General features: G+C 40.1%; 1 protein-coding gene across 6 annotated transcripts; it reads right to left on the reverse strand.

Moving 5' to 3' along the window:
* Nucleotides 1-2,727: 2,727 nt before the first annotated feature.
* On the reverse strand, nt 2,728-119,097 carry rbm26 (RNA binding motif protein 26). Of its 6 annotated transcripts, none has more exons than XM_069890321.1 (23): nt 118,592-119,097; nt 116,340-116,504; nt 91,551-91,669; nt 85,306-85,442; nt 85,139-85,230; nt 81,284-81,468; nt 72,982-73,239; nt 71,403-71,642; nt 68,283-68,423; nt 66,341-66,481; nt 64,796-64,925; nt 59,029-59,188; nt 57,021-57,185; nt 55,060-55,200; nt 46,101-46,175; nt 45,797-45,913; nt 43,062-43,136; nt 40,348-40,515; nt 35,915-36,019; nt 30,902-31,105; nt 12,454-12,540; nt 10,098-10,211; nt 2,728-3,437 (listed from the first exon to the last, which is right to left on the reverse strand). In XM_069890321.1, the coding sequence occupies exons 1-23, from the start codon at nt 118,648-118,650 to the stop codon at nt 3,348-3,350; spliced, it is 3,168 nt and encodes a 1,055-aa protein (XP_069746422.1). In that variant the 5' UTR covers nt 118,651-119,097; the 3' UTR covers nt 2,728-3,347. The 6 variants fall into 6 exon arrangements, with proteins under 6 accessions (XP_069746422.1, XP_069746421.1, XP_069746424.1 ...); XM_069890320.1 differs by having other exon boundaries at nt 68,283-68,426; XM_069890323.1 differs by lacking the exon at nt 118,592-119,097 and adding an exon at nt 118,273-118,500 and having other exon boundaries at nt 68,283-68,426.
* Nucleotides 119,098-144,179: the final 25,082 nt, after the last annotated feature.

Below are 144,179 nucleotides of genomic sequence, written 5' to 3' on the forward strand. Positions count from 1 at the left end.
GAAGGCTTAAAATTGAGGGAGAGTTCGAGGCTACCTTGTTTCTGATAAAATGGAAGAGGCTGGAGCACTTAGTGATGAAGAATATCAAGGCTCTGGTCAGGAAAATTGTGTACATATCCGGTATAGGCAGCTGAGATGAAGCAAATCCCTGAGGAATACAAAGGGTAAATGGAAATCAGTACCAAAAGAAAAGATCAGGAACCAAATGAGGACATAAGATAGCTTTGGCAGATAAGGTAAAATAATTCTCAGAGATACTAAAACTATATTTCCAGTAAAAGGTGAGGTGACAAGGGAGAGAATAGGTCACCTCATTGTGATCATCTGTGTTCAGCCTCAGATGGGCGAGGTCTTAAATGAGTAAATATCATCTGAGTTTACTGTGGAGATCATTGAAGCCAGGGAATACTGGGTAATGAATCGTGATGTCTTGAATTATAACTGCATAAGAGCCGCAGGCAGTCCTAAGCACGTAATGAATGGTAGAGGTCTTACCAGATGTATTCCAGGATTTGTTGAAAACTCGGGATGAAATTGCTGGGTGCTGACAGAAGTTTTTGCATCATGTTCAGCTATGGGTGTGCTATTGGAAGATAAGAAGGTAGCTAATGCTGTACCTTTATTTAAAGAGGGGTCAAGGGTAAGCCAGGAAAAGGCAGGCTGGTGAGCTTAACATCAGCGTCAGGAAAGTTACTGGATGGCAATTCTGAGGACATTTTGAAAAAGAAGAACTGATCAGGGATGTCAGTGTGGATTCATTTTATTTTTGAAGAGATGACCAAGGGAATTGTAAAGGCCTGGGCAATAGGTACTGTCACTATCGACTTCAGCAAAGCCTTGACAAGGTTCTCACAATAGGTTGGTCAGGTAGGTGAGATCACATGGGATCCAGGGTGAGCTAGTCAATTGTACTTAAAATTTGGCTTGGTGGTGGGATTCCGAGAGTGCTCATGGAGGGTTTGTTTGGAAACCTGTGACCAGTGCTGTGATTCTAGATTGGTGCTGGGTCAACTGGTGTTCACCATCCTTATTGATGATTTGAAGAGTACATAGCACCGTTAACAAGTTTGCACATGACACCACAATTGGTGGTATAGCATGAAGTGAGGGAGATTATTAAATAATGTGCAGTGCCTGATTTTGGGAAGTAATAGTCAAGCAGGGTACATACAGTAAATGGTACAGCCATGGAGTGTTGCAGAACAGAGGGACCGAGGGGTACGGGTACAGAGCTCCCTCAAAGTGGTGGGAAAGGTAGACAGGATGGCAAAGGCGGCATTTGGAACGCTTCCCTGTATCAATCAAAGCAGAAAACAGGAATTGGGATGTCCTATTACAACTGTGCAAGACGTTGGTGAGACCAGGCTCGTATGTGATATGCGTACTTCTGGTCGTCTTGCTACAGAAAGCATGTCATTAAATTTAAAATGGTCCTGAAAGGATTTACAAGGATGTTAATGGGGCAGGAGTGCTTGAGTGACGAGGCTAAATTGGATGGAGTGTTTTAACCTGGTTTGTAAGAGTTTGAGTGGAACCTAAAAGAAAGTTTATAAAATGAGGGGAGTAAGTTGAATGGTTTCAGTCTCCCACCCCACCGTCACCCACCCCCCACCCCCAAAGGCATCTAGAAGGTGCAGATTTAAGGTGAAAGGAAAAAGTTAAAGGGTATCTGAGGGTCAAACTTTTCCTTATAGAGGGTGATAGGCAAGTAGAATTAGCTGCCAGAGGAAATGGTAAAGGTGGGTACAATTACATTTTAGACATGGTCAGGGAAAGTTTGGACGATGTGGGTAAAATGCAGACAAATGGAATGGTCTCAGGTAAACATCTTAGTTAGTATGACAAATTGGGTTGAGTGGTTTGTTTCTATGCTGTATAACTTTATGACAAAGTAATCTCAGTCCAGTTTGTATTTATCATGTTAAAAAGGGGTTTCCTGCAAATAGCAGTTGTACATTGAAGATCCACATAGCTTAGTTTATGTTCTATTGTTTCTAAATTGCTTCTTGATTTAAAAGTCTAGTTCAGCAGTTCAAAACAAAATAAACATTTTTAAAAAATGGACTTATTAACCAATACAGTACCTCAGATCCAAAATAGCTCTACTTGTGTTGTAAGAATTTTCTCCAAGATGGATTAATTATGCTAGAAAAGCAAATGGTTCAGGCGAAGATGCTCCTCAAGTATTGCGCAAGTTCAATTGCCACAGCTTTTAATTTAAAGTCTTCAGTTAGTTTCTAGTGCGAAAGTTTCATGAAACACAACTTGAGGCTTCATCTATCACCTTCCTGACCAGAATGCGATGAAAATCCCTCAATAGACCAACACATGCAGTTCATGCTCTTTAGCAGAAGGAAGGCCCTAGATCAACAATGATAGTCATAACAGACGAAGAACATTGTAACAGGTACAAATTTAAACTGCTATTTACAACAATAGCACAAATTATGTAGTAGAATCATACTTACTTCTATCCCTTTGCTGCAAAGGAAATTTAAAATTAGAATGGTATTGAAAATTCAAAGTTGGTGAAAGCTCTTTTGTGATTTCTTTTTGGTGGGTATTTGGAATGGTCTTCATTTTTTTTGTTTTTACATGTAACCAATTCTCTTTTATATTACATACTGTTTTCTTTTTTACTTTTTTTAATATATATATATATTAGACCACTCCATTGCTTTATTTTTTTTTTAAACATCTCAAAAGTCAAAAATGACTCTTGACTGATTTGTTGTACAATGAATGTTTAAAATCAACCAAGTAAAATACATACACAAATTCAACAGAAAAAAAAACAAGGCTAATACATAGTAAAGCCTAAAGCAAACTATGCAAAATAAAAGTTATTCATAACTTTTAACAAGAGCACTTTTCAGTACTTGCAGTTCAATGCTTTATCACAAAGCTTAGAATGTCCAAGTTTTTTTCAAAATATCCATCGAGATTCAATAGCAACCTCTCACTCATTCCATAACATGGAACCATTTATAATAGTTACATTGAAATGGTCTTTGTTTGGTCAGATCAAGACCAAATCAGTAAATTATATGTAAAGTCTTGGTATCTTTATCAGTTTGAGGTTCAGTGAACACATTGCATACCAAGCTTCATAAAATGAATTTTAAAAAAATGAATTACAGACATGCCTCCTGTTGCAACTAAAGCTGTAATTTCATTTCAATCTTTCCATACAGGTACAGTAGCAACTCATTGAAGGGTCTAACCCTCTATCCCAAACAGGGCTTCTGGACTAATACAGGTATTTCACTACAATCTTTAGTACATTAGTTTTCAGAAAAAACACACACGTTACATTATGAATTAGAATGTTGGCAGCACAGCTCAGATCATCTTCTCCAGGAACGTGATTCATTATCATCATCTTCCTCGTCGTCGTCTTGCAGCAACGAGTCGTCAATCAAACATTCTTCCTGAAACTAGGCCAGAAATTGTTGTATTAAAATAAGCCCTGCATTCGTAAGAGAACTTTTAAGTAAAAATTCAATGAATCTCAATAACAATGAGAACGTTAATGTACACCACAGTGGTTTCATACAGGTGTGTGGGTTACAGCCACAACATATGGTTTGATTCTATGCAGAACAAGCTTAAACACTTTTGTTCAGATATCACTCACGTTCCCCCACACCTTGATGAAGGGCTCAAGCCCCGAAACTTTGGTGATGTCTTTATCTTTGCTACATAAAGGCACTGTTTGACCTGCTGAGTTTCTTCAGCATTTGTTTTTTTTTCAAGCTTCAACACCAAATCCTTTCACCAACACACCTTTGCTAAAACACACTTTGGCTTGGGCAAAGAATAGAACAATTTATGAACTCCCCCACTAATTGTTTGACTTGCATAATTTCTTTTGTTGCTGGATCCAAGTCAAAAATTTTTCTGAGGAGTGTTAATGTGGTCCCCATAATTTTCTCATGACAGTTAATGACCAGTACAATTGGCTGCAATTATCACCCACTGAACAGACAATAGATAAAAGATTAACACAGCAAGGCCGTGATCCTTCAATAACATTAATATCTGGCATTTAATTTCAAAAACAATTAGAATAATGCAAATTAAGTGCATGTGTACATTACATTTAATAATTTGGAGAATTGTTCTTCATAATTAAAGCTATGGTTTATATATTAAAAATATAAATGAGTTCTTAATGACAGACATTTATTTTTAAATTTAGACACAACATGGTCACAGGCCAGTTCAGCCCACGAAACTTGTGCTACCCAATTAACCTACACCCTCAGTACATTTAGAATGGTGGGATGAAACCAGAGCCCCCAGGAAAAACCCACGCAGACACGGGGAGAACGGACAAACTCCTGAAAGACAGCGTGGGATTCGAACCCAGGTCACGATCGCTGACACAGTAATGGCGTTGCGCTAACTGCTACAATAACTGTGCCACCAAGACTAAATTGAAGTAACAAACCAGTACTGTGAATCAAAAATTACTTTGAAATAATTGATTATCTGGTGCCACAGGACTGCAGTTTTCATAAGATTATGCCAACTTAATTTAAAAGGAACAAATATTGAATATTTTGACAGATGCCTGACAGTTAAATTAGATCATATAAAAACAAGTGATCTGATAATGCAAAAACTGTTGCAGTCTGAACCTTCAATGGCTCTACATACATCATTCTTATCAAAGAATGAAATGTAACAGCCTTTTGAATTGGAATAGGCATTAATAAATTCATATCAGTAAAAATGTCATTGCTTCTTAACATTAAGATTTCAAAACAAAATATTTAGATCAAGGTGATTAAATTATCCAAATATTAATTGACAAAATAATAACAGAATTGTATTAATGTCCCTCTTGAATAAGAGGCAGAAAAAAATTATAGAGCATTTTGTAACAAGGCAGTAAGTAGTCAATTATGTATGGGACCAAAATATCCCAGTTTTTTTAAAAATGATTTTCCAAACTTAAACTCAAGCAGTTATCAATATTATTGATGTTAATGTTGACAATATCAATATTGATTACAATTTAAAATTATCAATTCTATACAAGATTTTCTGTAGAGTTCAAGCTTTTTAAATCTCCTTCCCTCCCTCCATCCCCTTTTACCACCTTCACTTAACCAACCACAGTTACACACAACATTCAGGACGTTCACAACAAAGGTATGAAATATATATATATGTATATATATATATAGGGGGTTTATCATGCCATGGCAGCCAGTGCTCAGGGTGTTTTCCTGGTTGGGATGAGATACCCCCCCCCACTCCCCTGCCAATTGAGGGATAGACGGGGAAGGTAGGATGGCGAGGCATGATGGTCCACACTATAATTGTGTTCCTATGGAATTTAAGTATGGTTGCCAAATTTTCAAGAGAGTGTTTTTTTTTCCCTTTAAGTTGTAAGTAATTTTCTCCAGGGGAACGCAGCTTTGCATTTCTGCATCTAGCGCACTATGCTCAGACAGGAGTTGGAGTTCCAGGTAACCACTATGCACTTCCTGGTCACTGCCTGCCAATGCGATTATTACGAATTGCATTGGAAATTCGGACAGATTCATCATTTCATCGCAGGTCTTATGTCCATTAAGTTTCCCAACAGGAACAACTCTGTGGGAATTCTTTATCTATGATTTTTTTTTGCAGGGCTCAGTCCCGTTCCATCCAGAAGGATCTCACCTTGGTACACATCCAGGTTGTGTGCACAAAGGCTCCTGTCACAATGCCACATCTAAAGCATTGGTCTGATAATTCTGATTTAGATCTGTTCAATTTTTGCAGTGTCAGGTACAACTGGTGTTGGAAATTCTATTGTACCAGCCTGTACTGCGCATTAATAATTGCAGACATCCTGGTCTAACCAACACTGCTCATCTATTGGTATTCCTTAAGACCGATTACCACCTCTGTCTTGATTTGTGAAGTCCTGATTTAGGTCCTTCTGCTTGGAGCAAGAAATAGATGCCGAGATGAACTTCTGTGTGTTTTCCCCCTTCCAATCAAGGTCTCTATGTCACTGCACATTGGTAGGGCCATAGTTGGACCTAATTTGTCCTGTAAAGATCTTATCTGAAGGTAGCAGTGGAACTTCTTATTTGATAAATTATATTTATTCCTAAGTTGCTCAAATGACATTAGCTGCCCCTGCTATACACACTTGTTGCCATTATGACACCAGGCGATATCCCAGCTTTTCTTGACAACTTTCATTACAAGGGAAAAAAATGGTATTTTATTCCACCAAAAAATATCAGCTTAAGATCAGGTTTTCACATTGTTGTTTACCTGTTTCAGCACTATTTTTAGATTTAAGATGGAATTTATTTATTATAGTAAAATAAAAACACAAGCTGAAAAGATAATTCATAAAAGTCAGGAGCCTTTAAAATATTGCTGGGTTTTACCTCCAAGCAAAAACACAGAATTGAGGCAAGACAGATGAACCTTCTCCATACAGAAAATCATGTGTTCTAATATGTTTATCAGGCATATAAATTAAATTGCATTTTTTATGTTAATTATACATCGCATTTAGCTGTGACAAAAGGCACTATGTTGCATAGAGCATGACTTCGTGCTTTCAGACAGTCAGGAGAATTTGTGGTATAATAGTTAGTGTAAAGCTGTTACAATGCCAGCAATCGGTACAGGGGTTCAAATCCGAAACTTCTGTAAGGAGTTTGTTCGTTCTCCCCATGACTGCGTGGGCGTGAGCTTCAGTTTCCTCCCTCTATTCAAAACATACCAGGGGTTGCTGATCAATTGGCTGTAATTGGGTGGAACAGGCTCATGGGCAGAAAAGGCCTCTGCACGTCCAAATTGAAAAATACTACAGGGAAAAGAGTTAAAGATGTGTTCACAAAACTTTCTGGAGCAACTCAGGCAACCAATGTGCGACAGGTATCCTAGTTCCTATCTCTGAAATGAGATGTGGTTATTGGTCATCTCATACAATGGATTTATTGGTGAAAAATGATCACATGAGAAAATACTGCACTAAATTTGATGCATTTTGTCTGAAATTAGAATCATACTTAAATGGAGGCAAAATACATCGTGACAGGTGCAGAGACCAAATTTCTAATTAAAGTAGAAAAATCAAACAAGTAGTGAAAGGACGAAAAAAAATCCCCTCAAGAAATAAACTATCCAGAAGGAAACCTCTCCATCTACTGTGAACAAAAGTGGCTAATATCAATATTTAATTCAAATAATTTTATAATATTATGAGAAAAATAACCAGAAATGAAGGATGGCCAAAACACTGAGAAAATTGAATGACAAAAAAAATGGCAAGAAATAAAATGTTTTAAAAAGACAGAGCTTCTTAAGTAGCTAAGGCAGGAGTAAAAGTTAAATGAGTCCCTGAGGCTGCTTTTAATGGGAGGAACAGAAAATTCATGGCCGGTTATGGCAGTGATGGGTCACTGTTGAGAACTGCAATTGTTAGTCCACAAATCCAAATCTCAGCACCCAAAGCAAACACAAAAGACACAGAGTTACATAGCACGGAAAAGGGCCATTTGACCCAACTCTTTCATGCCACTCAAGTTATCTATCTGATCCAGTCCCCTTTGGCTCCACTTTGCACCCCTTCCAATCTGTGTGCCTACCCAAATATATTTTACCTGCCTGCCTGCCCCCAATTCTACTACTTCCTTTGGCAGCTTGTTCCAAAAAATGCACCATCCTCTGTGTGTGGGGGTGGGGGGAAGCTCCTCAAATCCCTTTCAAATTGTTCACCTCTCACTTTACACGTATGTTTTACAGTTGTAGACTCCCACACTCTGGAAAAAAGACTGACTCATCACATAGCTATGCCTCTCAGAATATTATATATCTCTGAAGGAACATGAAAGCATCAGCATCCAAGACTCTGGGGGGAAAAGTCTCAATACATCCCTTCTCTCTTGTTACTCAAGCCCTCCAGTCACAGCAACACACTCATGAATTGCTTTTGCAACTTTTCCATTTTAATTGAATCCTTCCTATGGAAGAGGTTGAGAGTAATCATTGGAAATTTTCATGATAAAGTGCCTTGGATGCTGAGTGGTTGAGAATTCAAGATCAAAATTGACAGATTAATTTGCATACAAAGGCAATGAAGAAACATGGGGATTGGATGATTAAATGGGCACAAGAGAAAATACAAGTTATGATCATATTGTGCTGCAGAGTTGTGTCTGGGGACTCAAGGGCTACTTATTTGTTGTTTTTACATTGAACTTGTGTGATCTTTCCATTCTGAAGTGTCTCCCTACCTTCTGGGAGTGGCCGTTCACACAGGAACAACCAAAATTCCAAATATCCATATCACATTGTGTTTAGAATGAATACCTAAAGTGAGGTATTTAAGGAGGCTGGACATCCTACGCATTAGCCCACTATTCACAGATTGCCTGCAGCTCAGTTCATCTGCAGGTGACTTGAGAAATTAACAGGCATTGAGGAGGTAAAATGTCAAAACGGGTTCCCGTTCCAATCTTTTTACAAACTGCATTCCGGGAAATTGGGAATAATTTCCTGGAAAACAGCAGCTGCGTAAAAAACATATCAGACTGTATTAAGAAGTAATAGAAGTATGGGATTTAGTTTTCATTAACACATAACATTGAACTATATATCGAGAGGTGTAGAAGTTCAATGTTGAACTTTAATCTTGGCTGCAATTATTGTATATTTTGTAGGCAATTAATTATTGAAAAAATTCAAAACACAAGGAAACAAAATGCAGCATGCATTGTGTGACAGAATTATACTATTATTAATCTTTAGGTTAAAAATTATATACATTTCTTAGAAAAGACTGTGTGGGTGGACAGGGACGCACAGACACACACACAGAAACCATTTTAAGAGATGAAGTGTCTCAAATTCATTGTTCAGTTGAAACTGTATAAACCACTATAAAAGTCAGAAGTGATTCTCCATTGCATTTGCTTGTAAACTTTTGTAAAAGTTGCAACTTCAAACACTCACAGAATGACACCTGTATAAACAAGCAGGAGGCCATCTAGCTTGATTCATGCTTTTGGAAATATGAAATAGAATCTAGCAGTGATGTCATATCATGTGATTATGATGGCAGGAAGGCATCTTTAATTTTGCAGTTTCATCTAAAGTCAGAGATGCAATAACTTTCAGGAAGAGAGGTACTGTTGTGCATTCTCCTTTTAGTAGGGAAGAGACACAAAATCTATCTGGCTTTAGGAAAAGATAGCCATTCGATTGCTTCTCTTGGCCGAGAGAGCAGAGCCACTGTAATCATTTTTACTGGTTACTTCATCTATCACTTGCCTGGGTTTATGAAATTATTGTGTGAAACTCAAGTTCTGAAACCTCCATGCAAGGAGGATTTGTGGGAAAAGTTATTTGTATGAAAAAATATTTATTTGAAAGCAAATCTACAAGAATTTGTGAGTTTGAGTACTGTACTTTTGAACACCAGTTTTAAAGACCAAGTTTCAACACAAAAGATTTCTGAGAAAGAAATTTAAAATCATCTCTTCAGAATTATAATTGATCTGTAATGGTTTTGGTTTTATACACACATGTATAAATAAAAGTTTAGAGTGAAGTAAGATTTTTTATTATTAAGTTATGAATTAAAAATTATTGTTTTGAAGATACCATTGTCTTGGTGATTTTCTACTGCTGCTGGTCTAGGTCATAACAATTGTTTCTGATTTTATCAGGAATGAAGGAACCACAATGACATGAAAGAAGTAGAGGTTAGGTTTGCCATCCCAGTTAATGCTCAATGGTTATCAGGTTTTCAATATTGGTTGAATGCAATGTCATGTAGGAATCTGGCAATAAATTTTAATTTTGACCAATGGTACTAGTTGTCAAAAATCAGATGTAGCTGAAACTTTTAAAAAGCTCCAATCTAATGCCCAGTCCCAGTCCCAGAACTCAATTCAGAATCCAAATTCAACTATGTTGTTATAGTACAAAAAGCACAGTAGCAGAACGTAAAGCTTAGAAATATCACTTTTCCCTTCATTTTTGGTGCTGCATATAGTGAGCTTGTATTCAGGCAACAATAAGTAATTCTATCAAATTTTAGCAAGCAAGGTATGAATGTATACAACATCTACCTCCTCTTCGTCTGCCTCCACATCTTCAGGCTCAATTACAGTAATGGTGGATTCAGGTTTGTACCAAGCAAGTTGAAGGTCTTGCCCTTTGAAACGAATTCCATGTAATGCAGCCTAAAAAATACAATCAGCAGAAAGATATCTGTCACTTAGCAAAAACATCAAGATCATTTCATCTGGATAGTTCATATAACTAAAATGCTAACATAAAACCAAAGTTTTATCAGAGACTATAATCTATTAAATACAATGCAACCTTACTGACTTACCGCACTTACTTAGGTTTCACTCACTCATTTACTTACTAAATACAAAATATTCAATAAACCAGCACAATTAGTTTTGTGGAAGTGATTTTGCAATGAAGACTGTTCTCTGATATATTGAACACTTTTTTCACTGATTTAAAATATAGTTCACATTTTCACATAATTGACACAAATTAAGAGGATTGTATTTCTTAAAGAAAACATAATGGTTAGTGTAGCACCAGTGTTAGGGGCCAGGGCTTGAATCACACACTGTCTGTAAAGAGTTTGTACATTTTCCGTGTCTGAGTGGGTTTTCCCCAGGGTTCCGGTTTCCTCCCACCGTTCAAAACGTAGGGGGGGGGGGGGAGGTTGCAGGTTAATTGGGTGTAACTGGCATGGACTCATGGGCAGAAATGGCCTGTTACTGTGCTGTATGTCTAAATTTAAAAAAAAATTAATGTTTGAACATCAAAATCTAACTTGTATAGCATTGATAAAACTTCCTTGAGACAGCAAGGAAAGGAAGATAAATAAAGGCAGTGAGAAGAAACTAAAAAATTGAGATGAAAATCAAAGAGAAAAAAGAGTTCAAATAGAGGTGGCTCAAGACTCTTCCATTGCATAGCCGCAATGAACAGAGTTGGAAATGGAGGTGCAGGAAATTACACAAGATTAAAAGGTCATGGAGAAAGAATGTAATAAACATTCTAAATTAACCCACCGGGAGGAGTCCAAAGAGGCCAGGAATTACAGGATGGAGATTAGTGAAAAAGCATTGTATTTTTATGTGGAAGAATAATTGTGCGAATATATCAAAACTTAAATATTTCAAAAACTTGGATACAATTTTCAGGAGAGAGGGATGAAGGCAACATTATATTGATTAAGCAGAAACACAAAATTAAAGATTCAGTTCTGCATTAACATAATCACAAAACTCTGCATGACCTGTCTTAATGCAACTGAATAGTTGGAGAGAGAGCAATAGATTCAGTCCCAAGGGTACTTTATTGTAGATCTGAAATTATTTCAAGATTTCTTAGAACTCAGATTAATGAAATTTTGATTTTCCCACAACAGGGCTTCAGAGAAGTAACACATTTACTGAAGTGTAACCGAATGTTATTTCTGAAGATGCAGATAATACATTCTAATTTTCTTAGAAATTAAGTTAACTTGCTCACATAGCTACATTTCCATGGGAAAAATTAATTTTTAAATAAGCAGAGGAATTTAAAGAAGTTCATTTTGACTCCTGGTACAATTAATCAGAATAAAGATTTCGTGTTGATTCACCAATCTTATACATTACCTTAATTTGTTGGTCTGGCATTTGGAAACTGGTTTAAACATATCCCACCCTCCTGTGTAATATCAAGAATTCAATAAACATGCAAACAAAAGTGTACCAATAATGATTTTGAAACCATATTTTCAGCTCTTTTACAAGATGGAACAGTATAGATTTAATATTTGCATTAAGAAAATGCAACAAAACAGCATTAAAAATGTTAAAATAATAAATGTAAACCAGAAGCAACACATTAGCATCAGAATAAAATAACCAGTCACAAGATTTATCACATAATGTGATTCTGCTACAGAATGAGAAATGTAGAACCAATTATTCCTTCAATTACATTTTTATATGAATTATGTAGTCTTACTGACACCAGGTATATATTCTTACATTTCAACTTGTAATAAATTTCTCCAGTTTCAGCTTTTAAATGTGGGTGTATGTTTAAGATTGGTTCTTCAGTAGGATTTTTCTGGGGCACATGTATTTTTGTGTTGAAATGCAGCCACTTTATACAATGACTCTGTTATAACATCATACAGCAGTCAGACATTTGGCACAATAAATGATGAGCGCAAATCAAAAAGACTGTAAATATAGGTTTAATTTTCTTTTTCCCTTCACCACATCCCTTTTCCCACCACCTCCTCTGATGAAAGCAGAACTCTATCTTGGCAAGACACATGCTTACAGATAGCTGAAGGATCTTAATGAATGTCCATATTAAGAATTGTTTTTAAAAAATTAATATAACTACCATTATCACGGTTTCAAAAGAATGTAAACATAAAAAGCATTTACTTACAGTCTCTGCTTCTGCCCTCGTCTTGTACGTGATGATCGCTTGACAAGAGCCGTCATCTATTTGACAATCCTCAATTTCACCAAATTGCTTGAAAGAGAAAGAGTTTTCTTAAAAATCAAACAAAAGAAATCTCACACTTTCATAATCAAACTCTCTATCACAATTAACCAAGGAATTAAATAAAAATAAACCAGCACAATTAGTTTTATGGAAGTGATTTTGCAATGAAGACTGGAAATAAAAAATGCTGCTGGATTCAAAACATCTATATGCAGCTAAAATCCCTCAATCTAGAATGAGATTGGAAAGAAATTATAAATGATCTCACTTAAAAATATATGGCATTCTTATTTTGCAAAATGAACATATTGCAACACTGCCTAACTTGCAATTTTTGTGAAGCCCAATCGAGAAACATTTTTTTGTGGCCCAAATGGTGCTGGAGAAGTTAGCCTGGAGCTTATCTGGCTGAGAAATGCAAAACACGTACAGAAATATCTTTTAAAGGGTGGCAACTTTTCATAAAGTTTAATGGTTGGGGAAATGACAGGTTAAATCTGCATCGGTACAGCAGAACAGCAAAACTACTCTTGAAACACAGTATCATTTCACTGCTTTGTAAAACCAAGCAGTTTAACACGCAGGAGCTTCTGAGAGCAAGCTCCTGCTGCCGGCTCTCCCGTCCATCCTGCTCGGAGAACAGAACGTTCCATATCCAACTCCAGACGTCAGCACAGTGCGATTACAGGGACTGCTGTGTTTTGGTCTTTGCTGAAACATTGCTCAGCAACAGAATCCAGGATGCCATGATCCAACTGGATTATTTCATGCTGACTGAGGTTCTGCTCTGTGTGGTAAAGTCCTTGCCGGTGTAGTGTAAGTACTGTGTACTAGTCTCCAGTCAATGCTTAGCACTGATGAAATTTGTGACTGGGAATTTAGCACAGTCCTCAGTTTTAAGCAACCAGGCGAACCCCAACTCAGGGCTACCTGAACTCCATCAGTATGTAGACTTTGCTACGAGAGGGGCGAACGCGTTGGAGCTTATGTTTACGAACATTTGCGACGCTTACCAAGCAAAGCCCCGCCCCCACCTTGTATACTCAGACTATATCTCTGTAATGCTAACCCCAGCAACAGGCTGCTCGTCAGACTTTCCAGACAAGTTCTAAAGCAGATTAAAACCTGGCTAGCAGGAACCATCCATGCACTTCAAGATTGCTTCGAGTGTAGTGAGTGGCAAACGTTCAAGGAAGCAGCAACCAAAGGCCACTGCATCAACCTGGAGGAGTTTACGGCTTCAGTTACTCGCATCATTATTAAGTGTAATGACGATGTCACTGTGCCCAACACCATCATTACTCGCTCTAATCGGAAGCCACGGATGGCAGCGGAGGTGCGTGTGCTGCTCAGGAGCCGAGGCTCTGCGTTCACAGTGGGAAACAAGGTAGCCCTAGCTATTGCGAGAGCCAAGCTATCCAAGGGCATCAGGGAAGCAAAGCATACACATGCCCAGTGAATTCAGTCACTTCCTGGACAGCAAGGACGTACCACGCATTCAACCACAGGACTACACCATCTGCCTGCACTATGATGTCTTCCTCCTAGACACACTGAACAACTTCTACCCGTGTTTTAAGAAAAAAATGTGATGGTGAAGAAGACTACTTCTCCTCCAAATGATCAGGTGGTGTATCTGACAGTGGCCGATGTAAGGGGAATTAGGCAAGGTGAACCCTGCTGGTTCGGATAACATTCCCGGCAGAGTACTCAGGGGATGTGTGGCTCATCTGGCAGATGTTCTCACTGACATCTTTACCATCTCCCTAAGCAGTGCAGTTGTTTCAACATGCTTCAAAGCCACCACCATCATCTCCATGTCAAAGAAGTCTTCAGTGTTCTGCCTAAATGACAACTGCCCTGTCGCACTCGCGTTTATCATCATGAAGTGCTTCGAGAGTCTCATCATGGGGCACATCAAGCTTCTGCTGCCCACCCCCCCCCCCCCCCCCCACCACTGGACCCCCTGCAATTCACATACAGATCCAACCGCTCTACGGACAATGCCTTTACCATCACCCTCCATCTAGCCTTCACCCACCTGGAAAATAAGGGCTCGTATGTTCAAATGCTGTTTACTGACTTCATTTCGGCATTCAACACAATCATACCTCAGTATCCGATAGGGAATTTGGGCCTGCTGAGCTTAAACACCACCTTCTGTAATTGGATTCTCGACTTCCTGTCGGGGAGACCTCAGGCAGTCCGGATGGAAACAGCACCTCCAAGGCCATCCCACTGAGCACAGGGCGCCCACCCCCACCAGGGCCGTGAGCTTGGCCCACTGCTGTTCACTCTTCTGACCCACAACTGTGCAGCAAAGCACAGCTGTAAGCACATCATCAAGTTCACTGACAATAAGACCATGGTGGGCTTTATCAGCAAGAACAGTGTACAGAGTTGAGGTGCAGTCGCTAATGGACTGGTGCAGAGCCAACAACTTGTATCTGAACATTAATAAAAGAGATCGTTGTTGACTTCAGGATGGCCCGGGGGGGGGGGGGAATCACTCTCTGCTGACCATTGTGCATATCAAGTTTCTTGGCGTGCACTTGGCGGAGAATCTCACCTGGCCTCTGGCCAAAAACGCCCAGCAGCACCTCTACTTCCTGCGAAGGCTGAGGAAAGTCCATCACCCACCCTCCATCCTCACTACATTCTTGAGAGGATGATTTTGAGAGGATCCAGAGCAATTGCATCACTGCCTGGTTTGTAAACAGACTGTAAGATCCTTCAGAGGAGAGTGGAGATTGGGGTCTCTCTTCCTACTGTGACGCATATCTACAACACATGATGCATGCAGAAGGCAAATAACATTGTGAAGGACTTCTCACCCAATAGACAACACTTACTCTTATATATCCTAATTTCAAAGTATCACTTTCCAAGGCGTGAGCTGCGATATCCCAAATTTAAATCTCTTTCATCTCTGTGGCTCTTACTTTATGTAGTTTTAATTTGTTGATAGAAAGGATAAACATTTTGCATAGCATCGCCATAAGACTTTCATAACAGTGAACAACAAAGAATTTACTGAATAAAGATATAAAGATATACAGAGATACAAAAATATGTAGAGATACAAAAGCTTGAAGATACACAAAAATTCCAAGAAAAATTTCTCGTGCTCACGCTTCCTTCACATCTTGAAGAACAAGAGAGCAAACACTTAGTCTCGTGGATATTATATTACATCATAATCACTATGGTACCACTACAAACAATAGTTCTCTTACAAAGAGACAGGCACAAAATTAACTAAGAATCAAAAACACAAGGTTTTAACCTTTACACACCCATCTTGTAAACTTTTCCCCCTTCTGCTATCTGCAAGGAGGTACCGTAGCATTTAGGTCCACATGTCCAGATTGTGCCAAAGTTTATTCCCCTCCAAGTCATCAGGCTCCTTAATTCCAAGAACATACGTGAACCAGTATATTGTGGATTTTTAATGTTTTATGACTAATATTTAACTCCTATTTATGTAAATCTGCTCCATGGTCCTGGAGAAATGCCATCTCATTTTTACTGTGCATTGCATTAGAAGTTATAGTATAAATGACAAATAGAGGTGACTTGACCTTATTGACCTAACAAGCATGCCAAAATTAATTATTCCAGAGCTAAGGACTGGGTCAGCTATATTTTACATTACATGGAAATCATTTAGATGACAAAATTGTGGCCATGTGGATGATATGAAGATAGGTGGAGGGGAGGGTAGCATTGAGAAAGCAGTGAGTTTCCTAAGGGACAGCTGAGGAGAATGGACAAATAAGTGGCAGATCAAATACAAGGTAGAAAAGTGTATGGACTTGCACTCTGGTAAAAAGAGTAAAGTAGTGGACTATTTCTTTTAAATGGAAAAAGGATTCAGAAAGTTGATGCCAAAGGGACTTGGGAGTCCTTATGCAGGATGTCCTCAAGGTTACTTGTAGGTTGAGTTAGTAGAAAGGAAGTAAGTAGCAAGTCGCTGATGACTACACCTGGAAGAGGTACATCCCAGCTGCAGCTTCAGATAGAGTCTGTTAGAAAGCTGGAGCTGAATGAACTCAGGATCATTTAAAAGACCGAAGCAGTGATCGAGAGAAGCTTCAGGGAGACATTTGTTCCTAAAAGTCAGGAGACAAGTAACTGGTAAATGTTAGGAGAGGGGAGGGGAACAGGCAGATAGTGCTGTGTACCCCTGTGGCCATTCCTCTCAACAATAAGTATACTGTTTTGGATGCTGCTGGGGCGGGTGTAGGGGGGGGGAAATGATCTACTGGGGACCAGTTGAGGTGGTCACGTCTCTAGTGCAGGGGAGGATAGTCTCTCACTTGAGAAGGGAAGGGGGGGAGTAGGTATGGTAATTGGGGGATTGTCGGTTAGGAGAGCACATTGGAGGCTTGGTGGGCAAGATCGAGATTCCCAGATGGTATGTTGCCTCCCAGGTGCCAGGGCCACGGATGTCTTTGATTCAGTCCATTGCATTTTGGAGGGAGAGGGTGAGCAGCCAGATGTTGTGCTTCATGTGGATATAGATAGGAGTAAGGATGAGGCCCTGAAGAGGAAAAAAGGAGTTAAGAAAGAAGTTAAAAGCAGGACCTCAAGGGTGGTAATCTCAGGATTACTGCCTGTGCCACGTGCCAAAGAAGGTAGAAAGCTGTGGCAGATGAATGCATGTCTGAAGAGCTGGTGCAGGGGTTCAGATTTCTAGATCATTGGGATCTCTTCCGGGGAAAGTCTGATCTGTACAAAAAGGATGGGCAGATTTGCTAGAGTTGTTGGGAGAGTTTAAACTAGTTTGGCGGGGGTAGGAATCAGAATGTGAGTGAGACATTAGGGCAGAAGGTCACAAGCATGAAGCTATGTTTTCTGAGTTGGTGAGGAAGGACAGGCAGGGGACAAAACGTAAATGTCGCCAGTTAGGGGTGTTGTAATGTGTCCAGGAGTATTAGGAATAAAGGGGATGAACTTTGAGCATGGATCAATATATGGTAGTTCCATGTTGTGGCCGTTACAGAAACTTGGTTGAAGGAAGGGCAAGATTGGCTGATGAAAGTACTAGAGTTTAGGTGTTTTAAAAGGAATCGGATGGGAGGTAGAAAAGAGGGGGGAGTATCAGTACTGCTCAGGGATAGTATCACAGCTGTAGAAAGGGAGGACGTTGCAGAGGGAGGGTCCACTGAGTTGGAGTGGGTGAAAGTCAGAATGAGAAATGGAGCAATCACTGAACTAGCAGTTATCTATAGGCCCCCAAATATTCCTCAGGACACAGAGGAGCAGATAAGCTGTCAGTTCTTGGAATGGTGCAGAAAATACAGGATTGTAGTTATGGGTGATTTCAACTTCCCTAATATTGACTGGCACTCCTGAATGTAAGAGGGATAGATGGGGTTGAATTTGCCAGGTGTGTTCAAGAAGTATACCTGACACTGTAAGTCGATTGGCCGACGAGAGAGGCCAAACTAGACCTAATCCTGGGTAATGAACCTGGTCAGGCCACGGACCTCTCGGTGGGGAAGCATTTTGGTGAGAGTGACCATAACTCTCTTAGCTTCAGATAGATATGGAAAAGGATAAAAACAAAAAAAAACAGTAAAGTGCTTAATGAGCGAAGGGCTAATTATGAAGGGATGAGGCAGGAACTAGCAAAACGAAATCTGAAACAGATTTTCAAGGGTGAAAGCACAGAAGTTATGTGGAGGAAGTTTAGGAACCATTTGTCCAGGGTTCAGGATAGGTTTGTCCCACAGAGACAAGGAAAAGATGGTAGGAAAAGGGAACCATGACTGACAAAACAGGTGAGGAAACTAGTCAAGAAGTAAGCATACATATGTAAGAGAAAGGAAGCTGGAAACAGGAAGGGCTCATGAGAAATATATGGTTGCCAAGAAGGGACTTAGGAAATCTCAAAGGGGCATGGGAAGACTTGGCATGCAGAATTAAGGAGAACCCCAAGGTGCACTATGTGTATATGAAGAACAGAAGGATGACGAAAATGAAGGCAGGGCTGCTGAAGGATAAAGGAGGCAACATGAGCCTGGAACTGGAGGAGGTTGGGGAGGTCCTAAATTAATACTTTGCTTCAGTATTCTCAAAAGAAAAAGACCTTGATCAGGATGTGGTCGGAATAGAACAGGCCTGTGTGTTAGACAATGTGAAGATTAAGGTTGAAGTGTTGGATCTTCTTAGAAACATCAAGATTGATAAGTCCCCGGGGTGAGATGCGATATACCCCAGGATGCTGTGAGAAGTGATAGAAGAGATAGTTGGGCAGTAGCAATGATCTTTGAATCTTCTTTTGCTGCAGGGGATATGCCAGAGGATTAGAGAATGGCAAATGTAGTCCCCTTGTTTAAAAAAGGTGAAAGGGAGAATTCAGTGAGTTGAATGTCAATGGTGTGTAAACTATTGGAGAGCATTCTTAAGGATATGATCTATGAGCATTTGGAGAAGTTTAGTCTACTCAAGGATAATCAGCATTGCTTTATGAAGGGAAGCCTAATTGAATTTTTTGAGGAGGTAACAAAAGAAATTGATGAGGGCAGGGTGGTAGATGGATTTTAGCAAGGCATTTGACAAGGTCCCCCAGGAAAGACTCATCCAGAAAGCCATGAGGCATGGGATCAGTGGAACCATGGCTGTGTGGATAAAAAATTATCTAGCAGGGAGAAAGCAAAGAGTAGTAGTGGAATGGAAGTATTGTGCCTGAAGGTCAGTGACTAGTGGAGTGCCACAGGGATCTGTTCTGGGACCCCTGCTCTCTGTGGTTTTAATAAATGACCTGGATGAAGAGGCAGAAGGATAGGTCAGTAAGCTTGCAGAAGACACAAAGAATGGAGGAATTGTGGATGGAGCTGAAGGTAATCGAAGGTTATAAGAAGATAAAGACAGGATGCAAGAGTTGGGCAGAGAAGTTGCGGATGGGTTCCCATCCAGACAAGTGTGAGGTAATGAATTTTCGAAGGACTGACCAGAAGGCTGAGAACAGGGTTAATGGCTGGTAACTTAGGAGCGTGAATGAACAGAAGGGCCTTGGAGTTTAAATCCATACATCCCTCAAGGCCACTGCACACACCAACAGGATAGTTAAGAAGGCCTATGGGAAGGGAGACCATTAATTGTGGGACTTAGTTCAGTAGAGGTCATGTTGCAACACTTAGAATATTGTGTTCAGTTCTGGTCACCCCATTTTTTGGAAGAATGTGGAAACCATGGAGAGGGTACAGAGGATATTTACCAGAATGTTGCCTGGATTGGAAAACAAGTTTTATGAGGCAAGGTTAGCAGAGCTGGGACATTTATCTTTGGAGCATAGAAGGATGAGAGGAGACTTAATAGAGGTCTACAGATTATGAGAGGCAATAGGTAGGGTGGACAGCCAGCATTGTTTCCCAGGGCAGGAATGGCAAACACCACAGGACATATGTACAAAGTGAAGGGAGGTAAGTTTTTAAATATACACAGAGTTATGGTGCCTGGAATGCCTTGCCAAGGACGGTGGTGGAGGCTGAATCATTAGGGGCATTTAAGAGATTCAGACAGGCACATGGATGAAAGAAAAATAGAGGATTACAGGGTAAGGAGGGTTTAGTACATTTTTAAAAAAAAGGAATATATGGGTCAGCACAAAATTGAGGGCTGAAGGGCCCGTACTGTGTTCTATGAAGGCAAATGCAATATTATGTATTTAAAGAGGACGAGAATAAAGTGCCCTCTATAATGACAAAGACTTATTTGCCTCTGTGCTCTACGGTTTCACATTCTTGGTTTTATTCAGGGTTATTTTGATTTGATCATGTAGAAATTATAGCATTTTTATACATAATTGCCTCATTTCACCATGTTTGGGATATTTGGCTTCACAGGTATTTGTGAGTACTCTGGTATGTTTCATTCGTGCAGATTTAAGAGAGCTAGGTTTACTTCTAAGCATTTGATCACCTTTGTAGTCTGTGTTGCCATTTTTTCACAAGGACCAGAGTTGTGCCCAATGAAAGTCAAAGATGCCATTATGAGGCTGAAAAACATGAAAACAGTAAGAGATATTGCCCAAACCTCAGGATTACCAAAATCAACTCCAAGATGCAGACCATGCGATAGCCACAGAAAGGATGGTCACTACAGTTTGCCATGATTTGCATCCTGCAATGTAGCCTCTGTATTTCTGTTCATTAAGTCTTCTGTGGGCAGTAGTCATCAGCATATCCACACATGCCTCTTGAAAAATGTTTCTGATCTGTTGGACACATGTTTGGGGATTTTTCTTCATTATGATGAGAATTCTTCTGTCATCATCAGTGCAGTTCTTCCTTTGAATACCAGTCCTTTTGCAATTACTGAGCTCACCAGTACGCTCTTTCTTCTTAATGATGTTCCAAACTGTTGATTTTGGTAATCCTAAGGGTTGCCGATGTCTCTTACTGTTTTATTCTTGTTTATCAGCCTCATAATGGCTTCTTTGACTTTCATTGGCACAACCCTGGTCCTCGTGTTGAAAAGTGGCAACTACAGATTCCAAAAGATTATCTTATCCCTGCATTAATGAAGCAATTAAACATAACTGAGTAATCACAAACTCCTATGAAGCCCAATGTCCCAAACATTATGGTGCCCTGAAATGAGGGGACATGTATAAAAAATGCTGCAATTTCTACATGGTCAATCCAAAATGTATGCAAATAACTGACTAAAATCTGGAATGTGCACTTTAATTACATGTGAATTGTTTGATGACAAATTTATAACTGTGGTGCACAGGAGAAAATAAATGAAAAAGAGCATCTTTGTCCTAAACATTATCTAACAGCAAAGATGTAATGCTGATGCTTCATAAGGCGTTGGTCAGTCCACATTTCGAGAATTAGGAGTAGATCTGGGATCCAATAATATGCTGGCATTGTTAATGAGGAGGATTTGATGGCTCCTTGACCATAAGATATCTTCAACACCGACTTAACCTGGAGATTAACCATCCAGCAAGAGGACTCCCAAGCCCTTCTGTACCTCCAAATTTTGAATTATGTCCCCATCCAAAAAAATAGTCTGCCCTTTTATTCCTTCTACCAAATTGCATGACCATACACTTTCCTGAAGACCATAAGATATTGAAGCAGAAGCAGACCATTTGGCCCTTTGAGTCTACTCTGCCAATCCATCATCAGTGATCCATTCTTTCACTCAACCCCACTCCCCTGGTTTTCCCCCATAACTTTTGATACACTGACTAGTCAGATACCTATCAATTTCTGCCTTAAATACAACTAATGACCTGGCCTCTGCAGCTGCCTGTGGGAGCAAATTCCAGAGATTCACCACTCTCTGGCTAAATTCCTCTGTTTTAAATGGACATTCATCAATCCTGAAGTTGTACCTTCTTGCCCTCAACTTCTCCACCATGGAAAACAACTTTCCCACAACTGCTCTGCCCAGACCTTTCAACATTCAAAATGCTTGATGTCCACCTTTATTCTGAACTCCAAGGAGTACAGTCCAAGAGCCGTCAAACGTTCCTCAGATGCTAATCTCTTCATTCCAGGAATCATTCTAGTGAATCTTCTCTGATCCCTCTCCAATGCCAGCACTTTAAACAAGGAGCCCAAAACAGTACGCCATACCTCAAGCAAGGCCTTACCAATGCCTAAAAGCCTTTACATCACATACCTGCTCTTCTATCCTATTTCCCTAGATATGTATTTGGATTTGTCTTCAGTGCCGTCTGAACCTGGAGATTAACCTTTAGGGCATCCTGCAAGAGGACTCCCAAGTCTTTCTGTACCTCCAAATTTTGAATTATGTCCCCATCCAAATAATAGTCTGCCCTTTTATTCCTTCTACCAAGTGCATGGCCATACACTTTCCAACATTGTATTTTATTTGCCACTTCTTTGCAAATACTCCAATTCCAAGTCTCTCTGTTTCCTCATTTTCTGCCCCTCCACCTACCATTGTATCATTTGCAAACGTAGCCACTAGGCCATTTATTCCACAGACTAAATCATTAATATACAACGTAAAAAGAAATGGCCCCTGCAGAACATCACTGGTAACCAGTAGCCCACCAGAATAAGATCTCTTCATTCCCAGTCTCTATTGCCTGCCAATCAGCCAACGCTCTACCTATGCAAGCATCTTTTTAAAGTTAATTTAAAAAAATTGTAACAGGCCCTTTTGGCCCACGAGCCCATGCCATTCCTATTAAACCCAATTCATTTACAACCGCTGCATGTCTTCAAGGGTGGGAGGAAACCGGAGCACTTGGAAGAAACCTACAGACAGAGGGAAACATTATACATTCCCAATAGACAATGCTGGTTTCAAACCCCAGTCGCTGTCAATGACCTAAGCCGTATTACCTAAATTTTCTGCCATTCCACGGGCTTGTTGAAGTTTAGAAGGATGAGGGATCTCACTGAAAACTACCAAATACTGAAAGGTCGGGATTGAGTGGACATGTAGACCAAAGAACCTAGATGGGACACAGAGTCTTCAGAAGCTTTCGACCAGGCCAAAGACATTCTGGCCAATGCCATCCTTCTATTGCATCTGTGCATTGATGTGCCACTGCCCTCACAGTCGATGCATCCAACACGACTGTCAGCGGTATCCTGGAGCAGCAGGATATTGCAGACCACTCGCTTTCTTCAGCAGACACCTGTGGCCACCGGAGCAGAAGTATAGTACTCGACAGGGGATTGCCAGCCCTCTACCTTGCTGAACGCCATTTCGCTATTTCCTCGAAAAAGGCAATTTCACGGTTTTCACCAATCACAAGCCCCTCACTTTTGCCTTCAACAAGGCGTTGGACCGTCTCTCATATCTCAAGAGTACACGACGGCTATCAAGCAAATTTCCAGCAAGAACTTCATGGCTGTCCCATATGTCTGTCATGTCTGTACACTCCCAGACCCCCAGAATCAATCATACAGCACTTGCAGCAGCAGAACGGTGAAATACCAGCCTCCCTCACTGCTGCCGGCCTCCCTCACCGCTGCCGGCCTCCCTCACCGCTGCCGGCCTCCCTCACCGCTGCCGGCCTCCCTCACCGCTGCCGGCCTCCCTCACCGCTGCCGGCCTCCCTCACCGCTGCCGGCCTCCCTCACCGCTGCCGGCCTCCCTCACCGCTGCCGGCCTCCCTCACCGCTGCCGGCCTCCCTCACCGCTGCCGGCCTCCCTCACCGCTGCCGGCCTCCCTCACCGCTGCCGGCCTCCCTCACCGCTGCCGGCCTCCCTCACCGCTGCCGGCCTCCCTCACCGCTGCCGGCCTCCCTCACCGCTGCCGGCCTCCCTCACCGCTGCCGGCCTCCCTCACCGCTGCCGGCCTCCCTCACCGCTGCCGGCCTCCCTCACCGCTGCCGGCCTCCCTCACCGCTGCCGGCCTCCCTCACCGCTGCCGGCCTCCCTCACCGCTGCCGGCCTCCCTCACCGCTGCCGGCCTCCCTCACCGCTGCCGGCCTCCCTCACCGCTGCCGGCCTCCCTCACCGCTGCCGGCCTCCCTCACCGCTGCCGGCCTCCCTCACCGCTGCCGGCCTCCCTCACTGCTGCCGGCCTCCCTCACTGCAACTTCACTGTTACCAGCCTACCTCACTGCTACCTTGGGGCTATCTATAGCTGAAAGACATGTGCTTCAGGCCATTTGAAGCAACTCTTCTCTGTGACGTGTCCACTCGATGTGTGTGGAGACATCACATCTTCGACACGCTACATGGGTTGGCCCATCCATCCAATCGGGTGACAACTCATCTGATCACAGACAGGTTCACGTGGCACTGCCTGAACTTGCCTGCACTGTTGGAGATCCAAGGTGCAGAGGCATGTAAAAGCCCCTCTTTAGTCCTTCCCGCCGACAATTTGACCAGGTCCAGAGGTGCTACGTATTATAAATTAGATTAAGGCATTATATAATCATCCTAAAGCGTAAGTGGTCTGATCCTTTCACTTTGGCAAGATTGAGTAAATAGGGCTGTCCCCTATCTCCAGCTTTTTTTCATCTTATCCATAGAGTCATTAGCTGAAATAATTAGGAGTGATGTAGAAATAAAAGGATTTAAGGTTGGTCAAGAGGAGTATAAAATAAGTTTATTTGCAGACGACATTTTGATTTATTTGACTGAACCGGAGACCTCGTATGTAAATTGCATCTAAATTTGGAAGAATAGGGCAAGATTTCAGGTAATAAGGTAAATTAGGAGAAAAATGAAATTATGCTTCTTACTCAAGGTGATTATACTCTTTGCCGAAGAAATACTCAATTTAAATAGCCAAGAGGCTATTAAATATTTGGGAATGCAGATAGATATAATCATTTATATTGTTTGTATAAATTGAATTATTTATTATTGCTTAAAAAAGTTGAAGAGCTTTTTCACCTTGCCAATAACATTAGTAGGCAGAGTAAACTGTATTAAGATCAATATTTTCCTGCGGATACAATTCCTCTTTCAAACCTTGTCAATATTGTTACCACAAAAATTTGTTCAAGAATTAAATTAACACATCAGAAAATTTCTTTGGAAAGGCAAGATATCAAGGGTGTCTACAGAAAAATTAACATGGAAATAAGAACTGGGAGGTTTGCAACTCCCTAATTTGAAGAATTATCATCAGGTGGCTCAATTAAGATCTCTTGCTTCTCCATTGGAGGGATTAAGAAAGCAGACTTGGGTTAATGTTGGATGGTATAAAATTGGAGACAATATAGCAGAATTTATTTATAAATGGGTTTCAACATTAATAATTGGTGCAAAGGAAGCACCGTTACTTAAACACAAGATTAATATTTGAAACAATTTGAATAATGAAATTGGATCAAAAGGTAGTATTTTGCCTAAATTGCCTTTGATTCAAAACAAAAATACCTTTAACTGAGGACAATCAATTCATGAATATTTGGTTACATAATGGAATTAAAACCGTAGAGGATTGTTTTGAAAAAGGCCAGTTGATGTCATTCCAACAATTAATAAGTATGAAATTTCATGAAACACACTTTTTTTGTTATTTACAGTTGAGAGGATATTTGCAGAAAAAGTTAGGTTAACTATGCTTTTACCAGATTATAGTGAATTGGAGACTCTTACTAGGGAGGATTATACTAAGAAATTTATTTCTGTAATGTACCTTTTACTATATCCAGGCACTATTAAAAAAGGGAGTTCATAATTCAAGAGAGATGGGAGGTTGATTTGAATATTGCTACAGATGACAAAAGATGGGCAGAACTTTGCTATCATTGTATGACCAACATTATAAATGTTAGATATAGCTTGGTTCAATATGATTATTTACATCAATGACATTTAACACCTCAAAAATTGCATAAAATGAAACCAGATCTATCAGATCAATGTTTTAGATGTAGTGATGGAATAAGTATCTTTTAACACTCTACTCGGTCATGTTCTAGGTTAGAATTTCTTAGAAGGACCTGGAAAATATTATGGGACAAGTTTCTGGTATTGCTTTTCCACAAAATCTCTATTTTTGTTGGGGAGCATTGAAGGAACAAGACCTAAACTAAATTTACTAAATTATAACCACATAACCACTTACAGCACAGAACAGGCCAGTTCGGGCCCACTAGTCCATGGCGTAACAAATCCCCACCATCCTAGTCCCACTGACCAGCATCAGGTCCATAGCCCTCCAGTCCTCTCCTCTCCATGTAACTATCCAGTCTTTCCTTAAATGTAACCAATGATCCCGCCTCAACCACGTCTGCCGGAAGCTCATTCCACATCCCTACCATCCTTTGCGTAAAGAAATTTCCCCTCATGTTCCCCTTATAATTTTCCCCCTTCAATCTTAAACCATGCCCTCTAGTTTGAATCTCCCCCACTCTTAATTGAAAAAGCCTATCCACATTTACTCTGTCTGCCCCTTTTAAAATCTTAAATATCTCTATCAAGTCCCCTCTCAATCTTCTACGCTCCAGAGAAAAAAGCTCCAGTCTGCACAACCTTTCCCTGTAACTCAGACCCTGAAATCCTGTCAACATTCTCTGAACCTTCTCTGCACTCTCTCTATTTTGTTTATATCTTTCCTATAATTTGGTGACCAAAACTGTACACAGTACTCCAAATTTGGCCTCACCAATGCCTTGTACAATTTCATCATAACCTCCCTACTCTTGAATTCAATACTCCGATTTATGAAGGCCAACATTCCAAATGCCTTCTTCACCACACCATCTACCCAAGTATCAGCCTTGAGGGTACTATTTACCATAACTCCAAAATCCCTTTGTTGCTCTGCACATCTCAATAGCCTACCATTTAATCCATATGACCTATTTAGATTTGCCTTTCCAAAATGTAACACCTCACATTTATCTGTATTAAATTCCATCAGCCATTTCTCAACCCACACCTCCAGCCTTCCTAAATCACCTTTTAATCTACGGTAATCTTCCTCACTGTCCACAACACCACCAATCTTTGTATCATCCACAAACCTGCTTATCCAATTCTCCACCCTACTTCCAGATCGTTAATATATATAACAAACAATAGTGGACCCAGGACCCATCCCTGAGGAACTCCACTAGTCACCAGCCTCCAATTGGACAAACAATTTTCTACCACTACTCTCTGACACCTCCCATCCAACCACTGCTGAATCCATTTCACTACCTCCTTATTTATACCTAATGCCTCCACCTTTTTTCCTAACCTCCTGTGGGGAACTTTGTCAAAAGCTTTAACCCCCTCGACAATCAGGTTTGTCAAGCATGATCTACCCCTGACAAAACCATGCTGATTACTCCCTATCAATCCCTGTACCTCCAAATATTTGTAAATACCATTGCTTTGAACACTTTCCATCAACTTGCCCACCACAGATGTCAGACTCACAGGCCTATAATTATTAAGTTAAATTTGTAAAAATTCCTTTAGCAATACACAAGTAAGTGTATTGCAATGATCTGGAAATTAATATGTATTTAGGTATGGAAAGATGGAATTCATAGATACAAAGTTGTATTCCCTTAGAGAAAATTATTTATAATTTAAGAAATGGATATTCTCTTTTTGTGCAGATTTGGAGCCCATATGTGCAAAGGATAAGAATAAATATGTAAAAAATCCTCTTCCGGCCTCCTAAGTCCAAGGTGTAGGTTAATGGGGTGCAAATTGAGCAGCAGCACAGACTTGTGGGGCCGAAATGGCCTGTTACCGTATTATATATGTGTAAATTTTTAAAAATTATTTTAAATCTTTTTCCAGCTCCCCATCCACTTTGATTCCTTTCTCCTATCAGACTGAATCTTTCTCAGCTGGCTGCCACCTCCCCCACCACCTCTCAACTCCTTCATCTTCTCCCCCCTCCAATTCATACCTATCACCTGCTGACCACACAATCCTTTCTTAATCAAGCATTGCCCTAATTTTTTGCACACCTGAAGAAGGCCTCAGGCATGAAACATTGACTATTGATTTCAGATTTATTTAAGAGTACATACATGACATCACATACAACCCTGCAATTCTTTTTTCCTGCAGACACAGTGCAAAAAATAAAAAAATTGTTCTTTGCGTAAACATGCAAACAAAACTGTTAAACAGACAACAAATGTAAACAAATTGACTGTGCAATAGAGAGAACATAGAAAATCAATTAAGTGCACAAGAGTCCTTGAATGGGTCCCTGATTGACTTTGTCGTTGAGGAGTCTGATGGTGGAGGGGTAGCAGCTGATCCTGAACCTGGTGGTGCGAGTCTTGTGGCACCTCTACCTCTTTCCTGATGGCAGCAGGGAGAACAGAGCTTGTGCTGGGTGGTGCGGGTCTTTGATTATTGCTGCTGCCCTCCAACAGGGCAGTGTTCCCAGTAATTGTGCTCAATAATGATGTAATGGATAAATATTTTGGGGAATTTGTAAGATTTAGAGTAAGATTACATACATACACACATTTTAAAATAGATCTTATATGAAAGACTGAAGAATTCATATTTCATAACATTGCAGGATATGTGGAGTATGTGATGCGCATTTCACAAATAGGTGCTAACTGAATGGACGTCATAAAATGAATGGACTGGAGACAGGCTGGCAACAAGTTATTTTTGCAAAGTGCTCACAGGAAGGTCACTCCTGGTTTTTTTTTAATCTAAGACAACAACTTGAGTGAAGGATAACTCCTGTTGTTTGCTGAAGAAGGTGGGGGTTTTGCAAGTGAGAGAGTCACATGGGCTTGCTGGAAGTCTGAGTTGAAATCCTGGAACAACAAATCTCTCTGCAAACCCTTCAAGAACCTTCCTGAGCAGTAAACATTTACCTTTTGAGCACCAAAGCCTGGTGAACATTATACATGTTAAATTCTGTGCAAAGTATAAGAATTGCCTGCATCCAGAGAACTTGGAAGGAAAAATGAGATTGAACTGTGAACCAAAAAACTTTTCTTAAATTTACACACACGTTACATACACATGCGCTTAGTATTAGAAGGGGGTTAATTTGGGTTAGTTAAGTTAAAGTTTAATTCTATTTTCATGTTTAAAGTTGATTAAAAATAACTTTGGCTTTAAAAACCACTTGTCTTGGTGAATGTCTATTGCTGCTGGGTTTTGGGGTCCTTTGGGCTCGAAACAATGGGGAGAGTTTAGCCTGAGGTCCTGAGATGTGTCCACTACCTTTTGGAGGACTTTACACTTAGGGGTATTGGTGTTCCTATACCAAAATGTGATGCACACTTTCCACCACACCTCTGCAAGAGTTTCTGATGTCATACTAAACCTCCACAAACTCCTGAGGAAGTAGAGGCACTGATGTGCTTTCTTCATGATGTCATTGCTGTGTTGCAACCAGGAAAGATCTTCCAAGATAGCATCTCCCAAGAACCTAAATATGCTCACCCTCTCCACCTCTGATCCCCAAATCGTATATCTCTGGCTTTCACTTCCTCAAGTCAACAATCAGCTCCTTAGTTTTAGAAACAATGAGTACAGGGTTGTTGTTGGTGCACCATTCAGCCACGCTTTCAAACTACATCCTGTATGCTGACCCATCCCCTTCCTTTATACAACCCACTACCATAGTATATCTCGCAAATTTGTAATTATTTTATCGTCACATTGACCTACAGTCGCAGGTGTAAAGTGTGTAGAGCAGGGGGGTAAGAACACACCTCTGTGGTGCTCCAGTACTGATGGAGATTTTGGAGGAGAAGTTCTTATCAATCTTCACTGATTGTGATCTGGAAGTGAGGAAATCCATGATCCAATTACACAGTGGGGCATTAACTTCCAGGTCTTGGACTTTGCTGATCAGTTTTGATGAGGGGATGATGGTGTTAAATGCCGAACTGAGTCAATAAAGATCTTCCTGGTGTCTGCAGCTTTACTGTCCAGAGTTCCAGGGCTTAGCATGGAGCCAGTGAGATGGCATCCGCTGAAGATCTGTTTCTATGATAGGCGAACTGAAATGGATTAATGTTACTGCTCAGACAGGGGCTGATGTGCTTCATCACCAGCCTTTCAAAACACTTCATCACTGTTGATGTAAGTGCTACTGGTCGATAGTCATTAAGGCAAGTTACCGCACACTTCTTGGGCACCAGTATGGTTGAGCCTGTTTGAAACAGATGGGTACGACACCCTGCTGGACTGAGATGTTGAAGATATCCGTGAATCCCTTAGTAAGTTGGGCAGCACAGATCTTTAATTCTCAACCAGGTACTCCATCCAGCCCGGATGCTGCATGACCTGCTGAATACCTCTAACATTTTTATACACTGAACCAGCTCCTCAGTACCTACAGACGTATTATTCATCTGCTTTTCTTTTTTTGTAAATTTTCACTTTGATGGCTTTGTGAATCGAGCATCGACCATGTCAAGTTGTACCCAGAGGCCATCCTTAATCCACTATTTATTTAACGTATGCCAAGAAGTGAAGCATCTCACTGGTTCAGTAGTAGGTGTTACCGGGGCATAAGCTGTGTGATATCAACATGGGCTTAGTTGGTGGCTAACTGAGCAAGACTGAGATCTTCTAGCAATGATCAAAAGATTTGATCTATACTTTGGCACCTATACTTTGTTCCTGATGGCAGCAGGGAGAATTGAGCACATGCTGGGTGATGTGGGTCTTTGATGCTGCTGCCCTCTGACGGCAGTGTTCCTTGTAAATGTACTCAAGGATGGGGAGAGTTTAGCCTGTGAGGTTCTGGGTAGTGTCCACTACCTTTTGGAGTACTTGACACTCAGGGGTATTGGTGTTCCTATATCAGACCTTGATGCAGCCAGTCAGCACACTTTCCACCCACCACACCTTTGCAGAACTTCGCAAACTCCTGAGGAAGTAGAGGCATTGACATACTTTCTTCATGATGCCATTGATGTGTTGAGTCCAGGAAAGATGTCCACAAAATGCAGCAAGTTAAATAAAGCTAAATTATACTTACTGCAAAATGCGGCAGGACTTCATCTTGGTCCCCTTCTAAAAATCCAGAGATATTCAATGATTTTGGACGATGGTCAACCACTGAGTGGAAAGCGAGACTCCTGGCTCGGCCACGATGTCCTCTGCCTCGACCTCGGTGCCCACCTCGCCCTCTGGAATTATGTCCTCTCCCACGGACAGAAGAAAGAATCCCTCGTTTGGCAGCCTGCAATGTAAATATTAACACACATACTATGATCTCTGATTAAAACACAACTTAAACCTAATTTTGCTTTCAAAGCCAAACCTCCAGGGATACAACTGAGTCCATATCAAGGACAAAACACACACAAGCATTAAAATGGAAAGCTCTTCAAATCAAATGGCTTTTGAGTGAAAATAATAAAAAACTGTGGATGCTAAAAATCTTAAAACAGAAGAAGCTGGAAATAGTCATCAGGTCAGGCAACATCTGTAGAAAAAAAAAGGTTAATTTTTCAGGCTGAAAACTGTATCAGAACCTTACTCGTTTACATTTACCAGACATTAATTCAGACCTGATGCTGTGTCTCAAACCAGAAAAAACCACAAACTCTCTGCCTCCACACAGACAATGCTTGACCACTCCAATCTCTGCAGCATTTTTTCTTCCAGATTCCATCTGCAGTCTTTTACCTCCAAATCCCTTCATTTCTCAATTTTAATTGGTAAATGATTCATAAAGAATATATTCCATGGTTCTGATCTCCTATCAGTTTCAATTCTGACAACTCCCCTTAGAACTTTATCACTAATGATAAAATTACCATTTCTAAACAGCTTTCTCCAGTAATGTCAGACTGTTAAATTTACACAACAAATTGTCAAATGGAACAGTAAGCTGGTCATTGGGAAAAGATACAACAGAAATTAACAATTACAGTTTTCTTGATATTAAACTGGTAGTCAATGCTGCCACCTTCTGTTAACTTCAATTTTTGCAGCATATTTCATGACTTTGCTTTTAATAAAGTTGAAAATTTTGAACTGTAATGAATAGCCTTGTACTGAGAAGAGGTTGTGTTGGAAACATGAAACTAAATATTGCAAGCTATCCTTCAGCAGCCTAAACTTAGCTCAAAGTTTAAAGCCAAAACATTGGTTGCATTTCACATTTATGGTCAGAGTTCATTCATGACATCACATACAACCATGAGATTCCTTTTTCATGCAGGCGCAGCGGAATTACCACCAATTTGTAGTGCAGAAAATAAACTGTTTATAGTGTAAACAAATAAAAACTGTAAACATAATGAATATAAACAAACTGACTGTGCAATATAGGGAGAACAAACTAAAATCAATAAAGTACACGAATCCTTAAATGAGTCTGAGTTTGTCGCTGAAGAGTCTGATGGTGGAGGGTTAGAAGAGTCTGTGGCACCTATACTTTGTTCCTGATGGCAGCAGTGAGAACTGAGCACATGCTGGGTGGTGTGGGTCTTTGATGATTGCTGCTGCCCTCTGACGGCAGTGTTCCTTGTAAATGTACTCAAGGATGGGGAGAGTTTAGCCTGTGAGGTTCTGGGTGGTGTCCACTACCTTTTGGAGTACTTGACACTCAGGGGTATTGGTGTTCCGATATCAGACCTTGATGCAGCCAGTCAGCACACTTTCCACCCACCACACCTTTGCAGAACCGCAAACTCCTGAGGAAGTAGAGGCATTGACATACTTTCTTCATGATGCCATTGATGTGTTGAGTCCAGGAAAGATCATCCGAGATAGTGACTCCCAAGAACCTAAGTTTGCTCACCCTCTCTACCTCTGATCCACCATTGATCACTGGATTTTATACCTTTGGCTTCCTTGTCCTCAAGTCAACAATCAGCTCCATAGTTTTGGTGACATTGAGTGGTGCACCATTCAGACAAGTTTTCAGTCTTTATCCTGTATGATGTCTCATCCCCTTCCTTTATACAACCCACTGCCATGGAGCCATCAGCAAATTTGTAGATGGTGTTATTGTCGTACTGAGTTTGACCATCATAGGTGTAAAGCGAGTTGAGCAGGAGGGCTAAGAACACTCAGATTAAATTTAGTTTTGGCAAAAGAAGTATTCTCAGAATTATGCATGTCATTGAATATCTTTATCAGAAAATAATGCATAGTTGGAAGCATCTTCTCTTCTCCTTAGGCAAACTTCAGGGTCAATTAATTATTTTTTTGAAAAGTTAAGCAAAGATTTTAATATGAATTACAATATAGAACATGGAACAGTACAGTATAGCACAGAAACAGGCCCTTACGCCCATGCCAATCTTGATGCCATACTAATCTCATCACCCTGCATAGTTCAGATTTATTGTCAGAGTACATAAATGACATCACATACAACCCTAAGATTCTTTTTCTGCAGGCAAAGCAGAATTATCATTTACTGGTCATGCAAAAAATGTACACAGCATATACATGTAAACAAATAAAGAACTGCAAACAAATAATAAATGTAAACAATGTGCAATACAGAGAGAATTTTTTTTAAATCAAGTGCACAAATAAGAGTTCTTAAATTGAGTCTCTGACTCATTGGACCATATCTCTCTGTTCGTTGCCTATAGATGGATCTGTCTCAATACCTAAAACCAGAGATGGCCAACCTATGGCACATGTGCCAAAAGTGGCGCATTGGATGATTAAAAGTGGAGAATTGCACTCCAATGGTAAAATCAAAACAGACTTAAAATTCTGATTAAGTAATGTTTATCTTATTTTTATATTAAATCAATATGTCATGTAAAAATGCGGAATAGTTCAATATTAACTTTTTTTACATGAATTGAATGGGGGTACAAGAGTTGTACGGCACATCTGAACTCGTGCATAAAAAACTGAAGCATGGAATTTAAAAGATTGGCCACCCCGCCTTAAACTGTCACATCTGCTTCAATGTCTTCTGGGACCAATAACTGTAAAGAAAAAATCCCCTTTAACTTTTTCCTCTCATCTTAAATCCATGTCCTCTAGTATTTGATATTTTGATCCGAGAAAAGATAACCTACCCAACTATGCCTCAAAATTTTACATTTTTAATCATTCTTCTTTAGCCTCCAAACTATAGAACGATAGAACATTACAGCACAGAAAACAGGCTCTTTGGTCCTTCTAGTCTGTACCAAACTATTATTCTGCCAGATCCCACTGACCTGCACACAGTCCATAGTCCTCCATACCCCTCCCATCCTTGTAACAGTCCAAATTTTTCTTGTTAAAATTGAGCCTGAATTCATCACTTTAGCTGGCAGCTTGTTCCACACTCCTACCACTCTCTATATGAAGAAGTTCTCCCCTTATCTTCCCCCTCAGCTTTACCCCATTCACCCTCTGGTTTGTTACTCACCCAACCTCAGTGGAAAAAGCCTACTTGCATTTACTCTACAGATACTCCTCTACTTACAATGGACCAATTTACAATTTTTCAAAGTTAGGATAGTCACGAGCGCTGTATTTTATGACTAACTTTTTTTCCAGTGTGAAATAATTCAACATTTAATTTTAAAATAGGCTTTGTTTTAGATAACTTTGGCCAGCTGTAGGCTAAGATAAGGGTTTAAATTAGGCAAGGCTATGATGTAGGTAGGTGCAGTTCTGTATCTTTTACGACTTGCGATTTTTACACTTCTGTATTTATCGGAACATAACCCAATCCTTCTTAAGTCAAGGCGCATCTGTACACTCCTCATAATTTTGTGTACTTCTACCAAATCTCCCTTCATTCTTCTATGCTCCAGGGAATTAAGTCCTAACCTGTTTAACCTTTACCTCTAACTCAGTTCCTCAAGTCCGGGCAACAGCCTAGTAAATATTCATAGATTTACTAGGATGTTGCAACAGCCTTGTAAATTTTCACAGCACCCTGTAAATCTTACTGATTATCTTTCCTGTAGTTAGGGGACCAAAACTGGACACAATACTCCAAATGTGGCCTCACCAATGATTTGTATAACTTTACTATAACATCTGTACAGCATATGGATTGTGTAGAAACACGTTGCTTCCACGCCTGTCTGGAATATTGTGAATTGCTGGTGGTCACTTGTCCTCCCTGTAGAAACCCTTAGGATTTTCTTTAACATTATCTGCCAAAGCACCTATCTTATTTTAGCCCTCCTGGTTTTGTTGAGATTCTTCTTGCTTTTTTATACTCATCAAGTACCTCATTTGCTCCTTGTTGCCTATACACCTCTCCCTTCTTCTGAACCAGATCCCAATATCCCTCAAAAACTAAGGTTCCCTGCGCATGTTAACTTTGCCTTTGATCCATTCAGAAACATACAAATACATATCTCAAAATGTTGTCTTTGAAGGCACCCCACTTACCAAGCACATCCTTGACAGAAAACAACGTCCTAGTTCACACTTTCTAGATCCTTCCTCATTTCCTCAAAATTGGCCTTTCTCCAGTTTAGAATCTCAACTTGAGGACCAGGCTCATCTTTATCCATAAATATTTTGAAACTAATTTCATTATGACCAATAGACCCAAAATGATCCCCTACACATTCTTCTGTCACCTGCCTCGCTCCTTTATACGAGATTCAGTATTGCTCTCTCTCTAGTTGGTACCTCTATATATTGATTTAGAAAACTTTCCTGAACACAAACTCTAAGCCATCTAGCCCTTTTACAGTCTGGGAGTCCCAATCAATGTGTAAAGTTTAAAATCTCCCACTACAACAACTTTGTTTCTTGAAGCTATCTACAGATTTGCTCCTCCAATTCTCCTAAATGCCAAAGGAAAATAATCAGAGTTTGCTCAACCTCTTATCACAAACAATTCTGGTCATATCCTAATTAACCTCTTCCACACTCACAACAAAGTCTCCATATCCTTCCTAACGTTCAGGACCAGAACTGCACCATTTTTCAAATGTGGCCTGACTACAGTTCTATACAAGGAATGGACAACTTGGCAAATAAAGCACACAACGGATAAATTTGTTGTCAAAAGCATGGAACTTCTTCAAACTATGAATTATTACAGTCCTTGTTTTACCTCTAGTTGAAGTTCATTATATTTTTTTCGAAGTTCAGTAATATCTTCTCCAGCTTGTACTTTCTTATACAAGTCCAGTTCAGTGTCCAGTAATTCTCTTTGCATCTGTACAAAAAGATTCAGGTGAGTAACTCCATGGGTATCAGGAGACTGCTTCAAATCACTGACTTCCTCAAGATTGACCTCTTAGTAAGATGGACAAAAGTTTCTGATTGTTATTTTCTAAGTCAGGAAAGAAATTGGGGATTGAAGGAAGAAACCTACACACAAGTTTTAATTTTAGATAAACATTTTGTATTGAGAACTTTGCTGGTAAAGGGCAGTGTCCCGATTTTTTCGAAGCAAAAATAAAATCACTGACTCAAAAACAAAATAATTGATCCAAAGCAAGGCAGCAACAGAAGTAAAGAAATCACAGAGTCAGTGGTATAATTGCAACATACATTTAAAATGAAAAAAAAAGACAAATTAAATTGAAAAGTGGAATAATTTGACGTGGGCAAGATGTGAACAGTAGGGCAGGATCATACTGGTCTTTAGGTCATTTATTTTACTGAAAAAATGGAATTTGGCACCTGAATTTTGTTCAGCTCATCTCCACTTTTTATTCCAATGCATTGAAATATGAAGTTAGAGACAAGCTGATGGGTAGTAAAACTGGACTCACCACTGGGTCCAGTGGTGAAATAAAAAGAGCGAGATTTCAGGCATCCAGTATCTCCACTGTAAGCCAAGTATGAAAAGCTTGAACTATTCAGTTGCATGGAGACAGCAATGCTAAAATTAAATGGCAGCTTTTTAAAAAAATCTTACTTTATCATAATTTTTATTACTTTGATGTGTTTTAGCAAAGTTTTGTTTTTTCATTTATTTTCTTTCCCCCAATCGATTTTAATTGTTCAAACCAATTTGTACAATTGTTAAAAGAAGAACGCAAAAGACTTGTGACTGCAAGCTGTCAAAAAGCAGTAAACTCTCAGGATCCAATAATGAATTTGTTACTTGTAGACTTTGTGATGTGAATCTTAAGCACATAAAAGTACATCTGGCCTTTTGTATCAGGTTAATACTGATGGGCCAGCACTGTGGACAACAAGTCAGGGAATATATCCATGATAATCTGACTTTTTATACCAATACTAGAATCCAAAGTATTTATTTGTGTATTGACTTTTTATAAATTATTTTTCTTTTCTTCATGGGCATTCAATAAATCGGCTACAAGGTTGGGGTAATGCTATTGCAGCTCCAGTGACAAATGTTATAAGTTCACATTTTATTAGTGACCACACTTTAAGGGTTAACGCAGGCTGAAAACCTTTCATACCTAAACCTGTTCACATCAAAACCATCCACAGCTTATGCTCTCAGACAGCTTGGCACCATCAGGCCCAAATTATCAACAAAGCTAATGTTTTAAGAGAACAAAAGAACAATGGTTGTTACTCAAAGACACTGGGAGAGTGGTGAGGAAGCATAGATGGGACATTTACATGTTATGCAATACTGACTCATGTTTTTGGGAAATTGCAACAGAAAACATATTTCATTTAGCAAGTCATGTGATAGAGACATGTAAAGAAAAAGGGCTGATTTAATCAGTAACCAGAGATCTGCTGGACAGAAGTAAAGGACTTTGTGTGAAATGGACACTTCTGTTTTCTCCTTGTCAGGGGAAACAGTGATCTACTGTGACCATTGAAATGGTCTTTTTTAAATGACCCATATCTGGGCAAAAGAAGCAGGAGAATTGCTTAATTTGGATCATGAGCATTCTGATGGTCATTTTGCCTGACTCTTGCCTGGGTTTTCTTGGAAGCATCGGGGAAGCTACAGGTTTAATTTCCCCTACTGTTGGAATCTAGGGGTTAAAACATCATGGAATATATGGTTATTTAACAATCTTATATTTACTTCATGTTTACAATATATATGCACGGATGACAGTCTCTTCAATCTGAGGCGCCTGCAAGCTCACACCAAGACACAAGAGAAACTTGTCCGTGAACTACTCTTTGCAGACGATGCCGCTTCAGTTGCCCATTCAGAGCCAGCTCTTCAGCGCTTGACGTCCTGTTTTACGGAAACTGCCAAAATGTTTGGCCTGGAAGTCAGCCTGAAGAAAACCGAGGTCCTCCAATCAGCCAGCTCCCCACCATGACTACCAACCCCCCCACATCTCCATCGGGCACACAAAACTCAAAACGGTCAACCAGTTTACCTATCTCGGCTGCACCATTTCATCAGATGCAAGGATCGACAACGAGATAGACAACAGACTCGCCAAGGCAAATAGCGCCTTTGGAAGACTACACAAGAGTCTGGAAAAACAACCAACTGAAAAACCTCACAAAGATAGCGTATACAGAGCCATTGTCATACCCACACTCCTGTTCGGCTCCGAATCATGGGTCCTCTACCGGCATCACCTACGGCTCCTAGAACACTTCCACCAGCGTTGTCTCCGCTCCATCCTCAACATTCATTGGAGCGCCTTCATCCCTAACGTTGAAGTACTCGAGATGACAGAGGCCAACAGCATCGAGTCCACGCTGCTGAAGATCCAGCTGTGCTGGGTGGGTCATGTCTCCAGAATGGAGGACCATCGCCTTCCCAAGATCATGTTATATGGCGAGCTCTCCACTGGCCACCGTGACAAAGGTGCACTAAAGAAGAGGTACAAGGACTGCCTAAAGAAATCTCTTGGTGCCTGCCACATTGACCACCGCCAGTGGGCTGATATCGCCTCAAACTGTGCATCTTGGCGCCTCACAGTTCGGCGGCAGCAACCTCTTTTGAAGAAGACCGCAGAGCCCACCTCACTGACAAAAGACAAAGGAGGAAAAACCCAACACCCAACCCCAACCAACCAATTATCCCCTGCAACCGCTGCAACCGTGTCTGCCTGTCCCGCATCGGACTTGTCAGCCACAAACGAGCCTGCAGCTGATGTGGACATTTACCCCCTCCATAAATCTTCGTCCGCGAAGCCAAGCCAAAGAAGACAATATATATGACTATGTAACAATTTTATATTTACTTCATGGTTAAGGGAAAAAGAGGAATGTAATTAAGTGGCAATCACAGCATGGAGCAAAGTTGGCTGAGTCCAGTAGGGGTAGAATTGTCTGCTCCCAAAATACAAGGGAGAGGAAATGTATGAAACAATTTAGTAGGAATGCTCAAACTGAAGGAGGTGTTGAGTACCACAGGAGACACAGGCAAGACCAGAACAAAGAATATCCTGTAAGAAACAAAGGGAATGGAAAGCCAGTCTAGGAAGAAGATTAAGGCATGAGGAGGTGTTAAGGAGAACAGAAGAAATTGGCCAGACGGAAACAGAACGATGATTGGAAATATCTGGGGTAGGAATTAATTTCTGGTCTGATCTTGAGGATTTAAGATAAGAGATCTACACCCGAGATAAACTGTAGTATAGGAAATTGTTGGTGATATACTTTATGTAAGAAATCTAGCAAAGAAAGCCAACTTTTGTTCTGTATGGTAATTTGGATCTATATAAACTGAGCAGACTGGACAATAGGGGTCAGTCTTGGGGAATAGCTCACTGTGCAAGTGACCTATGAACTAACTACTGACCCAGAGCTCTGTTAAGCTTTATTCTTGTGCTGTGTAATAAACTGATTGTTGAACCCAATACCTTCTCCTATCACTTCATTCTAAAGAACACGCTGGACTCAGACGACACATAGACTAAATTAAGGGTAGGGTAAAGCCAGAGTCCGACACTACTTAAGGGACAGGAGTTGTGACAATCATTCACATGAAAGGAAATTTCTATGGAAGCAAGTTGACAAGGATTTGTAAGTTCAAGGCAGTCTGATCACTTAGTGCCTCACCTACTTCATAATTAGTGTACTTCTGAACATCAGTTTAAAGGTTATGAGTTTCAATACAGGATTTCTAAGACTGAACTTTGGGAATTGATTTTCCAGAATTGTATCTAAGCTGTAATAGTCTGAGAAATCCACACATACACAAACAGGTATATTTGTCCATAGTTGGGGTTAAGTTTAGATTTAAATATGATGTTACATTATTAATCAGTATTAATAAAAACATTGTTTTAAAAATAAAATTGTCTTGGTGAATTCCTATTTCTCCTAGTCTATGACAAAACACCAGTTTGATTTTGGCACTTTCTGTTAGAAATTTGTACATTTTCAAAGTGACCTGCATGGATTTTATCTGGGTGATTCGCTTTCATCCCACCCTCCAAAAACCTACAGGGTTTGCAGATTAATTGGTGTATTTGGGTGACACTACTGGGGGGGCCTGAAGCTCCTGTTAGTATGTTCTATCTCCAAATTTAAATAAAAGAATAAAATATTTAAGATAAAATTTTCATTCACATTGTTCACTTCTTCTCAGAAGATCATAACAACCTGAAAATCATGGATTAAATGCAATACCTGGGCTTTACTTTTCATGGTTTTTGGAAGAGATGAGCTTGTTCCACTCGTTTTAAGTTCATTCTGTAGTTTGGTGATAGTCTTCGTTAAGGTCTGCAGTGTTTTCATTATTTCAGCTTTATCTTCCAACTTCATCTTTTTGTTCTTTTCCAGCTTTGATATTAAAATCTAAACAAGGATTCCAAAAGTCAGGGTCACAAAATATCCAGGCACAATCTTCTCAGACAATTATGCAAAACAATTTTCTTTTGGGGTCACAGTCAATTTGCACACAAATAATTTTAATTGCATGACAATCCAACTAAATCTCAGTTGAAATGCTGAACTACTTTGCTGCAATTAAATACTTAAATGGAGAGAAAACCCAGCAAATCCAGTTTCCGAGAGCATTGCAGAAAACCTTCAGCATGTTTTTCAAAAACTGCTGGAGTGAAGAATTTTCTTTATGCTCAAAGGAATACGTCAACTGCAGTAAATCATCTAAATGATGGGTTATTTTAAATTTAAAAATATCATCATTTTGTAAATACAGTGCCCTCCATAATGTTTGGGACAAAGAGCATTTTTCCTTTATTTGCTACTGTGCTGCAGTCTTAAATTTGCAATCAAACAATTCATATGTGATTAAAGTGTACATTACAGATTTTACTAAAGGCTATTTGTATACATTTTGTTTTGACCTTGTGGAAGTTACAGCACATAGTCCCTCATTTCAGGGCACCGTAATATTTGGGACATAGCAATAGCGTGTATATTAAAGTAGTCACATTGAGTATGTGCATATCCCATGACTGGTTGAAGTCTGTATTTCATCGTCAGCACCAAGTGTGGAGTATCTTCCTTGATTATGCTCTGCCAGGCCTCTACTGCAGCCATCTTCATCTTCTGATCGTTTCATGAGCTTTTCCCCTCAAGTTTTCTCTTCAGCACATGGAAGGCAAGTTCAGTTGGATTTGGATCAAGTGACTAACTTGGCCATTTAAGAATTTTCCAGTTTTTAATCTTTGAAATGCTCCTTTGTTGCTTTAGTAGTACGTTTGGAATTATTGTCTTACTGTAGGATGAAACACTGTCGAGTTTTGAGGCATTTGCTCAAACTTGGGTTGATGTTTCTATACACTTCAGAATTCATTTTGCTACTGCCATTAACAGTTACATTATCAATGAGGGCAAGTAATCTTGGTCTAGCCCCCATGTCTTTCCCATTAGTAAATACTGACAAAAAACACTCGATTTGGACCTGACCCATCTCCTGTGGCTCCACAAAAAGACAACCTTGTTCATCTTCAAGGGCCCAACTCTTTATTTACTCTTTTGCTTTTAACATACACGGAGAGTCTCTCTTTATTCTCTTTCAACCCTTCTGCCAGAGCTATCCATGACCCCCCTTTTACCCTCCTAATTTACCGGTTAAGTATACTTCGATAACTCCTGGACTCCTTAAAAAATTTGCTTGATCCCTGACATGTGCTCTTTCCCTTCTTGACCCAGACCTCAATCTCTGGCCATCCAGGGTTCCCTAATATGCTGTCCTAGAACTTTCCCAATCTCACTTTTAAAAGTTTGCCATTTGCCAGATGTCCCTTTACCTGTAAACCACCTCTCTAAATCAACTTACTTGTTTACCAATACTAAAAGTACTGAGCCTGTATAGGACCGAAGCCTACATTGTAAGATCATACTCTCTGGATAATAAAAAGGCTTCTCAAATTTAGCAATCAGGAAAATAAGGTAACTAAAATGTATCAATACATTAGAGAAAGGTCGAGGAACTAGTTAAATTACCTCAACTACCAAATTTAATTTGAGAACTGAATAGTTTAAGGCATTAACTCACCTTCTGATGGAGGGCCAAGAAAATAAAACAAGGATTTGATGGTATGTTTTTTCACAGTATTTTGATTCAGTATCTTACTGCACAACTGGGATCATCCACATAAAAATACAAGATCCACCCCACCCCCGCTAAAAAATTACAAATTTCAGCAATTTCTTTTGGGTTTTGTTTTTAAAAAGGCATTGGGATTACTAGATACCTTCCAGAAACATTCTTGGTCAAGTTTGAGAATACCTAACTTATGACAGAAGAGGCTGGTATCAGTAGTAATTAGTGTTCAGTATGTTCCAGTGAGTTTTCAATCAATGGAAGGGTCAGAAGGAATGTTCTAGATCATACACAATATTTCAATTACCACCTGTTTTTTTTTAAATTTCAGTCTTCCCAGGAACTTGAAGTCACAATGGGAAAGCAAGATGTCCAAACCGTCAAAGCCAAATGGGACATGTTAAGTAGACATGCTGGCTCTTTCACATTTTAATGATGTATATGCTTATATGCCAACTGCAAGACAACATTAAGTGGTTATGAATGGAAATACACATGCTCTGTTGGAACATTTCATCATTTCTCTGCAAGTGCATTTTGAATTGTTAGGCTACATGTGTAACATACCAGGATTCCACTGTAGTTAGTTAAATGGAATCTGTTTGCACTGTTCAAATATGGAAACCAGCAGAATATACACATTTTGTCATTTCTTGAAATAAAAATAGCAACTGTATTCTCAAATTACTTTAGTCTCTGAAAACAGATCAATTTAAAATAAAAAGTACTTGCATGAGAACAATATTCATTTCAATGCATAGGAACACGCACCTAATGATTGAGAATAAATAAGAAGGCAGAAGCTTGAACAAAAAAAAGGACTGAATACCTTCTGGGTATCTATGTGTTTTGCCAAAATCTCATGTTTCTTTTTTCTAACATCTTGTTGAAGTCGAAGTGTATCCTGCAAAATCATAGTAGACAAAGTTCTGGTCAAAAATGGAATAAAAGTTCAAAGGGTCTTGAAATAAAGGTGCAATCCTTTTGAGGGGAAAAGTGACAACTTTGGAACATTGGTCATTTTCTCCTGTAGGTTTCAGAAAAGAAAGTGCGTGCACAGTGTTCTGTCAGACAAAATGCTAGGTAAGTATAAGAATCACTTAATCTGTTATTAAACATTATACAAACAATAGCTCAGCAGAAATTTATGTTACTATTCATGATCCAGATGAAAAAAAAGTATACTTTATTGAAATAATATTGTGATAAAATTATATTCCAACATGATGTGGGGTTTGTTTGCAATTACTGATGACCAAAAAGAATTAACCACTTCTGGAATGACTAAAGTCAGCAAAATAACAATAGCTTCAACACAATAATCTGGAAAATCATGAAAAAAAATTAAACAAGTCTCTCTCTTTATCTCAGATCTGTTGAAGAGTCTGTGACCTGAAACATGAATTGTTGCTCTTCCCACACGCTCTGCTCAACCTGCTGTTTCTCCAGCATTTTGTTTGAATCTAGAAAATGATCTTGTACACATTCCACTAATTCACCTTCTACTGATTAACTTTGCTCAGTCTATACATGTAAAGTGTTGATGATCTTCGTATTCATCTCTAATTTCCAGATTTATATGGTGCCCTGCTTTACAATTTTTTGAGGTTCTCTAACTGCCACAAATTTTTTCTTCAAGTCATTTTTAAGCTGTATTCAATGTGATTCAAATTATTGAGCTTTCACTAAGTATTGTATCTCTCTATTGCCTTCACAAGACTATAAACAGAAATGAGCCATACTCTAATTGATTCTGCTCTGCCATTCAAATCGTATTTTTCCTCTTAAACCTAATACTCCTGATTCATCCCCATAATCTATGGCATCTTATGGATCAAGTACCTATCAACCTTCATTTTAAATATACTCAATGATGGCCTTCAGTTGTCTGCGGAAACGAGATTCTCAATTCTCCGACTGTTGAAATGTCGCCTTATACATGTTCTAATGGCACATCCTTTTGAGCCTGTGCCATATAGTCCATGACTCTGCCACAATTGGAAACAACTTCTCCATGTCCACCCTTAGCAATATTCAGTAGGTTTCAATTAGATCCCACCTTATCCTTCTTAAAACCCTAAAGTCTGCAGATACCGTGACTGAAATAAAAACACAGCGTTCTCAGCACTTCAAACATTAAGGTACGATGAAGGGCTCAAGCCCGAAATGATATATATCTTTGCTATATAAAATACACTGTTTGACCAGCTAAGTTTCTCCAGTGCTACGTTTTTACTTTAAATTCCAGTGTGAAAAGGCCCGGAGCAATTAATTACTTCTTGTCTATTAATCTTCTCATCCTCATAAACCTTCTCTGGACCCTCTCCAATACCAGCATATCTTTCTTTAGAAACCAGGCCCAAAACTGCTCAATGCTCAAAATGTGGTGTGACGAATACCTGACAAGGCCTCGGCATTATATCCTTACTTTTCTATTCTTGTCCTCTCAAAATGAATGCAAATCTTGCATTTGCCTTCCTTACTCCCTTCACTTTTCCCCTCAGAAAGAGGGAGATACAAATGAGAGCACACGAGTTTAGAGTTGTGGGCAAAAGATTAGAGGAAACATGAAGGGGGAACTCTTTACTCAGAGAGTAGAATGAGCTTCCAGAAGAAGTGGCAGATTATATCTTCTAACAGTATGCTGGAACATTCACTTTTTAAACTTTGGTCACTTTGCAATCACATCTTTGTAACAACAATTAATTCAATTCAATTAACTTTTATTTGTATTTAAATGTATCTAGTTATGAACACCATGAGCTTTTCAGTTACAAGTTTCAATGTCATCCTTCTACCATTTTTTTTTCCTGCTCCAATTTGAACTTGGGGAATTAAATAGGTTTATCGATGCTCTGCCTTCCTGACTAATTACAGTACAACTCCAATTCTCTGAAATCCTCATTTATCTGAAACTTTTTCCAGAGTCGAACTGACTGGAGTCCTTGGGCTGCCGGTGGCAGCGCCGTCCTCAAGGACACAGGTAGAGGCGGGAACATTGGCTTATTTTTTTAAAATGATATTTAAACATTATTTTAATGCTTAAAAAGCCTTCCCATGCTGTTTGTTGTTGTTTAAACACTGTTAAAAGTGATTTGCTGTTGCTACTGGGCTGTTTTTAAAAAGTGACCAGTTCTCCAAAAAAAAACATTTATCCAATATCCCAGCCATTTTGGATAATCAGAGTTGTTCTGTATAATGATACATTTTCATTTTCAAATCCATTTTCACTTTTAGTTTGACCATTCTCATTAATATTTTTAATTTTCCATCAATAATTCTCACTGGACTAATTAAACAGTGAAACAAAATGAAAACATCACCAGGAGGGATCAAATCAAAGATTTTAAAAATAAAACAAATTCACATCCAAAATACAATTCTGCAAAACATACTTTAAATTTGCCTTTGTTGGAACATCTATATTCCTGCCATTGGTTTCATATGATCAAAGATTAATTTTCAACCTTGAAGCAGTCCTTGGCCAAATTCAAATTACTCAAGTATGCTGCATTTTTATGGATGCAATTTTCAAAACATACAATTATCATAAACGTAACAAACCTGCTTCTTTTTCGGTGTCTCTGCAGAATCTGATGATACAGTACCTAATTTTTGTACTGCCTTCAGGGCAGCAGGATTGTAGACTGTTTTTGTAAGACCTATCGTAGTTGATAATACCTGCAGTACAAAGTTAATTTTTCAACTGTTAAAGGATTGCAGTCAAAATCATGCAGAGGATTTTATAACAAGTTTTATTTTCAAATGTTCTTGTATCAAATCCTAAAAATCACTTTCAAAGCTCAAAATTAAAATGGAATGCATCGTGGCTGTGAGTACAATGCAACTACTATAAATTGAACTGTACCTTTTCAGCTGGAGCAGGTTCTGAGCGTTTACTTGCAAAGCCCAATCGATCTTTAACAGACAACTTATTTGTATTCTGAGCATAAATAAAATTTTTGATTAGTGGCATTTCATGTTCTTCAACAAAGTAACATTAACAGGCTGATTCCATAACCAATCAGAAAATCACTCATTGGCACTTCAATTTAGGAGTTCTACCACATGCTCAGCTCTTTTTACAAGTCATCAAATTAGTCCCTTAACATAACCACGCAAAGCTTTTGGATTTTTTTGGATCATTTTCAATTTGTACCCTTCTGTTCTGATACTGAATTATGGCACTGCAGTCAAGGCATTTGAGGAATCTCTACCAGAAAGATAGAAAAGTTGCCCACGGGAAATCCAGATAAAAATCCATTGGATATGATCCTCTCTTTATTATTACAAGGATAACTTATTTGTCTTTAGTTTTTGCCTCTGAAAATGAACTTTAAAAAAATGGCGAGTACTACTGAAGGAATTTCTGGAGGAAAAACATGCACATAATTTAATGAGAAAGTAAAATTTAACAGAAGGGAACTATGCATTTGCTTAATTTCAATAAACAATCATAAGAAATGCTCGCCCTCTGTCTCATTCCAAAGATTTACTCTCAAAGATATTGTGAAACTTCCCCCATTACATTTATTTTATACTATTAACTTCTTAAATGAATGCAAATAGAATTCACTTCAAATTAGACAGAGGCAGAACTTTGGAAAGATCCATCAGAAATTAAAAGTACCATTCCAGCATAAATATTGTCTCCTCATTTAAGGATCTGGAAGCAGGGACAGGGTGTAGTGTATCGAAATTCACTGATGACATTAAATTGAGTGGAAAAGCAAATTGTGCAGGGTATTTTGAGAGTCTGTATAGGTAGGTTTAGTGAGTGGGCAAGGGTCTGGCAGTTGGAGTACAATGTTGGTAAATGTGAGGTTATCCACATGGGAAGGAAAAATGGAAGATCAGATTATTATTTAAATGGCAAGTTATTGCAATAGATTGCCATGCAGAAAGTAAAAACACACTAAAATGCTGGAGGAACTCAGCCAATCTTTTCAGTGACCATAAAAAAAACAAAGATATCTAACCGACATTTTGTGCTTGAGCCCTTCAAGAAATAAGCATAATGAGTCAGAAGTAGAAAATCTCAATTCAGACAATGTTGGCTGGGGAGGAATCCAAACCAACAAAAGAAGTTAACTGGATATAAGGGGACAGTTAAGAATTTGTTATGTCTGTGTGAAAAGAGACAGTGAAAGGGAGAGACAAAGGGGAAAGAAGTGAAGATGGGGGGTGGGTGGGGACAGAGTTTTAATCAAAACCAGAGAAATAGATATGCCATCCAGTTGTGGGGTGCCCAGTCAGATGAGGTGTTGTTCCTCCGATGTGCAGGTGGTCTAAGAAAGACTTGAGAGTGGTTGTGTATGGAGGGAGTCACGTGATGGAGTGGTGGCCAGTAGGAGAATACCAGCCCTCTCCAGAAAAGAGGTAAAAAAGAAAAGCCCCAGACACACAAATCACAACAAATAAAAATTAAAGGTGTGGAAAAAATAGCACCTAAGAAAGAAAAAAACAAAAACAGGAAGAAAAGAAAGAAAGACGCCAGAAGAGAAAGGTGAAGGCCTTACTGCACGAAAAAGCAGGGATCCACTGTGGAAAGAGGAGCCCGCTCCCCAAGGTTAGTGGAGACCCTACAGGGTTGCGACCCACCAAGCGTGGGACTTCAAAAATGGTTCACTAAGCCAAACAGAGGTGCGCAACTGCGCATGCACGATGCACACGACAAGGAGAACACCGACGGGAGGGGGGACCAACTGTGGAGTGAAACTCCATAACACGAACAGCGGAGAGATGCCCGACAGCAGGGCTCCCAGCTGGAAGATAAAGAAAGCAACGGGAAAGGGAGGGGTGAGAAAGAAAGAAGGAAGCAAGAGACACAACAGATAACCAGCCCAGAAGAACATCAAGAAATCAGAAAAAAAATACCCAACACACTGAGACAAGCAACTCAACAAGAAAGTCAAAAGAGACACAGATACAAGGAAGAGAAATAGAAGACTCAAGAGCCGGCAGACACAGAAGAAGAACACCAAGCTCTGAAGAGGAATAGGAGGTCAAATGAATGGACAGTACATAGATAAAAAAAAAAATTCAAGAACAAATGAAAGCATTAAAAGAATGGTTGACACTAGAATTTAGTGAAATGAAAAGAAAAATGAAAAGTACAGAAGAAAAAGTGAGTAGAATAGAGCTAGTCATAACAGATGTAGGGAAAGGATTAAAAAATGTGGAAGAACGTGTAATGGCAGTAGAAATGAAAGTGAACGACTTAAAAAGAAAATTGGGAGACTGCTTGTGCATGAATCTCAAAAGGTTGGTACACAGGTGCAGCAGACTATCAAGGCGGAAAATGGCATTCGTCCCATGTGCAGTGAGAATGCTGACTAACCAAAGGAATTACTCACACTAACCATCCAAAACTCTCATCTTCATGAAATAATATTTATTATGTCTGACTGTACATCTGTGTGTTTGCACTGAAAACCAGAGAAGACGGTTGCATCAGATTGTACTTGTACAATTAGATGATAATAAACTTGACTTGTCATTGCTAGAGGGACTGAATTTAGGACCAAGGACTGCAACGATCTAAAGAACTGATGAAGCACATCTGGAGTACTGCGTACAGTTCAGGTCTCCTTATTTGGGATGCGGTGTATGGGGTTGGGAGGCAGGGCATAGGAGGTTCACCAGGTTAATTCCAGAGATGGAGGTTAACCGATGAGTCACCTGGGACTGTACTCGCCAAAATTTAGAAGAGAGGGGATCTTATTGAAATATATAAAATTATAAAAGGTATAGATAAGAGTTAGGCAAGTTGTTTCCATTGATGGGAGACCAGAACTAGGGGACATAGCCTCAACATTCAGAGCAGCAGATTTAGGAGAGAAGCGAAGAGGAACTGTTTTGTCCAAGAGGGTGATGAATCTGTGGAATTTGCTGCTCATTAAAGCAGTGCAGGCGACCTCAGTAAATATATTTAAGACCCAGTTGAACAGAATTTTGCATACTAGGGGAATTAAGGGATATGGGGAAAAGGCATCTAGGTGGAGAGGAGCCTTTCATCAGACCAGCCATGATCTAATCGAATGGCAGAGGAGGTTTGGTGGGCTGTGTATGGTCTACTCTTGCTCTTTTTTTTATGTTCACCATTGATAACTTTTTGGGAATAGGTTAATACGTGGTTTTAAAACTAGTACCCCCAAAACTACCTAAATTAACCATCTTTAATACTTCAGCATGTGTAACAACAAAATAAAACAAAAATAAATGCAACGGTGTCTGAACCCATGCAGCATGTTGTGAAAGTATTAAATAAAAATGGTTAGGAAGCAATGAGTGAGAAGATCTGCTGGTGATTTCTATGTTACCATAAATAAAAGAGATGCATCAAAATACCTTGCTGTTATCCAGACTTTGGGAATATTTCATTCCAATCAAACTCTCAATTCACTTTGAGTAAGATCATATACATGCAATAAAATAGATATTTTGGCGTGAGTGAAGATACTTTCCTTCTACATTCTGAGCATCAATTCTTCATATGCTTTGGAAAATGTGGCCTTGTAAAGTTTTAACTTCTTAGCAACTACACATTCAATGGAATATTATAACAGGGAAAAAAATCTGTTTGAAAAGTTTGAAGATATTTTCTAATGATTCTGAACCATAATAAATAAGCACATTAATTAAGCTATATACTTGTCCAGCAATCATGGAAAATAAATAGGCAAAAAATAAAGTTGTTTAAAATTGCCGGCCCCAAGCGGTCAGTTGTCTAAACCATGCAATCTTAAGCAACCAGCAAATTCACTGATCTGGCATCTACCAATTCCAAAAGGTGCAAGATGCAGGGGGCTTTATTGTATTAGATCAGGAGAGAAACTTCCTCCATTTAACAAATTCTATTTCCTTCAAACATATTGGGTCAGTTTCAAAATATCTACATGTCAACATGATCTGGAATTTTGAAGGCCCAGAAAGTCTTGAAACAAAAAAAAATCATGATCGTGACTGAAGTTAGTCCATATTATCAGTTTGTGTGTAAAATGAACGCCAATACTCACTGCTCAATTGGTCTGATACCAACACAAAGAACACATCCTTTAAATTCTCTATAACTTATAAGTTTCAAGGCTTTGTTCGGTTACTTTGTTACAATCCTTTTTTTTTTTGCCTCAATGTAACATTTAATTTCACATCAACTGGAAAGTCAAAATATTCTCAACACCTTCAAGTTTATTGTCATCTGATCATACATATACAACCCCAAAAACAGCACATCTCTGGACCATAGTGCACAGTATACCCTACACACAAATGACAAAGATAGATAGCGATACCAAATATATATTAAAAAATAATTTACGTGTTTCTAGGATCATTCAACAGTCCCACCCTTACGGGAAAAAGCTGTTTCTCAGCCTGGCAGCCCTGTCCTTTATGCTCGTGTACCTTTTCCTTGATAGTAGTGTCTCAACGACACTGATGCTAAGGGTCCTCATGATTTGGAGCCTTCTTTAAGCACTACTCCCTGTAAATATCATTGATAGATGAAAGGGAGACCCAGTGATCTTCTCAGCAGTTTTAATCATCCTCCTTTGCACCTACCACATATTATGATGCAGCCAGCCAGACACTCAATTGACAGGTATGTGAGTGAGCTCAGGAAAAAATGAGCGCTTGCGCAAGGCAAACAGCAGGTGTCAAAGTGGCACAGAACTCCCCACCACCCCCCCCCAAAAAACATTTGGGAATTTTTTGAAAATGTACAAAATTACCAACTTCAAACCTCTTTTATTGCATTTCAAAGTAAAATTGGACATTACAAAAATGTCACCGTATACCAGTAACATTTTTTAATTGACTTTAATAATGCTTATCCTCAGTGATTTGTCAATTCTTTTACCATATAACCAATTACAGCACAGAACAGGCCAGTTGGGCCCTACTAGTCCATGCCGTAGCAAATCCCCACCCTCCTAGTCCCACTGACCAGCACCCGGTCCATAGCCCTCCAGTCCTCTCCTCTCCATGTAACTATCCAGTCTTTCCTTAAATGTAACCAATGATCCCGCCTCAACCACGTCTGCCGGAAGCTCATTCCACATCCCTACCACCCTTTGCGTAAAGAAATTACCCCTCATGTTCCCCTTATAATTTTCCCCCTTCAACCTTAAACCATGCCCTCTAGTTTGAATCTCCCCCACTCTTAATTGAAAAAGCCTATCCACATTTACTCTGTCAGCCCCTTTTAAAATCTTAAACGCCTCTATCAAGTCCCCTCTCAATCTTCTACGCTCCAGAGAAAAAAGCCCCAGTCTGCACAACCTTTCCCTGTAACTCAGACCCTGAAATCCTGTCAACATTCTCGTGAACCTTCTCTGCACTCTCTCTATTTTGTTTATATCTTTCCTATAATTTTGTGACCAAAACTGTACAGTACTCTAAATTTGGCCTCACCAATGCCATGTACAATTTCATCATAACCTCCCTACTCTTGAATTCAATACTCCGATTTATGAAGGCCAACATTCCAAATGCCATCTTCACCACACTATCTACCTGAGTGTCAGCCTTGAGGGTACTATTTACCATAACTCCTAAATCCCTTTGTTGCTCTGCACTCCTCAATTGTCTACCATTCAATGTATATGACCTATTTAAATTTGCCTTTCCAAAATGTAGCACCTCACATTTATCTGTATTAAATTCCATCACCCATTTCTCAGCCCACACCTCCAGCCTTCCTAAATCACCTTTTCATCTACGGTCATCTACCTCACTGTCCACAACACCACCAATCTTTGTGTCATCCGCAAACTTGCTTATCCAATTCTCCACCCCTACATCCAGATCGTTAATATATATAACAAATAATAGTGGACCCAGGACCGAACCCTGAGGAACTCCACTAGTCACCGGCCTCCAATTGGACAAACAATTTTATACCACTACTCTCTGACACCTCCCATCCAACCACTGCTGAATCCATTTCACTACCTCCTTATTTATACCTAATGCCTCCACCTTTTTTCCTAACCCCCTGTGGGGAACTTTGTCAAAAGCTTTACTAAAGTCCAAATGGACAACATCCACAGCTTTCCCTCCATCAACCTTTTTTGTAACCCCCTCGAAGAACTCAATCAGGTTTGTCAAGCATGATCTACCCCTGACAAAACCATGCTGATTACTACCTATCAATCCCTGTACCTCCAAAAATTTGTAAATAGCATCCCTCAGAACACTTTCCATCAACTTGCCCACCACAGACGTCAGACTTATAGGCCTATAATTCCCAGGTTTGCATTTGGACCCTTTTTTTAAACAGAGGAACCACATGCGCCACCCTCCAATCCTTTGGCACCACCCCCGTGGCCAGTGACATCCTAAATATCTCTGTTAATGGCCCCACTAACTGTCCACTAGCCTCCCTGAGTGTCCGAGGGAATATTTTTTCCGGTCCGGGAGATTTATCCACCTTTATCTTTTTTAACACAGCCATCACTACCTCCTCTGTTATCCTTATATGCTTCATGACCTCCCCCCTATTTTTCTTTACTTCAACTGGTTCAACATTTTTTTTCCCTAGTGAATACCGAGGCAAAGAAATCATTCAAAATTTCTCCCATTTCCTCAGACTTCTCACTCAGCCTACCCTCACTATCTACAAGGGGTCCAATTTTATTTCTCACTAATCTTTTACTTTTAATGTACTTATAGAAACCCTTTGGATTTATTTTTACTCTGTCAGCCAAAGCCTCTTCATGCCTTTTTTTGGCCTTTCTAATTTCTTTCTTAAGATTCCTTCTACACTCCTTGTAGTCCTCCTTCAACTTCTCAGCTCTCTGCTCTTTATACCTCTTGTACACCTAACCAAATTTCCAATATTCCTCGAAAACCAAGCCTCCCTATGACTTCCAGCCTTTCCTTTGATCCACACTGGGACATAACTACTCTGTACCCTCAAAATATCTTTTTTGAATATCCTCCATTTTTCATTAACATCCTTACCTGAAAATATCCTGTCCCACTCAATACTCCCCAAATCCCTTCTTATTCCTTCGAAATTTGCGCTTTTCCAATCCAGAACCTCAACTTTAGGCCTCTCCTTGCTCTTCCCTAAAACTACCCTAAAACTAACAGAATTATGATCACAAGACCCAATTGGTTCTCCAACATTAATGTCATTCTCCATTCTTTTTGTTACCTTCATGGTTCGCTGCTTTATTCCACCTTGTTCCCATTTACCATGAAGACTTCACTGCTTTATTCCACCTTGTTCCCATTTACCATGAAGACTTCACTGCTTTATTCCACCTTGTTCCCATTTACCATGAAGACTTCACTGCTTTATTCCACCTTGTTCCCATTTACCATGAAGACTTCACTGCTTTATTCCACCTTGTTCCCAGTTACCATGAAGACTTCACTGCTTTATTCCACCTTGTTCCCGGTTACCATGAAGATTTCACTGCTTTTTTCCACCTTGTTCCCGGTTACCATGAAGACTTCATTGCTTTATTCCACCTTGTTCCCGGTTACCATGAAGACTTCATTGCTTTATTCCACCTTCTTCCTGGTTACCATGAAAATTTCACTGCTTTATTCCACCTTCTTTCTGGTTACCATGAAGATTTCACTGCTTTATTCCACCTTGTTCCTGGTTACAATGAAGACTTTGCTGCTTTATTCCAACTTGTTCTTGACTTTCAAAAAAAAAAGCTGACCGCTACCAATCACAGGTACATCCCCACTAAGGTGTCCACCGCTGCAGACGCGAGAGGTGTCCGCTGCACTTCTGCTTTATGTTAGCATTGAGAAGACCAATGGGCCACAATCCGAGCTCCTAAACACGGAAATCATTCAAAAATACGGAAAATGGATTTTAAAAACACAAAATTGCGGAAAATTCACATGCTCAAATTGTGCGCCTGAAGAATGTTGTGAGGATAGTGGTCAGTCGCCTTGCCCTCCTCTTCCTCCTTTTGGAAATGGAGCCGCTACGCGCCTTCCTGGCTGATTTGGTAACGTGAATCCTGGATTTGTCATCCTTTAAATGGGCGCCAAACAACTTTTGTGTTCTCCAGCTTCTCTCTTGCAGTGCAAGATCTATAAATTCCCAGCATTTCAAATTAAACTGGTTTGTCAACAAATATTACATGACAGCAAGAAAGCCCATCTGCTTATTACTGGTACAGAAGAAACATTAACAAAATGTCAGTCATGCAATAATTCTGGTGAATACTATGAAGGAAAATGTTTTTTTGTAAACTAAATCATAGGCAGCATTTATTCATAGAACGAAAGGAACACCATGGCATATTAGTCTTATTCCAGGAAGCTATCCAAATTCACTTTATTATCATGTCATCATCCAGAAAATGTGACATTGCACAAAATTTCCTCCTGACTGCAGAAGGCAGATAAGAGTGTGTTGATGTGCTCTCTCCCTGGTTCTGGTGCCCTGTGCTGTTTCTCTGGAGTCAGCAACCCCTCATGGCTGCTGCAAAACATAGGTGCTGCCATCTTGCACACAGACCCCTGAGATTGCAAGATTTTAATGAAAAACACTGGTGCCTCCTTTAACGGGCCATTTAAACCTTATACAGAACTGCCAATATTTGGACTAGGCAGTTAAGACTCTGCAGAGCAGTGCTGTATCTCCGCTCCATGCTCTCCCAGGTCCACACTAGTAGTAGTGCTGCTGTTCCAGCATTTTAACAGCAAAATTTATCTAGTATTCAAAATGAACAAGAAGAAGAAATTGTTCCACAGAGAAATACATGAAATAAAAGATCTGAGGAGTCCACATAACTTGAGTGATGTGCACCACAAAGGTTCAAGAATTGAAATAATACTTTTACTGTCCTCACCTGAAGACTGGTGACAGGAATGATCTGAGTATGTGGTGCTTCCATATTTCCTTCAGGAAGAGGACCCAATCTGTCTTTCACTGACTGTTTCACAACTGGAAAAGTGGATTGCTGAACTGGGTGCTGAAATCCACAAATCACCTTGAAGAAAAAGTAGTGGAGAAACTTTGAAAATTAAGACCATGTTACACAACTGAACTTTAAGACATGGGTGAAATTCAGCAGCAGTAGCTTTGAAATGATTAAAATATATATAATGACTGTTTCACATTGGACTAGTAATCACCAGCAAAAACTCCTATCCCACACTTAGAATATTTATGTGTTTATGGCAAACAGTTCAGCATTTATTATCAACGGTCAGAATATGGTGAATTAGTATAGTAAGTTACATAACATTTCAACTCAGGATTTATTAGTGACTAGAGTAGAACAGGCCAAATCTCTAATAGATGATCAAGTACACTTCTCTGAAAGACTGAAAATGTTAACACTACCTCATCGTTCCAATATTGGTACTTCATATTCTAAAGAAACAATGCTCAGATCGTAGGAATTGACTATTGGGTGAATCACTCCCTTGATTATCAGTGATGTAATCTAAAGCCCTTTTGAGTGAACAAGAGAGGCCGGAGGGACTCCTGCTTGAAAGAACCAACAGTTAAGTGGTCAGTCACGAGCCCCTTGCACACTTGCAAGTGGTCCCAAGAATTAAACTACCAATTGGCCTAAAAAGGGTCTAGTGTGAAATGAAAATCTTCTCAACCCCAGTGTGAAATGGCATTATCTTCCACTGGGGATAGACTCCCTCGACCCAGTACAATCCCTGGCGTCTGTAGACGCCAGTGTTGCAATCGGGTAAGTGTAGAAAGGGAAATTGCATTCTGGGATAGAATGACACAAGTTTTTGCGTTAAGAACAAGATCATGAAGGAAAGATTAAAATTAAGGTATAAACTTTAAAGTCACAGCTGGAGAGAGAGGAAATAGAGCAATAACAGACAATTTTTAAACAGCGTGGGAACACTGATTGCGGTCTAGTGCACAATGTATTAAGACTGTGGGGGGGAAAGCGATGGCAGACTGACTTCCCAGAATGCTGTGCAGCAGAGAAACCCCTCCATTAGTACTCCGTGTACGTAGTCATGCATATAGTCCATTCTCGGCCACAGAGAATTCTAGGGGGGCAGATCTGCCATTGCTTTTTACCCCTTCAGTATTTTATATTGTGCGTGATAGTGCTACCAACTTTCCCATCCTGTACGAATTGTGCACGATAAGGCCAGCAACTTTCTCTGTTTAAAAATTGTCCACTTTTTCCTGCTAGCACTTTCCCACAGTCCATTATAAAGGTTTATATAGGTCGGCACATCAACAACAGGGCTGAAGGGCTCATCCTGTGCTGTACATAATAATTGTTAGGCATGATTAATTTTGTTCAAATACAAGATCCTAATACATTGATAGAGATTTAGGGCAGGTCCACCATCACTTGATCCATCATGACATCACCAGTAGAAGGTAGAACAGTCCTAACCCCAGGGATGGCTCCTTGCAAGTGTCCCAGTTAAGAATGGTCAAGTGTGAACAGGAAAAATGGGATTCCTATCCTGGAATGTTGAATGGCCAATTTAGTGGGACACGTGTAAAAGGGCCGACTATTTTGGGTCCCAAGCTGAAACTCTGCCTTTCTCCTTCTCCTATGGTGCTGCCTTACCAACCAAGCCTCTCTTCACTCCAGATTCTGGCATCTGCAGTTTTTATTTCTCTTAATAACATCTGACTTTTGTAAAAGTTAAATTTTACTCTATTTTCAATATTTATCATTTCTGTTTGCAGCTGCTTTTGTTTTCAAATATATATTAACATTTTTTTTAAATTGCAGGCTTTCAAAAAATATCAACATTGAAATCAATGCTGCTTCACTTCTGACAACCAAAGTGCTTGCCAAACAATTGTTACCTTTTGATTCGATGCTGCCTTTTGCTGAGGACTGCTTTCCCGATGCCAATATACCTTAATGAATCGATTATTAAGCACAGCCTCTGTACTCGAAATCGCTCTTTTTGCTTCTTCATGCAAGGCAAATTGAATAAGGGCACCCTCTAAATCACCTTGATAAGCAACCTTGGAAAAGTCAACCAATAGATTTAAACTAAATTTCAATCTTCTCAATCAAAATAGACCATGAAAATAATGATTTCCCAACAGACAGCAGTAGGTTTTCATAATCAGTGCATTCTAGAAGCATATCAACTAAATGGAACTTCTCATTCATCTTGAGGAGCAAGGAAAAAAGGAGCATGAACAAGCTTACAAAACTACTAAAATCTGAATTGTCATGATCACCTGTGTTCATTGAACTCGACCTTAAAGTTTACACAATGCAAAGAAACTGATGTGTCATGCCCTAGCCAATGTTCCTAGACTTAACAAAGCAATAGATTGCAGAAGGGGCGAGGGGGGGAAAATCAAGATAGGACAGATACAAATGTTCTGAGAGCTGGGAAGATCTATATTATTCAGAAATTAAACACAGATTACTTGGTTGTTCATCTCAATAAGGTTATAGAAACCCTGCAAAATCAACAACTCTTTGAATTTGGGGATAACACAATAGTGCAGTGACTGCCCTGGCTCAAGAGTGGCATGGCTTGGCTTAGCGGTTAGCACAATGCCAGCGATCAGGACTGGACTGGGGTTCGAGTCCCGCAGTGTCTTAAGGAGTTTGTACGTTCTCCCTGTGCCTGCATGGGTTTTCTCCAGGGGCTCCGGCTTACTCCCACCACCTTTCAATGGGGTGCAAATTAAGCCACACTGACTTGTGGGCCAAAATGGCTTGTTATCATGCTGTATGTCAAAATTTAAATTTGAAAAATTTTAAGGCTCCAACGACACGAGTTTAATTCTGACCTCCTGCACTGTCTGTGATGGGTTGCACAATTTTCTCCATGACAGTGGAGTTTCCTCTCGGTGGTGGTGGGGGGGGGGGGGGGGGGGGGGCTCTGACTTCCAACCACATTCTAAAGATGTACTGATTAATTGGTTAAATTTGTTACTCACATGCTGGTGAAAATAGATCATGTGAGGGGAAGAGATGGGAAGGAGGATAATAATAAATGGAAATGTGAGCAAATTTGAAAAAAGTGGGATGCTTCAATGGTGAGCCTGAACCCAGGATCATATAACCACTTGATAGCGCTCAATATCGTGGGCAATTTTTGTTTTTAAAATGTACATTACTACTAACTGAATCAGAACTTCCAACGTTATGAGCACCTATTTTAAAACGGGCTTTAAGTTCCTTTCAACTGTAACAGCAATGGAAACCAGACTTGTGACGCTCCACTGTCTACTCTCTTCTGAAAGGGTATCTTAAAAATACTTAATGAATTGAAATTCATGTCAAAGACATGAAGTGCAAGATAGGTATCAGTTTTTTTGATGATCAAGAATCATTTTGCTGGTCATGGAAAATGTTTCTTTGTGACAAAAATTACATACCAGTATTATGTGGTAAATAAGTTGATAGGAAACAATAACTAATCATATCCAAATAGTTCAGACTATACTTTGGAATAAATTTTCTGGAAAAAGTTCACATTTGAAGCCAAAAGAAAGTTATAGCAACAAGTGAAAAATAACCATTCGAGAATTCCTTCTAAATTAGGCCATTGAAAGCAAATTTTTTAAAAGTGACTAAAATTATTAAACAACACTCAATTAGTCATTTGTTATAGTCATTTTTTTTTAAAAAACATCTCCATTTTGGCATCAAGCATTTGTTTTGATAGCCACTTGAGCAAGTCAGAATTGAGATCCCTCACACTGCATTCCCAATTCCAAGAGCATCCAGCATTCCAACAATTCAACAACCTATCAAATATGGAAAGACTCCAGATGAAATTAGGAACAGGTCAAGTTCACAGGAACTGTGAAGTTTTTTGCAACATTTTTTCTGAATTCCCACCTGCAGGTTTACGATTGTTCCAAATTTGCTGAAGTGTTCATTGAGTTTGCTGATATTATTTAATTCCTGTGGTACCTTCCGAAGCTCCAATTTGGTGTTGTCAATTCCATATTGTGGTTTCTTTTGAAATCCTTGGTTATTTGCTTTGTTGAAATTTGGCCTGTTGAAGTAGTCATAGCAAGTAAATCTGTGTACTCTCAATTAACAGAATAGAAACTGAATTTTGACAAGATTCACTAATTGTGAAATACAATGTTTTGTGAATTAGCTACATTGCAATTTGATATTTTAATCTTTTAAAGCTGCCATCTTGGATTAGAATTCCAAAATCTTATGTTCTTGAACACATTTTTTCTTCATAAATTGGTGTAGAAACAGAAAGATAGATTCATGGTGGCACTGACTTAGATCTCTAAGGAGGCTTGGGTTATGAAATATAGCTGACCCAGAATTAAATTTTAAAAATCCTCCAATATCAAAATCACGAGTTCAGCTGCTGTTTTCCCTCAACATTTTCCCCTCTAAGACATCAAATTACTTGGAGGGAAATAACGGCAAACTCATCCTCTAGTTATATGAGTGAGCATCGTGTGTTCTGAGGTGTTTGATTATTGTACTATTTACATATTTGGCTATTATACAATGCTGATATTGATGCAATGCCAGCATGAACTTTTAGATTAGCAGCAGTATCATATCAGTGGTGAAAATCCATTTCAGTCAATCTTGGTGAGTGAAAAATTTATGAACTCTGGGTGAACATCCTTGAGGATTTGTCCTTCTCCTGGAGGCAGTGGGGAACCATAGAGTTATCAATAGAAAAACAATCACGGCCATGAAAAAAATCCAGATTGTTATTGAGGACGTTGCCACTGTTTGACAGACCAACATTTATTGTCTATTCCTTACTGCTCTCAAGAAGGTGGGAGAGGAAGTTGTCACAAGGTGATGAATAGGCTGCTTTGCTCTGGATGGTATCAAATTTATTGAGTATTGTTCTACTTCTCAACCAGGCAAGTGGAAAGTGTATTTCACAAATGGCAGAGGTTCAGATATTTCCTTGTTGCTTAAAACCCAGAGTTAGCTTTTACAACTAGTCTGGTTAAAAGGTCAATGATGACCCTCAGGCGATGAATGTTGGGGTTTAGCAAAGCTAGTGAATGCAAAGAGAAGGCAACTAGATTTTCTAACAATGGTGCCCATCTCTGTGTAACACAAATGGTGCTTGCCACCAACAACCAACATTAAGCCAAAATTGTCAAGGCCTTGCTGCATGTTAGTGTAGAAAGCTTAAATGCACAAGACAAAAATTAAAAACAGCAGTAGCCCATCTTTGTCTTGCAACTGTGGTTAGTCATTTATCAAGGTCTTCTAGCTCAGCACCATTTTTCTGCCTTGAAAGCCCTTGATTCACAATCTAGAAATTTATTACTGAGCCCCTACAGCTCTTTAGAGAAGACTATTCTTTAATCTAAGGCCCTGCCCTCTGATTTAGACCCTTGGACAGAGAAATATCCTCCTGCATCCTGTCTGGAAATAACTTTTAATTTCACATCATTTGTTCTTCTAATAAAATGAGAATGAAGGATTAATCTATTCAATCTCTCCTCATTTTGTTACAGGAGAGAGGACACATTGTGATGAGGTTTGGACTCATCTTATGGATACAGACAAATTAGAGTGACAGTACAAAGATTTAGCTAATGGAGCTTGATGTGAGAAAGAGTGTGATGCCTACTTTGTAAAGAGCAATCTAAAAGGTAGGCTATTAGCCAAAAGGGAAAAAGACTAGTTGAGCAAAGTGCAGAAACATTGATGTGTTATTGTGTACAAGTAGCAAAATGTTAGCAGGCAAGTGTAGCAATTAATAGGTTGGCCTTCACAACAGCCGAGTTTGAGTTTAGAAACAGGCAAGTATTGCTACAGTTGTACAGAATACTGATGAGGTCCACAAATACAGTTTTACTTCCCTTATTGATAAAAGAATATATTGGCATGAGAAGAGTCCATGAGAAATTCACTTGGCCCATCTTTGACACAAGAAGACTGCCCTATCATGAGCAACTAAAGAAATGAAATCTATGTTCTTTGTGATTCAAAGAATGAGCAGTAAATTAATGAAACTATGAAATATTTTAAACAAGGGGAGATTGTCACCAGATTAAGGAAAAAAAACATTTAAAATTGAGATGCATGGGAAATATTTCTTACAGAAGGTGATGAATCTCTGGAATTATATTGAATAGCAGGGGAAACACGAGGAGCCTCTTGATCTATTTTAGCTCTTTTCTTTAGTCCATCAATCATTCAGAAGCTCATTAGAATTTTTGGGGTTAACTCAGCAGGTGAAGCAGCATCAGTGGAAGAAAAAGGATGGTGGATGTTTTGATCCATAACTCTATCAAGACTGAAGATTTGCAGCACAGAAGCCAAAGTAAGGGGGCAGGGTTGGAATGGTGGGATTTTAGCCCCTCATGGGATTGATGCAACAGGGAGAGCCGAAACATGACAGACAGAGAGACAGAAAGAGGCAGAGGCTTGTCAGATGCCAATTAAAGTGGGAGAGAGGCAGTAAAAAATTTTTTTTAAGTCAGGTGGAAGAAGAACAGAGCTAACCCAAATGAAGTTTGTCACCTCCCTCTTTGATGAAGGAGACAAGTCTTGCGTAAAACTGGAACTGAACAAGGTTAGTGAGAAGATAGAAGAAAATTTTATAAATAAATGGAATTCTAAATTACTATCAGGTCCTAAGAAAGCCCCCTTACTAAAACTTTTTACAATTTGGAATAAACTCAATGTTAAGTGTTAAGGGAGGCCTCTCAACAAAACACCCCGAGCTCAGAATAAATTAATTCTGTAAACAGATGATAATAAAATTCTAGAAACTTGGTCTCAGAGTGGGATCAAATTTATCAAAGCTTGTTTTTAGCAGGGACTATTTATAACATTTGAACAAATCAGGAATAAATTTGGGAGTTTTAACTACATCCTTTTTCTGCTATCTTCAGTTAAGATCATATTTAAGAGAGATAGTTAGTCCAGCACTGGCATTACCACAATGAACTGAAATAGAGACTCTGGTTTGAAAGGGGATCACAAAGAAATTTATCTCAAAACGTATTTTTTTTTACTTCAGGAGAAAGTCCCTAAACAAGGGCTGGGTTAAGTCAAAAGAGAGATGGGTATAAGATTTGGGGATAGAAATTGATCCATTATGCTGGTCTGACCTACGCTGGGACAGCAGGAGCAATACAATTAATGTAAGGTATAGGATGGTGTGATATAATTTTTGGATCAGCTTTACCTTACTCTGCAAAAATTAAATAAATTCAAACCTGAATTATCCAATTTATGTTTTCGATGCAGTCAAGATATAGGAACCTCTTTGCATACAACTTGGTCATGCCCTAAGGTGAGATCCTTCTGGGAAGATTTGGGGAATCTCCTGGAACAAATGACCAGAATTCGGTACCCGCAAGTGCCAGAATTGTTTTTATTGAGGAAATGAGAAGATTCAAGACCTAAAATGAGGCTGTCAAAATATCAATTGAAATTTCTTAAACTCGATTTAGCTGTTGTCAGGAAATGCATTGCGATTATTTAGAAATTTAATTCCCAACAGAATTTAACCTGCTGGAAGTCAGAAATGCATAGTTGTGTTCGCCTGGAGATTACTTACAAGCTCAGAAATTGATACAACATATTTTTAAGAATAAGAAACCCATATTTAAGATTATATGGGGCTTAACCTTTGATGATCCCCCCCCACTCCCGTGTCCAATGCCACTATCTCCAGTATCCCTAGTGATGTCTATGTCAAGACATTTATCCCTTAAGGGAGGATGTAAGCTCTGGATGAATCAAATAATGTTTCATCTGTATGGAATTAATGCTTTTGGAAAACAGGTCACATCATGTGGGAGAACTACCTTTTGTTTCCTTTTCCTTTGGGGAAGTGGGGTCTTTGTCTTTTTTTAACCCAATTTTCTACTTTTTTTTGAAAGGATCAAGGTGTGTAATTTATAAACAATAGAGCAGAATTTGATCATCGTGATAACGTGTTGATTCCTCCTTTTTTGTACATCAACGTGTAGTTTGATTTTGATATTTTATTGTATGTAAATCTGTAATGTTCCTTTGATTTTGTTTGTTTTGTAACTCCATGTTGATTGAAAACTTTAAAAAAGAAAAAAGAATAATACAGGGCTGAGTGGGTGATTTGAAGACAAAGGGCCCTGTGTTGAAATCTGATTTGTTATTATTGTGAGTGTAAGCTTGTGCTCTGTAATCCAGAGAAAAGCAGTTTTGTCGAGTTGTGTATATAGTCAGATAATAAACTTGAACTTATTAAGGTGAGAATCATGGTAGAGACCAGATGGAACTAAAAATGAGGGAATGGGGGGGGGGGGAAGGGGAAAGAGGAGGAAGAGGATGAGAAAGAAGGAATCTTAACCATTATATTATCAGTTGTACATTGAGCAGTCTCATGTGTGGATTTTAATCAAAATATCAAGAATCTAAACGAGCATCTATTTATCACAAAGCCACAAGATTTATTTAAATCAACCATTTTTTTAAATAAATCCATACCCAATGTACTTGATTCAGTGGTCCTTCAATCTAACCATCTTCTGAGGTACTAATTCCTTTAGGGATTTTTTTAAAATTACATCCATTGATTCTCTCTACCTTTTCTGATGTTTTACTATTTTTGTGTCCTGTGAGAACTGTCACAATATATTTAATTTCCTGAGTCTGCTGCAGCTACTTGTCCATGAGAGTAACATCCCTTCATTTCTATTTGAGCTGTTAAATTCAGCTTGTTGCAAATGCTGAATGTCTTCAGATATTGTACCTTTAATCTCCTTTTTAATAATTTTGATCCCATTTATATATTTCCTTTGTCAATTTAGTTTTCTAACTTCCATTTCCAACCTTTCATCCCTCCTGAATCCCTTGTGAGGCTCCTATTCTATTGCCCTGCCAATATCATTTAAGCTTTGTCCAACAGACCCATTGCCCCCTCCCAACCCACTAGATTACCAGTTTCAATCTTCCTTTGGTTATGAATCGCTTTTCAAACTGAAAATCTTTTCACATTACAACAGAAACCTGTGGTCCCATCCTCAGTCCAACCCTACATACACAATTCCTCATGCACAGAACTCAATGGATAACATTCAGTCTTGAATCTTTACTGCTATTCACCATTATAACTCAATGTGACCAAAGATAAATGTAGATGCAGGAAATAAGACGAGATGATTCAACTTGTATAAAGTAGTAAGCTCATGATCTCAAATGAGCATAAAAAGTGCTGAGTTCCTTTTTAATGAAATGTGAACCTCAAAGTCATGTTCTTTTATTTAAATTACTTGAAATCTAACAAGATTGAACTTCAGCTGGGGACGAAGACATTTTAGTAGTGAATATTAACAAGAAAAACTCTTCCTGATGTCTTCAATAATGATTTATTTAAGAACCTAAATATTTAGCAACTACTTTATATACTGAGTGTGAAAATCAACTCAAGAAAGTGATGCCCATTAACAAAAAGCGTACTTTTTTACGTTGAAACCTACAATATTTGATCCAGCTTTTTCTTATGGCAGAAAATTCAAAGTTAATACTCCTCAACATAATTTAATGGTGAACAAGTTTGAACCTCTGGATTAAGACTGCAAAATTCATTTGCAATGCAAAAGAAAATTAACAAGAATGACAATATGAAATGGGGGGGGGGGGGGGGAAGAGAAATTAAACATACTTGTCAAACCAGGATTTCTTGGCAGGCACTCCTTCAGCGCCTATTGTACGTTTCCTGGACTCCGAATCCACCACTATTCTCATGTTGTTATTGGTGGCAGGTTTTTCTGTTTTTACAGTTATATTGACAGCTGTAACATGAACAAATGGGATAAAACTAATTTAAAGCAATATATATTTAGCAAAAGTGCTTTACATAATGCAACTAATTCATGAAAAATTCAAGATGAGGCAGCAATTTTTGTTCCCAAGAACTAGCAATTACTCAGTACAGAAGTTATGGAAGGAAATGAGCTTGGATAAAGAGGTGGAAAAGTCAGATGATCCTCCAGGATTTAAAAGGGGGTTGAATAAGGTAATAAAGTTCCAGAAAGAAGGGGAAAGGGGTCAAATAAGGTGAATAAAGTTTTAGGAAGAAGGGGAGGGCACAAAAGCACAACTTAGTGATAAGCCACACAAAAACTAGCGATTTCCAAAGGTCAAGTGACAGAAAATGTGCTTAAGAAGGAAACTTTCATTTGGGGACAATGGAGTAATACTGATTACCAAAGTGGTAAAACAACCTCCAATGGCTGAGAGGGAGAAGCTTGGGAAAAGGGCTATAAACAGTATACGATCATAGTAGCAGACCAGCATAGGACTTTGTAGTTGAAGGCCTTGTATCAAGTCAGGAGCTGGAGACTGGCTCATGGAAACAAGGTATCAGGTCTGGAATTTGTAATGATACCAATGGCAAGCGGAGCTCTTTAAGAGCCTCAGGCATTGACAAACTTTCTTATCGCATCAGGTATTCATAACCAGGGGATGTGGTGAATGACTTGGATGCTTGGAGTTCTGGCGCATTGCTGGAACAGTAAGGGAAGCAGGAGGCAATGGCATCAGTCATGTTCAGAAGTGACACTAGACTAGTGGTAATTTTGTGTATGTCTTTGCAGGCAACCAACGTTATGTCCATGACAATGAAGGAACCGTGAAGTGTCCACACTTGGAAGTTGAGGTCAATTCAAAGCTATGATGTCAATGCAATCATTTATATTAAGAGTCACAGATCAAGTTTCAAGGTACAATTTATTTTGAGGTTAATTGATGAAAACATGACATTTGAATAGTTTATTGTTTTAAACATTGTCTAAAACAGAAAAATAGTTTCTGTATTCACCCCATCATAATTTTAAAAACTCCAGAGCCAGTTTTAAATTAGTTTTTCTGAAATCTCAAAATTAGTACAACACTGTTATCATCCTGTGAATCTATACTGAATACTCAAATTTTGATTCCTGGCCTTTCCACTGTGTCCAACATTGTTTGCAGTATTTATACCTGTAGCCTAACCATTAATTTGTGCAAATGCATCGTATCCTAACGTATCATGATTAATGTATAAAACTCAATCAACTAAGATGTATTTAATTAGATTCAAGGTTCCACTTATTGTCATGCATGAAAGATATACAAAAATCTTTCCTTTGTTCACCCTGTAGAAGGAAACTAATAAGGGTTATGTCTTGTATTTCTGCTTACTGCAATAAATGTGGCTGTACTGTACCTCGTGGTGGTAAATCCATATCACCCGATGTAAGCCCTATTAAATTAGGTCTTTGGCTGTGCACTCTATGTCTGTAAATCGGTCTTGAAGTATTGGTCATACTTGGTGCCTCAGGATTATAGCCATCAGTTTCATAGGTTTCTGCAATAAGAAACAAAAAAATGTTATGAACACAGAATCAACCTTTATTATGCTGGGTTATTGAACTGCTTTTAAAAAAAATAGTATGTGCAAATACAATACCCCATATCCAAAACCCTTGCGACCTAATGCTGTTCGGTTTTTGGAACAAAACTGAAAAAACCCCAAAATAGCACAGTAGCATCAGCAGAATACTTGCATCAGCAGTTAAACAACAAACGACATGACGCCACAAGTGGAAAATTCACAGGAAATAATGTTTAATATGTACCAACAAAACACTTGTCTTCTGCCACCACCAGTCCCCAACACCTCCCCACCCACATCGCCAGTTCACAACTACGGTTCCCACTCCTGTCCAGGAGCCTCAGGCAACTTGTTTGATGCGGTCGGCACCGCATCCGACTCCAGCCACAGCTGATCCTGAAGACTTGGACCCAGTTCTGTTTGGCATCTTCCCAGCGAGAAGCAAAGATTTTGTTTATTTTTGCTGTTATTGTAATCAAATTGGTGCCAACAGAGCATCAGAGCCCCACCTCAAGTCAGGTGTTGAACTTTTTCCACTTGTGATGTCACATTAGCGCTAATAAAAAGTTTGGTTTTTGGATCTTTTCAGTTTTTGGAACTTCGGATACGTGGTATTCAACCTGTATCATTATCATGAAAAAAAATTTGTACTTTGTTGATAAAATGATGATAGAGTCGAAGGTCAGAATCTTTTTCCCAGATTTAAAAAGGTCATATTTTAGAGAATGTGCATTCAAGCTAAAGGGTATGGCAGGGGGTAGGGCAGAAAAGAGTTTAAAGATAATGTGCAGGAGAAGTTTTTACATGGTGGTGGACGAAGATACAATAGTAGTATTCAAGAGTCTTCAAGATATGCAAGGAATAGAGGAATGTGCATCAATGGGAAGCTCTGGAGATCCAATCTAATTTGAGCATCGAGCTCAGCACAAATATTGTGGGTCAAAAGGGCTGAACCTATGCAGTTCTGTTCATGAAATGTGTGGTATAGAAACTCAGTGATAAGAGCCCGAGGTTCACTGCTGCCAGTGCTGGGAGCCCGATGTACCCAGTCAGTTCAGCTCCAAAAAAATTTCAGATAACCGAGAATTTTGGAGAATCCGATTTCAGATATTCAGAGTTGTATTGCATATCAAAATAAATTAAATTATATCCCAATTCCATAGATCATATAAGATATGAAGATACCCATTCATTTTCTTTGTTCAAGATAATTAATCCATCCTCATATTTAGTGAGGCATCCCTGGAGGCACCTACCCGATCCTCAGTTTTTACAAGTATGTCAATGAAATCAAATTTGGCAGCTTTGGAGGGACCTGTTAATTGCACATATGTACTTGACCAAGTAGTTTTTTAAGGTTGGTGCCACACCCATGACGTGGATGCCCCAACTTAACCACTGTTGCCCATCATTCTCTGTATAAATATCTGTTGATACTTCTCTATCATCCAAAATTCCTTCTCAGCAACCAGAGTTTTTGGGTTTGCCTCTTCCTCCAACTGAGAGAAATTGGGGTATATCCCAAACATTATTTCAACCCAGCTCCTCAATCCTGCATTTTTAATCTGTTCAGATTGTTACTTATACATGTCTAGGTTATAAATGAGTAACTTTTTCAAGTTATGGGACATTCATCTATATTACATGACCCCAAAACTGCATAGTTCATTGACATCATTTCAACAATGAGAAAGGGAAAAAAACAAATCAAACAATATAGCCATCCTTGCTTCATTCAGCTGGTTTGAAAGACAAAATGTAGATATCTTTATACCTGTTGCATATGGAGGAGGTTGTACTGCAGGAGGCTGGTGATGAATCACTGATGTGACAACAGGAGGTACTGAACTAGTAATTGAGCTTGGGGGTGCATCCATTCCTGGTGGCTGCAAGGGTGGTAACGGTGGTGGAGGACCTACTAATCAAAAGTAAATTGATTAAAAATACCAACCAATTATACTTTTGAACAAATTGCAAACAAATTTTAAAAACAAAAGTGTGCAAACCCAGAGGCAAAACCTAACATGCAATAAGTTTCACAATCAAAATCTCAACAATTTAGCTTCCATTTTTTTTTAAAAAGGTTCACAAACAAATGCTATCACTCTTGCTACCTTTTCAATCACAACTACTAAATTTCAGATAGCATATTCACACAATAGTGAATTAAACAACCACACAATCTAATTTTAATGATGTTGTTCATGGATAAACATTGGCCATTTACAAGAGTTTGCTTGGGATCGATTATCTCAATGTGAACAGTTAAAATAGATGTACTGTGGCGGCTCACCACAAGGCAGGCAAACTGGCCCTGCTTGTAAGCCACCCGGCGGGGCAGCCGGCCAAAATGGAGCCGTCGGATATTTCCCTTCCTTCCAGCATGGGGCTCAGAAATCCGCGCTGGGGGACCACATCACGCCCAGGTGATGTCAGCGCCCTCCTGCGTGGTTCTCAGCCAGGTCCGGGCTAGGAGTATAAGTGCAGCCCAGCAGCCTGCAATAAACTAGTCTGCTCACTGAGCTCAATCCGTCTGGTTGTGTGTGTTATTGCAGAAGCAGTGTAGCCGCCGCTACAGTACGTTCTTTTTAAGACAGTGAGGCACTCTGTCACTGACATTAGTTTAAATTATGAACTGTGATATCAACAATGGGGGGAAAAGGGGAGAAAATGACACTGTGTATATTAAAGAGGGAAATGTTTGTTCATCGTGTGAAAAATAAAAAATTTTAAAAAAGACAATGGACCTTAATCCCACTACACTAATCTTACCAGAGTCAAGTTTGAAAGACAAACTGCCATTTATTTGTTCAGAATTCAGAAAGAGTCACCCTTGATTGTTTAAAAATAATTTTGAACTTGAAGTAAAATTTTATCTGGCACAGCAAATTAAGTTGAAATATCACAAAGCATCAATTAGATCACATGCACTTGCAGTTTGCTACCAGATGTAAAATAAGAAGGAAACCGAAATGGAAAGAGCACGTCAACTTGGAAGGGAGCATTTGACATTGGTTCCTGGATGGCAAAGGACATTCAATTGTGAAAAACTGATGAGGAATTAGGATAATGGAAAGGAAATCTGTTTGAAGGGATAGAAATGTCCATCTTCCGCAGTGCACCAGTAGATGGGAGACAGTGTCGCTGTCATCTACTTATCTTCATTGAGAGTACGAGAGTGAGAGTGTCAGGATCACCCATGTGGCAGTGAGCCAATGAGAAGGTCAGAGGAGTTTAGCTGGGTGGTTTGGGGAGTTGAATGCAATGTTGTGTCTAGTGAATAATAAAAAGAAAGTTGACTTCATGGTGTGCTGATAGAAACGAGTGAGTGTATTCTTTATTTGGTTTTAAACTGGTGGATCAGCGTCATTACAAGCAGTGGCCCAATGAGTTCACAGTACCTAATTTAAAATGGATAGTGAGGAGGATAAACCCCTTACAGGAGCAGCTGGGGTGGGGGGGGAAATCAAACCAAAGATTTCACCCCCCCCACACTTTTTATTAATAATGCACTGTCATGGCTTGTGCATAGCACACCAATCCCAATCTCATCCAGTATCACCTCCAGTCTCCATCTTCAAGATGTTGGATTATGTGCAAGGACCTGCTTGCCACGTCAACACTCTGAAGTCTCCAGCCACAAAAAATCCAAGATGGGGGATTTTGTTATTCTTGATTCCCATTTTCAGCCCGTGCACCTAGACTTGGTAGGCCCGCTTCCACCATCTCTGCTCACGTGTGAAGACTGCACTACCAGGTGGAAGAAGGCTATTCCCATCTATCACTGGCATCTCTGCAAAATCGGCCAGTAGGGCTTTCATAAATTGTTGGATTATAGTCGGCGTTGTTCTGAACTCTCACTGATCTTCTGGGAACTATCCAGATTCGCACTATGGCTTACCATCTGCAGGCCAACAGCCTCATTGAGTGTTTCCAATGACAGTTGAAAGCAGCATTAACAAAAGGTGATGATGCATCAACGTGGAGTGAACGTTTGCCTAGCATTCTCCTTGGCATGCGTACTGCTGTTAAGGCAGATCTTGATGTTCAACAGCACAGCTAGTATATAGCAATGCGTTTAACTTTGCCAGGCGAGTTTGTGAATCCGAGTACAATGATACTCAATGATTCAGCTAGTTATGCTGATCATCTGGGAAAACATGAGATTACTCCAACCTACTCCTACGTGGCAGTTATCACCTGCGGTGTATGTGCCGAATGATTTACAACGCAGTACTCATGCTTTCCTCAGGCATCATGCTGATCGCAAAGCACTTCATGCCGTTTAAGATGGTCCTTTACAGGTCTTATGACGCCACCCAAAGACTTTTCTGATCGACAGGAATGGAAAAGCTGACACGGTTCCATCAACAGGTTGAACCAGCGTGTATCGACGGTCCATGTTCTGTGTTGGAGTCAAAGTCAGAGGACCAGTTGCACCCTTGCCAGTCAGTTCGTGCATCACCTGTTTTGCACTATCATATGAGGGCAGAGTAAACTGTTTGGTTTCGGGACCCATTATGTAGCGGGATAGTTCCAATCAGTCACTTTATGGCATGGCTTGGCGCTGACACGGTCACATACTTACCTTCATTGGGAGGAGGAAAGTGAGAGTGTGGCAGTGAGCCAATGAAAAGGTCAGAGGCCTTTAGCTGGATGGTGTTTGGGGGGTTATGTTGTCTCGTGAATAATAAAAGTCAACTTCATGATGTGCTGAGAGAAAAAAAAGTGAGTGTACTCTTTGTTTCTAAGCTGTGGTAAATCAGTGCTTTTACAACAGAATACCAAATTACAATTTTTCTTAAATATTTGTAAAAGCTTATATGTACAATAATGGCATCCCAAATTCATTCTCTCATTTTTCAAAGTTATGTGCACAAAGTTTACAACCTACCTGCAACAGGGGGCAGACTCGGTGGTAACGGTCCTGGCAGAGGTACTGGAGGTCTGAGATTAACAGGAGGAGGAGTCAGAATGGGTGGTGGTGGAGGAAGGGCAGGAGGATTTGGTCCCTCAACTGCTGAGGGCTGTGATGGAAAAGGAAGCATGCCTGGAAGATTTACATCCTCCACCACGACTGGATCACTTCCATGGTCAAATGGACACATGTCACCTCTCATACAAAATCCCTTTTCTGTAAAAAAATAAATAAATTGTAGCACAAGACACCTACAAAATCTGCAACACATCAAATATCACTGCTTTTGCCAATCCATTATGAAACAGCATCGCCATACAATAGAAGACTTTTAAAGGGATGAGCAAAAAGTCCCTTTATCCATTTACTCAAAAACAAACATTGTAATATGGAGGGAATGAGCTGATGCCTTTGTCAGGATGATCAAGTTCCCATGGACTAACTATGTACTGCTTTTCAAAAGTAAGTTTAATTAAATGATTTGGAGGATAGTAACATATTCAAGTTACTGCTGACATGAAATTAAATGGAAAAGCAAATTGTGCAGAAGGCACAGAGAGCTTGCAGATCAATCTAGTTTAAATGAATGGTCAAGGGTCTGGTAGATGGCGTGCAATGTTGGTAAACGTGAAGTCAATGGAAGAATACATCTTAGATCAAATTATTAGACTGCAGCAAAGAGATCAAGAAAGCAAATGGGATGTCGGTCTTCTTTCCTCAAGGTTCTGAATTTAAAAGCAGGAGTGATCACTGCAATTGTATAGGGTACTGGAAAGTACTATGTGTAGTTCTGATCTCTTTACTTCAGACCAGAACTTTGAGGACTTTGAAGGAGATTCACCAGGTTGATTGTGGAGATGAAGAAATCAAGTCAACTGTGACTATGCTCACCGGAATACAGAAGAACAAGGGATCCCATAAAAGCACAACAATCAGAAAGGGATAGATAAAATAAAGGAAGGAAAATTGTCTGGTAGATGAGACCAGAATTATGGGACAAAGCCTTAGGATTCAGAGGAGTATCTTCAGAACACAAAACATTACAGCACATTTAAGGTAGAGATGAAGAGGAACTTCTTTTCTCAGAATTGGTGGAATTCTCTACCCAAGGGCGCAGTTGAGGCTGCCTCATTAAATATATTTAAGAACGAGATAGACCTGCACAATATGAGAATTAATGCTTCTGGGGAAAAGTTCGGAAGGTGGACCAGAAGCTGCAACTAGATCAACCAATGATCTTGTTAAATGGTGAAGCAGGCTCAATAGGCTGGAGCAACTGTTCCTATTCCTTCCCCACTGAAAGCCAACCTTGCTTTAATTTTTATGATTAAATGAAGTGCAATTCAAGCAAAATACTGAAATCTGAATTCAAGCAAAATACTGAAATCTGAAAAAACTGCAGGTGCTGGAAATGTGAAATAAAAAACAAATCTCAGATCACATTGTAAAACATAATTTTTTTCTCTTTCCACAGATGATGCAGCATTTTCAGTTTTTATTTTATATATCTCATTTCAAGTTGCAGCCAAAGCCACATGTGATTTTAAAATCTTACCATCATAGTCTCTGCAACGTTTCTTTGGAATTGGCCCTCTCCCATATGAGTTGTGATCTATCTGATCCTCGTGAAACTCTGACCAACTTTCTGTTGTGCTGTTGCCATGGTGAGCTGGTGCTATAACTGTGATTGCACTACTTAAAGTAGGAACAGGAAAATGTCCAGATGTAATGCTGGGCACACTATTGGGAGTGTATCCACTTTCAGATGATTCTGTCCTGTCGAGATCATACTTTGACTTCCCTGAGTCCCGCTCTAAGGAATAAAAAGTATCCAATATTAAAATAGAACTCCATTTTTTTTTTCAATATAGAACTTACTGAAGTAAAACAGGTAATTCTGCAGACAACATGGTTGAAGTAAAAACAAAATGCTGGAGAAACTCAGCAGGTCAACAGTACATAACCAATTAAATGCTATGAAAAAATGTCAGCAGGCTCCTGAACAAAAAGGTAAGGGGGAGGGAAGGAGCAGGGCACAAAGGCAAGAGATAATAGGTGGAGAAGGGAGGGCACAGCAGCAAGCAAGGGGAGGAGGGATAGTTCCATGAAGAGAAAGAAGGGGGTAGAAAACGGAGAGAAAGAAGACAAAGGGCAGAGAGAGAATAGGTTAGTAGAAACCTGGAAAAGTTGATGTTAATGCCATCTGGCTGGAGTATTAGAAGTTACTAAACCTACTGCAATACAAACTGTTTGTTTGAAATTGAAAATAAAACCTTTACAATAGTCAAAATGAAATCTTCAACAGTACAATTAAATATACCAAGTCAAAATGACTTTCAATGAAGTTTTTTTGGACTTGAATACCATCTGGAAGGATTCCAAATATTATACTGCAATGATGCTGCTATTATGCACCAAATAAACAGAATAATATTCATCCTGATGAAAACTGGCCAACTGCAGAACAAACTAAAAGCAAAGTCTGATGATAAACACAAAAATGGAAAACCCAAGTGTTGTCTTCATCTCTCTCTGTGATAAGCAAAATTATTCCCAATTCAGCTCTTACAGCATTAGATGTCACATAAGCCATTGTTTCTTCATCTTTATTCCACATCTGAGAGAATCAAGAAAGATTTACAACACTGAAAGAAGCTGAAAAAGCTGGCTGGAAAAGAGCTCCAAACCTTGACCCAATCAAAAGGAGACCTACAGATGCCATTTAAATGCCATGGCTTTCCATCTCTTCTACCCTTTGAAGCAGCAAGTTCCATTCCCTGTCCAATCTCAGAAAATATCTACTTTAGCACCAAAAATGTTTATTGACCTGTCTACCAAAAAAGATAAGAATCTACGAGACTTCATATTTATAGTCCATTTTCAATCGAGTTCACTGAATTTTTCCTCAATGTAATAATTTCCAGTCAAGGACAACATCTCAGTTAAAATATTTCCTGCGAGGTGTTAACTTTGTATCCAGCAGTGAAGTTGCAGCCTAACTAGAATTGCAACAGGTCTAACATAATTTGACCACCCCCACCCCCATCCCAGAATCTTACTTTCAATGTTTCAGCAAATAAAAGCATCTCATCACCTTATTTACCTGTTCTGCAACTATGAATGATAATGATGTATGGCTGTTGTCATGTGCACTTGTGAAAATACACTTGAAAACTTCTAATCTTCCACAGGACTTTATCAAATGCATCATCTCATGCCACTCAAGATTAAATACCATTTGTTACTTTTGCTCAAATGACAAGATATTTACATTTTTTCGCAGTTAAAGCATTGCTTCTCAACCTCAACTACACTGAGAATTTGTCTTTTATCATCGAAATTGTTAACTATGTCCCCTATATTAGCATTAAATAATTATTTCAGTATAACTCCAATTAATCTAAATCGGATTCTCCAAAATACTCATTTATCTGAAAATTTTTAAATATTTTGGATTAATGAAGATATCTGAAATCAGGAAACCTCACTTATCCAAAATTTTATTTTGGAGCCAAACTGACTGGGGGCACCAGCAGGGGCACGGGGGCCTCAGTTGGGAGGTGTCGGTGATCAATGGTGGCCAGCATTTTTTTTGGTGAGAATTAAACATTATTTTAATGCTTAAAAAGCCTTCCCTGGTTGCTTGTGTTTTAAACACTGTTACAAGTGATTTGCTGTTACAACTGAGCTTTTTTTAAAAATGACCAGTTCTCCACTAAGTTGTACTGTATACATCATAAAAATCACGAAGCCATGTCCCAGTCTTCTTGAACCCACTGAAAGGTGTCTGTGACAAAAGCACTTCTGGTCTATCAGTCAACCTTATTAACATCCGATTGCACAAGTACAACCCAACGAAAAAATGTTCTCCAGACCCTGATGCAAAATATGTAGACACACAACCAGACATAAGTATATTAGCCCTTACTTCCAACAACCAGAGTCTTCCTCAGATGTCATGTGCTCCTTTGACCAGATTACCACTACCCTCATTAATCTTTATTACCTCTTCAAAAATTCAATCTTTGACGAGACACACCCATGCTGACTGCCCTTGGATATCTGTACTTACTAAAACATGCAGATGCTTCGGAGTAGATTAAAAAAACAATATTGTTGGAGGAATTCAGCAGATATTGCAGCATCTATACACGGTAAAGGTATATAACTAACGTTTCAGGCTTTAGCCCTTATTCAAGGTACAATATGTTTCAGATTATCTAGAAATCAATCTAACGAAATTCTCGAATATCCGAAAAAAAATTCTGCTTGGACATGACATCACAATTTGAAAAAAGTTGAAAAAAATGTTTATCCACCATGCTCAAGTGGGGGTCTGACGCAGTGTGAGCACCATTTTGAATCAACGGAGCTGTCGTGTATTGCTCAAGGATACAACTGCAAGGGCAAGATTTCACCCAACTGCTCAAGTGGGGCTCTGATGCCAGTGGAATCATCAGAGTTCTTGCGTATTGTTCAAAGATACAGCTCTGGTGTGGGTCTGTGGCGCTGTTAGCACCATGTAGCTGGCGGAGGAAATCACATTCTAGGTGGCAGAAATGGCAGAGGAATGATAACATGTTGGATGCAGAGGCCAATGGGGAGGTAGGTAAGGACAAAAGGAGAATGCTGTCCTTGTTGTGTGGGGGCCGGAGGCCAGGGTAGATCCATGTAATGGAGGATATGAGGATGAGGGCAGAGTTGATTGTAGCAGAAGCTAAGCCACATTTTTTTTTAAAAAGAATGGAAGCATCTCAAATGATCTCACATGGAAGACCTCGCCCTGGGAGGAGATGTGACAAAGACACAGACAGAGGAATTGAGAGAAAGGAATGGAATCCTTTCAGAGAACAGGGTGCAAAGAGGTGCAGTCGAGGTAGCTGTGGGAGTTAGTGGATTTGTAGAAAATGTCTGTCGAGAATTTGTCTCCAGAGATGGAGACAGAGGGATATCAAAAAAGGGGAGAGTGTTGCTATTTTGACTCATCCCAATTTCCCCAAAGCAAAGGGGTAGTCATAGGTACCCACATGGTCTCTCGCTACACCTGCCTTTTTGTTGGCTATGTGGAACAATCCATGCTACAAGTTGAATTAGGCAGGGGTCCTCAACTCCTCCTGTGCTTTACTGACAATTCCATTCGTGCTCTCATGCACTCATGATGAGCTTGTTGACTCCAGGTGTTTTCATGATGGGCCTTTACTTTGGGGCAGGCTGCAGAGGCAGATAAAAATTTTAAACATCTAATCATAGAGCAGCCGTAAAAGGCTGCTCCAATGCTACTTTTATGCAGTGCGGTGCCTTGGTGCATCATCCAGAGCCAATGTAAGCAGGGCGACTGTTACCGTGGCACCACCAGTCATAAATACACGGCAGAGCAATGGCTATCTTCCCTACCCATAATCGCCCACGCAGCTGGAACCACTGTGCATTTTACAGAATGGTTCCTGCTGCATGGGGGATTTATGGGTGGGGAAGATGGCCTTTGCTCTGACATGTGTTAAGCCGATGAGCAGCCCTAAAGGGCAAAGCAGCCTGGTGAGGTGCCAGGAGTGGCGACCACCCCTGCCATGACATCACATCCCCCACCCTGCTGGCTGCCTCTGCCCTGGGGGGTAATGGAGGGTTGGGGGTGAGTGAGATGGATTGCGGGCTGATGACATCATTGCGACATCATCAGCCCGCTAGTAGCCAGCCGCTTGCAGTGCCAATATATTCATGCAGGGTGGCAGAGCACTGACCCTTTGTGACAGAGTATTTAGAGGTGGTTTGAGAGGAATTGTTAGAGCTACTTGCACACAAACACATTTTAAAACAGAATATTTGCAGAATGGTTTTTGCAGGAGGCAACAAAGTATCAACAGCAGCTTGCCTGGGAGAGCATGTGATTTTGCAGGCAGAGGAAGGGTATGAAACAGAGAGAGAGGAGACAAGAAATCAGTTCCAGAGGGACAAGCTGGCAAACTTTGGAAGGCTGCCTAGTCAAAGAAGGAGATTGGCAGTCTGAAAGGTGACCGGAAAGAAAGAGGATCATCTGGAAAATCCTGAAGGGGGCAAGTTTCGTCAGCAAGACTGATTGAGAAGGAATCAGTTGTGGATGTCCTGGAAAAGGAATCTCTCTCTTAAAACCAGCAAGAACCCTCCTGAGTGGTCACCATTTGTTTGTTAAGCACCAAAGACTGGTGAACTTTGTTAATGCTAACTTCTGTGCACAGTACAAGAATTGCCTGCAATCAGTGAGATTGGTTTGTGATCCAAAGAACCTTTCTAATCTCAAATGTACATTTCACACACCTACGCTTAGTGTTAGAGGGGGCATTAAGTAGTTAGGAAGGTTAAGTAATAAGTTAAAGTCTAATTCTGTTTTCTTGTTCAATTATAATTAAAAACTACTTTTGTTTCAGTAACCCTGTGTTGTGGTGAATATCCATTGCTGCTGGTTTCTGGGGTCCACTGGACTTCGTAACACCCTTACCGAGAGGGATTGCAGTCGGCGCCTTGGAGCTGGCCAGGACGCATTCATGGAGGGAAGTCTCCTAATGCAAGGGCAGAAAATCTCTGCCTTTACAGTTGGTTTTTTTGACTGTATGAGAGGGGCTTTTATCTACTTTGCTGCCAACTTCCATCCTGACCTCTAATAACCTTGGTCTATCTCGAGCAATACTCTCTCTCCCCTTTCACGATCTCTCTGGCTCCATCTTGGTAGACAACTGTCTACAACTTCTACAAACCCACCAACTCAATGACCTCTACTACACCACTTCACATTGTTTCCTGCAAGGATTCAAAAAAATTATTTTTTTATCCATCACATCTGCACCCAGTACAGTCTTCCATCCAAGATGACCCCATTCCCTCTACTACCATCAACTTGGCCCTCACCCACATCCTCCATTACCTGCACATGTACATGGGCATGGAGGGGGCCAGGGCACAACAAGGACAGATTCCTCATGTCCTCACCTACTACCCCACCAGCTTGTGCATCTAACACACCATCGTCTGCCCTTTCCGTCACCTACTACATGATCTCACTACCAGACACATCTTCCCCTCCCACATGCCACAGGGAATGCACTCTCCATGTCTCTCTGGTCCACCTCTCCTTCCACATCAATCACCCCCTTGGTAACTACTCCTGTGACTGCAAGAAATGGTAAACCACTTCCTCACCACCTTTCAAGTCCCAAACAGTCCTTCCAAGCAAATCTGCAGGAAGTCATCTACTGCATCCAGTGCTCCCATTGTGGTCTCCTCTACCTCAGAGATTGTACACAGACTGGGATATCACTTCATTGAGCCTCTTGGTTCTGTCCACCACAATTGTGAAGATCTCTCATTTCAATTCCCCACCCCATTCCCTTACTGACATGTTTGTCCATGGTCTCATGCAATCCTGACTGAGACCTCCTACAAATAAGAGGAACAACGCATTCATATTCTGTTTGAGCACCCTCCATCCAGATGGCATAAATATTGATTTCCCTGGTTTCCATAGCCCCCTCCCCCCATCTATCCTTTCTTCAAGCTGTCTCTGCCTCATTTCATGGAGCCAATGCCCCCTCTCCCATCAATTTTCAAATTTCCTCTCTACTGTCCTCTCATCACATTCAGTTAACACCTTTTGACTGCTGATTTGTACTCCTTCCCCCTCCCATTCTTCCCTTTCCCCAGCCTTTTTAAATAGAGATCATACCTTGAATAAGGGCTGAAGCCAGAGATATCAGTAACACGTTTACCTCCTATGGATGCTCTGAGACCCAAATTCCTCCAGCAATTAGAGAAACAGCACCTTATCTTCCATCTGGGTACTCTCAACTGGATGGCATGAAGATCAACTTCTGTTTCAGTTACCACCACCCTGTCCCCCCTCCCCCCACCGCCTCCATCTATGCCTATTGCTCCTTTCCCCTAGCTCTCTTTTCCCTTTGCCTCCTTTCCCCAGCTCTACATTCACATAGCCAAACACCTCCTCCTATTACTTCTCACCTTTCCTTTCTCCTGTTCTGCTACCCTATCCTCATTTAATTTATACCTTTTGTCTGTACTCCTCCCCTTCCTTTTCTTTTCTTATCTCCAGCCTTTTAATTCAGAATCCTGTCTTCTTTTTAATCATTTCTTGAAGAAGGGCTCAGGCCCAGAACATTGATCACATATCTTCATCTCCTATGGACGCTATGATAACTGCTGAGTTCCTCCACCGTTTTGGTGTTTTTACCATCATCAATTCCCTCCCTTATTGCCTGGATATATTTCACCCATCCTGGGGATTTGTCCATTTTCTGAGGATAAATCCTTTACTCTAAAATGCTTGAAAATTGTGGACCATGTTGACTTTGGAAAGTGGGGAAAATCTCAAAATTACAAAAAAGTAACAGCAACAAAAAGCAACTATTCAGCCCATTAACATTCTACTTCTGTGCATCATACAATAAATCCAAGTTGAATTATACATAATCAATCAAAATTTGCTAGAGTTAGAATATATTTAGTCCTCGATTAATAGGTCAGCTAGCAAACTCAAAGTCAATGTATGCCAATAAAATATTGGTTTTGAACATGTATAAATCAACAATTGTTTGTGTACTTTGATAACTGGAAAAGTCATCTGAAAACACCAGTAAATCAGGACAATCGACACAATGTATAATCTCAACAGGTAGCTCCATTGACCGTAAACAAAATTTAACACCAGAGCTGACATGCACTCAGAATTTTAATCCAGCTTTTGGAAGCACAGTTTAAGTGAAGAAGAGGAGAAACATCTTCAAAGAATTCCAGGGTTGAATTCCCAGGCAAAGGTAACAAGATTACAAACAATGTGAAAAAAAAATGCAGGAGCCAAGAACTTTTGAACAAAATTCTCAATGGATGAAGTTAACAAGCCATAAAGGTCAGATGGCAATCTGAAAACAAGTTTTGAAAACAATTCAGCTCAGTGAACAGAAGGTGACAGGAAAATGGCAGTGCCATTCAGAGTGCAGAATTTAGAAAAAGTTTATGAAGGACAGGAAAGGTTGGTCAGAATAGCAAGTAGAGTCTGGAGGGCTATTACTTCAAAAGTCCCTCTCAAACAAAAGCACATTAATGCAGTACAAGACTGAGTATGAGAAGCTTGAATATTCCTGCAGTTTGAATAATTTTGTGGCAAAGAAAACCATGTCATAAATGTTTCATCGATGCATGACAAAGGGTTTTATTCTTTTTTTATAGCTTTCATTTAAGGCACTGCCTGCCATATATATATATATATAAATCAATTCAGTGAATATGAATAGGGAAAATTAAATTGTTATGATGTCATGCAATTGATAAAAATCAAAATGTACAACTACGTTGAATACAAAGTAGTCATCTCGTTGGAGATAAACAATGACTCTGGTCCCTTGCACAACAGACAAACATCTCTCCAACCATCTCATTGTATCCAGAATAAATCTAAATCTGACCCTTTCAATTCAGACAAGCTGTTTCATGCCACTAGGATGATGAATGCAATCAACTTTGTAATTATAAATCAAAATTAATAAAAGGAGATGCTTTGAGCTCACACGGATAAAAATGATCAGGCGTGTTCGAATGCACACAAAAAGGGATCCTTGAACCTGTTCTCTGTTTTTACCCACAACCTCCAGGTTTTCAGAGAAAATGACAATTAGCTGTTGAGAAATCCACTCCAATCTAATCCAAGTTAAACTTAGATTTTACTTCAGTTAAATAATCAAAACCCAAATGTATAATTACCCAGCCATAAACCTGCAGGTGATCACAAACATAGCCAAATAGCAGCATGCAAGACCACAGGTTTGGATAAAATGCTGACTTTCAAGCACAAAGCTCAAGGACTTAAATATAACTACCTCTGCTTCTACTCCTGCTCCTGTCCCTGTTTCTTTCCTTACTCCAACTGCGACTCCGACTCCTACTGTAGCTTCGGCTTCTTCCTCTTCTTCTGTTGTATCTGTCCCTGTATGAATCTCTCCTTGGAGGATAGCGGTCGTACTCCCTTTTACGAGAACGATCATTTTTTCTGTCATCACGGTTTCTAAAAGTTAACAGAAACTGGACAATTACTAAATGATCATCTGACTCCTTCCTTTACCTCAACTGAAAGCCTTATATCAACCAATGATTGCATCTGGTTACATGCTTTGCTAAACCAGCCACAGTCTAACATCCTTCCTGTTGATTGGAACACCAGCAGCTTTATGATCAGCTACTTTAAGGTTAACATTAAATTGTACACCTGATCAAATTCACAGTATTCTTACAATTAATCTGCAAATATTTAATATTATTCAGTCAGTAATACAATATTTTTCATTTACATATTCAGTTCTAAGACAATGCACTGAACTACAAGTCACAGGAGGCTCTATCTATGTGTCAACCCCACCTAAGGAATCATTAGCTTCACTGCAACTGGGCTATTTGGAGGATTTTGAAGAATGTGGGGGGGGGGGGGGGAAAGAAGAAAAAAAATGAAGTATTTTTTATGCAAGTGATTCCCCCAAATCAGTTATTCCTTTCATAAAGAATGAAAGAAGACAGCCCCTTTCATGTGGTCTCTGCTGGGCAATTAAAACAATGCATGAAGAATTAGCAATGAAGACATTCAAGTATGGCTGGTTCTCAGAAATAGCATCTAGTAACTACCCTTGAGAAACAGGAACAGACTAAGACTTTTTAAAAAATACTGTGCCACATTATAAGTACAGTACAACTGATTATCAGCAATTCTCATTTATCAAAATTGTTTTGGAGTCAAACTGACCTTATAGGTTGAAAAAAAATCACTCGACATGAAATTAGAACGATTGTCCTCATTTCATGTTACTCCCTCCCCTCTCTCTTCCCATTTCTTCTTTACCTACCCCTATTGACTTTTCTCTCCAACTCTCCCTCTCAAAAGCAGTCAGAAGAATCCCAGGTAGGAGCAGGACCTCTGGCTCAGTGGCGTTCCCTTCCCTCCCTCCTCGGCACACCAGAGCTCCCGATGCCAAATCCAAACCCTCCCCTCAGCCTACGATGCACACCCGACACCCCGGAGTGTGTGCATGGCAGGCCTAAAGGAGGATTCAGAGTTGGGACTTGGGTGCCAGGAGCTCCGGGAGACAGAAACCCACCATTCGTCAACGAGTGTTGCACTGGCGCAGGAAGCTTCCCCGGGAATCAGCAGCAGCGGTGGGGACATGTTGGGGATTGGCGGCACTTGGGAGATCTCGGTGATAAGTGGCAGTGGCACAGCCAGCAATTTTTGGTGAGAATTAAACGTTATTTCATACTTAAAATGACTTCCCTTGTTGTTTGTTGTTGCTTAAACATTGATACAAGTGATTTGCTGTTGCTACTGGACGGTTTTTTAAAAATTACCAGTTATCCGAAAAAAACGTTTTTCCAACATAGGCCCAGTCCCAATCATTTCGGATAATCGGAGTCGTACTCTACATGAGATTTGAACTGAATTACTTGTCTCCTGTCTACTACAGGAGCATAGTCCTGGTATGAACTCAGGTTCAGACACATGAAGCCTGAGGACCTGTGTGGAAAAAAACTCTGGCTACAGGCAGCTTTTTCTTTAACATCTATGCAGTTATCGCCAAACCTATGACTTGTCGGGCATTTCCAAACTATTTTGTTTCAAGTTGACTAAAAAAAGTTATTAACTTTTAATAACTACAAGCTTCAAGACAAAGAGAATGAAACCTTTAATAAAGGAATATTATTGTCTCAGCTTTGTGAAATATGACCTTAACCAGGCTATTAAGGATAAAATAGAAATATAATTGGGAACCTGCCATTAAGCAATGTTCAATAACAATATATAATAGCATTTACACTAGAGCAGTGGTTTTCAAACTTTTTTTAATTTCTACTCACATACCGCTTTAAGCAATCTCTATCCCGTAGAAGTTCTATGATTAGTAAGGGATTACTTAAAGCATCTAGTCCACGCTGCTGAAGATCCAGCTGCGCTGGGTGGGTCACGTCTCCAGAATGGAGGACCATCGCCTTCCCAAGATCGTGTTATATGGCGAGCTCTCCACTGGCCACCGTGACAGAGGTGCACCAAAGAAAAGGTACAAGGACTGCCTAAAGAAATCTCTTGGTGCCTGCCACATTGACCACCGCCAGTGGGCTGATATCGCCTCAAACCGTACATCTTGGCGCCTCACAGTTTGGCGGGCAGCAACCTCCTTTGAAGAAGACCGCAGAGCCCACCTCACTGACAAAAGACAAAGGAGGAAAAACCCAACACCCAACCCCAACCAACCAATTTTCCCCTGCAACCGCTGCAACCGTGTCTGCCTGTCTCGCATCGGACTTGTCAGCCACAAACGAGCCTGCAGCTGACGTGGACATTTACCCCCTCCATAAATCTTCGTCCGCGAAGCCAAGCCAAAGAAAGACTTAAAGTGGTATGCGAGTGGGGGAAAAAGGTTGAGAACCACTGCTCTAGACGCAATTGTTACTGAAATATTTTCCTTGTGAAAAATTGTCATTTGGTACAATTAAAACAGTGATTTTCAATTTTTTTTTCTTTTCACTCATGTACCCCTACAAGTAATCTCTATGCTATAGGTGTTCTGTGATTACTAAGGGATTACTTACAGGGGTACGTGAGTGGAAAGAAAAAGTTTGAAAACCACTGCACTTGTAGATCTAGTCATTGTTTGTTCCTAACGATAGACAATATATGCTTCAGTATTCAGAGATGAAGCACAACTTGCAAAGCTTGTCATTAACTGGTTCTGTTCCAATCATGGGAAGGATATTATTATATTTAAAGAGAATACAGATCCAAATAGCATTCACCATGTTTCAAAGGAAGCTGACAAATCTTCGAATTATTAATACTCGATACTTCACAAATAAAGACCCACCTTAAAAGACATCTAGTAATGCTATCCATTGGGGGCATAACATTGCAGCTAGAAGAGCTGCTGCTTCAGCTCCAGTGACTTGGGTTCAACATGACCTTCAGGCACATCAGCTTTGAACTTGTATGTCCTCCCTCTGCCAACAAGGCCCACACCCTCCACCAAACAGATGGTTTAATTAATTAGCTGCTGTAAATAACCTAAAATATGGGTGCATGATAGAAGCTGGGAGAAAATTATTAGGATCTAGAGAGAATGAAGTGTATAACAATAGGATCAGTATCTAAAGGTTGTGTGATAGTCAGCAGAGATTCGGTGGGCTAAAGTGCTTGTTTCCATACAGTATTGGCCTTTGACTCACTGCATACAAACTACCAGTGCCACTTGTGTCTTGTTTCTACTGACTAGAAATTTCACTTCTGGTGACATTCAAAGTGTTTCAAATCATAAAATTGATAGAGCTTTCTGGGACATCTAAAATCAATCCTTTCTCAACCTCATACACCACCCATCTTAAGCCACTTACACTTGTTCCAAGTAAAATGGTATTTTTACAATTGATTTTTTTTCCCCCCTGAGGAATGCTAATTTCACGCAATAATGAAGATAACCATGTAATGAAAGAACTAAAGCAGGTATTATATGACAAATGAAATAGATTCAAAATAAACAATAGGTGAGATTCACGTGTTTTCAGCATCATCTTACAATGGAAAAATTCATATTTGCATCAATAAAGTTCTAAGTGATGAAAAAATAGTTTTCAAAATCAAGACTTCAAAAAGCAGAGATATTTAAACTTTTCTTAATTACAATTTTAACAGCAAAATTTACCGAATGTCTCTGTATCGTGACCCTGATTGTAATGGGCTGTGATTCAAACGCCGAGGAAATTTTTTGTCTCGATCGTCATCTTCTTTATTTCCCTGTAAAATAAGTAATGATCATTAATGTCTTGATTATGCAGCAATTCAAGCACTGAAGAACCAGATTTAACCTACTTCTTCCTTTTTATCTTCCCGTTCTTGCCGTTGTGCAGGTTCAGATTTTACATTCACAGATGACAATTGCTCAAACTGAGGTAGGTAACTCTTTGCAGTTATAGCTTCAAAAAGTTTTTCGACAAAAGTATGTGTGTCTGCAAAAGAATTTGAAATTATTGTAATTCAACCACAAATTTAAATGCAGTACATACATTATGATAACTTCAAATATTAAAATTACTTTCAACTTAGTATTCTAACCCTTAAAAGTAGATTTGAAAAGCTGTTGTGTAGTTACTTTGTTTTAATTGCTGATTTACAGTGTAAAAGCATCAAAGTTAAATTTCAAGTCTCAAAACATTAAATTTCAATGACTATTGACAATGACCTGTTGATTTGTTAAAAGCCACACATCGATAAATGTAATTTTTTCATATTTGGTTCAGCTGGCATATTCTTGTCCCAAAATCAGAATTTAAATTCAAGTAACTAAATAGATCTGGTATTTAAATAGCTATCCTTACACTACAGCATTTTCCATTATGAATAGTCTCCAATATGCTGCCATTGCTCATTCACCCTAGAATGAACAAAATCTCCAAATCTTCGTTTCAGTCTGCCATTTTATTCAGCATACTGGCATTGCAGTATGTAGAGGCAGGGTGGGCAATGCCACTGCGTCATTGTCGACTGTGAAGTATCACATATGTGGTACATGCAGCACCAATGCACTCGCCCCTCCTTCTCCATTCCAGCCCTTCTGAAGGTTATAAATCTCATGCAGATCCTTTGAGTTGCATCTTTTCCATGTCAAACGCCACAACACAAACCTTTCCTTGTTTCCTTCCCTTTTACTTTAGCCGATCTTTTGTCCATCAAATGTCACACCCACTATAAAGTGCACCTTTTGACCTGCTGGATTTCTCCAGCATTGTCGCTTTCATTTCAAGTCCCAGAGGTGCTGGATTATTGCAGTTTTACAGGATTTAATCAAAATGATTTGGACCCAAGTCTAACATCATTTTTCATGATTCTGATACTCACCTTGTATTCACACCATCCCATTTCTTTTGACTGACTAGGTTAGCAGTGCCTAACCTAAGGGAGTGCAAATACCTCCAAAAACAGTACCTGGGTAACTTAGTACCAACCTGATGCATCTTTGGATTGTCTCAAAGTCATGAATGACACTTGGTTCCTTAAGTACTGACGCAGGGATATGGTTCTGATCTTTACCATGGTTAGAACATTATTACAAAGATGAATAGCTGAGACCTAAGATTTTAAGATGCTCAACAGCAGGTTGCTGGCAAAAGTAGAAATCAGAACAAAATCATTCTGAGAGTCAAGATCTATTCCACTGAAGTACAATGATCGAAACCAAAATGCACACTTGTTTAAGTGGCAATCTTTGGAATCAATGAAATAGAAAAATTGATCAAGATTATCTAAAAATACTTTTTTTGAACTTTGATTCCAAATTACAGGTAGGCTCATCATAACTTCATCCACCCAACATTGTCTTCCTTGAATAAGCAATCACTCCAATGAAGTGAAGATCCCAGTCATGGCAGTCTGAGCACAGAAAACAATCACAAACACCAATCTTGCAAAATACGAACTAAACAGGCCTTCATATAAAAGTCCCTTTATCATTTGGTCAACACATTGTCGCTGGACAGAGATAAATGGATTCTAAAATCAGGGAAAGCCATGTGAGTAGATCACAGAGGCACAAGAGACTGCAGATGCTGGAATCGGGGGCAAAAACACTGTTGGAAGAAATAAAAAGATCAAGCAGCACTGATATCCTTGTGGGGAGGGGAAGGAATTGTCAAGACATTGCATAGCAATATAATAAATTTTCTGTGAATCCAATGTTTAAAAGGAATTTAAAAAGTTTAAAAAGTTTTTTTTCCCAAATAGGTCAGGATGGAACTGCATGAAAAGCTGCAGGACATTAAATGGCCATAAAATACAGCAAAAAAAATAATGGGAGGAAGAAATCATTAGCTTATTAAAAGTATTTGTATGTGCAGTTTGTATTACAAACTTCAATGGAACTGGGAGTAGGCTAAATAGCTCCATTAAAGCCAGGATGTACATGATAAGCCGTGTCATGGAATTTGGTGAATGTGAACCCAGGTTATGAAGGAAAAACACAAATTAATCTCACCCATTCATCAAAAAGCCCAACAAATGCAAGGCCAATCAGTTCAAGCAAAGAGGCAAGAAGGCTGCGAAAAATCAATCAAGAACAAAACTAATCACCATTTAGAGATGTGGATTAATAAGTGGAGCTCGCATGAATTTGTGAAAAGGTTGCTTAACCAGCTTGATTTAAGTTTTAACCATGACATAACACTGATGATGACACCAATGCAATACACTGACAAGTTTTAAATGCCACAATAGAGTACAAGGAACAGAGGCAAGATTGATGTCAAATAAGCTTTAATGCTGGGAGGAGGGAGGGGGGGAGAAAATGGCACTGTATATGTGTGAAAAGGAAAAAGTGTGTACCATGGTTAATGTGATTTATGGTGTGAAAAATAAAAAATTTAAAAAAAAAGCTTTAATGCAGTAAACAGGAATCCATGGGAAATTTGCATTTCTCAGACTACAACAAGGCAGTGTCTCCACTCTTTCCCCCTCCCCGCTGCCCCCCCCACCCCCCACACAGAAAAGTTAGTACCAGGTCCAGTGTTTTTAAGTATATTAAACATCTGGACTTGACTGCACAATATAGAAGAGACAAAACTTGGAAGTTTGATAAATTACACAGAAAACAATTTGTTTGATACATGGAAGATGAGAGTGAATGTTGTTCAGAGTGCTCTGATAAGAGTAAAAAGTGGTGAAATCTACACGGAGTGGAAAGCACAAACATGGATATATCTGTACACATTCTTTGAAAGAGATAGAACAACTTAGATTCCAGATTTATTGTCAGAGTACATACATGACATCATTTACAACCCCGAGATTCTTTTTCCTGCTGGCAAAGCAGAATTGGTAGTGCAAAGAAAACTGTCCACAGCATACATGTGTAAACAAACTGACTGCAGCACGGCGTGACAAAAAAAAATCAAGTGCAAAAGTCCAGAAATGAGTCCCTGATTGAGTTCGTTGGTGAGTCTCTTGGCACCTACATCCTTCCTGATGGTAGCAGTGAGAACAGAGCATTGATCCTCAATTCCTGCTGCTCTCCGACATCAGAGTTCCCTGTAGAAGTTCTCAATGTAAGTTTTTCCCCGTGGTGTCCTAGATTGTGTCCGCTACCTTTTGCAGGACTTTACACTCAGGGTATTGGTGTCCCCAAACTAGACCGTGATGCAGCCCGTCAACCCACTTTCCAATGTAAATATTCACCAGAATTTCCAATGTCATACCAAATCTTGCAAACTTCTGAGAAAGTAGAGGTGCTGATGTGCTTTCTTCATGATGCCATTTATATGTTGAGTCCAGGAAAGATCCTCCGTGATAACGACTCCCAACAACTTAGATTTACTCACCCTCTTCACCTCTGATCCCTCAATGATCACTGAATTGTATACCTTGCATTTTCCCTTCCTGGTCAACAATCAGGTCCTTGGTTTTGGTGACATTGAGTGCAAGGTTGTTGTTGGTGCACCATTTGGCCAAGTTTTCAATCTCCCTCCTGTATGCTGACTCATCGTTCCTTTAAATGCAGCCCTCTAACGTGGTATCATCAGTGAATTTGTAGATGGTGTTGATGTACCGGGCCACCCAGTTATAGGTGTATAGAGAATAGAGCAGGGGGCTAAGAATACAGACCTGTGGTGCTCCAGTACTGATGGAGATTGTGAAGATCTTAACAATCCTCATTGATTGTGGGCTGAAAGTGAGGAAATCCAGGATCCAATTATGCAGTGGGGTGGAGTCCAAAGTCCTGGAGTTTGCTGAACTGTAGTCGATAAAGAACATCCTGATATATGCATATTTGCTGTCCAAATGATTTTGGCCTTTGTGTGGAGCCAATGAGATGGCATCTGCCATAGATCAATTGCTAAGGTAGGTGAATTGGAACGATATTAATACAAGGATTCAAAAGTCCTACAGAGGGTCCATAAAAGCTTTCACAGAATAGTCATAAAGTCAAGAGACGTGGCTTCAATTGAGAGGCTGAGCAAATTGTGAACTGTTGCTTGAGTGGACTGGTAGCGAATGCATACTCTTATTTTCTTGTCCTGCATTCAAGGAAATTGACAGAAATATCATACTGTGACAGTTGTCCCTGGAGCAGAAGGCGTTAAACCCTTCAATTCATTCTCTTCAAGATTATTTTATTAATAAAACAGATGTAATTTACACGAAAAATATTCACCATCAGCAGAAATTTCCCAGCGCCCCTTAGTCAGAAAGAACAATAAAAGTGAAACCCTTCAGTCACTTGAGAGTCCGTGGATTTGCCTCCAGTGTTGCCGCAGCCTCTCCAGCCACACAGACTTCAGTCAAACCATTTAACCCCATTCTAGACCCAAACCTGACATGGTCAGGAAGCCTTCAGCACCCTCACCTCACGCATTAGTTCCGATAGCTTGTACCAGCAGCCTGTGTGGGTTCCTCCACCACCATGGTCACTATATCTTAGTTTCACCTCCTCAGCTTCTCCTTCTCACACAGGTGGTGATCGCCACACTTTCTGATACCCCATACCCGTCCTCTGCTTCCCCATACTGTGCAATCCCTCAAGGCCACTGCCAATCACAGGCCTAGACCCTGTGGTCACAGGATTTTTCAATTTAACTGTCAACTCCTTTAATAGGCCATTTAAAGCCTGTACAGAGCTGTCAGGAGTTGGACAGGGAGGTAGAACCCTGCAGGAGAGCTGCATTTCCGCTCTTTGCAGATCCACACCAGCACTCATGGATTAAAAAAAATTGTTGGAAGTCAAGAATCAGGAGACACAAGATACAAAGGTATGAGCATGGATTAAAAACTAAACATCACATTGAAAACAAAGGGTTGGAACAAATGAGTCTTTTTGCACCAGAGGTTTGCAACTAGTGTACCCCAAGGCTTCTAAGGCCTTAGTCGTTTACTATTCACACAATAAGCTGGATGAGAGTACAACATTTAAGGTTTCAAAGTTTGCCAATGGTGGAAGATGTGCTGAGACAAAAACACAGATTCTGCAAAGGGATACAGAGTAACTGGCCAAAAATTGAGCAAATATTTAACATGACATCATCCACTTAAGAAGAATCAAAAGGTAAATTATTTCAATGGAGAGTGCAAATGAATGAAGCTGAGAGGGACCCGTGTTTGAATACATATCACAAGAAGTAAACAGGCAACAAATAGTTAAGGCAAATGGAATTTGGGCCTTTATTGCAAAAGGGTTGGAGTTTAAGAACAGGGAGGTTTAGTTACAGAGGCACAGGAAGACACCCCGAACACTGCACAAATTTAGTTCCTTTACCTAAAAAAGATATTAGCATAGGAGGCAGTCCAAAGCAGATTTATCAAACTACTTCCTTGATGAGTGGGCTGTTTTATCTAGAAAGGATAAAAAGTTTAGGTCTTTATTCCTTGGAGTTTGAAGAATCAAAGATTAAAACATTTAGGATCCTAAGGGGGCTTATCAAAGGAGATGTTGAGATGTTTTCACAAATGGGAGAAGCTCAAACAAGGGGACATTTCTGCAATAAAGGACATCAATCCAAACCCAAGTGCACAGAATGTATCTCTGGAATCCTCTGTCTTAGAAGGAAGACACGCATATTTGAAAGATTGAGGATTGTGGGGAACTGGGACAGAAGGAGAGTTGAGGAGAGCATAGATCAGCCATGGTGGGGACAAGCTTGAGTTGCCTGGTGGCATACCTTTCCTCCTATTTTCTTGACTTGCGATCAAGGTAACTAGCAGAAATATCGTGGTGATACATAATTACTTAATGCATCAATATGTTTTGCATCCTGTAATCACAATCATCAAATTACTGCAAGAAAAGCTGCTGGAAACACATTCAATTGTGGCTTTCAAAGGGGAATTGGCAGAAATGACAGAATAAAAACAACAGATTAGCAGAAGAGCCATAAAATAAAATCTGCAGCATTTCTATTGCAAGTCTGGCATGGGATAGAGTTAAATCAAATTCTTCTCTAACAATTCAAAGATTAATCATCCACTAGAATAGGCAATAAATTTAAAACAATTAGACACAAAATTGTCAAGATATAATTCATTCATCCTTAAGAGTCAGTATTTGTATCCTTCACTGGAACGCTGTTCTTTACCTTTCTGAAGAAAGACATCTAATTGGTCAACACATAGCGCCTTCAACTCCTTTTCACTTTTATCCTTCTTTACCAATGCAACAACATATTTAGCAAGTGCGGATGGATCTGCATCACATCTACAAAGGAAGAAAAATCAGTAAATTAGATGATCGTTGTAATTACAATGTACTAGAAAATATTCAGCAAATTTTTATTTCTAAAATCACTAAAGATTAACAAACAGTTCAAATTTAAAAGATTCAGCCTTTAAAACTGAATTAAATTTTTCTGATACTTTTTTGCTCTCCTGGAAAGCATGGTCAAGCATTTGTAAGATCAGAGTCATATTAAAATGATTTTACATTTCAAATTTATTGTTAGAGTACAAACACGATATCATAAACAATTCAAATTCTTTTTCCCGCAAGCGAGGCAGAATTACTACCTATTGATAGTGCAAAAGTGTACACAACATAAACAAATTCTGTAATACCAGAGGTTATTAAAACCAATAGTCCAAAACTTCCAAGTCCGCCTTCTTGTTCAGCACACTGCCACTTAAATAGTCGAACAAACTTTCAATTTTGATCAAAACAAATAGCAATTCAGTTTTGTGTACAGTCACAATACAGTGACAAGCTTCAACAGTTCAATTCAAAAACTGCAAATGTAAGTGTTGTACATCAATTATATTCCAATGCCCAAGGCACTTTATTACTTTCTTCACAAATATGTAGAATTGGATCATCCAAACTGACACATCTACCAGTCGCAAACAAGCTGGAGTCTCAATATGTGATTCCAAACGACTTCAGCAACCTTATGTGGTGAACTCTGCACTACTTGTGATGATCAGCTTGCAAGCAAAGTTACTACCCCTAAAAGCCTGGTTTATTAATCTTCATAATGTGCCTGCCTTCATAAAAATAAGTGGGAGGGAAAAGTTGCAAGGATGAATCAAAATACCTAGTTTTATTTGGGTTTAGAGAAGTGAAGGCTAATATAACATAAATAAGTCAAAAAAGTCAATATGAACATGTATCCTTAGTTAATAGTGGAAAGGAAAACCTTTGCAAATATACTTTTGAATTTCAATTCTTCTGAGGCAAATACTGGCTAATATTATAACACCACCAGTTGTTACTACAGAATATAGTGAACATACAGCATCATTGTATGATTTAGCACTGCCGGACATCAGCACGTTCAAACTAAGGAGGTACCAAACTCTATTTGTGAAATTGAGAGCCAAATTAGTCAGGATTTTACAGAACATTGAAGCCATGGCCTTTGCACCTCTTAAATTTGTTATTTTTCAAGCCAATAGCATTGGAAGTTTGGCCAAGTTTAGGCCTACCATTTCCAAATGACAAACACCCATAATGTAGAAGGATTAAGATAACAAGATCATGATTGAAGTGGTGAGATACACAGCAGTATCGAAGGTGGGAAAATTCCCTCATAACACTGAGAAAAATCCATTTCAGCAGACCTTTTCCTTATTCCTGTTACAGGTTAATATTATATTATAAATATTTTTAAAAGAGATAGATTGTGGGGGGTTTAATGTAGGTCACTTCACAAAAAACATCTCATTTGAAATGAAACAGCTAGCATAAGCAGAGATTTCATGTCCACAGTGACTTTACAGAAACTTTGAAGAATACCTATAGAGACTTCACAAATATGCATCAATTGGATTGATGTGATGGAATAAATGAACTATTGTCTTTAAAGCAACAGATGTCCAGGCTCAAAGTGCTGATAAGTTTTTTCAAGGATTGGGTTTTGGAGTCTTGGGGAGGTGTTCTGGTTTTTACAAGCACAGGGAGAGAAAAAACAAACAAGGAGATTTCTGTGTGTGAGAGAGAGAGAGAGAGAGAGAGAGAGAGAGAGAGAGAGAGGGAGAGAGCTTGTTGAAATCTCCATTTTGAAGACAGGTTCTGAGTTCAGCCTGTTCAAGACCCTTGTAGATCTGACAAAAGGGAACAGCTAGCTAGAGTGTTTTGCCTGAAATAAGGGAAACAAGAACTCTGTAGTGACCTGGAAGAGGTTATCATTTAGAAAACCCATGATGGGTGTCAAGTTTCTTCAGCAAGACACTGAAGTGACTGATCAGAGGGAATCAGTTTGAGCAACAAATATCTAACAAACAAGAACCTTCCTGAACGGTAACCAGTCACCTTTAAGCACCAGAGCCTGGTGAAAATTCATAAATGTTAAACTCTGAGCATAGTATAAGAATTGCCTGATACTGGTGAACTTGGAGAAGTGAGAAGTGAATGACTGGACTATTAAAGCAAAAACTTTCCTGAACATATACACATTTACATGCACATGCACTTATAATAAGTTAAAGTTTGATCCTGTTTTAATGTTTAAAGAAAATTAAAAGCAACTTTTATTTAAGTAACCATTTGTCTTGGTGAATTTCTATTGCTGCTGGGTTTTGGGGTCCTCTGGGCTCGTAACAATTCCCAACAGCTGATTCTGAAAAAATTTTAAACATTTGCTCACCGCTCAGAAGGGGAATACTGAACCATGCTGGGCAAGCATTATAAATAATCTGGAAATATTAGGAAGCAAAATTATAATTGTATTAAAATAATCTAAAATAAAAATGAATGTAATTGAAATCTCAGCCAAAATGCAAAGAGATGGAGAAGGATCCTTAATTATTTTATCAATACACAATATTTTTTTATTTTTGTGTGCCCGTAAAGGCACTTAAAGAGGTGCCACTAGTCCAGCACCACTGCTCAGAGAAAGAAACAGATGAGTGTCCCTTCAGAGAATTTCTTTTGCATCCTTTTGTCTTCGACCCGGCACTGGACTAATGTCTACGGATCTCACCTTTTCTTCCAATGCCACAGCATGCCACAAGGTAACTCCTTGGAAAATGTCTCAATAATTTTTGTTTTCTGTTGGAACTTAATGTTGCTATTCTAAACATGTAAATTAATATTTCTTCAACAGGTTAATAAGATAAAGGCCAACAAAAGAGTGATGTGATGAAACCCTGTTAAAAATTTTATAAACAGATAGCTGGGATACTTCAATGGAACTTTATTTTGTTTTACTTCATATCCCATTTATTGTGATCAAATAATGTAGTCTAGAAATGTTAACCTGGGTTTTATTTTATACAATTAACCCAAACAAATGTTACAACCATCAAATGAATTTGACAATGAAAATAATTAGAATAAATCTGTGTGTTATTCAGTTTTAAATAAATTAACAATAGATAGATCTCGTTTTCTCACAACCAGAGTTTTAATTTTAAGATTTTTGCTAACTTTTCTCTGTCAAAAGAATTCCAAAACATAATTTTATGATCATCAGCCTGACCATCCCAAAGTCTCTATTCACCCTTCTTCCAACTGTAAATGGAGAGACAGTCAATTTCAGCAAGAAACATAATCTAGCCAATTAACACTCAAGACCTGCAGTAGTTTGCTCTTCATAAAAGTCTTCATTCTCCTCCTGAGCCAGCAATTTACAAAGTTACAAACATGAGATGACATGTGAAATTTCTAAAATTTGAACCTTTCAAATTTAGGTTTATCCCAAAAAATGTGAAGTTAAAGGTCAGAATAGTTTGCAAAGTGGGTGCAAGTTAGAGAGAGTAGAAATTAAGCAAAATTCCTCAGATTGGCAGATGAGCATGTGGTAGTACGTGCAATATATAAAGATCTTGAGGTGTGGTCTTGAAACTTAGATGTTGCCAAACAAGGGGTACAGCTAATAATGTAAAAAAAATGCACAAATCTACGATGAATATGAACAATGACAAATATGAAGTGGCTTCTTTTAGCCCAAGTCACGTGGTCGTTAGAAGTTGAGAAATTTGGTTGACCTGGTGGGTCAGTAATAAAATTTCCTTCAATGCAATAAATCTGCAAGTGTTCAAATTAAATGCCAAGATTCATTGATAATTGAAAATACAAAAACAGTAACATTTGAGTGATATGCTGCATAATAATAAAAAAAAACACAAAAGTGCCTGCAGAAAGGATATTGCCAAAATAAATCCAACACGGATTTCAGTAAAAGAAATCCACATTATAAAAAAGAAAATCAACCATTTTCTGAAGAAATAAAACCAATTATACTTCTGAGATAATAATCAGAATCACCATCAGATTAAGTTAAGAATTCAGAGGAAACTTAAATGGCAAAAATAAATAATTCAATAACAACCTCTATTTACGTAATTCTATCGTCATGCACAATAAACAACTCTGAACCATGAGGAAATATTGGAATAGATCACCACAGCTTGGTTAAAGAGATTTACTTTCAAGGATAGAGATAATAAAACCAAAGGCATCAAGAAATTGTCGCTCTTGACAAATGAATACAATGGCCAATGTCAATAAATCTGGGATGTTGCAGGCAGCTTAGACTTACTGTGGTTTTTTTTAATTCAGAGGACGAGCCTCGTCATTGACATTTAATCACGTCTGCAGTATTGTTTCCAATTGATGCCAAGCTGCCTTCTTGAATCATTACATTGGATCATGGGAAGGTAAATCAACAGTGGACTGGAAGTTCCAGTTCATGTACTCAACAATGTTTTATGGAGCAGTCAGACATTTCTAAATGCTATTCTGGTACTGCCAGGTTATAGAGGGCATGATTTTGCAGGGGAAGAGTAGCCTGCCAAGTAACTGCTCCATACTTTGCACAGGACCTCTGTACCATATCCCTGGTAGGAGCGGAGTCAATTTTGAGCTGAAATGTGATACCAGTTAATAGGGTTCTGATCTTGGTTGATTGTTTTTGTAAGTGGTACAGCTCTTCACAAACAATGTTGGGGAGCTGGGTGGATTCCAGTTCAGGAGGCTGAGGGGAGTGGGGTGGGGGGGGAGGAGATGGGAATGACAGACAGGAATTACAGGGAAACAACAATCACACCAAGAAGGCAGGAGATAGGTAGCTGGGTGACAAACAGAAGAGAAAATTGGAACAGGCAGTCAGAGCAGGGTATCCCTATGGCCATTCTCCTCAATAACAAGTATACTGTTGAAGACGCCTTAGCTGGGACAAGCCACACTGGTCAGTGCTCTTTGTAAGAACTAATGATGTGGGTAGGAAGGATGTTGAGCACCTGCAAAAGCTCAGAGTTCAACACCAAGTTAAAAACAGGACCTCCAGGCTTGTGATCTCAGGATTGCTTCCCACATTACATGATAAGGTTTGAAATAGAATAATGGAGCTCACAGGCAGTGAGAACACTGAACAACCATATATATAAAACAATTTTTTTAATAGACGAAATACAGTGCCCTCCAGAATGTTCAGGAGACACTTTGGTCCTTTATTTGGCCCTCTGCTCCAGTTTTAAATTCACTCATAATTAAAGCACACATTCCAGAAATGTTATTTGCCAACATTTTGATTTGGCCATGTAGAAATTACAGAATTTTTTTTTTATACATAGTTTCTTCATTTCAGGGTAGCAAATTGTTTGAGACATTTGGCTTCACATGTGTTGTGAGTTCTCAGGTAATTAATTGTTTCATTGATTCAAATATAAGAGATTTATGTTTGCTTCTAAACTTTTGATAATCTTTGGAATCTGTAGACATTTTTCAACATGAAGACCAAAGTTGTAAGAATCAAAGTCAAAGAAGCCATTATGAGGCTGAAAAGCAAAAACATTAAGAGACATCTCCCAAACCTTCAGATTATCAAAATCAACTGTTTGGAACATTAGAAAGAGTGTATGTATTGGTGAGCTCAGTAATTGCAAAGGGACTAGTTATATGGTTATATGTGTCCGACAGATCAGAAAAATTCTTCAGGAGGCAGGTATATCAATGACCACTGTGCACAAAAGACTTCATGCTAAATGCTGGTTTGCATTTTACAAACCCTTTGCAATTACTGAGCTTACCAGTACACTTTCTTCTTAATGATATTCCAAACTGCTGATCCAAAGGTAATCGATACCTGTACCAATGAAGCAGTTAAACTTGCAGGGTACTCACCTGTGAAGCCAAATTTCACAAACATTATGGTGCCCTGAAATGAGGGGACATGTATAAAAAGTGCTGTTATTTCTAAATGGTCAAACCAAAATGTATACAAATAAATCTTGGAATAAAATCTGGAATGTGCACTTTAATTACATGCAAATTGTTTGATTACATAATTAAAACTGCAGAGCACAGGAGCAAACAAAGATAATGTCCCAAACTTATGGAAGGCACTGTACATGTCCTGCAAATGTGTCTCTACGTGTGTTATATCTGGTCGTGTGTCTGCATGTTTTGCACTGAGGACCAGAGAACGCTGTTTCGTTGGGTGGCACTTGAACAATCAGATGACAATAAACTTGGTTTGACTTAATAGTGGCTAAAGATATGGTGCAGGAGGGAGGGTTTCAGATTTCTGCATCCATCAGGCTCTTTTCGTGGCTGCAGAGTGGATAGAGGACTAGATTTTAAATATCCAAGGATATCAGTTAATAAGGAATGACAGTCATGAATATAAGGGAAGTGGGTTTGTGCTCTTAGTTAAAGACATGAGATCAGAGCAGAGATAATCCAAGATTGAAGAAATGTTGAATCGATTTGGGTAGAGAGTAGGGAAAAAAGCTGGTGTAAGTTGTCCATTGGCCACCCAATAATAACATTACAGTAGCACAGGCAATAAACCAAGAAATATCAGAGGCATTTAAGGATGGAACAGCAGTTATCATGGCAGGACTTTAATAGGGACATAGACTGGGTGAATCAGGTTGGTTGAGGCAACCTTGAGGAGGACTTCATAGAATGCATTCAGCATGTTACTGCATCTCCAAGGGGACATGCTATCTTGGATCTGATCCTGTGCAATTGGAAAGAGTGATCACAGTATGATTGTTTCTCATACAAATGGAGGGGACAACAGTTTGGTCTAAAACCATTGTGTTATGCCTAACCACGGGAACCTACAAGAGGATGAGGGAGAGGTTGGCCACAATAGACTGGGAATGCAGGCTATATGGAGGGACGGTTGAGGAATAATAGAAAATTTTCAGAGATTTTTCACGATGCTCAACAAACATATTCCAGTCAAAAACAAGGACAGTAAGGGTGGGGATAGCCCGCCTTGGATAACTAAGGAAATAAAATAAGCCATCAAACTAAAAGCTTGTGCATTCAAAGTCGCCAAAAGCAACGGGGATTTTTCTTCAACTTGATGAGATTTCTTCTGACATCGGCAATTGAGGTCTTCCTTGGCCTAACAAACCCTTTGTGGTGACTGAGCTCATCAGTAAGCTTTTTCTTCTTAATGATGTTCCAAACTGTTGATTTTGGTAATCCTAAGGGTTGCCGATGTCTCTTACTGTTTTATTCTTGTTTATCATCCTCATAATGGCTTCTTTGACTTTCATTGGCACAAATCTGGTTCTCATGTTGAAAAATGGCAACTATTGACTCCAAAGGGGCAATGTAACAGTTGGGATGTTATGGTGATGTTGTACAAGGCATTAATGAAGCCAAATTCAGAGTATGGTGTGCAGTTTTGGCCACTGAGCTACAGGAACCACATCAATAAGATTGAAAGAAGAGATTTACAAGGATGTTGCCAGGACTTGAAGAACAGGGAAAGATTTCACATGCAAGAACTTTATTCGCTGGACCATTGAAGGAGGGGAGTTTTGAGAGAGGTATACAGAATTCTCATGGATACAGAGAGTAAATGTAAGCAGGCTTTTTCTCCTGAGGTTCAAAGTTCAGATTTATTGTCAGAATTCAAACATGACATCATATACAAACCTGAGATTCTTCTTCCTGCAAACCAGGCAGGAGGTTAGATGAGATTAAAAACTACAGGACATGGGATAAGGGTGAAAAGGGAAAAGTTTAAAAGGAACATTTGAAGGGAATTTCTTTACCCAGAGAGTGATGGGAGTGTGGGAGATGCTGCCAAATGAATTGATGAATGCCAGCTCAGTTTTTACACTTAAGAAAAATTTGGGCAGGTGCATAGATGGGTGGGATATGGAGGGATGTAGTCCTGGGATAGAATTGGTAGAATAGTCCAGCACAAACAAGGGCCTAAAAGGCCTGTGATTTGTCTAAACGATTTGTCGTGCTTTGTAGTTGCTGCAGAAGTCAGTGGTGGACCAAATTACATTTATTCTGTGATTAAATCCAAGGGGAGTGTCAGCAACTCTTGAAATATGGTTTCTGGCATATCTCTATTAGTTTCTTAAAAGATCATTAGAGTGTTACAATTGATAAGCTTGATTTAAAACTTTTAATGTTTCTGTACCATCTTTGTTGATGGCAAAAAAAAACTTGAGACAAGTTATACAAAATGGGATATGCAGATAATCTTTTTCTGCACAGTACATTTATTCACCCAATTTTATGGTCAATATGATCTCCACTATCATTATTCCAACCCCAGGACGTCCATCATGGAAATTTTGTCAAAGATAATGCCACTGAATGCTGAGGTACATCATTACTCTCTTGCTAATATAATAAACAATGAAATAAAATAGACAGAGAAAAGGTAGAGTGCAAAATGTTTTAAGGATCATATCACCGCAATAAACCAAACTGTATAATACCACATGAAACAGACTAAATGATCTAAAACTGAAGGTGCACCATGAACTTCTTGATAAAGACACAACCATCAGGAAACCAGAGCTTTGACTGGTGATCAGAATCTTCAAGTTTATTGACTTCGAATGGCACCCAGCCATTAATTATCTAATATGGAATTGGAGTAATTACACCAAAAAGGCTATGGACAAAAGTAAAATCAATGCAGGAGAAAATAAGAAGATCAAATAGTGTACTTTATATAGCAATAGTAGACACATAACTAATATTTCGGGCTTGAGCACTTCAAGCTAGGAGCAAAATGTAGGCAGGTGCCAGAACAAAGTGACGGTGGGGGAGGAGCACAGCCCCACAAGCAGGAGGTAATAGGTGGATAAGGGAAGGAAGATGGCTCTGAAAGGAGAGGAAAGGCAGTGGAGCGCTTGAGGAAAGATGGATGGGGAAAGAAATATACAGGAGGCTGGCAAAAACTAGAGAACTCTATGTTAATGCGATGCAGGTGGAGAGTGTCCAGATTGAACATTAGATATTGCTCCTTCCATTTAGGGTGGCCTTCGTTTGACAGTACAAGGCCATGTATAGACATGTCAGCACAGGAATGGCACACAGAATTGAAATGGTTGGCCTCTGGAAGATCTCCAGGCACAGACAGAGTGAAGATGCTCACCAAAATTATCTCCCAGTCTGCGTCTAATCGCTTTGATGTAGAGAAAGCCACAACAGGAGCAATGGATTTAGTAGATGACTGCCACAGATTCACAAGTGTTGCTTCACTTGAAAGGACTGCCTGGGGCCCAATTAGTGGTGGGAGTTGGTGCAAGTTTGGCACTTCCTGTCGCTGCAGGGGAAGGTGACAAGTGGTGATAAATGGGTATGGATGAGTGGACAAGGGAGTCTATGGAGGGAGTACTCCCTACAGAAATCAAATTGGGGAAGAAGAGCCTTGAGATGGGATCATGTTGTAGGTTGAAGAAATTACAGAGGATAACCTATTGGATGCAGAGGCTGAGAGGTGAGGACAAGGGGAATTATTTTTTGTTGCGTCTGGGGGCAGAGGGGCCAGGGCAGATGTGCAAGAAATGGAAGAGCTGCAGGTAAGGGCAAAGTTGATAGTGGTGGAGGGGAAGCCATTTTTTTTTTGAAGTACCTCTCAGATGATCTGGACTGGAAAACCTCATCGTGGGAGCAGATATGACTGAGAAGAAGGCATTGAGAGAAAGAAATAGAATCCTTGCAGAAGGCTGGGTACAAAGAAGTGCCGCTGAGGTAGTTGTGGGAATTGGTAGGTTTGTTAAAAGCTTGACCCCCAAGATGGAGAAAGAGAGAACAAGAAAGGGGAGAATGTCACCAGAGATTGACCAAGTAAATTTGAGGTCAGAGTGAAAGTTAGCAGCAAAGTGAATTAAGTTGACAAGCTCATTGTAGGTGCATGAAGCAGTTCCAATGTAGGCATCAATAAAGCAGAGGAAGAGTTGAGGGGCCTTACCTGTGTAGGCTTGCAGCATGGATTGCTCCACATAGTTGGGACCTATGCAAGGACTCATGATTTGGAGAAAGTGGGATGAGTCAAAGGAGAAGTTATAAAAGGTGAGAACAAGTTCTGTCAGGCAGAAGAGGGTGATGGTGGAGGATGGTTAAGTCTCTGGTCAAGAAAGAAATGAAGGGCTTTGAGATCTTCAGAATCAGAATTTATTGTCATGAACAAGTCACAAACTATTGTTTTGTGACAGCAACACAGTGCAAACATTCATATAAACCATCTTACAAAAAGTACACAAAAAGTCAAAGTAAGGCAGTGTCTTTGGTTCAGTGATTATTCGGGAATCTGATGGCAGCAGGGAAAAAGCTGTCATTGTGCCACTAAGTGCTCGTCTTTAGGTTCCTGTACCTTTTTACCCCAATGGTAGCAGATTCAAGAGGACACAGCCTAGGTGGTGGGAGTCCTTGAGGATAGAGGTTGCGTTCTTAAGGCATCGCCTCTTGGAGATGTCCTCGATGGAGTGAAGGTTGATGCCAGTGTTGTCACAGGCCAAGTTAACAACCCTCTTGAGTTTTTCTTGTCCTGAGCATTGCACTTCCATACCAGTTCTGCAATCAGTCAGAATGCTCTCCACAGTACACCTGGAGTACAGCCTCTTCCTGCAAAGGCTGAGGAAAGTTCATCTCCCACCCTCCAACCTCACTACATTCTACAGATTTATTGAGAGCATCCTGTGCACTTGCATCACCATCTGGTTTGGAAGATGTACCACCTCAGACTGTAAAACCTTGCAGAGGAGAGTGAAGTCAGCAGAAAAGATCATCGGGGGCTCTCTTCCTACCATGAAGGACACTCGATGTAGCGAAAGGCAATAAACATTGTAAAGGACTCCACACACCCCTCATGTAAACTGTTCTCCCTTCTGTCATCTGGTAGGAGGTACCATAGTACAGATTAGGCCACAGTATTTTCCCCTCAAGCCATCAGGCTCCTGAATTCCCAGAACATAAGTGGATAGGGTACCACAGACTTTTACTGTATACCTCTTAACATTTTCAGGTGCTCAACTTCCAATCGAACATATTTATGTAAATATGCTCCGTAGTTGCGGAGAAACACTAATCTCGACTTAACCACGTGAGCATGGTATGAACGATAAATTAAGGTGACTTGAGAAGTTTTCCCCAGAGTCACTAAGTATAGCTGCTGGCAAGCCTTCTTCGATATTGTATCGACATGGATGGTCCATGACACATCTTCAGAGAAGGTGACACCCAGGAATTTGAAGTTTTTGACCCTCTCCAGTACAGAGCCCTCAATGAGGACTGGGTCGTGTTCTCTTAACTTCCTCTTGAAATCTACAATCAGCTCCTTGGTTTTGCTAGTGTTGAGTACAAGGTTATTGGTGTGGCTCCACTCTTATTGATCTATCTCCCTCCTGTTCATTTCTTCATTTCTGTTTGTGATTCTGCTGATCACCATGATGTCATCAGCAAATTTGTAGATTGCACTGGAATTGTGCCTTCCCACACAGTCATGGATGTATTGTGAGTGTAGAGCAGTGGGCTAAGCACACATCCTTGAGGTGAGTCTGTGTTGGTAGTCAGTGAGAAGGAGACATTGTTCCCAAAGACTGTGGTCTTTTGATGAGGAAGTCAAGGATCAAGTTGCAGGGGGGGGGGGGGGGGGGGGTCTATGGATTACCTCAATTATTCACTGCATATATATTTTTCATGTTGGGATTTTGCAGAACTGCTGCCTTAACTCCAGTTGCCCAATCCTGTGCTCCACTACGATGTGAAACTTCAATGTACCAAAAACGCGCAAATTGGTTGGTTTATTAATCTGTCAGTTGCACCATGTGTGCAAGCAAGTTAGTGGTAGAATCTGAGGGAAGTAATGAATGTGGACATTTTTAGAAAATACAATGGAACTTGATATTTAACAGTTGGCAGGTTAGCAGTTTTATGGCATGTTTCCAATCTATGTCATCTTAAGTAACTGTGTAAAGGAGGAAGATGAAAATTAAGCTTTTGATTTTATTAATAAAATGAAAATGAAAAATGCCATTTCCAATAACAGAAAACACAACATCTAATCTTGACATACATTGGATTTTTATTGCTAAAAACTCATCAGCAATATTCTGGGCAACACAATCAACTACAAGAGCATCTCAAAGACAAGGTATTCATTCTGTGGCATGTGACTCACCCCAAATATGACACCAACATGAGAGTAACTTCATAAGGGCCAGAGTGTTTCCAGTGACTCACTATCACCTCCTGGGCAGTTATTCCCTATTCTTAATCGCAAAGACCACATCTCAGAAAAAGTGCATGTTTAATAAATTTATCAATTGCTCGCCATAACTTTCTCAAGGCCACTTCAAGATGGTCAATATTCTGAGTGTTTCAGATCTGTCCAGTCACCAAAAAGCAATGAAAGAGAAGCATCAATTTATTTGTACCTCAGTGATGCAGTAACTCTCAATTCTAACTCCGAATACCACATTACTATGTTCACTGAGTAAATTTCTCTGTCAACCCTTTTTTACATTCCCACACAGAGATTTAATTACTGCCAATGGTGGACTGGATTATATTTATTCTGTTTATTCATTCATTCATCTGTGATTAAATCCAAGAGAGATGTCAGCACCTCTGGAAATATGCTTTCCTACACCTCACCACTAATTTCTCAAAAAACTCAAAAGTGTAACACTTTCCACCAACTTCTGTTCAAGCAAGTAATCTCAATTTTAAATAGTTTCACACCTAATTTCAACATTTTGAAAAAAATGGTACAGTATGTTACTTTAGACAAACCTCATAACACACACACACCACACACACCACACACCACACACCCACACACCCACACACCCACACACCCACACACCCACACACCCACACACCCACACACCCACACACCCACACAGCAGTTCAGAGATTCAATTCATGAGATTAAGTTTGAACCTTTACATTGACTGGAGTTTAAAAGAATGAGACCAGATATTGAGGCGCTGGGTGGGGAGATGCAGAAAGGATGTTCTAATCTGGAGGAATTATGGAAACACGACCTGCTGATCTTCAATTACCAATTTAATCCATCCTACCCAAGTCACATTTTTATTCTTCCTGGATCTCCATCAAATCTCCTGGATTCTACCACCCACCCATGACAATGGCCCCATCCAAAAGGTCTGGGTGGGTGACCTACCAATCTAGACCTTGAAAATAGGGAAGAAAACAGAACAGCCAATTAAATTTCCAGTTCCTTGAAGTCCACATTTCAGAAGACCTCTCCTGCAGCCAACATCTTCAAGCAAGGATAAAGAAGGCACAACTTTCTCACGAGTCTGAGGAGATTTGGCAAATCATCGTATCGAAAAAATGTACATGCCATACGTGGAGCAATGGAGATCAAAATTGAACTGAGGATCTAATGCAATAACTCCACTTGCTTAGCTGCCAATGCAGTCCATTCTGAGTCACTGGTTTAGATTTAGAGAAGTTTCTCCTGAATTAACCTTTGGAAATCTCTCCCACCACAGAATTGTGGAAGCTAAATAACAGAATACATTTTAAATATATGCATTTTTGGTCTAAAAGGGTGACAAGGCTGGTATCATAGATAGCTCAGTTAGTATCATCAGACTCCTTGATTCAGAAAATTTTAAGTTCAAATCACAAAAGACAGTATTTTTATGCACAAAATACAAACCAGGTTCTCTCTCCCCCACCCCGCACATTTTATGCCTTAGGCATTATACGAGAATATTTTTACATGTTGAAAGAACGCACACAATAGCAGGCATGGGAAAGTTGAACCTACAATTTATAGCAAGCGTAGGAATATTAGCGAATGCTGGAATATAATAGTATCATTGAAAGAACATGCACAATTAATAGCGGCCGTAGGAAAGACAAGTCAGCAATCTATAGCGAGCATGGATTATAGCAAGTATGAGAATACAATAGCGCCAATGTAAGAACAGGCACAATTTATAGTGGCCATGGGAAATGTTGATCTTGGGAATATCTGAACTAATGCCAAGGCCAAGGTATTCCTATAAACAGATATTCTGGCTAGTGCACTGCTCCTTATCAATGTTAATTGCCCAGACCTGTTCCTGAGGGAGATTAACATATCAAGTGCCTCTGATTTGAGGCAAAACAAGAATTAAATCCTGCTCAACTCTGAAGCCTACCTTTGATCTGTTTAACTGATTCCTCTCCAAAGCTTGTTAATTGTTGCAACAGGATATTATCTATATATAGGCAATTAACACCTCTGGTGATTGGCTGTTAATTATGGGTAACTGTGGCAGATACTGGTACTTGCTTTGTCTCATGTTCCATTTAAATGCAAATTGCTTTTGCGAGTTGGAATTTAGAATATACAACTGTGCAGTTACATGCGCAAACTAAGGCAATCGACAAAGGCAAGACTCCAATTCCATGAATAGGGCTGGGGGGTGGGGGTGGGGGGGAGGAGAAGAGAGGGAGTGAGTCCACATTCTTGGGTGAGGACTTTGTGGTACTGTTGGGAAATGGACAAGTTAAAAGAAAATCTGTACCTGCTGTAAGTGGACAAAAAAAAACGACACCCATTTTGAAAAATAAGAATTTATCTCCAGTGCCCAGGCCATTGTTTATCAATCAGCAAAATATTATCTGGTTTTTATGCATTGTTATTTGAGGGAGTTTTCACAAAGGGGGCAGTACAGTTTCTCTTTCTTTCTTTGGCTTGGCTTCGTGGACGAAGATTTATGGAGGGGTAATGTCCACGTCAGCTGCAGGCTCGTTTGTGGCTGACAAGTCCGATGCGGGACAGGCAGACATGGTTGCAGCGGTTGCAAGGGAAAATTGATTGGTTGGGGTTGGGTACCAGCAACCCAGTTTTGAATCCAGCAATGTACAATCCCCGTACAGACATTCTCCCCGTGTTTGTGTGGGCTTCGTCCAGGTGCTCCAGATTCCTCCCACGTTTCAGAACATACGAGAGTTACAGGTTAATTGGGATATTTGAGCACCATAGTCTTGAGGGATGGAAGGGCCTGTTACCATGCTGGATATCTAAATTTATTTCCAACAGCAGTAATTGCACTTCCAAAATACTTCAATGGCATGTTAATTATTAAGAAACAATCCATGTTTGCTAAAGTTGCAAATAAATGATCTTACTTTTTTGTCAGAAATCTCACAGTACTAATATTCTGCATACAACCACTGGAAGGTGATCACCAGTGCAAAAAGACAATCCAGTCCCAGAACAAGCTCGAGTCTCAGACACTTGCTCAACAGCAGTAGCAGGGTTTGCACATCATTACATCCTATACAGGGAATCAACGTAGCATCATTAATCATGATACATCTCTTGCCGATTAGCTCAGTGCCTTCTACATTTGCTTCAAAAGGGGAAACAATAGAAAACTCTTGTGACCCCTCCCCATAATCACTGGCAACTCTGCGCTCCCGCTGAGGGTGACGTAAACAGAACCTTCAAGAGGTCATATCCCCAAAAAGCATATGACTCAGATGGCCTACCTGACAGTGTCCTTAAAATCTGCAAAATTCAACTGCCTTGAGTATTTGCAGGCATCTTCAATCCCTTGCTACAACAGTCAGAGGTCCCCAATCATTTCAAAAGGACTTCCATTCTTCCTTGGTCCGAGACAAGCAGCTGATGTGTCTCACAACCATCGGCCAGTGGCATTGATGTCCACCATAATGAAGTGCTTTGAAGGGCCATGATCCATATTAATTCACTTAATGGCATAACAGGATAACAGCAGTGGCCTTCCTCCCTGCATTTGATCACAGAATCATTTACACCAGACCATTGTTCATTTACTACAACTCAGCATTCAAGGCCTTCATACCAATAAAACATTTGACCAAAGAAAAGGAGTTGGAACTCTGTTCATCCCTTTGCATCTAGATCCTTGACCCGCTCATCAGCAGATCACAATAAATGTGAATCAGCCACAGCACCTCCTGCAAACTGGCCATCAACATAAAGGAACCTGAAAGCTGTGTGCTTGCCTCCCTACTCGACACGTGTAGCTGCAGAGCCAACTTCTCTGGCTCCACTGACAAATTTGCTGAGAGCACCACTGTTGTTAGCCCAATTACCTGGTTGAGTGGTGCCTGAACAATCTTGCTCTCAACACCAAGACCAAGGAACTAATTCTTGATTTTAGGAAGGAGAGACTGAAGGACAACACACCTGTTCACATTGATAGGATGGAAGTGGAGAGGGTTAGAACCTTCAAGTTCCATCATAGTCTGTCTGATGAATTCAACTGTCCAGGTCCACAGAAAATTACAAACACCACAGGCCTCAACCTCCTATCCATTGAATCTATCTTTTTTTTTTTAAACTTTATTTATAAGATCATTAGTTATAATACAGCATACATTCGATAAAGACAATTTTATTTATTTATTTATTTATATATAATATAAAGTCCCCACCTACCCTATCAGCCAGCTCTCTTAAGGAGAGCCAAAAATATATAAAAAGAAACTAAGAATATATAATAAATCAAAATACATCTAAATGCATATATTCCAAATATGGTAACCACATTTAAAGAATAATTATCATGCAGAAAATGTATGTAATTTTTTCCATAACAATACAAGCTTTCAGTTCATTATGCCATCGCATTATATTAATCACTATATTATCTTTCCATGTACTCGCTACACATTTTCAAGCTACAGTGTAAGCGTACAAATGCAATTGAAATTTATCCAACCTTAATCCCTTTAAAGGAATTATATAACCCATTAAAAAAAATAGATGGATCTAGTGGTAATGTAATGTCATATAGTTTTTCCATGGTTAACCTAATTTCTTGCCAAAATGGTTGTAAATAAATACAAGACCAAACAGCATGTAAAAAAAAAGTACCAGTACATACACCACATCTAAAAGAATCCGAATTACTAAAACCATATTTTTTAAATTTCTCTGGGTTAAATACAACTGATGGAGAAAATTATAATTAACCATTCCATACCGCACATTCGTCAATTTAGTAACACTGTCATGACACATATCTGCCCAATAATCTTCAGAAAAAACAAAGGCTAAATCATTTTCCCATTTAAGCTTAGACTTCTCCCATTCCAGTTTATCCATATTGTCTTGTAATGCTTGGTACATAACAGAAATATAACCCTTTTTTGGTATAAAAGAAATCAAAGACTCGAATTCCATCAATACAGGTAAAATCATCTCTCTACCATACACATCTTTCACCAAAGCTTGAAGTTGATAATAAACAAACCAAGAATTTTCAGCAATATCAAAACGCTCTTTCAATTGATTAAAAGAAACTGTCTTTCTACAAAACAATCCTGTAACATCTTTGTACCCTTAGAGTCCCAACTCTTTAAATGATTATTAAACACTGAAAAAGGAATAAGCTGCTTATTATATAGTGGAGTTAGATGCAAGGATCGACAATGAGATAGACAACAGACTCGCCAAGGCAAATAGCGCCTTTGGAAGACTACACAAAAGAGTCTGGAAAAACAACCAACTGAAAAACCTCACAAAGATAAGTGCATACAGAGCCGTTGTCATACCCACACTCCTGTTTGGCTCCGAATCATGGGTCCTCTACCGGCACCACCTACGGCTCCTAGAACACTTCCACCAGCGTTGTCTCCGCTCCATCCTCAACATCCATTGGAGCGCTTTCATCCCTAACGTCGAAGTACTCGAGATGGCAGAGGTCGACAGCATCGAGTCCACGCTGCTGAAGATCCAGCTGCGCTGGATGGGTCACATCTCCAGAATGGAGGACCATCGCCTTCCCAAGATCGTGTTATATGGCGAGCTCTCCACTGGCCACCGTGACAGAGGTGCACCAAAGAAAAGATACAAGGACTGCCTAAAGAAATCTCTTGGTGCCTGCCACATTGACACCGCCAGTGGGCTGATAACGCCTCAAACCGTGCATCTTGGCGCCTCACAGTTTGGCGGGCAGCAACCTCCTTTGAAGAAGACCGCAGAGCCCACCTCACTGACAAAAGGCAAAGGAGGAAAAACCCAACACCCAACCCCAACCAACCAATTTTCCCCTGCAACCGTGTCTGCCTGTCCCGCATCGGACTTGTCAGCCACAAACGAGCCTGCAGCTGACGTGGACTTTTTACCCCCTCCATAAATCTTCGTCCGCGAAGCCAAGCCAAAGAAGATATAGTGGAGTTAAAATTGACAATTTACCTTTTGATCCTAAAATCTTATTTTTTTCAGTCCATACCTTTAATAGATGTTTTAATATCGGCATATTATATTCCCGCAACAAATTTACATTCCATTGAAATATTAATTGATGCACCTCAACTTCAGAAATACAAGCCATAAAGTTGGACTTTAGTCCAACTCGGGGGTTGGTCCAAATCCATCAGTCTACTAATAAATTTTAACTGGGCTGCTTCATAATTTTGAAAATGGCTAATTGAAGCCCACCTAACGCATACTTCCAAGCAAGTTTATATAATGCTACCCATGGTAATTTACTTTTCCTGAAAAAATCCCTTTGAAAGAGAACAACGGTATTGATGGAAATAAATATTGAATGAGGAAAAATATTTATTTTAATACAATTAACTCAGCCAATTAAAGTTAACAGAAGATCTTTCCACTTAATTAAATCTGCTTTAATCTTTTTTAAAGGAACATAATTTAACTTGTATAAAGATTGATAATCAACATTGACAATTATTCTTAAATATTTAATTTTATCAGATCATTTCAATTTAATAATATTTTTATATTTTGAATAATCTCCTCCTTCAACTGGCAAAATTTCACTCTTATACCAATTAACCTTATATCCAGATAATGTTCCATATTGTAATAAACATTCCTGCAAATGCGGCAATGATTGCTCTGGATTTGTCAAACATATCAAAACATCTGCAAATAGATTAATCTTATACTCTTCATCCATAACTCTCATCCCTCTTATCTGTTCATTCTGTCTTACTGTTTGAGCTAACGGTTCAACAGCCAATGCAAACAGGGCTGGTGACAATCGACACCCTTGTCGGTTCAAACGCGTCAATTTAAACGGTAATGAAACTTGACCATTTGTCACCACCCTGGCAATCGGGTTCGTATATAAAGCTTTAACCCAACCAATAAAAGGGCCAAATTTAAACTTTTCCAACACCTTAAATAAAAAATCCCATTCAACCCTGTAAAAAGTTTTTTTGCAGTCAAGCGCAACCACCATTGGATGGTTGGGCTGCTGTCGATATGCATTGACCAAAGTAATTAAATCGACAAAATTATCTGAAGCATTTCTATTTTTAATAAAACCTGTTTGATCAATATGTATTAATTTAGGTAAATACTTGACAAGTCGATTTGCTAACACTTTCACTATGATTTTATTATCTACATTCAGTAAAGAAATAGGTCTATACGAAGACACTTTCAAAAAGTCTCTATCTTTTTTCAGAATCACAGTAATTAAAGCACTAGAACAAGTCTGGCAACTCGTGCTCTTCAGTTACTTGTTGTAATACCTCCTCAAACACAAAGGATAAATCTCCATTTTAAAAAAATTTACAAAATTCCACAGAAAATCCGTCGTCCCCTGGTGACTTCCCATTTGGCATCTCCAACATAGCTTCCTTAATCTCAAATTCTGTAAACAGAGCTTCCAATTCCACAACATCCTCCTCTTCCAATGCTGGTAACATTAATTTAGATAAGTAAGATTCAATAGAACCACTATCCTGTTTCCCCTCAGAAGTATACAATTTTTTGTAAAATGAATAAAACTGGTCATTGATTTCCTGAGGTTTATAACTGTTAAATTCTTTTTAACAGCATTGATAGTCTGTGAAACCTGTTCCATTTTTAACTGACATGCTAATACCTTATGTGCCCTCTCACCCAACTCATAACGTTGCTTAGATCGATTAATTAAACGCTCAAATTGATAAGTTTACAATGTATTATAATTTTAAATTAGCCAAAGCCACTTTTTTTTTAATCTTCTGTTAGATCTTTCTGAAATTCCTTCTCTAATTCAACAATTTGCTTCTCCAGTTCCAAACTCTCTGCCCTGTTTCTTAACTTTAGTAGTATAACTAATAATCTGCCCTCTTAAATAAGCTTTTAATGCATCCCATAATACAAAGCAACTATCTACAGAATTAGCATTCTCAGTCAAAAACAAAGTAATCAGTTCCTTAACAAAAGAAACAAATTCTGGATTTTCAACAACATTGTATCAAAGCTCCATCTATAAAGATGAATGTACCACTTCTGAACTTAAGAGAGAAAAAAAATAATAATCTGATATAACCAAATTTTATATTCTGCCTGTAATACTCTTCCTTGTAAATGTGCCGATACTAAAAAAAAATCTATTCTAGAAAATGAATCATGTCGGGACGAATAAAAAGAGAAATCCTTCTCCGTAGGATTGACCCTTTTCCAAATATCCACCAAATTCAAGTCCTTCATCAAGGCCCCAATTTGTGTCACCATCTTTGATTTCTTTATACTTTTTGGAGATCTATCCAGGAAAGGATCCAAAACACAATTAAAATCTTCCCCAACTATGATATTTTCATTAGCTTGATTTAACAACAAAAAAGCAACAGAAATAAAACGTTCATCATCCACATTAGGTGCGTAAACATTGAGCAAAAGTCTAAGGTACAGCAAAAACTTTACAATTCACCCTTATTTCCTTACATATTTTGTAGTTCAAAAGGCAAATTCTTATGAATTAAAATTCCTACACCTCTTGCCTTAGAATTAAATGAAGAAGAAAACACATGTTCAACCCAATCTCACTTCAATTTCAAATGTTCTTTTTCAGTCAAATGAGTTTCTTATAAAAAGGAAATGTCAAATTTTATTTTCGTAATATGAGTCAAAACTCACTTTTGCTTAATCGGATTATTTAACCCTGAACATTAAAAGTTGCAAATTTATAATTAGACATCCTTACAAATTAACAATATAATCTCACTACAAAATATCGCCCCCCCTTATAACTTAAATCACTATCCCTCCCCTAGATATTTAAAGAAAATGTAAAAAAAATATTAATTATCCCAAAATAAAACTACCCAAAGGTAGTAATGCCCTAAAAAATTGGGTGTGGTAAACCCCACTAATGGCGGATGACTATCAAATATTTCAGTGCCATCCACCCCCACCCTTCCCAGCCAGAAATACATTATTCACATCAACACAATCAAATACTGTAAATATATTCAACCCAGTGCTCCATTCCGAATTATTGTTCCGGATCTTCAATGTCAATAAGACTGAGTTAAAACTGCTTTCTTTCCATTTTTCCCATTCTTCCTATTTCCATTTGCCTTCTTTTTAGGCGACGGCAGCGAAGATCTTCCATAGTCTCACAAATCTGGTAGTGAATTAGCAAAAATTAATGCATCATGGTCATTTTCAAAAAACAGATTGAAAATGACCATAAAAGACTTTTAATACTGCAGGGTAACGAAAGGGTAACCCTTCTGTCACCTCTTTAGCCGAGTTAAATTCCTGACATCACCTAATAATCTCTTGACTCAAATCTGCATAAAAAAATACTGTTATTTTGGACCATCATTGGAGTTTGACTTCTGCACCTCCAACCGTAATATAATTTCTCTGTCCTGGTATTTCAAACAACAAATTAAAACCACCCATGGCTGTTGTCCCAGTAATGGTTTCTTTTGTTACGCTCTATGTACCCATTCCAATTCTAAGCCTTCTAAAAAAAAACTCCTTGCCCAACACCTCGGGAATCCAGTTCTTAAAAAAATTTATTGGATCGGACCTTTTAATATCTTCTGGGAGACCCACAATTTTCACATTATTTCTCAGACTTTGATTTTGCAATGAATCAATTTTTTCAATAAGTCTTTCTTCTAAATTCCCGAATCCACAAAGGAATCTTCCATTTTTTCCCTATTACAATCAACTTGATTTTTACATTCAAGAAAAGCTGTTTCAATTTTTTTTTTAATTTTCTTGCACTCTATCCACTGATTTAATACTCTTATTAACATCACTCTTAACTGCAGACATATCTTCAGACATAGTAGTCATTTTGGTTGTAACTTCTAAAAATCCTTGAGTCATTTGTTTAAACATATTGTTCATTTGATAAGCAATCCCTTCCAGGACTGTACACACAGACTCCAGTTCCACTTTTTGAGGCTTACCTTCTTTAGTATCCACCTCCAATTGTTCCTGTAAGTTGCTCAGTAAAAGTAAGTCTGCTGCTTCTTCCAGCTGTCAGTCCCCTCCTGGTGCAGCTGTAGGCCTATACACCTGACTGCAGGTTGGGATGCCGCCACTCGGGCCCCCCACAGCCCACACGCGGTCCAACAGGTCCCGGACCCTTGAACCACCACACATGCCCAGTAAGGCCAGGGACTGAGCAGGTGCGATTTCCAATGCCATTCTGCGCGTCCCCAGCCCACCTGATGGCAGCCCGGGCTCAAGGGGTCTTCTCTCAGCCGGGTCGCTTGCGCACCTGACATCGCGGACGCGCGGTTTGGCACCGGCTGAACTCATCATCAAGTCAGCGCCATCTTGCGGAGGCAAGGTCGGCGCCAGCGTCATATTTAGTTGGGCAGGAGTCCACTGTGCCTTGGGAGGTTCCAAACGTCAGGTCCATGGCTTCAATTGAACAGGTAGGCCTCAATTCTTGAGCACTTTTAAAAGGTAATTTCTTCTGCAGTTGTTTTCGTTTTTTTTTACATTAGTAGCCATTATAACCCACTAATGTTTCCAAAAGTAAAAATACAACTTTTAATCACCTTTATAAACTTTAAAAATGGGTGCTTAAAAAACTAGCTGAGGGAGGATAGGACCGCACGTCTGCCCTCTACACCATCTTGCCACGATCCCCCCCCCCCCCCGCCCCCCCTATTGAATGCATCGATCTGGAAAAGAAGTCAGCCAACATCATAAAGGATTCCCATTACTCTGATACAACCTCTACTCACTGCTACCTTCAGGCAGAACCCTGAAGGCCACCACCTTTAGGTTCAAGAACAGTTTATTTTCAACAGTTATCAGGCCATGAACCTCCTCTTGTTACACTAATCGGGAGTGCTCTGATACAAAAGCATGATTGCGGTCACTTCAAACAAAAAACACGAGAATAACTGTGAATATTATCTCATGTATTATTATCTCAATATTAGCTCATGTATAATGTACAATATAACATTGTCATGCCACATGGCTCCTGTCATTACAAGCCTGAAGAATACGAGGATGAAGACAAAAGATCTTGGACCTGTCTGGTTCATTCTCTTTCTTTTTCTACAGATGCTGCTGATTCTGCTGAGGTTTTTATATTAAAACTGATCAGTTTGCTATTTTTGTGCAATGACAAGAATCCAGTTCAATATTTCTTATCATCTAACTGAACCCTTCTTGTGCACAAAATCTTACATTGTACAGGTCAGAACAGAATGGACAGTTTAACTTTCAGTCCCAGTCTCCATGTGTTCAAGAAAAAAAAACACTGCTACAGAAAAGTGGAAATAAGTCAAACGTGACAATGGAGAAACTCGCAGCTCAAACAGTGCACCTGATGTTGGAAAGATCAAGAGACAGGACTAATCTTTCGGGCTTGAGCCCTTTATCAAGGTATCAATGGCTGCTATAGTTTATAACTTCATAAATTAAGAACAGTAGTAGAACTTCCAAATGTACTCTGCCATTTAATAAGATAACACTTGAGCTGACAAAACTACATATTCACTGAAACCTTTCATCCCATCTCACTTTGAATCTACCCAGCATTTATCATTTAAAAACAAACTGCTTCCCCCACTTTTGAGAAGGGCTTCCAAAGAACCAAAATCTACAAAAAAAAATCTCATCTTTCACGAATGAGTCAGTTGTTTTTTTTTAAAAGTCAGAGTTACACAGCAGGGAAATGTGAACTTCAGCCCAATTTCTCCTATCTGAGGTAGTTTCCTATCCTTCTGTTCATTTTCAATTTATTTAACTGTCACAATGTCTTTCAAAATTTATAATTGTACCCATATCCATAGCTTCCTGAGGCAGATCATTCCAAAAATCCACCAATCTGAGTGCAAAGATTGACATTCAGGTCCTTTTAAAATCTTTCCCCTCTCACCTGAAACCTATACATCTGAGTTTTAGACTTCCCTATCCAGAGGGAAAAACATCTTGGACAATTCACCTTATGATTTTATATACTTCCATAAGGTAACCACTCAGCCCACCAATACTCGATGGGGAAAAAAAAAACGTCTCAACCCATCCAGACTCCTCTTGGAACTCAAATTCTCCAATGCTGGAAACATGCTTGTGAATCCTTTTTTGCATCCAGTACCAATGAAGAGAATTAATGAATCAATTCAAAGAGTTGAGAGTCGAATGGAGTCAGACCCAAAATGTAAGATGACTGCAGGTGACTTCAAGTCCACTGACTTGAAACTGAAGAATGGATCTTGAAAGTGTTGCCAGCTTGCCTGTCAGATAGGAGATTTCTGATACAACTGCTATTCCAGCAATGAAACAAATGCTGTAAACATGTACATTGAAGTTAAAACAAATAATGGCTGAAGGAAGCAGGTAGAAAGAGTAAAAGGGAACAAGAATAACTGAACAGGCCTCAAGTTACTTTTGAGGAAAACTAAATGGGATCGTGACAAAGGAAAATATTTAGCAGAATTTCTTCAGCATCTCTGATCAAGGGTCACTGACCTCAAACATTGACTGTTTCTCTCTTCACGGATACTGCTCAACCTCCTGAATGTTCCTACCATGTTCTGCTTTTGTTCTTCTAATGGCAAGTTACGTGGCTGCTGTCCCACATGGAAGCAATCTTTATTGCTCATGTGCAGAGCGAGAAATTCAGTAGCCCGAAGCCTAAGGTATGACAAAGGAAATCAAGTTCAAGCCAAATTGCAAGGGTATTCTGGCTGAAGCATTTTGGGTAGTCAAGTAGTTGGCATGAGATGATTACAGGAAAGGGAGGGTGGTAGTTATGGCAGGTCAGATAGGAGATTGAGCTTCAAAGATACCAAAAGCAAAATGGTGATTAAGTGACTTAAAAAGGGACCTAGCTCAGTTAGATACCCAACACCTAGCTGCAAACTGCTCAGTGAAGCTCATGATGTTGAGCAGCTAAAAAGCATAAAATAGTTATGATACACTATGTATAATATATCTGTTCAATAGCAGAATGAGGGTACTGATTTGATGACACTGTGATTTTGTTTAATTGAAATTTTAAATTGAGACATACAGCACGGTAACAGCCCCTTCTGGCCCATGTGCCAGTGCCATCCAAATACACCAATTAACCTACAACCCCTGTATGTTTTTGAAAGGAAAACATATACCAACAGGACAGTATTTCCTACATTTTATGAATGGTTTATTTTTGAAAAACTACAAAAAAATTCAGATCCAGCTGAATCCATTGATCCAAAGACATGTTTTGGATCAATGCAACCCAATTTTTCTTCTCACCAATCAAATCTAAATGAGCATGACAGCAGCAACCACACATGCATTTGACATAGAAAATTCGGACTAGGACAACAAATGCCCTTTCAAACTTCTGGCTCGATACAATTCAAATTACTGATTCATTGTCGTAGTACATATACGACAAAATACTGATTTCCATACGTTGGAAAAGGCAGTGAAGAGGGGCAAAATTTCCAAGTGTGATATTTAGTAAATAGGTTTGGCTTCCATCATTTTTGATGAAAACCATAAAGGGCATGGATAAATAGTCTTTTTTCTAGGTCGGGAAACTGAAAACTGAGAAGAGATTTAAGGTGTGAGGAGAAAGATTTAATTGGGGTCCTGAGGGGCATCCTTCTTCAAAGTAGCAGCAGGGAAAATTGCAACATTCAGAAGACATTATAGATCAGTACATGGATAGGAAAGCTTTCGAGTCCAAATGGGACAAACTCGACCAGCATGAAGTTGGGCTTTCATACATTCTGTAGAGGACAATGATTCAACTAACTTTCAGAAATTCAATTTTACCAAATGTAAAAGTACATGTTTGTTCAAGTTATAGGACTGTTGCATTAATTGCAGATAACTAGACAAATCTACATGTATATTATGAATACCTTGAGGTAGTCGTTTTTAGTAAGGGTATAAAAATGTTGTGGTTTTAGATTATACATCATCAAAGAAAGAAATCAACAGAACATTTAATATCCGTGACGATCATAACAATCAAATACCATTAATGCTCGAAATTTAAAATAAGATATTGAATTCTCAACAGTCGGGCAGAAAAGATTAATCCGTGAAAGAGTAATAACCTCAAACACAAATCCTTCACAGCTCTTTCCTGTTCTGCTCAGTATTTGTTTTCATTTCTTCTTTTTAAATACATCTGACCTTTTCCAAAATTAACCAGAGAATTTGAAAAGGGAAAAATAAACATCAATGGCCTCACAGGCACGCCATTAACAACTTCTGAGCAGCAGTCACAATGACAAAAGGCAAACTTCAATCGAGGTTTTTGTTAAAAAAAATCGTGGTACATGTCAGATAAAAGTTAGGCATCGATGCAAAGGGTGGCCAAGACTGACAAATGTGCAGCGTTATTTGCAAAGAAAAGCTTTCCAACCACATTGAGTGATTTTTAAAAAAAACCCATCTGTACCAATTTCCAAAGCAAGGATTTTTGATGTCAACGCCTGCATCACAATCGAGGCCAAGAAGCAAGTGGCAACTGTGCTGCGAACCCAAAGAATGGTTGGTCAACGTCGCATGTCTGTTGCAAGTGCACTCCGACAGGACCACATCCCGTTGAGAAACTCTCGACGGGTCGGTGAACTGGTCCCAAGTTTCCCGAGACCAACCCCATTGAGGGCTCCGTGACGGAACTGCCAGCATGCCAGCATGGACACTCCAACTCCGCGTGGGGGGAGGGGGAGCCCCGGCCAGAATTCTGTTCGCAGCACGCACGAAAACATACTCACATGGGTTCCAGGGTCTTGGTGAGCCAAGTCTTCAGTGCATCAAGGTTTTCTATCATCATTGTGCTGGACGCGTTGGGGGGGGGGGGCGCGGGGGAAGGTGAGGGCTGGAGAGCGAGCGCAGGGTATCCTTCGGCCAGCCCCCCTCCCCCTCTACTAGCCGGGGGAGGAGGAAGAGATGGGACAGGGCGTCAGGGCCCGGACATCCAGAGGGACAAGGCTTCAAACTCAACCTGGGCCGCACGCAGAGATATTGGGGGGGGGGGGGGGGGGTAAGTGAGGAGGCCTGTGGCAGCGATTCACAAAACCCACGGAGCTTCCCCACACGCTCGGCAGCTGCAGGAGGAGGAGGGGGTTGTAAGGGCGCCACGCACTTCACCAACCGGGCCCCGACACGCCGGCTTCACACCCACATGCCTGCCTCGCTTCTACCTCCCCTCCACCGTCGGCTGTTCCGTCCGCTCACAAGATGGCGGCGGCTCGCTCTCACTCCCTCCCTCAGCCTGGGCCGGGGTGGCGGGTATCGCGAGGTTTGGTGCGGAGGGGATGGGCGGGGCTACGCCCGGTCCACGCTCCTTGGAGACGCTCTCGTGTGTCTGGCACATGGTCCTCTCCTGGGTCCGCGGGCTGCCCTCCCACCCCCTCCATCCCCTGAGACTATTCCAATGCAATGAATGCACACAGTGAAAAGCAAAACACAGCAAGTTGCACAATAAAGCAAAGCGAGGGGGATAAAAACACCCCAGGAATAACAGCCTGCTGTAAATCTGAAATCAAAACTGCAACTCCTAAAAACACTCAGGCAGCATCTGCGGAAAAGAATGACTCAGCCCATTTTTGTTAAATTTCTGATTTCAGAATCAATCAGCCCTTCACCCGTACTTCCAAAGAACTCATTGACTGCATCCGGTGCACCCTCTGTGGCCTTCTCTACAACAGATTAGGAGATCGCTTCGCCCAGCACCTCCTCTCCATCTGCAACAAAAGCAACTTCCCCGTAGCCAACCATTTCAATTCTGAGTCACACTCTCAAGCTCACAGGTGCATTCATGGCCTTTTACACTACCCCACCCTGACCACCCACAGATTGGAACAACCTCCACCTCTTGTTTTTCATCTGGGCCCCCTCCAACCCCAGGGTCATGAATACTGAGTTCACTGCATTCCACTAATAAGCTTGCCTCCCTCCCACCCCACTTTAACTAGTTATTCCACTTCCTACTTCATTTCACTCTCCACCTAGCCTAGACTCCTCCTCCCCATTCTACGGTGTACCCCTCCCCTCCATCTATCATCTCTCACCCTCACCCCTCAAAGTCAATCAGTGAAGCGATATAACCTTTTATTCAACATTCTTGCAAGAGCGGGTGTCCTTCAGAGAAGGCACACTCACTGATATTCAACAACCTTTTTTTTATACATTTCTTTGTGTTAATAACCACTTCTTTGTTAATTTAATTGGTTAGTTAACTGAGTAATTGATATGTTAGTTTAACCTATCAAAAGCTGTTCCGCTCTTCGTCTTAATGCCCACCCATTACTTCTCCCGTTCCCATGAATTTTGCGACCCCAACTCTTATTTATTCTTATCCTTATTTGGTATGATGGTTTGTCACATGTTCCCATTCTTTCACAGTTTTTTAATATATCAAGTTGGCCTTGCCTGCTATCTCTTGCAGGAACTGTCCTTCCTTTTTCTTTTCTCACATCTCATCCCTGTACAGCCATTGTTATCACTAATTATTACATTTTTCTGAAACAGCACTTTGGATAATTCTCACACCACCACCCCTCCCACCTTCCCCCTTTTGTTCGACATCTCTCATGTTCCCCCACGCCTTGATGAAGGGCTCCAGCCCGAAACGTTGGTGATTTATCTTCACCTTTGCTACATAAAGGCACTTTTTGACCTGCTGAGTTTCTCCAGCATTTGTGTGTTTTTTTTTCCAGGTAACCACGGTGTCAACAGAATCCTGTGTTTTACCCCAGAATTTATTGTCGAGATTTGTTGTTTTGCAGCATTCATTAAAAAAACACCTTTCCAAAAAGTAAATAAGAAATGGTGCACAAAATGTAAGGCGGCGTCTGTAGTTCATTGATCATTCAGGAATCTGATGGCAGCTGGGAAAAAGCTGTCCTTGTGCTACTGAGTGCTCGTCTTTAGGGTCCAGCACCTTTTCCTTATGGTAGCAGAGAGAAGAGGGTTCGACCTGGGTGGTGGGTTGGGTGTCTTTGAGGATAGGGACAGCATTTTTAAGACACCACCTCATGTAGATGTCCTCAATGGAGTGAAGTCTGGTGCCTGTGATGTCACAGGCTGAGTTAACAACCCTCTGGAGTTTATTCTTCTCCTGAGTGTTGATTCCTCCATACCAGACAGTGATGCAACCAGCCAGAATGCTCTCCATGGTTCACCTACAGAAGTTTTTGGAGTCTTCACTGACTTACCGAATCTCCTCAGACACCTCACAAAGTACAGCCACTGTTGACCTTTTTTTTGTCATTGCATCAACATGGAAGGTGCAGCAGAGATGCTGACACCTAGGAATTTGATCTTATTGACCCTCTCCACTACCGAGCCCTCGATGAGGACTGGATCGTGTTCATTTGAATTCCTCCTGAAGTCCACAATCATTTCCTTGGTTTTGCTGATATGGAGTGCAAAATTCTTGTTGTGACTCCATTCAAACCGCTGATCTATCTCCCTCATTGTCGTTTGTGATACTGCCGACAACCATTGTGTGAGAGTACATATGTGGTATCACATACAACCCTGAGATTCTTTTTCCTGCAGGCCAGGCACAATTACCACTTAATGGTAGTGCAAAAAAAAAACTATACACAGTGCACACATGTAAACAAATAAAGAACTGCAAACAGATAATGAATGTAAACAAACTGACTGTGAAATGCAGAGTTAATTTTTTAAAAACTTTAAAAAGCAGAGATTACACCAGAAGTTGAAAATAAAAATATAATGTGGATGAAATAATAAATTGGCCAGGCAGCATGCATGGAGGGGACAGGTCAATTTTATATTTCAAGTTCATAGCCTTACATCACATCAGTGGGAGAGGTTTGAGTGAAAATTAGTTTTAAGATGTAAAATGTATTTAAATAATGATCAAATTGACAGGTAGAAGAGAATAGTGGAAAATAGTAAAAGTTACAAACAAATAGGGGTGTGTGGAATATATCCAAAAGTCATTGTTATAAGTCTTTGGAATATTGGAAATATAAGAAAGGTTGGACATTTATTGAAGCAACAAAAAAAAAAATCCTGCAAAAGGCAGAGCAGAAAATGTGGAAACACTCAGCGTCAGTGATGAGAGAGCAGAGTAAACAATTTTGGCGAAGATCCCTCTACTGGAATTGGAAAACTGAAGCCAAGCATAAATTTAATTGTAAAGAGGAAGTGGAGAGAAAACAAGAAATGTTTCAAGTGCAGACCAAAATTGTCAAGTTAATTATTTTTTTTAAATAAACACCTGTCAGGTACAGTTAGCACAACGCTATTACAGCACCAGCGATCGGGACACAGGGTTCAAATCCCATGCTGTCTGTAAAAAGATTGTACATTCTCTTTCTCCCTGTATCTGCGTGCCTATCCCCGGGGGCTCCGGTTTCTTCCCACCTCTCAAAAAGAACCAGGGGTGTAGGTTAATTGGGTGTAAATTGGGTGGCACGGACTCATGGGCCGAAATGGCTGGTAACCATATTGTATAAAAAAAAGAAACAAAAATGAAAGAAATGAAACAAAATATGCTGTTGTATCCTAGACAGGCAAATCAAAATCATTAAATTCTGTATTAGATTCAAATGACTAACATACCCAAAGGAAAGAGGAGAAAGTGTTTCTCAAGTTTACATCAGAACCATAGAACATTACCATACAGAAACAGGTCCTTTCGGCCCTTCCAGTCTGTGCTGAATCATTTTTTTGCCTCATCCCACTGACCTGCACCCAGTCCATAACTCTCTAAACCTCTTCCATCTAAGGACCACACCAAACTCTTTTCAAATGTTAACATTTGAGCCCACATTCATCACTTCAGCTGGCAGCTCGTTCCACACCCCCAACACTCCTTGTGTGAAGAAGTTCCCCCTCATGATCCCCCTAAACCAGAGGTGAGGAACCTGCGGCCTTAAGGCCACTTGCAGCCTTCTAGGGCTAAACTTTTCCTCTTTCACTTTTAACCCATGTCCTTTGATTTTTGTCTCACCTTCCCTCAGTGGAAAATGCCTATATACATTTACTCTGTCAATTTTAAATAACTCTATCAAATTTCCCCCCATTTTTCTATGCTCCAGGGAATAAAGTCCTAACCTATTTAACCCTTCCCTGTAACTCAGTTGCTGAAGTCCAGGCAACATCATAGTAAATCTTCTCTGTGCCTTTTGTATCTGACCAAAATTGCATACAATACTCCAAATTTGGCCAACCAATGACTTATACAACTTGACCATAACATCCCAACTCCTATACACAATACCTTGATTTTTGAAGGCCAATATGTCAAAAGCACTCTTAACAACCTATGACTCCACTTTCAGAGAATTATGTATCTGTATTCCCAGATCCCTCTGTTCTACCACACTCCTCGGTGCCCTACCACTTACTGTGTATGTCCTTGCTTGGTTTGTCCTTCCAAAATGCAACACCTGTGATAGTACAGATTTGATCACCAATGTGTGTATGTACAAATGTACAGATGGCAGTGTAGGATGACTGTGATTGGCTGAGAGTGTAGCCACACCTACTGGCAGGTCTTAAAGGATTGTTCCCAGCCAGACCAGGTCATTCTGGACTGGTCGACCTACTTGTGATATGCTCCAGTCTTTTAGTTAATAAAAGCCTTGGTTTGGATCAACAAGTCTTTGGTTCCTTCAACACGCACTACAACACCTCACAATTGTCTGCATTAAATTCCATCTGCCATTTTTCAGCCCATTATTTCAACTGGTCCAGATCCCTCTGCAAGCTTTGAAAACCTTCTTTGATGTCCACTATGCCTCCAATCTTAGTGTCATCTGCAAACTTGCTGAGCCAACTGACCACATTATCATCCAGATCATTGATATAGATGACAAACAACAATCGTCCCAGTACTGATCCGAGGCACACCACTAGTCACAGGCCTCCAGTCTGAGAAGTGTTAGGAATTAAAGTACCTTTAAAGAAATTGCTCGAGACAAAAATTGAGAACAAAGAACATTTATTACTACAACAATGCAAAGTTGGGTGCTTCCCCTTACCCTGGGAATACACACACACACTGGGGCTCACCCAACTTTTATACAGTTGATTTCAGTGTAGGAATACCCTCCCCCTTACATTCTTCTGCCTCCTGCTGGAGAGGTTTGGCATTAGGCAATCCTGCCTGCCTACGTGCAATTTCAGTATACTTGGAGAACCAGGGGGGGGGTATCCTGTCGGTGTCCCTTCATGTCATTGTCCTTATTCACACCTTCCTGATTCTCGGGGCTACAGTCTCTTGATATGCAGAGTTGACTCATTCTATCTAGGGTTGGCTAATTTCATATGTATAAATCTGTGTATGGTTAGCTAATTAGAAATGTATGACTTGGTACTTCTGTCCAGGGCTAGGAGACCCTTATCTGATCCAGACTACCTCAACTTCCTACATTCTATTGTACCTTACCATTCCTTATCTTAGTCCTATGGTCTTGTCACAAAGACTAGAAGATTCTTATGTTAATCGTGCTGACTCTGCTTTCCTGCATCCTAAGCCCCAAGCTTATCCTGTTTGAACTGGTTACAGCCATTTTACTGATGAACTTTAGTTTCTTCCATGTTCATAATTTTAGGTCAATTTTCCCATCCCTCACAATCCTCACTTTTCTTTTAGATCAGTAATACTGATCTTTCACCATGATCAGTGTTACTGATCTTTGGTTACTAGTGTCAGTGTGACTGATCCCCCCCCCCCTCCTCACTTTTCTTTTAGATCAGTAATACTGATCTTTCAAGTGTAAGGTGTAGTTTTACCCAGCTGGTCAATAACCGAATTGTAACACCTGTGTAAAGTCTTTAGGTAGGGGAGCACCATGAAGGTCAGGGGAGTGAGTCCAGCTGCTTATTAGGGTTTGGAGTATCAGGCTCCAGTTCTCAGTAAAGAGTCTAGTCCATCCCATACGTTGAAATATTGAAGCAGTGTCTTTGAAGCACACGACCTTTGTAAGTGTTGTCCCGACGAAGTCTGTGAGAGGCGCTGCCTTCAGCAGCGAACAAGTAGCAGTCTATGAGAAGCGCTGCCTTCAGCAGCGAACGAGTAGCAGTCTATGAGAAGCGCTGCCTTCAGCAGCGAACGAGTAGCAGTAGTCAGGCGGTTCCGTTTGATTGTGGCTCGTATCTGATGTCCTCTTCAGCCCCGAACCCTAGGGCCACCGATCTCCGAAGGCTGTTTGGAGCCTGATATTAAAGTGTCAAGCAGCTCACGTTGTTGGAAACTGGTGCTCCCTTTCATGGGGTGATGAAAAGTGACCAAGCAGGGGGGGATTGTTTCTTGTGATTTAACTGTGTGTTGCAGCTTGTCTGCTAACATTAGCATATGTATCATTGAACTTGTGAGTTGCAGCCTGTCTGTGTACATTAGCATATGTATTAACTCTCTCTCTCTCTGTTACATGTACAATCCTGACTACCATTCTGTCTGTCTTTGTCCCACCATGTCCTTTGTGCTATCGCTTCAAAACTCTTGTCTCTAATACCTGTGTAGGCTAAGATACAAATTAGATGTACTCCACTAAAGCTGTTCAGTTCCCCTGGTCCGTATTGGAATCCCTTGTATCCCACTATGACTATACATTAAATCTATGCCCTGTCTACATTCTAAAGGAGCACAATTGTAACCTCTGCTGCCCCTATTCCAGGGGGACTTAAAACATTAACGAACAATATTCCAAAAAATGAGTAAAACAACAATGAAAGTAAAACCCATTGAAAGCAGCAATAAAATATAACAATAACTGAATAAACAACAATAAATGTAAAGCTCATTGAAAACAGCAATAAAATACAACAATAACTGAATAAACCACAATAAATGTAAAGCTCATTGAAAACAGCAATAAAATACAACAATAACTGAATAAACCATTAAAGAAACGAAAAAAAATGTTAAATTACGGCACTTTGTAACAATCTGACTTTCCTTTGTGTTAGTGTAAAAATTGTAAAATGAAACACAAACCATATTTGCATGGGTTTTGAATATGTTAGACCTTATTAAAATGCAGTTGGAGCTGCTTGTCTGTATGGGGCACAACCCTCCAATTTGTTAGAGTGAGTACATAACAGACATTGCAGCACAAGAGCCCCTGCAAGAGAACTTGAAACATATTCAACCTTTAGTTCTGCCTTAAGTAAAATGCCTTGTGCCACAGCTCACAGGAGCTGGCCTTATTTAAAACAGTCTGTAAAACAGGCACCAAAAAAAGTTAAAAGATGTTCTTATGAAGATTGCACACACAATAATTTAAGTACAGGCTAGTTTCTATTATATTCCACTTAAAAGTTCTGCTGCATGAATCCTGGAGCTTGTGGAGTCATTATTGAATCAAGAAATATTGGTGCCATGCCAATCTCATTCTAACATGCCAATTTCTCCAGTCCTTAAGTCAAGATGTACTGAATAGCATCCGGTACAGATCTGTGAGTTCTTAATGATATTATTATTCTTATGCACCCAATTGTTCTGAACTATGCCACCAATTTAAATCATATTCCACCTATTGCAGTACTCACACAGCACCATAGACCAGTTCGCAGGTTTATTTCTCCATTAAGCTGAATCCAGTCGCGCAGGGTTTACCTCCGTGATTATTTACAATGTAACTTCTGCACTACCGGATTTAAATATAAACCTGATGAATGGGGGAAAGTTATCATGAATTAAATAACAGCGGCAATACAGAGAAATTGTGCTGAGGCATTAATTTCACTCCAGAGGAAAATGCACCAGAGAAATGAATGATTAAACTTATAGGAATCCCCATAGGAATCCCCAGAGGTATCTTTATTCTCCAGAGGTGGGTGATCTTTAAACTCACGGACCTTGACTGCTGAATGTGTAGAAGAAATGTATTAAATGTGTTGATAGGGCTCCATACCTCTAACTGCAAGACAAGAGCCTGAAGCCTCAATTTCAAGTGCCACAGTGCACTTAAAGGGACATGCACACTCCCCCTTCAACTGGCTGATCCAGCCACTTTACACATCAGATCCTTTCTTTATCTCACATACACTTAAAGTTAAGATGTATAGAACTCACCCTATTTGCGCAAACATTTCTCCCTGCAAATGTTATAACATCACTCAACTCTCAGGTACTCCCTGTGCAAAATCACATTTAAATACAATTTATTTCATAAATTGGAATTAACTGGTAGTTAAATTCGCTAATTCTACAGTATTGAAAAACAATCATTTATGACATTTAATTTTTAGCATGAATTTTAATCAATATTGGTCAGTGACTGAAGTGGGAAGTCGTGATTTATGAAATTATCTCTGGTCTCTACTCTCCCACTCCCTGCACTTCTCCCAACATTCAGGAGCTGGCACACAGTCCCTGCCTTTTTTTTTCATGTTACTCATCTACTATTCCTTTAACTGCTTGCATCAAAATGTTAGCCTTTGCTTTCTGCTTATCCTCAGATGTCTGGACAAATGCTTTTTGTGTGATCTGTAGAAGCTGGGTTATTCCCTGCTCATGCCAATTTTCTGTCTTTTGTAATTTTCTCTTAATGTCTGGGGCTGAGTTGGTAACAAAACCTGTTAGTACCAATTGTTCCCCTGCTGGGGATTCTATGTCGAGACCCCCATATTGTATATATATATGGTCCCAAAAATTGGTCTAACTGTTCGGCACATCCCTGGGGATCTTCTATCAGGGAGGTCAGTTCTTTCTTAAAGTTACACACTTCAGTACTGGTCAGGGGCACATTTACGAAACCGAGACCCTCTCCCATGGGAACTTCCCGCAGTGGTCTCATCCAATTGGTTTCTGGCTTATTAGGTCTGGGTTCCTGCTCCCTGGGAAATGAATCAAAGGGTTCTGCCCTTTCTTCCTGAAGAGTCTCACGCTGTTCTGAATTAAAGTTACCTCTCTCTCCTGCCAACAGAGGTGGTAATCGAGTGCTTTGTGAGCAAGTTATCATACCACTCCTGCTCTCTTCTCTCTTCTCTAGTGGTGGGGGAGGTGGGGAAGGTGCAGAAGGGTAGGTCATAGGAGGGGAAGGAAAGATAGGAGCCGGCATAGGAGGAACATAAGGTGGAGGGAGGGAATGTAACACATCCCAACCCTGTGATTCAGGGACAAAAGGTTCCTCCTCTCTCTTATCCCTGAATTCTTTCTCATTCAAAACCAGCTGTTCAATGGATCCCTTGAGCCAGCAGGCTGCATATTCCCTGCTCTCAGCATTGTCTGGCTGGTTTTGATAGAGCCATAAGTTCAAAGCTTCACACATCCATTCATCCTCGGATCCGAATTTTGGCCAGTACACGGAGCTCCCTTTAACCGGGTATCCCACCCATTCATTACAACAATACCTGACCGTCGTCAGTTTGTCTTTACCGCGGGTCTTTCCTGTGCCCCACTCAGATAACATCATCCCAAGCGGGCTGTACGTAGCTATCTGGTGGTCACGTCCTGTGTCAGGACTCTCATCTCTACTGCCCGCTATTCCCATACTTAGGAACAAGTAAAATACTCTTACCGAGTTCTGGCAGTACTGCTCTAGCGCGCGTCCTTCCGCCGTTTGTTCTCAATGCCTCTTCTCGGATATCACTCGCTTCTTCCACTGACCAGCCACCCGTCGCCCGTGAGTCCAGCTGAATCAGCCGGGGTGCACCTACTCTCGTCGTCGGGGTACTCTGTCAGTGGAGGGAGTGTGATCCCGGACGAGCCCCCATTTGTTAGGAATTAAAGTACCTTTAAAGAAATTGCTCGAGACAAAAATTGAGAACAAAGAACATTTATTACTACAACAATGCAAAGTTGGGTGCTTCCCCTTACCCTGGGAATACACACACACACTGGGGCTCACCCAACTTTTATACAGTTGATTTCAGTGTAGGAATACCCTCCCCCTTACATTCTTCTGCCTCCTGCTGGAGAGGTTTGGCATTAGGCAATCCTGCCTGCCTACATGCAATTTCAGTATACTTGGAGAACCAGGGGGGGGGGTATCCTGTCGGTGTCCCTTCATGTCATTGTCCTTATTCACACCTTCCTGATTCTCGGGGCTACAGTCTCTTGATATGCAGAGTTGACTCATTCTATCTAGGGTTGGCTAATTTCATATGTATAAATCTGTGTATGGTTAGCTAATTAGAAATGTATGACTTGGTACTTCTGTCCAGGGCTAGGAGACCCTTATCTGATCCAGACTACCTCAACTTCCTACATTCTATTGTACCTTACCATTCCTTATCTTAGTCCTATGGTCTTGTCACAAAGACTAGAAGATTCTTATGTTAATCGTGCTGACTCTGCTTTCCTGCATCCTAAGCCCCAAGCTTATCCTGTTTGAACTGGTTACAGCCATTTTACTGATGAACTTTAGTTTCTTCCATGTTCATAATTTTAGGTCAATTTTCCCATCTCTCACAGAAGCAACCATCCACCACTGGTCTCTAGCTTCTCCCGTCCAGCCATTGTCGAATCCAGTTCACTACTTCACTGTGAATACCGAACATCTGATCCTTCCTGACTAACTTCCTATGTGGGACCTTGTCAAAGGCCTTACTGAAGTCTATGTAGTCAACATCCACAGCCTTTTCTACTGCACTGGATTTGTTGAAACTTAGGACAAACCACATTGTGATCACTGAATGCTGTATGTTTTGTTCTCACTTGAATTGGAGAAATCAAATGCAGATTATATGATCGCTACATAGAACACTCTGATCAGTCCTCAAAATCTAGAGTCCCTTGACACTTTAATTCCCCATCCACCCCCAAACAGACCTTTCTTTCTTGAAGTTAAAGTTTAAATATATTTATCATCCTATTGCAAACACCGTCCCCTAGTCCTCGGTGTAGAATATTAAAATCCACAACCAAACGTAACACGAATATGAACAAGTGGTATTTCGCTGCCAGGAGCAGCTGAAAAATGCTGTGTGGAAGGGGTCCTCAGAGATTTTGCACACCCTCTTCAGACAATGATCCCGGTGATCCTCTCTGCCACCCTTATGGTCCTTTGGATTGACCTCCGATCCATTTCTTCAGAGCAACCGTACCATACTGTGATATTGCCGGCCCATGTGTTTTCTCAGGAAGTGCAATCACTGTGAGGAGATGTTTTGCATGAAAAAGAGGCCATTTGTTAACTGGACTCCGAGGAACTTGTTGCTCTCTACTCTCTCTTGTGCTGAGTTCTTAATGTGTAGAATTTTATTCTTATGAACATGCCACAAAATTTGTCAGCAGTGGAAACGTTTATCCAAACCATCTGACAAAATAAATAAAAATAGTGCAAGAAAAAGGAAACAACAAAGTGAGGCAGTGAATGTGGTTCATTGATCATTCAGAAATCTGATGGCAGTGGGGAAGAAGCTGTCCTTGTGCCATTCAGTTCTCGTCTTTAGGCTCCTGCACCTTTCTCCTGATCATAGCAGAGTGGAAAGGGTATTGCCTGGATGGTGGGGTCCTTGAGGCTGATAAGGTAGAGAGGATGGTTGTTTTTGGTCCTGCTGAAGTCCATGATCATCTCCTTTGTTTTGTCCACATTGAGACTCAGCTTGTTATTTTCGCATCATTTCACAAGATTTTCCACCTCTTCTCTGTAGTGTGACTCATCGTTATTTCTGACGAGGTCAACCACTGCTGTGTCATCTGCAAATGATGACACTGTTGGAGCTGTACCTGGCGTTGCAGTCATGGGTCAGTCATGAGAACAGGAGCGGGCTGAGCACACAGTCCTGAGGTTCTCCAGTACTCTGCGTGATGGTGGTCGGCATCCTGTAATCTTTCTGTTATGAAGTTCACTCTCCTGAAGCCATCCTTGGATGGAGAGGATCATCAGGGGACATGGTGGTGCACAGTGGTGGTTCTTCCTTGGTCTTGTGGTCAAATTGGGCCGTGAAGACATTGAGTTCATGTGGGAGTGAAATTTTCCTGTATCCTACTGTACCGGGTTTTATAGCAGCTGATGTCATTTAGGCACTGCCACAGCTGCCAGGTTGTTTCTATTATTTTTTATTTGTCACACTGTGAACCATATCAACCAAAATATATACAAATGTTTCTCATTAAATATTTCTTATTCAATATGCACAGTGGCATTTTCTCCTCCAACACCAATAAATATTCAACACATACAATATAATAAAAGCATTAAACAATGTCATCACACAATGAAAAATAAACAAGAAAAATGTGTCATCTACTTTTATACACTGGATCAAGTTGTTTTGTCTTCTTATCATTTTAGGGGGTGGAGGTCCGAGGCAAGCCCTCTCTGTTATGTTCCATGTACGGTTCCCAAATTTGTTCAAATAATGTGGTTTTATTTTTTCCAATTGAATACATTTATTCATTTCTATGTTCTTCTTTCTTCTTCTTTGGCTTGGCTTCGTGGACAAAGATTAATGGAGGGGTAATGTCCACGTTAGCTGCAGGCTCGTTTATGGCTGACAAGTCCGATGCGGGACAGGCAGACACGGTTGCAGCGGTTGCAAGGGAAAATTGGTTGCTCTTCCATTTTCCAAGTTGACATTATACATTTTTTTTGCTGCAGCAAAGGCTATCATAATAAATCTTTTTTGCACTTTATCCAATTTGAGTCCTAATTCCTTACTTCTTATATTACTTAGAAGAAAGAGCTCAGGAATTTTTGGTATGCTATTTTTTGTGATTTTATTTAATATCTGATTTAGATCTTCCCAAAACATTTTCACTTTCTCACATGCCCAAATTGCAAGTACTGTTGTTCCCATTTCCTTCCTACAGCGAAAACATCTATCTGATAACGTTGGATCCCATTTTTTTAACTTTTGGGCTGTGTTATATAATCTGTGTATCCAATTATTCTGTAATATGCATAACCTTGTGTTTATTATATTCTTCATAGATCCAGAACATAACTATTCCATGTTTCATTTTTTATCTTTATGTTTAAATCCTTTTCCCACTTTTGTTTGGGTTTATAGCTTAATTTATCATTTTCCTTATCTTACAGCTTAATGTATATATTCATTATAAATCTTTTAATTATCATTGTGTCTGTAATCACATATTCAAAGCTGCTTCCTTCTGGTAATCTCAGTCTGTTTCCCAATTTATCATTTAAATAAGCTTTCAATTGATATGAAAACATTGTACCATGAGTTATTCCATATTTGTACTTCAAATGTTAATAAATTATTTCTCAAAAAACAATTTTCTATTCTTTAGATTCCTTTTCTCTCCCATTCTCTAAAGGAAAGGTTATCTATTGTAAAAGGGATTAGCGGATTTTGCGTCAATAATAATTTTGGTATTTGATCATTCATTTTTTTTCTTTCTAAGTGGATCTTCTTCCATATATTGAGTAAATGATGCAGTACTGGTGAGCTGTTATATTTTACCAGCTTTTCACCCCACTTATAAAGTATATGTTCCGGTACCTTCTCCCCTATTTTATCTAGTTCTATGTTAGTCCAGTCTGGTTTTCCCCTTGTCTGGTAAAAATCTGATAAATACCTTAATTGTGCTGCTCTATAATAATTTTTAAAGTTTGGTAACTGCAAACCACCTTGGTTGTACCTCTCTGTTAATTTATCTAATGCTATCCTCAGCTTCCCCCCTTTCCACAAGGATCTCCTTATTATTCTCTTTAGTTCATTAAATAATTTCTCTGTTTAGGGAATTGGTAATGATTGAAATAAGTATTGTATCCTTGGGAAGACATTTGTTTTACCCTCCCTATCAATGTTAGCGGCAATTCTTTCCAATGTTCTAAGTCTTCCTGCAATTTCTTTATTAGTGGCTGATAATTTAATTTGTACAGGTGGCTTAAGTTATTATCTAACCTAATACCTAGGTATCGGATTGCTTGTGTTTGCCATTTAAATGCTGATTCTTTTATAAATTCTGTATAATTTGCATTACTCATTGGCATCACTTCACTTTTATTTGCGTTGATCTTGTACCCCAATATTTCTCCATATCCCTTCAATTTCTTATGTAGTTCTTTTATTGATATTTCTGGTTCTGCTATGATGTCATCTGCAAATAAACTGATTTTATACTACTTCTCCTTTATTTTTATCCCTTTTATTTTATCTTCTGTTCTTATCAGTTCTATCAATGGTTCTATTGCTAAAGCGATAGTGGACATCCCTGTCTAGTTGACCTACTTAATTTAAATTGGTTTGATACATATCCATTTACTGTTACCTTCACCAATGGTCCATTATATAATGCTTTAATCCAATTAATATATTTTTCTGGTAGATTGAACCTCTGTAATACTTCAAATAATTCCATTCTACTCTGTCAAAGGCTTTTTCTGCATCTAAAGCAACAGCCACTGTTAGCTTTTTATTCCCTTGAACTGCATGTATTAGATTAATAAGTTTACAGACATTATCCGCTGTTCGTCTTTTCTTAATAAATCCAGTTTGATCTTGTTTTACTATTTTTGGTACACAATCGACCAATCTGTTTGCTAATAATTACTATTATCTTATCATCTGAATCAAGTAGAGATTTTGGTCTCTATGATGATGGTGTTAGTGGATCCTTCCCCATCTTTGGTATTACTGTAATTATTGCTGTCTTACATGAATCTGGCAAGTTTTGTGTTCCTTCTATCTTGTTTAATACTTCCAGGAGAGGAGGAATTAATAACTCTTTAAATGTTTTATAGAATTCTATTGAGGATCCATCCTCTCCAGGCGTTTTATTGTTCGGCAGCTTTTTTAATATATCCTGTACTTTTTCTATTTCAAATGGTTTTATCAGTTTGTTTTGTTCCTCTTGTAATTTTGACAGTTCAATTTTAGCTAAAAACTCTTCTACTTCTTCATCTTTCCCCTTATTCTCAGTTTGGTATAATTGTTCATAAAAGTCCTTAAAATTTTCATTAATCTCTGTTGAGTAATATATAATTTGTTTGTCCTTTTTCCTTGATGCCAATACAGTTCTTTTAGCTTGATCTGTTTTAAGTTGCCAGGCTAATATTTTAATGTGTTTTTTTTCTCCTAGTTCTTAATACTTCTGCTTTATTTTCATTATGTATACATTTGTAATGTTTTGGTTTTTTTTGTCCGCTAATTCTCTCCTTTTCATTATATCATCCCTTTTCACTAGTTCCTTTTCTGTACTTACTATCTCCCTTTCCAACTGCTCTATTTCCTGATTGTAGTCTTTTTTCATCTTAGTGACATAACCTATTATCTGCCCTCTAATGAAGGCTTTCATTGCATCCCATAATATAAATTTGTCTTTCACTGATTCTGTATTTATTTCAAAATATGTTTTAATTTGGCGTTCAATAAACTCTCTAAATTCCTGCCTTTTAAGTAGCATGGAGTTTAACCTCCATCTTTATGTTCTTGGTCGGATGTCTTCTAGTTCTATTGCTAATAACAGGGGTGTAAAGACCTCAACAATGAAGACGCTGTTTACATCTGGTACCGCACGGATGGCAGTCTCTTCAATCTGAGGCGCCTGCAAGCTCACACCAAGACACAAGAGCAACTTGTCCGTGAACTACTCTTTGCAGATGATGCCGTTCTAGTTGCCCATTCAGAGCCAGCTATTCAGCGCTTGACGTCCTGTTTTGCGGAAACTGCCAAAATGTTTGGCCTGGAAGTCAGCCTGAAGAAAACTGAGGTCCTCCATCAGCCATTTCCTCACCATGACTACCAACTCCCCCCCCCCCACCCACATATCCATCGGGCACACAAAACTCAAAACGGTCAACCAGTTTACCTATCTCGGCTGCACCATTTCATCGGATGCAAGGATCGACAACGAGATAGACAACAGACTCGCCAAGGCAAATAGCACCTTTGGAAGACGCTGGAAAAACAACCAACTGAAAAACCGCACAAAGATTAGCATATACAGAGCCGTTGTCATACCCACTCCTGTTCGGCTCTGAATCATGGGTCCTCTACCGGCATCACCTACGGCTCCTAGAACACTTCCACCAGCGTTGTCTTCGCTCCATCCTCAACATTCATTGGAGCGACTTCATCCCTAACATGGAAGTACTCGAGATGGCAGAGGCAGACAGCATTGAATCCACGCTGCTGAAGATCCAACTGCGCTGGGCAGGTCACGTCTCCAGAATGGAGGTCCATTGCCTTCCCAAGATCGTGTTATATGGCGAGCTCTCTACTGGCCACCGTGACAGAGGTGAACCAAAGAAGAGGTACAAGGAGTGCCTAAAGAAATCTCTTGGTGCCTGCCACATTGACCACCGCCAGTGGGCTGATATCGCCTCAAACCGTGCATCTTGGCGCCTCACAGTTCAGTGGGCAGCAACCTCCTTTGAAGAAGACCGCAGAGCCCACCTCACTGACAAAAGACGAAGGAGGAAAAACCCAACACCCAACCAATTTTCCCTTGCAACCACTGCAACCGTGTCTGCCTGTCCCACATCGGACTTGTCACCCACAAACAAGCCTGCAGCTGACGTGGACATTACCCCTCCATAAATCTTCATCTGCGAAGCCAAGCCAAAGAAGAATGATCAGATAGTAATCTAGCTTTATATTCTGCTTTCAGAACTCTCCCTTGAATATGGGCCGACAACAAAAACATATCAATTCTTGAGAATGTTTTATACCTACTTGAATAGTATGAGTATTCCTTTTCTCTTGGGTGCTGCCTCCTCCATATATCCATAAGTTTCATTTCCTGCATTGATTTAACCATAAATTTGGCCACTATTCTTTTTGCTTTTCTTTTGTCCAGTTTTATCCAACAATGGATCCAAATTAAGGTTAAAATTCCCTCCTATCAATATATTTCCTTGTGTATCTACAATCTTCAAAAAAAATCGCATAAACTTTTGATCCTCCTCATTAGGTGCATATATATTTAGCAAATTCCAAAATTCTGAGTATATCTGACAGTTTATTATTACATACCTCCCTGCTGGATCTATTATTTCCTCCTCTATTTTGATTGGTACATTTTTGTTAACTAATATGGCTACACCTCTAGCTTTTGAATTATATGATGCTGCCGCTACATGCCCTACCCAGTCTCTTTTTAATTTCTTATGTTCCACTTCAATTGGATGAGTTTCCTGCACAAATGCTATATCTAATTTTTCTTTTTTCAGTAAATTTAATAGCCTCTTCCTTTTAATTTGGTTATGTATTCCATTAATGTTTATTTTGTAGTCATATAGTTCAACGTGGCCATCTCATATCCTGTTTACACCTCATTTCCGCTTCCTCACCACCACCATTCCCCCTTTCCCCATTTTCATCTCTCAGTTTTCTCTTTTTAAACTCAATGTATGACAACACATTTAAAACATAAAATATTCCAAAAACTCCCACATCCAATATTCCCTTAACCCCAAATATCCCCCTCACCCTCTCTGAGTTTCCCCTTATCCCTTGCTGGGCAACCACAACTCCCCTTTCCATTTGGATTGCGAACCTGCTCTCAAATGTCAACTGATTTCGCAGTGACAGTTATTCTCTTCCCCCCCAACCTCACATAGAAAACACTTTTTTTTACACAAGTTAAAAAAGTTCTCCTTTTTTTCCCTTACTTCCTTCTCTTTCCCTTCTTTAGTTCTTTACATTGTGTTTCCATCTTTATATATTATCACCGTTCTTCACTTTTGTTACATCTCTTCATCTTTCCTTCTGTCCTGCAAGCATTCTGCAAATTCTTGTGCTTCCTCCGGATCTGAGAACAGCCTGTTTTGCTCCCTGGGGATAAATATTTTAAGCACAGCTGAATCTCTTAACATGAATTTATAACCTTTTTTTCCATTGGATCGATTTTGCTGTATTAAACTCCTTCCTCTTCTTTAAGAGTTCAAAACTTATGTCTGGGTAAAAAAAAAAATTTGACCCTTGTATTCCAATGGTTTATTGTCTTCTCTAATTTTACTCCTTGCCTGCTCCAGTACATTTTCTCTTTTGGTATTTCTCAAAAATTTTATAAAATGGATCTTGCTTTTTGATGTGTCTGTGGTTTTGGAGCTTGAGCTCTGTGTGCCCTTTCTATTTCCATTCCTTCCTGCATTTCTGTCATTCTCAGGACATTCGGGATCCATTCTTTTATAAATTCCTTCATATCTGTGTCTTTTTCATCTTCCTTTAGGCCCACTATTTTTATGTTGTTTTGCCTACTATAATTTTCCAACATATCAATTTTTTGAGCTAACAACTCTTGTGTCTCTTTAATTTTTTTTATCACTTTCTTCCAATTTTCCTCTTAAGTCATTTACTTCCATTTCTACAGCCATTTCTCATTCTTCCACATTTTCTACTCTTTTCCCTATTTCTGTCATGACTAGCTCTAATCTTTGCATTTTATCTTCTGTTCTTTTCATTTTTCTTTTAATTGCACTAAATTCTAATGACAACCATTCTTTTAATGCTCTCATTTGTTCTTCAAAAAAAGCTTGATCTATATTCTGACCATCTGTTTTACCTTCTATCTCTCTGTGAAGATCTTGGTCTTCTTCCTCTTCTTCTGTGTCTGTACCTATATTTGTGTCTTCTTCTTCTCTTCTTTGTATCTGTGTCTCTTCTGATTTTCCTGATGAGTTACTTGTCTCACTTTGTCGGGCCTCTTCTTGCTTGGCCTCTTGCTGTTGGTCCTCTTCTTCTGAGCTGCTAATCTGTTGAGCCTCCTGCTGCTGCTCTTCTTTCCTTTCACCCCATTGACGTTCTTTCTCACCTGGTACTTCACTTCCTCTTCTGCCGCTTTCCTCATCTTCCAGCTGACAGCCTTGGTGTTGGGCATCCCTCAGCTGGTCGGACATCCCTCAGCTGGTCACGCCATGGTTGCCGCTCCTTGGCTGAGCCTCCCTCCCGACGGTGTTTTCCTTCTCCTTAGATTGCGCACTTAGTTGCGCACTTTTGTTTGACTCAGAAAGCCATTTTTGCAGTCCACCAGTCGGGGGGTCGTGACTCCACAGGGCCGACACCAACCTCGGAGATCGGGCTCTCTTCTCCCTGTTCCTTCATGCAGGTAAGGCTTTCTCCTTTCTTTTCCGGTGTCTTTTCTTCTTCTTTTTTTCCCCATTGTTTTTACTTCTTCCTTCTTAGGTAGCATTTTCTTTCTCTTCTCTACAACTTTATCTTTTATTTCTTATATTTTGTATTTATTGAACTTTGTTTTTTCTTAACTTTTCTTCTTCTTTTCTGGAGAGGGCTGGTTTTACCCTACCGGTAAAACCCTACTCCATCACATGACTCCCCGGTTGTTTCTATTTTTGTCCAGTAACTCCACTGATGTCCTACCATAGGTTGTACCTGCTCTTTCTGTAATGATTTGGATCTCTTGACTTAAATGCCTGTGATCTGGCTCTCAGCAGGTTCCAGGTGGTGCTCGATCAATTAACCCAAAGCCTGAAGTACAGAACTGAAGGCTTTTATTAGCTAGAGATGGGCAGCATCCCTTGAATTGCTGCCTCACACTGACCTGGGCTCAAACTGGGGGAAGGGTTGTGGCATGACAGCCTTTACGGTAAATAAAGGGTAGGAGTCACGAGCCGGCCAGTGAGAGCAAGGTTAACGTATAAGGGCAAAAGTACATACGTGGTTTCCCCACATTCACCCCCTCTTTTTAATGGAAGTCCCGGGGGAGAGGGGGGTATGGTGCAGACAGGCACCCTCATCTGTCTGGCATCCTCCTTTGGCATTGTGACATCCAGTGGTGTGATGGCCACCATCAGTGTGGCTGTTCCTTCTCAGTTGGCCTGGCCAGGGTGTTTGGCTGGGCCAGGGGTGGAGGGGTACAGGTGCAAGTGTACTGGTTGGTGGGGAGGCCAGGGGGGATGGGGGTGGGACATTGAGACCCTGGAGGCCTGGGAGAGGGGTGCCTGACTCTTGGCTGGGGGGCGGTGGGAATGGGGATGGGGGGAGGTGTCTAGATGCTTCCGCGCATGCCAGGTCCCAGATGGATTCTATGTCCTCATGTCAGTCTGGGAATGACACATAGATGTACTATGGGTTGTGTGAAGCAGCTGGATCCTCTTGATTAGTGGGTTGGATTTATGGGTCCTTACGTGCTTCTGCAGGAGTACTGGCCCAGGAGACATCAGCCGGGTAGGTAGGGTCATTCCTGATGCCAATCTTCTGCGGAATGTAAAGAGTCTCTTGTGAGGTGTCTTGTTGGTGGCCGTACACAGGATGGACTGGATAATTTGGAGGGTTTCTGGGAGGACCTGTTGCCAGTGAGGGATGGGAGGCCCTTGGTCTTTAAAGCCAGTAGTACTGCCTTCCAGATTGTGCCATTCTCCTGCTCTATCTGGCCAGTCACTGGTGAATGGTGCCCTTGGACAAGAGGAATTGATGCAGCTCGTCACTCATGAAGGATGAACCCCTATCGCTGCAAATATAGCAGGAGTATCTAAAAATGGTGAATGGATTGTTCAGAGTCGTTATGACTGGCTGCAGTCATGTCTGGGCAGGGGATGGCGAATGGGAACTGTGAGTACTCATCGATGATGATGATGAAGTATACATTGTGGTTCGTGGAGGCTAGGGGTCCCTTGAAGTCCATACTTAGATGTTCAAAGGAGTGAGTGGCCTTGATCAGGTGTGACCTGTCGGGCTGGTAGAAGCGCAGTGTGCACTCTGTGCAGACGCGGCATTTTTTGGTCATTGTCCTGATGTCCTCAATGGGGAGATTACGGGCCTTAATGAAGTGAAAAAAATGGGTGATCCTGGGGTGGCAGAGGCCATCGTGCAGCGACTGCAGCTGATGCAGCTGCGCACGGGCACATTTCCCCCAAGACAGATGTCAGGGAGTTTGTTAAGCATTCCGAGCCGGTATGGTACGTCATAATTGTAGGTGGAGTGCTCAATTCTCCACCTCAGGATTTTGTCATTTTTGATTTTACCCGGTGCTGAACATGAAGCCAACTGCCAATTGGTCAGTCAGAAGGGTAAAATGCTGTACCTCTTCAGTGATAACCTGGACCTCTTTCTCGATGGAGGAGTGCCGAATCTCTGGGCCATGGAGGCTGTGTGAACAAAACGCCACGGGACTGCCCACCTGGTTAAGTGTGGCGGCCAGTGCAAAGTCAGGCGCATCGCTCTCCACCTGGAATGGGGTGGATTTGTCTACTGCGTGAATCGTCACCTTCACAATGTCAGCTTTGATGTGGTCAAATGCCTCGCGGGCTTCAGCTGACAGGGGAAAAATGGTGGCCTTGATGAGGGGATGGGCCTTCTCTGTGTAGTGGGTGAGAGTAGTAAGAGAAAGAGCCCAGGCACCTTTTCAGAGCCTTGAGGCAGTGAGGAAGGGGGAGTTCTAACTGCAGGTGCATGCGGTCAGGGTCGGGGTTGATGACTCCATTCTCCACAATGCAGCCTAGTTTAGCCGGGCGACGTGCGCTGAAGACACACTTCCCAATGTTGTATGTCAAGTTAAGGCGCTTTGTGGTGTGGAAGAATTTCTGGCAGTTCCTGTCATGGTCCTGTTGGTCATGGCCGCAGATAGTAACATCATCAAGGTATAGGAAAGTGGCCTGTAACCTGTGTTCATCCACCATCTGATCCATCTCCCTTTGGAAGACTGACACTCCATTTGTGTCCCCAAACGGGACTCTAAGGAAGTGGTACAGTCAGCCATCCACCTCGAAGGCAGTGTACTGGTGGTCCTCAGGGTGAATGGGGACCTGGTGGTACGCTGACTTAAGGTCATTTGTGGAAAAGACTCCACATTGTGCAATCTGATTTTCCATATTAGCAATATGGGGTAAGGGGTGGGCATCTAGCCAGGTGAACGTATTGATCATCTGGGAGTAATCTATGACCATCCAGTGTTTCTCCCCATTCTTCATTACTACCTGGGCTCTCCAGGGACTCGTAATTTGTTCTATCACCCCCTCAGCGAGGAGGAAACTCACCTCTGACTTAATGAACACCCTGTCCCCAGTGCTGTATTGCCAACTTTTAGTCAGGGGTGAGATTAGTGAACAGGGGAGGAGAGGGGGGAGGGGATTTTCGGAGCATGGAGAAACCATATGTGGGGCATGGTGGCATGGCCTGGGACTGCTGGTTGGTCACGTAGGAAGGGGGCAGTGCCCGGTCATGAATTGCTCATTACAGACTGTGAGGGGAGGGTGGGGCCCATAATACTCCATAGTGATGCTCTTCAAGTTACTTTGAAAGTCCAACCTCAAAATAATGGGTGTGCAGAACTGTGGAGTGAGTAAAGTGAGTATAAACAGTGCCTTGGATCATCAGGGTAACTGTGCAGCTCCCCCGGACCTTGGCCAATTTGGCCAGGGAGACACTGAACTTCCAGGGAGTACCACTGTTAGGGTGAATGAAGCTCTCCATGTTTCCACTGTCAAATAGGCATGAGGTGGGTTGGCCAATTACTTGGATGCTCATCATGGCCTTGGATAGTTGGTGTGGTTGGCTTTGATTTCAGGTTACTGATGCCAGTTGTCCAAGGAGTTCCAATGTCTTCTAGTCATCCAACAAGATGGCTGTCGTGATGGCGGTCCTATTGTCGCTCGCCGGGAGAGAAGGAGAAGATGGAGGTGACGTCATAGTAGTCAATGGTCTTCATAGCACACATGCGTGGGCATCCCCGTTCCCCAGAAGTGGCAGTCCCCTCTCACACATGGCACTGCTGGGCTTGCGGCTTTGTTCCTTTTTTCCGCAATTGGCGCAGATGGTGTCCTAGACAGGGCAGCGTTTCCTCGGATGCAGAAGTAGCATGTCGGGTGGGGGGGGGGCGCTGATGGCGGTGGTTTGCAATCCCGCCTCCCAAAATGACAGTGCCCATGTCCCCCACATGGTGGCCACGTTCTTGCTGGAGAATGATTCAGTGTTATGGATGGTCCCTTCTTGGGTGTTTGCTCACTCGATGGTTTGAGATAGATTCAATTGTTTCTGTTCGAGTGGCCTTTGCCTCACAGTCAGATCGGGTGCCAGCCACGCATGTGGCTCTCATCAGTAGTTGTGCATGCTGTTCAGCACTCACAGCCTGGCAGTTACGATCCCTTACAAGCTCCTGCAGGGCCCTGGCAAATTCATTGAATGTTTCCCCAGGTCGCTGCCTGTGTGAGTGGAATACATGCTGGACATAGACTTCATTCACCAGTACCTTGTATTGGTCTTTTAGAATGTCCATGCATCTCCGTAAGTTCGGCAGTCCCGGACCATCCGGTAGACCTAGTGCCCGGTATATGACAGTAGTAGATGGTATCTTTCCTCGTTCTCCTGGATCATGTCTGCGGAGGCAGTGAGGAATCTTTTGAGGCAGCAGTGCCAGAGACCAAATTTGTCAGCTACCTTGGGTTCTCTTGGGTCAATTTCCAGACGATCAAACTAGAGATACTTGTCCATGTTCTGAGGAAGCAAAAGTTCTCGCTAATAAAATGATGCACAATCAATTAACCAAAAGTCTGCAGTACTGTAACTGAAGAATTTTATTAGAAAGAGATGGACAGCATCTCGAGTTGCTGGCTCATACTGACCCAGGCTCAAACTGAGGGCAGGGTTGTGGCATGACAGCCTTTACAGGGAATAAAGGGTAGGAGTCATGAGCCGGCCAGTGAGAGCAAGGTCAATGTATAAGGGCAAATGTATTTACATATACAAGTGGTTTCACCACACTGTGATTCATTTTTCATCTATGGCTTCTAATTGGGGAAAGCCCTGAATGATTTGATGAGGACACACTCATCCACAGCTGTTTTGATCAACTCTGTATCAGCCCTGGTGTAATCATTCAGATCTTCAGCTGAGCATGGCCCAATCCACTGAGTCAAGGAAATCTGTGACTGTCCTTCAGCCTCTATAAACTGTCTTCTAGCTGCTCTGATCTCTGGAGCCTCTCTTTTCTGGCTCTTTCTCTGTGAAGGAAGAAGGAGCACAGCCAGGTGATCTGACTTGCCAAAATGCAGTCTCGGAATGAACGGAAGACCTCCCTTATCTTGGTGTAGCAGTGATCAAGTGCTCTGGGACCTCTGCAGAGCTGGTGGTTGTTGGGTAGGGTTTCCCTGAGACAGGCCTAGTTAAAGTCACAAAGAATTGTCGTGCCACAGGGTGGGCCATCTCTTGTTAACTGACCACATCATGCAGCTCCACAGTGCCTGTTTGTAATCACCATTGGGAGAGATATAAACTCCAGTGAGAATCACTGATGAGAACTCTTGGGCTTGATAGAAGTGTCTGCATTTAATCAAGATTTGCTCAAAGGCAGTAGAGCAGGAGGTTGACATAACCCCAACATCCGTGCACCTCCTAGTATTAATTAAAAAAGCACACACTCCCTTTTCCAGAATCTGGGTTCTGATCTAGCTTGTGAATGGTGAAACCCTCTGGTTAGATAGTGGTGTATGATATGTTCTCTGTTAGCCAGGTCTCGGCACAGCAAACAAGCGACATTGGTCTTACCTGTCTATAATCAAGCAGCCTTGTCCTCATATCATCAGTTTTATTCTCTAGTGGCTGGACATTTGCCAGTAATATACATTACACAAAGGCACCTGCCTCTACAGCTTCCACAAGCAACTCATTCCATATCCCCACCATCCGCTGTTCAAAGTTGAAAGACCAAATTTATTATCAGAGAAGAGACATGGCATTACATACAACACTGAGGTTCTTTATTTCCTGCAGGCCAGGCACAATTTCTCCTTATCAGCAACTGTAAACTACTCAGAGAAAAGATATGCATACAAAAGAGGGAACTGTAAATAAAGAAAGAAATCTAAACAAACTGTGCAATACAGAAAAAAATATTCAGTCATAAATAATGTACAAAGTAAGAGTCTTTATATGAGTCTCTTATTGGGTGTGTCGTTGAGGAGTCTAATAGTGGAGGAGTAGAACTGTTCCTGAACCTGGCAGTGTGGGTCTTGTGTGCACCTCTTTGCTCATGCAGCAGCGAGAACAGACCGTGTACTGGGTGGTGTGGTGATTGCTGCTGCTCTCCGATGCCAGCGTTCCATGTAGATTTTCTCAATGGTGGGGAGAGCTTTGCCTGTGATGTGCTGGGCTATGTCCATTACCTTTTGCTGGGCTTTCCGCTCAGTGGTATTGGTGCCCTCACCATCCCAGCCATGATGCAGCTGGTCAGCCAACTTTCCACTGCATTTGAAGAAGTTTACTAAGGTTTCCAATGTCACAAATTCCTGAGGCACTGACGCGATTTCTTCATGATGACGTTAGTATGTTGGGTCCAGGAAAGATCCTCCGAGATAGTGATTCCTAGGGAATTAAATGTGCTCACCCTCACCGCCTCTGATCCTCCAATGATCACCGACTCGTACACCTCTGGTTTTCCCTTCCTAAAGCCTACAATCAACTTCTTTGATTTTGGTGACATTGAGTGAAAGGCTGTATGCCATTCTGCCAAATGTTCAATCTTCCTCCTGTATGCTGAATCATCATCCCTCTTCATAC

Source organism: Narcine bancroftii, chromosome 7, assembly GCF_036971445.1.
Source record: "Narcine bancroftii isolate sNarBan1 chromosome 7, sNarBan1.hap1, whole genome shotgun sequence".
Taxonomy (NCBI): Eukaryota; Metazoa; Chordata; class Chondrichthyes; order Torpediniformes; family Narcinidae; genus Narcine; species Narcine bancroftii.

Coding starts and splice junctions, on each gene's coding strand:
- rbm26 (XM_069890320.1), bottom strand. CDS start 118,650: ATGATGATAGAAAACCTTGATGCACTGAAGACTTGGCTCACCAAGACC. Junction 91,670..116,339: donor AGAAACAGTCAATGTTTGAG/GTCAGTGACCCT, acceptor CTTCCTTTGTAG/ATGTGATGCAGATCCATCCG. Junction 36,020..40,347: donor CCATGAAAAGTAAAGCCCAG/GTATTGCATTTA, acceptor CTTTTTGTACAG/ATGCAAAGAGAATTACTGGA.